Genomic DNA, 144,179 nt, shown 5'->3' with positions numbered 1-144,179 from the left:
ATCGACTAGGATCAGCTGGGCCAGATCCAGCTCCAAAGGACAGCCTTTCAGCTACATAGTGACATGAGACATGTGAATGTTTCCCTAAGGTCTCACATCCCCAAATTGTCCTTATAGCACAAAGTCTGTTTGTTTTCACTGTGCAGCCAGGACTTTGCACTCCTTTTCTGTGGCCAGAAAACTCCACTGGACATCACCTAAAACTTCTTCACTTTAAGCATCTTCCATCACCTGCTGTAGCTGTGCTGACCTATTCCAGTATTAATTGCTCACAGTAATTTGGTCTAACAAAGAAAAACCCATAGGCTTTCACTGCTCCCTGATGATCTTTGCAGTTTCAAATCTTCACTTGGTGTCATCACCCTTGGCAAACATGTTTGCTCTGCAGAGAAACTTGTCATCCTCCCTCGTGAAAAGTGTACAGGTAGATAAACAGATCCAGATCTCATCTCTCCATCCTGACCTCTTTGTTCTTCTTTGTTTTCTGGGTCCAGGCCATCTCCATTACATGGCAGCATTGTACACAGTGCTGATTAAAAGCAACAACAAAAAATCAGAGCCTTTCTCTTGGCTTTTATTCCAACACTTCTCACGATATCTGAGTGACTGAAGAAATCAGTGGCTGTAGCAAGACCTGGTCCTCCCCATGCATCCTTGGTCCATGGTAGGAGGACAGCTGGGAAAGGCAGGTGAACTGCTGAAGCACGGCTGTGCCTCAGGTTAAGGGACTCCAGCATCATTCTCAGCTCTGCCGCTGCCTCCCCGGGGTGGTTAACAGCAAATCTGTACGAAACAGTGACTACAAAAAAAATACAGTTACTACCTATATCAAAATATGGCCACTTGCTGAAGGAAAATGTGAAGAAATATTACCTACTTAAGGAAACAGGATAGCTGGACTCTATCCCAGAAACAGAGCATAAGCTTGGGCAAGTAAGGTAAGGCCTCGTGTTCAGAAACTCTGTTGTTTCTCAGCTTTTACTTCGGCAAAAATAAAATTTTGCAGTTATTTTGAGACATTCAGACAGGACTTCTGACTGAACAGCAAAACATTATTACTCATAAACATTTTCTGCTAGGCAAAACTGGAACTGAGCTGTGGGTGCTGATACTAAGTGGGTATTTCAGAGAGAGGAGAAAGTATGTGGCTGGTTCACAGGGATAGCCAAGTGTCAAAATTTGGTTTTCCTTTAGCTAAGCACAAACCAAATTATCTCATACTGCCCCTGTTTTTTTTCCAAAACCTCCTGACTTTGCTTGAACCTAAAATACCCTGAGCACAGCTTTTCTTGCCGCTTTTCGCTTCTGCTTTCGGTGGTAACTGGAAACCAGAAGCTCCAGCACACACGAAAACGGTGCTGACGGAAGAAAGGGAATTACAACTACTCCTTTGAACTACCAATGGAAAAAAAAAGCTAAAACTTCCCAGACCGGTCTGAGCTTTCAGTGGAGCCTGAAGGGAGAAGGCTGGTGCGATTGCAGTTATTTCTGCCAGGGCATGGGGTGGGGGCCAGGTTATCTGCCTCCAGCCTGGCTGGGGGCTGCCCATGCAGATGCAGGGATTAAATATGAATCACTGCCATTGACTACAAATCGCCAAAACACAGCTTTGAGGCTTGTGGGAATTTCCTTTTCCCTTTTTTCCAGGTACACTTGTCCTTCAGGGAGGAATTCCCAGGGAAATCCCCCCACCAGTACCTTGCCTTGCCTGCGGAGAGGGGGGCATTTGATCCCAAGCCCCTTGTTTTAGCAGAAAACTGTTTGCTAGCTCAGCCTGAGGCCTGCCAGGGTAAGCAGGGGTTTGTGAGTGGTTTCCACTGGTAGGAGAAGAGGGCGGTGCAATCCTGACCTTCCCTCAGACAACCCTCTGCAACCGCAGGGAGTGCCCGGCAGCACCCTTGGCCCTGGCAGGAGCCAAGCCCAGCCAGTGGGTGAATTTTGGGTGCACCAGATCCTGACTTTCAAGGTAGCCCTCTGCCCTTGCAGCCACACCAGATGTGCCCCAAGGGCTTTGCCCTCCATCTTCTCGATGCTCCCCCCACCAATGTCTCCTCTCCTGCACGCAGCCCTCATGCTGCCCAGCCGTGCCTCTTCCCGCTCGCCTCCTGGATTGCTCCTGCCTTTCCACTCCCGTTACCAGTCTAAAAGTGGTGTGTCAGGAAGGATACAACACAGTTTCATCCTCTTCCCATAACACAACCTTAGAAACACATAAATGTGCTTTAAACGGCTTCTGTAATGTTCCAGGATTTCCAACACCTAACGACATCACAGTTAGATGCTCGGTGGGTGCTAACACACTTGGATTGCCGAGAGAAATGAGAAACAGTACCAGAAAAACCCATAAAATTCTCTCAAACAGTCCAACAGCACATGTTCTCAAAGACATCTGGCTTATGAATGGTGACGAAGGGTAGGGGAGGTATGTGGTTTGGGATTCCACTTCTGGGGAAAAACAGAGCAACTATTAGGGCTATCACCTGTGAGCACCAGCCTTACCCAAAGCCCTGCTGATACCAACCTGGTAATAATGGCACATGCCAGGTTGTTTGTCCTGGCATGGCAGATGCTCACCGATGCATTTCCCCAGGGTGCTGCAGGGCAGTGTCCTGCCTACTGAGCCTTGCAGTGTTTGCAGGGGGCAATGAATCTTCTCTGCTCTCAGCTCCGCCGAGAGACTCGTTTTCTTGAAAATGACCCAACTGTGACTGAAAGAGTGGTTCAGCAGCTGGGGCGGGGGTGCAGCCCTGGTACAACTCCCTCCTTTGCTGCAGGCTCCCAGGACAGTGACTGGTTGCTCCTGCTCCTGATGCCTCAGTGCCCATCTGCGCTTTCCTGCTCACAAAGCCATTGAGAAGATGAAAACTTGGAAGGGTGTGCAGATAGACCCTCTGCCTTCTGGCTGAGAGTTAGTAATTAGAAACCAAAAGACTGTCATCTAGACCATGTCCTCTTATTTCTATCTATTTCACAGGGTCCAATTTCATCCAGACTGTGTGATGTGGGGCTGCAGGGTATATAAAGAAGACATGGCATTTAGAGGGTGGTACAAGAATGTGAAGCCCATGGCAAAGAGCTTTTGCCCTTGGTTTCACACTGGCACTGGGAGGACTCATTTTCACGCTGCAGAGGGGCCACCAGACCCTGCCCCTGCCTATGGTTGTCCTTGACTCTGAGGAGAAGACAGCCTGCCCTTAGCGAGGTGTGTCATTTCCCGAGTCACTGGGGAAATTTGGGGCACGGGCAATGTAAAGGCTGTCAAAATATGTCCTTGCAACTCCATGAAGGTGATGTTGAAGATGATGTGCTGTGGGGATTTGTGGAGCAGGGGACGAGTTTCAATGGCCCAACAGGTCCTGCTGTCCCTGCTGTGAGGCAGAGGGATGCCATCACTTTTGGAATGCCATCTCTGCTCCCCTAGCAGAGCACAGCAAGCAGCAGCAGAACAGAGGGCAAACAGAAACATGTGAGAAACAGATATTCTTGGCCTTGGAAACTTCAATAATACTCCAAAGTAGTTTTGATAATTAACCCTTTTGTGACCTCACAATATTGCATGACAGGCCAGAAAACACCAACAATTTGCTCAACCCCTTTTTTACATTCAGCTGGAACTGAAACTCTGTGCAGGTTGCCTGACAACAATGAATCATAGGGGTCATTTATACAGAAAAACAAGTTAATCGTGTTTGCAGTATATAATAAGGAGCTATGCCTCCCACAGCTTCCCCAGGGAGTAGCTTAACACCCGGAATGGCAAGAGACTTCCTTGCAGAAGACTTTTATTCTATATAAAGTTAAATTTAATTTTTCTTGGTCTCTCCTCTTTCGGCCTCTTTTTCTTTTTCTCCTCCTTTTTGCATCGAATTAAATAAAACCTAAGCCTGAGCGCAGGATGGAGATGTGCTGCGGCCACGCTGTGAGGATGGCTGACTGGTGAGACCACAGCATGCTACAGCCTGGGAGTGAGGCCAAACACTTTGATTCCTGAATGACGTGGCAGATGCCACTCTGGGCACCTCAGTGTTATTATTCTGGGCCGTTGACCAAGCTCAGGTTGCTTGGCCACGCTCAGGAGCTGCAGCTGGTGCAGTGGGACGTGATTATTTGTATTGCCCCGCTGGCAGACAGAGGCCCTCCAGCTGTTCAACTGCGTCTCCATCTCCAGCCCAGCATGCCAGATTCTTGCCTTGAAACAAAGGTATGTATAGCATAATGTGGCTTGTTGCCTCTCCAGGAGGGAAGGGGGGAGATGGCTGAAGAAGCTGGAGCTGGCTGGTGGAGCTGAAGAAGCCCATCAGCAGCCCAAGCTACAGTTTCTGCCCCATGCGGTTATGTACAGGCAGGGGAAGTCAGACTGTCATTCTGGCACTGTACAGGGCAGTACTAACACAATATTTAAGCTCTTTCCTGCTCTCTCTGACTGACATTTTTGCAGATCAGATGGACTCCAGGAGCCGTGCATCCAAGGTCAGCTCATTCCTCCTGGTGCTGGGAGAGGTTTGGGGAAGTCAAAGCCTGAACCACATCCCTTAGCCTTGTGCAAATCCTAAGGAGACTCCAGCTCGGTTTGAAAACTTCTATCGCCATCTAGCGATGTCCCTGCGAGAGCCACATTTTCGGGAGCTGCACAGCTGGGACCCAAAACGAGGTAGGGAAAAAAGAAAGCCCAGCTGAAAGCAGGGCAGTTGCAACTGCTTTCTCTTCGGTGGGCTGAAAGGTTGGTTTTGCATTGTACCAGCTCCCTGCTTTCCTCTGGGAATGCCATGTGTCCAAAATGTGGCTGGGAGGGCACAGGGGTTAGGTGCAGTGGGTACAGTGCCTGGGCCCCGCAGACAGTGCCTGTCACTTCGGCACTTTTTGCTCCGCTGGCAGCCATCAGCTGCCCTATGGACTCAGTAGCCAGTGTTCACCCACCAAGGGGCAGGATTTCAGCAATGCTCAGTTTAAATCCCCAAGCTCAGTCTGATCTCCCCTGTGTTTCACAGATTAAACTGAGACTATAAATGTCCTGGTAATTTGGCGTTACAAGCATTTTATAGGCAGTCCAGCTTTACTGCCACAAAATATAGGACAAACCTTTGAAGTCATAAGACGCAAGAATTAATGTGACACAGAGAAGAAACATAAACCATAGAGCACGTAAATGTCCTCTATGCAAAAATAAACTCATTAAGCTGTTCATTAGAAAATGGCAAGCGCTTGCCAATTCACCAGTGATGTAAGTTTAATCCACTGTAGCTGCATTTTTTTAAACAGAAAACTTATAAGAGATGACCCAAGATATTTGTGCAGTAGGAGCAGGAGGATCCAGATTCACAAGATGAAAAATAAAATACAAATGCAAAAAAGTTAAATAGCAGCATTGCTAGCTCATTGGCTCTGTCCTTCCCTGCAGCCGTGCAGCAGCCACGGGTCGCCACCTCGCCTGGAGCGGTTTGCACAGGCGGTGTCGTGCGAGTGCGTCCCTGCTGCAAAGCTGGACCAAGGAGCTCTTTGCCCTGCCCCAGGCACTTGTTCCCATCCGCATTCAGAGTATGTCTCCCTCTCACTCTTGCCTGGGACTAGATCTGACTTAAAAATGATCTCACAATAAAATTGAATAAATTTGGGAGCGAGCAGGCAGGGATGGGGAAATGGAGAGCCTTCTGCTGCACTGCTGCTGGGCCTCTGATCCCCACCCTGCAGTCTCAGCGTGCTGTGGAAGGACCCCCTGACAACTGTGGCTTGCTTTCCTTTCCATTTTAGAGCCCAATTCCATTTTCTTTTAATTCCACTCTTCTTCCATTTCAGTCTCTTTCTTCTTCTACTTCCCCATGGGGTACCCAAGTGCAGCTGCGGGCACTCGCTCGTGCTGGTGGCCAGGTGGCACCGAGAGGTCTTCAGGCACGCTGGGCACATCCACACCGGGCACATCCACACTGCTGATTCACCGCACTGCTGTGCAAATGCCATTGGCACTTTCTTCTCTCTGCACCTCTGCTGATACACAGCATTTCTACTTCTCCCTTTGGTTCTTGGTCTCACTTTCATCCCAATGACTTTTCCCCTTTAATAACACCACCCAGAACTTCACCAGGCGTGACTCAGCCCCGGCTGGTTCCCTTTCTGCATGGCGCAGGAGGAAGCAGATATTTGCTCTTGCAGGCTGAGATCAGACCGGCCGCAGCATGTTTCTGGCGCTTGGGGGGACCTCAGGACTGCACAGGCTTCACATCCACGGCCTCCGTGATGTGGCTGCAGAGGTCCGGGCTGGCCTTTCTGCTGTGCGTTGGACTGACCTGCTTTTGCCTGCTTTCCAGCTCTCCAGACTGCATCCAGCCCGTCTGCCTGCGTCTCTGCCCTCTCCCCTGCCCACCTCACCTCGGGGGGCTCCCACCTCCTCCCGCCTTACACCATGTCCAGACTCGGGCGGTTTCTCCTCCGCAGCGGTGGCCTGGCTTTCTCCTCCGTGGTCACCGTGCCAGGCACAGCTCTCCTGTAATACGCTTTGCTCTGAGCAGCCTTCTCATATTACCCACGGATTTTGTGATTTTACCGAGGTTATTTCCCTGACACCTGACAGTTTCTGGTGCAGAGAGACAGACCTGATCAGTATACAGCCATAAAACCACGCAAGGAAGAGAGGTTTTACATTTGCTAGGTTTGTTTAATGACTTTTTTAAAGAAAAGTGTGTGTGTTTTTCTAAGAGGGGACAAGGTTGGTAAAGCAGTGCAATGAATGATGCACATAAAACTCTGGGAGGGGGGGAATATAAAATACAACCAACATTTTGTTTAATGGCTGAGGCTCGGAGGATTTTTACTGGCACTTTACCCCAGAGCTGGAGCTGCTGCTCTTTCCTAATAGTATCAGCACTGGAAAGAACATTTATGGAACCACATTTTATAACCAAATAGGAAGTAATGGGTTTTTTTTCTTGCCTTGGGAGAATTCGCAAACTTTATGTTGAGGCTTTCTTGGACTTTCCAGTGAGGTCACTTGTGGTGGAAGGCAAGGGACAAAAACATAAAAGCCATGATAAAAATAAATAAACTGAGGGAAGCAACCTTTGAAAACAAGGAGAGATACAGAGAGATACGTAATTGAAAAAAAAAGTTTATTCACCGTTACCAGAGCTGAACTGGTTTTATTTATTTATGTTTTAATCTTGTTCAGAATTTTAAAACAAGGTCTTTTGGATTGTTCTTAGCTTGTGCATCACTTCTAAGTAGTATTTTAGAAAATGAGTTCATGGCCAAAAAATGCCCAATAGGTGCAGGGGATTTCCAGTGCATTTCAAGCCGGCAGTGCAGAAGGGTTGTAAGAAGGTAGCTTTCCACCTAAAACCCACAACCCATTTACCACTGAAATCTCTTTCTGAAATCTCTTTCTGAAATCTCTCAAAACACAAATGTTGACCATCACTGTTTTGCCCAAAGAGATCAAAAGCTCGGACATGGTGTATTCATTCTGAAACACACAGGAAAAAACCCTACAGACCAAAAATTATTCAGGATCCCTCCTTCAACATTTGGCAAATAACCTCAAGATAAGAGAAAATACCCTTCCCCCGCCAATTAGCTGCTTCTGGAGAATTTGTGATCAGAAAAAAATAATTTTCCGAGTCCTTCCTGAGTATTGATTCAGTTCTTGTTGGTAAGGAGACAACTGGGCTGTCCCTGGCTCCTCCCCTCCTGGCACTGAGAAATAGTCCAATCATCCCTTCTTCTTGCAGAAGGCCTAAGCTGTGCAGGCATCTCACAGGGCGGCAGTACTTTCTTGTGCTGTGATATAACTGGTTTTCAGAGCTCATGCCCTGGGAGAGGATGGAAAGGCCAAAAAATAGCATAGGAAGTCAGTCTGACTTCTCTCACTAATGGCCCACACCGCAGTCCCCGCTCCGCACCCATGCTGCAGATGTGCGGCACGGGCCACCCGCTCCGCACGTGGGGACCGGGAGGGTGGGCAGCACCCGGGGACCCTTCCTGGAGGCCCCCCCCCAAAACCCCGCTGCAGCCAAGCAGTTCTTCGCAGGCAGAGAACAAGAGGAAAAACATTGCATCATTTGGGACTTTTGAGTTTTCAAAGACTACTCCAGCATTCAGCAAGGCAAAGATTTTAAACAGAACACTTGTTCTCACACTGGAAATTCATTATGAAGGAAAAGTGGTGTACGGTGGGTTTTGAGCAAACATGAAGACCTACAAAGTCCTATAAATGGAATTTGCTGAGTGAATTGGTGTTCTGTAATGAACACATGCCAGTAAGGATAAATTAAGTCAGTAACTGTGCTTACAGCTCAGATGGAAAGATAAAAGGAATCAGAACTTATCCCATCCAGTCATTATTGTCACTATCCAGCCGTTTACACATCACCTTGCTTGCAGAGCCACATACATTCTGCACTACACTGTTAACCTCCTGACAGATTAAAGAGGAGCTATGGATTTCCCAGAAGCTCATATCACTTCCTTGACAACGGTGCAAGGACTTAAATATGTACACAACATATCCTGCTATCATCTCCTGCCTTCATCTGCAGACAGGACCGTGAAGGCTAAGCAGAACTGTTTTCTGCAACCAGCTTTGCTTTTGTTGGCAAAGGGTTCCTTTTCCAGGTGAAGAGAAATCATGCAGTAAGGAGAAGATTAGCTGCCTTCTCTCAAAAAACTTCGTTAGTTTATAAAAAAATGGCCAGGAAGTTCCTCCCTGCCTGGCTGTAACACAGCCTCCTTCGGCCTGCAAATTAAAAACTGGCCTTTGTCTGCTCTGCTCTGTATACACTACAGTCCTTATTAAATAACATTTGACTGAAAAGGATCTGGGAAATCAAATAGAGTTTAAAACTAGTTGATAGAGATAGAGGAAACTACATAAAGATAAGTGCTTTCATGTTTCAATAGCAACAACAAGACCTATAAAAATAATCATCAGTATGCAATGTCATTTCCTTGAAGTATAAACTGCTGGTCCTGTCTCCTACAGGCCTGGAACTTGTATCTCAATAAAAGTAGCACAGAAACCACTTACTTATCCCTAGCACCTTAGCAAAAGCTTTAGTTCACAGTGGTTTCCGATGAAAAGAGTCCTCAGTCACTTGCAGTTTTCTGAATTTTTTCACTATTAATATTTTTTGTAACTATCTTGGTTTAAGGGCCTCTAAGTCTGTCATTAGCAGCTGATTTTAGAAGCAGCTCTTAAATCCCTGTAAGTTTTTACAAACTTTACCTTGCTGTATCTTTCAGACTGACATTTCCTGGGGTTTAGGGGAAAGTGGTCAGTTTTTTTCATAATTTGAGCAGAAATGGTTTACTTCTATTTAGGACCAAGTGAAATTCATACATTTTCCATTAAGATTTTTGTTTGAGATTGAGGTGGGGATGAGCTGGCACTGGGAGGACAGAAGGCTCCCTTGTGGTTTTCATGCTGGATCTTGTGGGACCAGCGTATTGACACTTTCTGCACAGGTGAGCTCTCCATCGGGGCAATCTGGGTTTGGGAAGTGGTTTTGCAAGGATGCTTTTGTGTCACTTCTATATACATACATTTACAAAACTAAACACTGCTAATGCTTTTGTTAAAAAACCCTTACAAATCCCTAACTCGAATGAATTTATTTTGGAGCTAAAATAAAACTTAGTGCTAATATATACCAGCAAAAGACTTTCTGTCTTGTGTGACTACAGAGTGAAAGTCCTCAGACAGGGAAATTAGTTATTATATTTAAAGATATTTAAACCCTCCCCTAAAACACTTTATGTGACTTTCCTTCCTCTTTAAATAACAGTACTTCTCTATTTATGTTGTAGCAATACTGAGGCTTGCAAATTACCCCAAATTCTGCAAGAACTTGTTTTTTTTAGACTCCCTAACTCTTGGAGTCAGCAAATATTTATGAAAATTTTGCTTTTCATTAAAAATAGCCTAGGCCCAATGGCTGCAAGACACGTCTGCTGCTGTGAAGTCTGTGTGCCTTAAGCTGTCAGAGGCTGGAAAATAACGCCATCATCCCCATGATTGTATTAGGAAACTTTGTGGTCTTTGAGATGGTTTTAGGTGAAGGAGGGAGGCAGGCCTGACTTCTTGTTTTGCAGCACCTCAGCCCTGGCCGGGCCGATTTCTTTGTGTCCAGCTCCCCACTTCCACCTGCATTTTGTGAATGCCACCACGTTTTCTCGGTATTAGGGGTTGTCCTCTCTCGTCACACTCTGCTTGGGGATTTCTGAACATCGCTCCGCTCTCAGCGGGGCACCATCTCCCTCCCCTTCCCTGCCACTGACCCAAGCGACGGTTTTGGAGGCCGGAGAGCCTTCCCCCTCTGACTCCCAGGTCTGGCCGGGGGGGGGTCTCTCTTGCCGGGGTGAGTTTGGGAGCGACGCCAGCAACGGTGCCGCGGGGTGGCGGCCAGAGCAGCCCCGGAGGGCGTTCGTGTCGTGGGAGGCGCAGCGTTACCCAAAGAACCGCGTTTTATAGAGAAACTGGGGGGTTTATTCCTTTATGCCAGGGGCGTTTTGCATCGTCTGGAGTGACCAGGGCTGCAAGCGCTGCAGCACCCCAGCCGGCCGCGCCCCGCCGAGCCCCGCGCCCCGGCCGCGCAGCCCCGCGCAGCCCCGCGCAGCCCCGCGCAGCCCCGCGGCGGCGGTCGGCAGGTGGCAGCGCATCCCCTGCCTTGGGGAAGGCCCCCCCCGCAGCGCCCGCAGCGCCCTGCCGTCGCCCCGCGGACGAGCCGTGCCGGCCGGCAGGGAGGGCGCGGGGGCAGATGCGGCCGTGCCCCGGCGAGCGGCGGTGGCGAGCAGCGTGGCGTGGCTGCGGCTGGCTGAGCGCACGGCCTGGGCAGGGAGGGGAGGCGGCGAAAACACAGGGCTGGCCAAACGCGGGAGTATTTAATGTGCTGTCTGAAGCGGGCCAAGAGAGATAAGTGACATATCTGATAACATTTATGGAGAAAGAGCCCCGCAGAGCACCCACCCTCATTTTTATTAGCTGCATTTGCATGGCAGGAGATAGGCAGCGTTGGCTAAAGAACACACCAGGAGATAGGGATCTCCTGGAGCCTGAGGTTTTCCATTGATTTGATATGTGACCTTGGGTGAGTTATTGAAACTTCGTATGCTGGCTCCTCACTGAGTTATTCTGGGCACACTGGACTTTTCCGTGGTAGCCTTCCACCCACGCGAGCCTGAAGGCAAGGGGATGTGGCGAGCTGGGTTCCTGGAGGCTGTCTGCCACAGGAGCTCACTGGGATGGCTCCCACAGAGTCTGCTTGACCGGTTCTGCATCACTTGGGGGTAGGTTTCTTCACTCCTTTCTTCTCCTGCCCTCTTTCTCTCCAAGAAAGTGGCCATGGGGGCAGTGTGAAAGTATTTCTGTGCCAAATACTTGGTGCTTTATGGAAAGTACAAAAAGTCCTCTAATAGGCAGCTATGGAATGACTTGACTGATTTGTGACAGCTTCTCATTAAAAAAAAGGTGGATTTTTTTTTATATATCTATTCTAATGATATATATATATCATATATATATCTATTCTAATGATACATGTCTTCATATGGATCTAGTTTATCCATATCTAAGCCCTCTTAGCAACCTGATATATGCTTGGCTTCAATGAAATCATGAGGCAGTAAGTACCAGAGATAATGTGATATAAAAACTCCTTTCCTTTGTTCATTTTAACATTATCCTTAAACACGTAACTTTTCCGTTTCATTGAGTTACACAGTCCCAGGGTTTCCATTGCTCTTTTTCTACCTCTGTCATCATTTTCGTTTCCTGTCTTTCAGCTCCCACTATCTCTGCATCACTTCCTGAGAAAGATTGACCAGAGATGAACAAATTATTCTTGTCAGGGTAGACTTAGGGCTTATCGAACATTTTCAAACACTTTTTCATTGACTTGAAGTGAGCTATGACTATTTGTAGCATATGAGGTTTCAATCTGTGAATATCACGGCATTTTCATCAGTCTTGGGACAAAATCCCAAACCCCTCGAAGTCAAAGGACACTCTGCCACTAACACAGAGAAGTTTGTGTCAGGCTTTATGGGTGAAATTCAGCTCACATCTGAATGTAGATGTCTTAGTTTGTGAGGCAAAGCCCTGCTGTGTCCATGCTGCAGAGTAAGAGGCAGATTTAAGGACCACAAGCACCACAAGCATGTCATGATACTGCAGTCACTGTCGCACTATGGAGTGAGTATTGCCAGAGCTGTAGCAGGGGCAGGTTGACAGGCATCAAGTGAAGCAAATATGTGACTTCATCCCTCTTTGCCACATACAGTGGAAGTTCAAGTCCTGCTGTCGTCGTGCTCTGTGAAGGGTGTCGACACCTGCCTTTCAAGTGCTGCCACGACTCGCAGACACACGCTGACCACTGCAGATGGTGGCTTGAAGGCTCAGCTCTGCATAATGTGGAGGGGCAGCATCAATCAGCACTGGAAAATTGGCAGAGAAGATTTTTCTGACCTGGGGGGATCCAGCTCAGCAGTGTACTTGGTCTGGACAAGTGCAGGTGTCTAGACTTTGTGCTGTGACTTTAGGAGTTCTGCTGGATATAAGAATTATATGGAATGTTTTTAAGGGGAGAAAATGACCAAGGCAAAGCTGTTCCTTCGACTAAAGGATATGAGAGGAGACACTTTTATAACCATCAGAGTAATCCTAAACAAATCCTGAAACTTTAATGGGAGTCATTTTAGCATATTTCCTGTAATTTGTAATATTTATTTTGATATAAGTTCAGAAAGTTTATGTAATATTTTTCATGCATGAGATACTTTTGGCAAAATCTAGAGATCCTCACATGCGTACAAATTTGCTATTATGATTGGCCAAGCTTTAATAAATGATTTGTAATAGCAAATATTGGCCATGTGTTTGGAACGGGGATGTGCCAGGACCACATTACCCGGTGCTCCGGCATGGAAATATCTGCTTATTGCAGATGACCTGACCTCAGCTGGCCTTTGTGTGACCGCTGCAGAAATCGGTCTGACCTCTGGCCCTGCTTTCTACCCAGAAAACTTTTCCAGACTATACAAGATTGCAGCTTTAGGGGGCAGATTCCTCACTTACACCTTGTCTTATATCCCATGTCTGTCATTTTTCTGTGGCTATGTGAGAGCATTGTATTCTGGCTTTGAATATTCTTTGTACAACGTGAAAAACACTGGCAAACAGGGCCAGAAAATGATCTCACTGTCAATCATATAATATCAGGGAAACTCTCTTTCATCAGATTGAGTAATTCTGTATTATGGTCTGCATCTGAATCCAGCTTGTTACAGAATCATAGAATCGTTTAGGTTGGAAAAGACCTTTAACATCATCAAGTCCAAACGTTAACCTAGCACTGCCAAGTCCACCACTAAACCGTGTCCCCAATGTCCACTAGCAAAAATGATTAATTTCTGCAATTAATTTAAAATAGTGCCAGGAAAAATATGAAAGCTGGAAATAGGTAAGAAACATTTAGAAACAGGAGTTGCTGTGGTACCTCCTTGTGTACCCATGAGAACGCAGCGTCCTGTGTTAACTACACGTGAGTGAGAATTGTTTTGTATTAAGTGCATGCCTTCACAAAGATCAAACTTTTCAAGTGAAAATGAAACTGAGATGGGTTTATTAAAATATGAGAGAAAGCATTACAGTGCTTGATGTCCTCAGTCTGCTGGGTGCGCTTCCCCCACAGGTCCCACTCACCCCCTCGGTGGCCCTGCCCGGGAGGACGATGTCCCCTCCTCCCCACCCGGGGTCTGGGGCTCCCAGGCTTCGGTGCATCCCTGGCTGCTCTTCACGCAGGCGATGCTCTGCTGGCCACCGCCTGCCTCAGTGCTGGTTACCCAGCCCCCGGGCAGCCACAGACATCACTTGTGTCACCCATGTTCTTCATACGCCGGTCTCCTGACTCTGATTTTCTTGGGCTGCAAAATGCAGAGGAAGAGTGCAAAGCCCGTCTGTGAGCAGCGGGGCATGCTCAGCTGCACAGCCCATGGGGAGGCTCCTGCTGGTGAGTGCCCTGGCAGGGCTTTCTTCTTCAGGAGGTGTTTGAAAACTTGGCTGGCTTGAGTGAAAGGATTTTCTGTCTTGCTGGCTGCTGACCTAGAAGGTCTCCTTGGCCATCATTGCCGAGCCTGGTGATCGTGCTGCCGCATTAGCCAGTGCCCACGCAACCCTGGGCCATGGGCAGGGGGTCGGCATGCGGCACAGCTGAGGAGCCTGAAGCCTGCACCCACACCACGCACTGTGCCAGCCAGCCCCGCTGCTCGTGAGGGTGCTCAGTTTGCAACAAACTGGAGGCACCAAACTACACCTGAACTAACCCCTCTTTTCTAGGGCACATCTACACAGCAAGTAGACCAAATTGAGCTCCAATCAGAGTAGAAAGCCTATTGGCTTCCAACCGATTTTAAAGCATTCACTTGGCACATTGCAGATCCGTGCATGACCCAAGCGTTGCCTCCTCAGCAGGCAGTGGCCAACTTCAGACAAGGGCTGGTTGGCAGGGCCAGCTCCGGGCAGTTACATTATTTTCTAGCACCATCTAGTGGGTAGACGGGCCCTCCTGCACATGTCACCTTAGGAAAATGTTTTCCCCTTATTGCACGTTTAAACAAACAGTTATAAAAGCTTGCACTTGACCTCTACTCTTTTTTCCATTCATTCCTTACCACCATTGTTTCACGAAACGATGCACTGATACACAACAAGCAATCCGTCCTGTCCCCGCAGGCACAGGGCTGCTGAAGAGCACCAGAAGATCTCAGTTTATCATCAGCCGTACACAGGAACTTGACTGGACAGGCTCTGAAAGAAACCAAACATTTTGTAAGAAAAAAATATGTTTGACAAAGCTGTTACTGATCTAATTGTGCTGCCTGAAATACACAGGACAAGCCAGCTGTAAGCAGATATGAAAAAAAGAGAAAACATTAATTTTCTGTTATTTATAGCATGGCTGTCACATGCAGAAAATGTGCCAGGATTTTCTTGGCAGTTGTTTCCCCCCTTGTTTTAAAACACACAAATAGTAAACAGAGAACAGATAAGGCTCAGCCACAGCTGAAGGGAATATATGAGAAGAGGCAGTGAACAGCAAGACTGCCTAGAGCCCCTGTGCAGTCCTGTAACTGAAACTGGGTTTATGGTTTGTGTGCAAGTCAAACAACCTTTAAGCTAAGCTGAGCTAAGCTAAGCTGTCAGTATATGTAGGAGAACCAGGCCAACGGGTACCTTTCAGCAAAAGCTCAGGCCTGATCCTGCTCTGCCTACTCCAAACATGGATGAAGAACAAACCTGTTTGGTTCCATCCAAGCGAGGGAAGCAAATTTAGATGCTGTCTGAAGACATATATGGGAAGAAATATATAAGAGAACTGTGTCCTTGCTTGCTTAGCAGCACTCCTCATGGCACAGGGCTCTAACCAAAGGTGCTCCAACACCAAATGTTGGAGGTGCTGAAGCTTTACTTGCCTTAATAGACTCGTACCTTATTCACTCAGACTTGGACCAGAATTCAGCCTCTGGATTTCAAAGAGGTTTGGGACAAGTGTAGCTTTTGTGATTGTGCAGAGGTTTTTTCCAGCAAAACACTTGTATTTCTGTTATAGCTGCGTATTATCATTACACAGCAACTAACTGCCTTTTTTCATGTGTATTCTTCCAGACCTCCTGGCATGCAACTTTTATGTTGACTTCTGGGGAATAATTTCCAGTTCTCACCAACTCAGAGGAGAACTCACCCATTGTATGTAAACATATACTGTAAGTTGCTTGTGCAAGAACCAGTTGCAGAACGATAGAAAACACAGTCAGAAAAGGGCATTTAGCTGGATTTGGCATTGCACTCATCTGCCAGCACTACACGGATGCTCCTCCAAATGTAGAGACATCTGTAGGTAATGCAGCTCCATGCTTTCCCATCTGAATCCCAAGGGAGAAGGTTGTTAGAGATGTTTCCAGTGGGACAGAAGTGGTGGGAGTCCCTGTGCAAGTGACTCCTGCTCTGGGGAAGCCCTCTGGGGGCTATTGCAGCCAGCACAGCAAGGGCTTTCCCTGGCCAGGTTGCTGGCTTCTTTGGGTTGCCCAAACCTCTGCTTGGAAATCCCAGAGGCTCATTTCTCTGTAGCTTAGTTCAAGTTTCATCAGGCACAGAAGATCCAGTCTCCAGGCTTCTGTTGAGTGGTTTTCTTGTGAGCAGAACAGCACCCAGTTTGCACAGTGCTGATGTAAACATCAACCTCAAATAATTAGTGCATGTGGCCAGTTAATCATCTCACTGGCTCCAGGTGGAAATGCGCCAAGACATTTCTGTAGTCGTGAGGCCATTACATTTGCACTTTATTTGCATTGGATGTTTAAATATTTCTGTATCCCAGTCACAGCTTCCCCTACCAGTTCTTAAAAGTGTTATACATGTTTTGGATGGAGCTGAGCAGAAAATATTTTTAGTTAATATATAAATTCACAGCAGTTTTAAAGCAATTGAATTAATTTGGGTCAAGTTTGATAAACCATTTTGGCAAAAAGTGGGGAGAAGGCCTGGAAAGCATCTTGACATTTTGTTTAAAAATTATATTTTCACTTTGAAATCAGGCTATATTTAAAAATGAAAAAATCAAATCAGCCCCAAGTACTTCTTTCCAGTTGACAGTTGAGGGAAAAAAAAAAAAAAATCTGTTTTTCACCCAGTTCTACTGGAGAGTTTGACAGGGCTTGGTGACCTAGTAAGCATGTCTTAATAGGAAAAGAAATACTTTTGTATTTTTTGTGGTTGACCCTGTAATGGCTTCCCACTCAGGATTGTCACAAAGGATTTTGCAAGCAGGGGTCTTGTAACACGTGTGGTACCTCTGAGGAAATTGTTATGCAGGTGACCGCCCCTTCCAGATTACTTTTGAGGGCTGATAAATCAATGGAGGAAGAGGAGAATGTCTGTAAGATGAGAGGCAGGATTCCTTGTGGGTAACATCTCTGACAGTCTCTTGGCCAGGAAATTTCAGTGGCAGTGCTCATAAAATGAGTCTCTGTCTCAGTTCTCACCTCAGGCTCAGTATCATCTCGATATCATCAGTATCATAAGGAGCACTGTGAAGGTTTGTCAGGTCTTTCCCTTTTTTTCACACCCAGGTGCCTTGCTGATGCATAGCCATCAACTTTTCAGGAGTACTGATCATGCTCGTAACACGCTTATAGTGTATGGGACAGACGAAACGAGAAGGTAAAATACAGTTGACATAGGGGTGTTGCACTATGGCACCCACAGACAGTCATTTCCTGCACTCCCATTAGCGTTGCTCATTACCATCTGATAGACGATACGCTGCTGTCAGTGCTCTGGCTTGTTTATGCTTGCACAGGAGTGTGAGGTATATAAATACCCCCCCCAAACATACGTGTATACACACACACACACACACACACACATATATTTAGTGTATGATAAATATTTAATTGTGAATAAATGCTCTGATCAGTTTAATCCATCCTCTGGTCATGTTCTGACTTCTGTTTGCTTGTTCATTATTCATAGCATTTGCAGAATAACACAGACAAACCGTTTTCAGACTATGAGTTTTCTGGGAATCATTCACTTCAGCTATTCACTATTCATCTTTTGTGGTAGAAGACTGGCTACTTAAACCACACAGTGGTTTTCCACTAATTCCTAACTGGGTATTTATAAACAGTAAAATAAAGATGAACGAATTGTGAATGCTTTTCTTTGATTGTGAAGATCCTTGTTTGCCTGCCTCTGTGGGCATAGGTCCCAAGAGCAGCCTTGCCCTGAACTGTGTGCGTCCATACAAACACACAGAAATTTGGGCTTGGGGTAAAGGACTATGAACATAAAGGAGCACAGCATGCGGGAGCTGTGTTTCAGGGCATAGAACCTACCACGTATTGGTTTTGGATGGGATCTAGCATTTCTCATGTTTGCTTTACAGCGCAAAATAACGCTGCTTGTTCTCATTTTCAAGGCTTCAGTCTACCTGCTACCTTTTTGTGCGTGTATAACCCTCTTAGTCACAGGGCTGTCTGTTTGGCTAGCTCCTTCCTAGCACCTGCATCCCTGGGTAGGGCTGTGATGCCAACATTAAAAGCCATAAAAAAAGGAGAGACAGAGAGATTTTCATCGCTGAAGTTCATCTGAAAAAGGACAACAGTCTTGCTCCCCACTGAGTTGAAAGAGGGGGAGGCTGCCCTCCGGCATGCTTCTGTTTTGTCAGGCAGGTCAGGATCTGTGTTTGCCTGGCTACTGCACCTCTACCAGGGGCTAAGAAGCAGGGAGAGAAGGGAACCAGGGTAGGAGATCTCACCACTCAATGCAATCTGGAGCTCCGTCGCTGTCACCTAGGGATGATCCTGCAAAGAATGGTGTACGTGTAATTGTTGTCCATGGAGCAGAAACTGGCTAGAATAACTTTGCTTTTGCAACACCTCTGTGATCTGATTCTGGGGACTATTGAGGTCCCAGTGCTTGATGGTTTAGGGTGGACTTCATCTCTCCTGTCGCTGGATTCCCTCTGTGCTTAGGAGGGCGTCTCAGAAGGGTGACAGATCACCTCTGACGGTGCCGATTTCCCTCTGCAGACCACAGGGATCAAGGCTCAAATGCAGACATTGACATTTACCTATACTTGCTGTTGTTGTTGCTCTTGCAACACACAGAAGTCCTTAATGATCTGTTGGTGTCTCTTGGAGGAGATAACTGGTCACTTTGCTCATTCACAGAAGAATGTGGGCACCTTTGAGAGGTTTCTACCAGTTTGACTGCAAGAAGCCTGTCTAGTTTCAGGTGATAATGAGGTGTTTTCACCATCAGCTGGGAGTGATTCATGGAGGTAAGGAGAGATCAAGTGAATGACTGTAATGAGTTGAGATGATTTAGCTTTTATTAGTATTTTCCAAGTAGAGATTCTTCTGGGGAGCGTTTATGTACTATCACCACTAGTCCTGTGCTACCCAGTCAGACCATACTGGGAGCCACTGGAGTGTGTGAAAACTCTGAGTATCTGAAGAATTTTAAAGTGAAAATATCCTGAAGCATCTATGGATTTTAGGGTAATACAGCAAGCGGCTGCGGATTTTGTGGATTGCACATGTGCATAAATTCTGCTTATGTGCTAGTTCTGGTGGCCATACCTTTTTTCGTCTTGGGCTTAGAGAACAGTGATATCCTGGGGCAGAGAATGATGGACTTACTTGCTGCCAGTTAAGATACTCATTTTCTGTAATTTTTTTTTACTTGGTTCTATCTATGTATCTATTTCAAAGTTTATTGCAGAGGCCATCATCATCATAAATAAGCAGATGGAGAAAGGGAGTTGCCATGGTGACGTTCTAAGCAAGTAGTATTTGATCTAATCAGTTTTTATTTCAAGCATTTCTAGATTTATAATTTAATAATAAAATAGCGAGTTGGACTGTGGATCCTGTTGAGTAGGCATTGTTACTGCCACAGAGGGAAACCAGTCCCGACCTTGGAGAACGCAGGAACTTAAACCCACTTCAGATAGATAGCACCTTGCTCCTCCCAGAACTGCAAGTAAGCCAACAGCCATTCTTTCTCCCTTATCTGCAATGTTTTTCACTGGCAGATGTCAATGTGTTTTATAAAGGTGGTCATTCAAAGACAATGATATGGAGACAGAGAGAGGCAAACTACTCACAAAGCCCTTGTACTTCCTTGTGCAATGCCCACCAGTTGCACTGGAAACCAAGAGGACTTCTCTGCTTTGGGAGAAGCCGTCACCTGAGTGCTGCAGTGAGTCAGAGCCACGATTACGAGGTTACGGCAGAACAAGGTGAGGGAGCTGTGCTTGCAATTCCTTCCTCAAAATGGTATCAGTGCATTGGGTGCAGTGGAGGAGAAGGGGAAGGGCTGCTGTAGACACGAGGAAAGAGATGCAAGTTGAAATGTAGTAGGTTTTACAAAACATAAGAAAGAGTACAGAAACCATCGGAAGCATCCCTAAATTGTGGGAAGAAAGATGGACCTTCACTTTCCAGGCCAAAGACTAAAGGTAACACCTTTGATAAAGGGTCTCCAAGTGTGAGGATGGAGCAGCACTGGGGGTGTCAGGCAAGGTTTCCTTTATAGGCTGTGACTCCCGAGTTGTCCTCCTGCCAAGTGGAGAAGGGCCAGATCGGTCCACTGAAGTGGGGATTTTGTGCATACAGAAACCTTTCTCTGCCTCTGCCAAGTAAAGAGAAGCTGGGACACTCAATAACCCCAAACATTTCTTTAGCCTACCTAGGATGAATGTCAGAAGTTTTGAACAAGGTAGGCTGATGGGCTGGGCTGCCCAAGGGCTGAGACAGGTGAGGGTGGGGTGGGCTGCGTCTCCTCTGCAGACTCTCATTAAGGTGGGTCCAACAACACTGTAACACTACGTCTTCGGATGAGAACACTTATTCCTGTGCAGATGCATCGGTGAGAACTGTGACTGAGCTGGCCAGCGAGCGTGCCAGAGAGCTATAGTGGATTCTGCTTACTACTGTGATGAGGTACAAGTTTCCATTTTCTCTGTGCAATGTCTGTAAACCCGTGACCTTGCTAAAGAAGTAAAATAAAAAAATTAAATAAAACAAGGCCTCATTTTGTGTCCATGTGAGATTACTTCAACAGTTTTCAACCACAGTCAACAAAGTACCTTATGTTTATCAAGGCACATTTTCCATTATATATACAGACTTTTTTTAAAATATGAAAGGTCATTTTGAGAGCCCACAATACCACCCTGTTACGTAGGCCCAATAGAATTTCTGGAAATGTTTAATTTGTGTACTGTGTTGAAAGCTCTCTCAAACAAATTGTGCATCATTTAATCTATTTATAGAACCCCTTGCTTCTCCTAAACATACTCTCATTCTTTCTCTCAGCTAAGAAAGCCTTACTTTCTTTTATCATCAGTTTTTACTATTTTATCGTGAGCATTAAGGGATACTCAAACTTGTTCAGACCAAAGAAGAATGTCTAAGATTTTCTGTCTTCCCTCTTTAATTTCATTTTTTCGTGTTAGTCTGAAAAGGCTTTCTTAAGGACTTGGAAAAATATAAAGCTTAAAAAAAAAGGAAAAGACTAGAGACGCTAAACTAAAAGACTCTCTTAATATACATCACTTTCAGTCTACTTTAGTAGACTACAAAGAGTGCGGTGCGACAACATCTTCAGCAGTACCTGAGCAGCCTCCTTGAGAAGGTAGACTTGCTTAAGCGTATCAGAGGACAGAATTGGACCCCGTGGTTTGTCCTCAGCTATGGGCTCGACTCTGCTGTGGTGAGGTCAGGCTATAAAGAGAGGTAAGGAAAGGTTGCAGAACCGGGCTCTCGGCTATGCTGGGCATACTTCAAGAATTTAATTTGGCCATGGAAATATTCCCAGCACAGCAGTATTCCCCCTCATTAAAGGAGGGAATGTCACTGTAGCCCATAACCTCTGTAGGAGAGGAATTAACTTTTAAACTGAACACTGCATTTGGATAGGAAATGAGCTTAGTGGGGTCTGTGTGCTAAGGAATGCCTGCGCTTTCATACAAATACTCTTTCAAGTTTCAACCTAAGCACAGAGTAACAACGGTGAAACACAGACCAGGAATTAATTACTGTGAAGTGGTTTCCAGTTTAAAAATATCCTTATTAGTTTATCGTTCCTTCTCTGGATGCTTTCTAGTGTCATATAGTTGTGTTGATTACTAAAATAATTACTGAAATGAACCATGGAGGTTATTTTTCCAGATGGAGAGTGTGAGAGAGGACCTTTCAAGCTGCTTTGCATTGCTTGGGAGCAGGTTCACCCATGCAAAGCTGCATTTTGACCTGAAGCTATGCTGGTCTGCATGAGCCTCCCAGCGTGGGCAATCGTAAGCACACCTGCGGCAAAGCTTCTATGGTCTTGCTGTGCAGGACTGCAGTTTTAGGGAGCCTGGGGGGGCTTACATCCAGAAGTCAAGCAAGGCTTTGTTTCATTCTACCTTGCCTTTGGATTCTTTTTCTTGTTTTGGTTCATGGCATGAAAAATAAATAAAAACTTAGGATTTGGTTATACCTTCAGGTTGGTGTTAATCCTAATAGCAGTATAAATACGAAGTTTTGATCACTCATTCTTGCATGGTAATGTTGTCAAACAAACATGCTTCTCCTGAATAATTTATTTGAGAAAACTGAAGTAACATTTTCTGATATTTGCTCTGTAATATTGGACCTCTGTGGTGAAGGGATAAATTGGAGTCCTGAAAATATTCTTTCAGCACTCACATAGCTTACTGGAACTGCAAGTACAATTTCTGCCAGTTAATACAGCTGAAGCATAACATTTTTATGACATTCCCAGTCGTTTAATATGTTTTCTTTCTAACTGAAATGTGGCTCATCTGCTAAACAAACCAAGACTTAGCTTAATCTTCTCTGGAGGGTTTCTAAGTTCAGATTGATCTTCTTTTCTTGGGAGATTTCATGAGCCTTAGAAGTTCCAAATTCTCATCAGATCTTTCATAGTGAAATGTGTCCAACTTTGATTTTACATATATATAAAACATGATTATTTTCAATTTCTGACTGAAGTGTTTCCAATTACATACTTGGTTTGATTAGATGAAATTTTGCCTTTTTGCTGAAGAATGTAGTCTGGATGTATGTGTAAGACAGAGTGTGTGTCACCCTGCTTTTCTCAGCTTTTTTATCCTGTTTTTTCGTAATTGCTAGAGAGGATTCAGGAAAAAGAAAAGATGTTTGATGTTTCAAGGTGATGTTTTTAATCAAGCACTGTGCATGCTCAGTTTCTTTATACTGAGGAATTTTTGTTGCCATTTTAGCAGCTTCAGTGTAAGTCCAATGCCTTTAAAGGCATCCTTTTCTCAGTTGAAACACCGGATTTGTAGTCCATGTTCTGGCAGAAATCACTGCACTCCAAGAGTCGCTGCAGCATCCCAGCTGCACACAGTCTAGTAAGATGAGTGTATTTCTTGAAATTTCGTTATAATTTTATAGCTAGGACCAGTCTCAGTTTGTCTGGGTTATTTCCATCCTTTACAGAAATAAGGTGCTTTACCTGTTGTGCCAGAGGCTTTTTTTCTGGCAGCGTCTCTGCTGCAAGCTGCAGTTTATTGGCAGTGCAATTTTAAACTCCCAGCTTCAGCAGAAGTTGTCAGCTCAGTGCCTTGATGTTGACCATGTCACTTTCTTGGACACCTTTCCCAAAGACTGAATTTTCAGTTTTCTCTCTCATTTTGCTTCTTTGCTTTCCTTGACTCCTGCAGTCATTAGCTTTGCTATTTTCATCCTATTATTTGCTCCATTTTCTGTTGGGTTATTCCAAGCATGCCGACAACTTAAAGAGTCATTGATTTTAAAAAGAAATAGTTAAGCCTTTCCTTTCACTCCTCCAATATTACAGTCCAAGAGCAGCTTGTCTTGCAAGAATGTAGTGAATGCTCATTATGGAAAAATATTCTGTTGTGCAATACATTACAATGAAATTAGACTTTCCTTCATTTCTCTTCTGATATCATCCTGAATGACGGTTGCTGAAGTGGCAACTTTATCTCTTGTGCTTTCTGCTTTAGTGTAATTTTGACTTCTGGCTTTCCAGAACAGAGTCAAGAATTTTGCAGCATTTTGAACCCTACAGTAGTTTAAATTATCTTCTGCTTTCAGAGATGAAATCTGGGCAAGCATCCCATAAGGTAGTGTCATTGAGTATTACAATAATTGACTTATTTTTGAACATGAGTGCAGAATGGCTTGTTCTATTAAAATTCTGCACTGGGGCTTCAGTGATGCTGTGCATTTGTTATCATACTTTATTGTCCTTATCCTTCATTTCCTTCATATAGAAAAAAAGAAAATGCAGTGTACTTCTGAGGGCAATGTCTTTGGCTGTACCTCACAGTTTGACTGATGTTCTGTCTGCTTCTTCTGGTTAACAAAGACGTTCCATTTTTACATTGCTGTTTGAGAACCTCTGGCATGAGATTCTCCTGTTTTTTCTCCACCACCAAGATCCAGTTGCCTAAATGAACTGCAGAGGAAATTTAATTTCAGAAAGGGACCCAAACCAGTCATATAGCCCTGGTGAGTGTTCCCAGAAATGAATTAAGTATGGGGATGGTTTTGTAAGGTGTGGACAGCAAATCTGAGGAGCAGCTTAGGGAGGGATGATCACGGATCTTTACTAGCTTGTGTGAGCTGTTGAGGTGTAGGGAGAAGACCTGTTCTCAGCTGCTCCGTCCCTGCATGGCTAAGGATGAGGGCACTGCTGCCAAGCCAAGGTCGGTCTCTCTGCAGACCAAGTCCAGGCACTGATCACCCAGTAACCTAAAGTGCTGCACACAGACCCTGCTTCTCCATGCCCACCCTGCTACTTTTTCTTAGAAACTGATTACAAAGAGTTGCTTTATTTTATCTGGATGTCCATCTCTGTACTGGTCAGGTCAGTAAATAAGACACTACTGCAATCAGATTCCACTCCAGTGCTGATAAAAGCAACAGAAAAAAATCTCCAATTTTTTTTTGGTTCCTGTTTAATCTTATTTAATTGCTTCTAGCTGCTGCAGGGCCTGGGATGAGTATCTTCCATCCCCTACCCAATGTTGCTCCTAAGTCAGGCCAGAGCTGCTGGAAGGTGACCTGGGTGGCTGGATCAGTCTGATGTGCTTCCCCAGAGAACTGGCAAAGTGCAATGATTAACAGCTATGGTCATTGCATGGGTGTGAGTCCTTGTCCTCATGCCATCCTTGCAGAAACTGGCCATCCAAGTCAAGGTGCTAGGGAAAAGAGCATGTGAGTAATGGATTTAGTTGCACTGATGCCTCAGGCCATAGGGAGCACTGAAGAGCAGAGCCACCAAATGCACATGGGAAGCATCTCCATCACAGTGTTTGTGCAGACCATGTTGTATTGCCAGAAAGCAAATGCCCTATTTCTTTCTTCAACAGCATTTTTACAAATTAATTTCTTATAGTTACAAAGTGGTCATTCCTCACCTCACTGAACAGCTACTGCATTTTCACACTCTGACAGGTTGGCAAAGACCAACTGGATGAGGACATTGCAGACACAAGTTTGTCTATGTGAAGATTTATTTGTTCACATGATTCATGCTTGCTCTGGGGGGGAAGCTGTAGGTGAGAAGGGATGCTAAACTATCATGATTTTCCATGCCTTCATATAAAAGAAAATATCTCTTCCATCCTTTTATTTATTTTTTTGTCCCATTCAGTGGTGGAGTGTTGCTAGAACAATAATCAGTCTAATCCAGACAGTCATTTCATTGTATATCACCAGGGTGCAGATTTTACAGTTCAGGTATTATCGGGTTTGTTCTGTTTCTCCACTTTTCAGGCTTAAAATCGGCCAACACAAGCTTTCAGAAAATTAATTAAAAATTAAATGGCTCAGGACTGGGACATGGTTTGCCAAGTATCAGCCTGGGGAGGTGTTCTGTAACTCAGCAGTAAACCCCAACGTATATAATCACAAAGGAAAAGCTGACAGACCTTTAGCAGTAGCTTTGCAGTAATAAAGTATTATTATTAACAGATCCTTTCATTTAGGGATCTCAAAGCACTTTAGGAATATTTCTTTACAGGGAAATGTGCAGGGGTAAGGCATACGGTTTAATCTTCTTTACGCCATGCCATATCAACAGCCAGGTCTGGGCACCATCTTCTCAGCATGTGCTGTGTGAGGGACTCAGATTTAGGGACGTTGCCATGGCAGAAGGGTTGAGAAGGCATGATCTAGCATGAGGATAAAGCAATCAGCTTATGTGACATACATGTGATGGCAAGTTTCTCTGGAGAAGCAGCTCAGTGGTGAACTTCTCACAGACCCTGGCAATGTCCTAAACATCAGGGACTCGAAGCAGTCAAGAGTGTTTTTCCCCTCTTTCCACAACATGCTCTATGCATTCTTATCTCTTCTGTGGGGACAGGCTGCAATGGTGCTCTGTGACTTGTGAGGGACACTGTTTGCTATGGATGCATTCAACCCCATGAACCTGTGGCTGGCAGAGCTGTTCATCTGCTGCCTCCCTCTCTACAGAAACCCAGCTAGAGGACCTGGTGACAGCAGGCATTTGAAGGAAGTTAGCTAATCCTTGCATGCAAAATGCTAGGCCATGAAGCTTTGTTTTTCTCTTCTTGGCTGAGACTTAAAAAAATGCAATGTTTTTATTTACTGACTTAATCCCTGGCCAGCCTCCAGGGAACTCGGGCTGCAAAGTCACAGGGGCTGCCTGTGCTCCGGCTGTTTGGGTGAGTTTAAGGGACTGGGCTCTCAGAACAAGACCTGGGCTAGTGCAGGCCGTGCTCAAGTGGCACGAGCCTTTCTCCCACACATCCTTTCCTTCCCTTCTCTGCAGCACAAACAGACCTCTCGTGCCTGTGTGTGCCGCTCAAACAGCAGCCGGCAGCCAGCCCGGGGCGGCCTCAGGCAATGTTTCCCTTCCTTCTATTTTCTTACCCCTTCATTCGACAGGTGTATTTATTAGATGACATACCTGCTATGCAGCGTTTCACCATTTAGTCTAGGAAAGATTTTATTAATTTCCGACTCCCTCCTGTCTTGCTCAGCAGCTGTTTGTTTAACATGGACTCAAAAGGCTGCACCTACAGCTTGCTGGAGAACAAAGTTAGTCTTTTAAAGGATCTGTTTATAAAATATGGTACATCTACTAATGAATTTAAGGACATTTTCATGTTACTAAAATAAGCCTCGTAATGAAGATACAGGACTGATGGATCACCATGAGAAAAGGAGCAACAGGGGGTACCCCTTGCACAGCTACCTGGGCACAGAGCTCCTGGCCACGGTGCACATCTCAGTGCTCCCCCTGGCCAAGGCAGGGATGGCTGTGTATGTGCTGTTAAAACTTTTATTCGCATGTCTTAGCTCCCTGAACTCCTCTGTTGTGCCAAAATTGTCACCCTGTGGTGTGAACGTACCTTAACCAAGCCCAGCACTGGCTGGCTCCCATGGGCTATTTGCCAAGGTGTCTGCCAGCCACTAGACATGTCGCACGTGCCTTGGTGAGCTGCTCACAGCCACACCGTGCAATCCTGGCAGGAGAGGCACTCAGCCTGCTGGAGGACTACAAAGTGACCAAGGCTGCCTTAATCTAAGAAAATAAAACTGATGGCAGGGTCAGGAATTCATATCACACTCCTGAGAACGCCACTTTCTCCATATGGCATGGATGAGCTAAGAGATCAGGTCATTCCCAGAGCATCAGCTCAGCCTGCAAAAACATTCAAATGCGGGTTTGGACCAGATTTAGTACAAACTGAACATTTCTCCGAACAGCAAAGTTCACCAGCTCCGAAGTCTCTGTGTTCCCCACCTCCTCCCCACAAATGAATCTTATCGTGGGGAAAATATATGAGCAAATAATTCATTCTGGAGTCTGTGGGTGGCCCCTGAGGTGAACTGGAGCGCTGAGTTTTACATACACACACCCCCACGCAAACTCTGTCTTTGCTTCAAATCAGCATCAGCGAGCCTACGCACACCTCTCCCGAGGCCTTTGTACCAGACCTTTATCCTTCTACCAACGGGGAAGCCAAACCCCCGGGGTGAAAGACAAGTTGAAAGCTAAGATCCGAATGACTTGGCAGAAATTGGAGCTATTGCAAGATTTTCCGAGATGAGCCCACTGGGGGACCGGAGAGCTCGTGATGGTTTAATGGCTTAAAAAAGAGAATGGGGCTTAATCTAGACCATGTGCTGAGTTGAGCCTCTGAGCATGGAGGTAGAGTATGGCAAACCCACCCTGACTACAGTGACTGCCCTCTCCATGTCTGGATCGCTCGGAAATGGCATCTGTCTTCCTCAATTCCTTTTTTCTTAAAATACCAAAGCGCTGAGCCAAGCTTCCTTTTTGTGGTCAAACCCTCCTACATGTGGTGGGTTTGTACCCCAGGGTTGCCCAAGGGTGTGCTTGGAGACCTCTCTGGGGCTGTGGCTTTTGGGGAGCGGGGTGGTGAAAGGCAAACCCTGGACTGCCCCTGAGCCAGGCCAAGCATGCAACTCCTCCAGCTCTTGCAGAGGATGCTCAGGAAAATCATCCTGAAGCATTGCTGAAATTAGTCCTGCAAGACAAGGCTGCAAGTGGGGCTTTGGACCCTGCAGCTGCAGCAGAAGGAGCCTCTGTGGTGGGCGTGTTGTAGGCACACAGCAGTACTGTGGCTCTGGAGAGCAAGAGACAAATGTCTGGCTGTTAACTGCAAAGGCTGTCAGACCCCAGGAAGCAGAAAAGAGGAGGAAGAAAGGAAAAAGCAGTCACAGGTAGAAAAGTAGGAACAGACCAGTAGAAGCGGGACATGGGGCCTGGGGTCCCGCTCCCCTCTGCTTGTGTCCCTATAGCTCTCCACTCTCCCCCTCCTCCCTGCCACTGTGCCCAGCCACAGAAGAAGTAGAAAGAAACCATTGCATGGCTTTGACCCAGAAATACCTTTTAACTGTCTGAGATGGGAAAAGGCTCTTCTGCTTTCTTGGCATAAATACTATGAATTATATCTGTAATGCCTGGTCTGAGTGTGCTGCTTGCTCAGTCTTGCTGGAATTCAAAGAAGTCCACTTCTGAACCAGAGCAGGTGCAAGATGTTACAGAGAAAACAGACCCCAGCAAGGGCCCAAGCCCAGCCCAAAGGGATTGTCTGCAGGGAAAAACACAACCTTGGAGAACCACAATTCATACTGCTAAGAAATAAGACACTCATTTAAGGTAGTCTGCTCAGCCCTGACTGGCCAGCACTAACCTCAGTACTGCTGAGGAATGGATTTGGATGCAGGTTTACTGTGGAAGCTGGAAGATCTCACAACTCATAAACCATCTTCAACATCCTCCTTAGGACATGACATTCACTTTTAGATAACAACATGCTCTGGTTTGGTTTAGGTTTTGCAAGCCTCTGTGATGAGAAGCAGATCCATCTCGCTGGCCTTGGGGTGCCAACGGCTGGTTAAGGGGACTGAGGCAGTCCCCTTGGCCCCATTCACCATCAGTACATGAGGCAGGCACTTGCAAACACAACCCCTTCCAACAGAGGTGTCTAAACAAGGTAAGTGGATGATCCCTGGAGCCATTGACTCATCTCTGTCACAGGAGCCGTGGCAGCTTCCTCTCTGACTCTGCAGGGCTGGGTGGGATGGCCCCCCTGGCCTGCTCCCATGGCACAGCCTCATCCCTCTCCATCCACAAACGCGTGCTGCAGCTGGACCAGGGTCACTGCTTACAGATGGCACCAGCCACACTGCACAGCTGCACATGGAAAATGCTGACACCCCACCCCAGGGGCCAGGATGAACCCTGCAGTGGGGAGGAACAAAGTGTTACATGCCCTGCAGCACACTCATGGGGCCAGGGCTTCGCGGAGGGCAGTGGGGACAAAACCGTGAAGGATAAGATTTGCAAGAATCCCAATTAGAAGAGTCAGCACCAGAAGGTGCCAAAAAAGCCTGTCACCACAGAGCCCCTCTCACTGCCGTGCGGGGTGCCTGGGGCTGCCGTGTCAGGGTGACTCCTGGGGACAGAGACCATGAGAACAGTGTCTTTTCCTGCCTGGACACATTTAACTTCTGACCTGTATCAGCTGTCAGATTAGAAGGGGTTTAGTCACATCAGTCTGAGCAGGAATTAAAGCCAAGCTCCAGGGGTGAAAGGGCAGAGCCTTAAAGGGATCACCTTAATTGACAGGGCCTCTTAATCCCCCTGTTCTTGTACATTAATCCAAATATCTCCAGTTCTTCTTCTTAACCTGTTTTCATAAAATAAAGAGAATTATACTTAATATAACAAAGCTGAGTGTAGGAGGAAAGCGTGACCTTAGCCCTCCTGAAGAAGGGGTTTGAGGCTGTTGTGAATGCTGCTCTTTATCCCGGTCACTCCCCAGCCCTTCCCGAGCAGTTTGAGAGCTGGAAATGATCAGGCAGCTCCTCCTTGGCCGAGCCATGGCAGTGATGCTGTGCAGGACGGGGCTGTTGTTTGATGTTCCATTTGCAGTTTACATTTATAATGGCAGTGCTCTGATAACCCGGGTACTTGAAACAGGCCCAAGCAGAGAGGAGCTTGGAGCACACCACATCCATCACCTGACGAGCACGGTCAGTGGGGATCCGCTGCTTGGAGCATCCCTCTCTACAGTAGCAGCTGGCATGCACGACCTGGAGGCTTTGCTGCCCACCTCCGGGGGGATGTGCAGGGCTGAACAGAGCTAGAGGTGCCCTTTGCTTTGGGGAAGTGCTGGGATTGCTTTCGTAATGCCTGATGCACAGAGGATTTCAGGCCCATTGACTATCAGCCCAGCAACATTCCAGGCTATGAGCTAAAAAGCAGTTGGATTTCCAAAGTTGTAATACGTACAAGGAATTATGGTCAGCAGCCATTTACATCAAATCACTTTTTGGAAGCAAAATGTCGGTGTGTAAAATCAGGCCTTTCTGAAATGCCTTCTTACAGTAAACTCCCTTGAAGGCTGGTCTCCAGCACAGGAGGTGTAACTGAGATCCCAAACACTAAATGCACTCTGTGGGCAGTGGGAAACCAAACTGGTAACCTGGCAAACTTAGTTACAAGCTGTTAAACTAAGCTGTTAACAGCTAAGCTAAGTTGTTAAACTTTCGAGGGCATGGATTGTGCCTTCATGTGCTTTGGTAGTGCAGCTATGCACTGCAACCAGGGGCTCTCAGCTCTACCAAGAGATAAACAGGGGGATAAAGAAGGGGTTCAGCTCTTGAACCATGGGGAGGAGGGAGAAATCCCACACTTGACTACATGAGTGTCACAACTCTGACATTAACAGTTTCAGGTGTTGGGGACAGTGCCCATGGTGTCAACCTTGGGGACCATGCTGGCCCTGGGTGGTTTTGGTCGTCATTGCTTCTCGCTGCCATGCAGAGCCAGCCTAATGGGAAAAAAACATCCCTAACACTGCTCTCCTGCCATCCATGTGCACTGTGCTTTGTAGCTATGCTGGCTCGTTCCGGTGGTGAGAAACTTATCCTGCAAACCAAGTTCCTTTCAAAATACATGTAAGGCATCTATTTTTCTGCTGGCATGGTGGTGAAAGCCACAGAAAATTGTGGAAAGAATGAAGTTTCCAGGGGCAAATTTATTTTGTCTCATTCTCAGCCTGCTTAAAGTTCAACTCAGATGTTTCAGGAGCCAGATTTGTACCAAAGGGAAGCAGTCTAAGAAACAGTTGTGGATAAAAGAAATCTGAAGGCTATTCAAAAATAAGGAGAAAAAAAACTTTTGAGTGGGCTGAAGGAAAACAAACACAGATCCCATGAGGAGGAGGAGAGAAGAAAAACTTCAAAGAAAAAAAAAAGAAGTGCATGGTGAAAACCTGGTCTCACAGAGGCCAATAATATTTTGCTGCTAGCTTCACTGGGCCAGGATTTTATCCACCATTTCTAATCATGGTGATGGGCTCTTCCTTCCAAAGTTGTTCTTCCATCTCGTGATTCATCACGTCTCCCGTATGGACATGCAGTAGCACAGAATTCCCATTTAGTTAGGAAAATACTCCTTTAATGGAACGAATCACTCTTGGAAAAAAAATAGTTTCAAATGACAGGAGGAGGAGGGGAAAGGTTCATGACCTCGATCCAATTTTTTAACACCGTGAGCACACAAAAATCATTTGAAAAGTTCATAAAACCTCAGTTTCCAGCAGTTTTGCCCATCCCAAAGTTTGGGCTTGTTGGGCCAGAAGCTCAGATTCCTCCTCAGATCCAGCCCTGTGCAGACAATGACACTGATGCACTTTGTAAAAAGCCTGGCCAAAAACAGAGCTCTGGAAAAGGAGCTATTTGAGCAGCAGAAGCAAGAAAAGGGAGAGCCAGTCCCTTTGAAGTAATCAGCTAAGGGAGGCGTTGGATAAGCCAGGGCCGTTTGTAATCAGATGTCTGAGAGGACTGTCAAAGATATCTCCCAACACTTGCCTTGTCCCTGATGGTATCTCAGTGCAGATAAAATAAAAGCAGCAGTAAAAGGGAAGTCTGAGCCATTATCTGCCTGCACCTGGGCTGCGAAGGGTGCCGAGTGGAGACAGGGCCCAGCCATATCCACGGCTGCGAGGAGATTTTGGGGTGAGGAGGCTGCCTCCCGCCGAGGTACAGGGGAGCATTGCCTTGCAGCTCTGGGGAGCACAGCCTACAGCATTGACTCCTGACCCTGCCCTGGGGCTTTGTATTTATGGTAGAGAATTTGTATTCACAGCCTTAACTATCAGCTGCCTATGAATGCGGGGCTGAAAAGGTGTTTTCTTCCCAGGATAATGGGGAAATGCCATTACAGCTTTTTGAGAAGGATTTGCAGGCTTTCACAAGGCTGCTCACTACGTCTCTTCCTGGCCTCCAGTGTTCACGGGAAATAACTTCACAAGGCACAGAACAAAACAAAAAGTGCTCAGTTTTGGTGTTTGCTTTCCGTGTACATTTCCTGGAATCAAATAGGGTTGAGGTGATGTAGCAGCTTTTACTTTGAGGAGGTGTTTTGAGGCTTGCTGTACCCCATGCACTTCAAATCAGCTTGCAAGAATGTGATCCCTTGAAGCTTCTCCTACTGCCAAAACTTAACTGGAATTGGCCAGCAGGCTTGAAGGGATAGATGGACAGACAAACACATAAACAAACAGTGCTATCATATTTATTCTATTTTTCTTGGAAAGCTGAGCTAGAAACTCCAGTAACCTAATCAGAGATATGGGGTAATACCACATAACATCGGCAACCCATCTTAGGCTCTACTCTGAGAGGCATGAATCATTCATGGGTGCTGTACAAGCACCGAGAACCCATCTGCACATGCAGTAACCTCAGCTGTGCCCAGAGCCACCGCAACAGATTCACATTTTGAAATGATGTTTGGAAATTTTGACCATATCTCCATGGCTGTTGTGAGACAATAGCATAAAATGCCCAGTGGGTCTCAAAACAAGGAGCCTCTGTATTACAACTTGGTAAATCCTAGTCCTTGAATGTTTTGGTGTGTTTTTTTTTTTTTCTCTCAGCGGTGGAGAGGCCCTAATGCTGCTGTCTCAGAAGTCCTCTACAGACAGGGGAAGGTCTGCTTGATGCTGGGATTTAGGATTGAGCCGGTGCTGTCAAGTACACCTCTTAGGGATTTTCCTAGTTCGTCTTTAGGCTTAGTGATGCTTTGTGCTGATGTCTTACCGGCACAGATACTCCATGAGCAGATCCCTCCATTGGAACATTGCTGAATTTTTATGACATCGTAAACTTATTTTCTCCAAGTAATCAACCATCGTCAAAATTCTAGCCACCATGCAGAGACCACAGGGGTCCATAGGATTACAGTGGTGTGAAAAGAGACCTTGACCCCTTCACTATATTTAAGATAAATCAAATGTTACAGTAGGGTTGAAACTCCATATGTATTAACCATCTTCCCATACTTATTAAACTACAGTAACTACCTCCCTGCCCTTCCCCCCCTTTCTAATAGTGGTATAAATAGTCCAAACGTCTCTTGTCAACAGAGCTCCCAGACTTCTAGCTCTTTGAGGGGCAAATGTACTTTGTTTTATTACTTGTATGGCATTCCCCAAAGAAGGGGACTTTGACCTTCTTAAATTCCTTCTGGAGATTAAATACCAAAACCAGCAGTCCACAAGGGAATTAATAGACAGCTTCAATATACACAGCAGGACCTTTGGAGGGGGTCAAGTTATTAACACACTGGGAAATGTAGATTGTATCTTCCGATGCAGGATCTGTCTTGCATTCTAGATCAGATAATGACAATGGGGCCTAGAGAGCTGCATTTCTGAGATGAGTTCTGCAGCTCTCACCAGATCTTCCAATTCTGCATATTTTACTGAGGACACAAACTTTGCTGACTTTAAAAGTCTTTGCATAAAAAGGAATGCATAACAAACTTCTTTTTTTGGGGGGGAAATTGTGCCTTCTGTATTAACAGTGGGCCCATGTGGCTTTATTTTTCATTAGACAAGGAATCTTACCTGGGGGCTTAATACTTACTCAACCTCCTACCACCTCAAACCAGACAACCTTACAAAAAATATTTGGTTAATATTTACATATTTAAGGAAATTAATGTCAGGCATTGAAAGCCCTTTAAAGCTCCTTTTTGTGCACTTTTGGATAATCAAAGTTCACAGAAAATATTTAAGCCTCATGATACCTAAATGGTCATGGAAAACTCATTTCAGCTTTCTTGCAGTGCATATTTGCACTGGAAGCATGATTAAAAATATTCACTTAAGGTTGTTGGGCCAAGGAACAAGGATATGTGATAGAATCAGCCAAAGGTTTTAGACTGATTCACCATTTCTATAAAACTTCAATACTTAAAAAAAGTAAGGAAATATGACAGTTAAATGGTCCTCCCTTGTTTTTGAACTTCTGTGCATCAGTCTGAGATTTTACCTTTGAAATTCTCAAGAAGGGGAAAAGATCTTACAAAAATGTCTTTTTTTCTCCCCTCCATTTGCTTTCTGTGGTCGGCCACTGCTAAACAGCACAAGTTGTTGAGATGAAGGCCTTACAGTAAATGCAAATCATGAAAAAAATTAATAAGTTGGAATATATTACTTGTTATCAAATATTCCTTTGGCATGAATTGCAATAAACAAACCAGCATCCATTCCAAAACAGCTGTAAACAAATCTTTACTGCTCCCTGATTGCCAAAAATCTCACACCACTCAAATTGACATGGAAAAAAGCATTAATGTTAGTGAGGGATGAATTTCAGGAAGGCTGGGTTTGGTCTGGATAAGCATATCTGACATATGCAAGCCTTCTGGGAGCCTATAAAAACAAGCTTTCTTGGGAGATTTCCTGCACTTCTGGTTGGGTTGGAAATGTCATGACAGCTGGCTTTGCCACAACACTTGGGCACTCCAGGTTGTGTTCCTGGCCAGAAATCAGGGAAACAAAGATGCCTGGAAGAGGGAAGAAACCACATAACAATACTTAGAGCTTCTAGAGCAATTCCCAGCCAACATGCTCAGTGTGCTCTTACATGCACTCAGAGCCACATGATGGCTGCGTGGAAGATCTGCTCTTCTCCCTCCATACAGAAACAAACTGAGGAATGAATGGTTGGAAAATGCTTTCCATTTCTTTTCTAGCTGCATGCAGGATGTACAAATATGCAGGCCAATCCTTACTGTTCTACCCTTGGGGCACAGGAAAAGTGCAAAGGTAAAAGTTGTCACAAATCCATTGTACATGCCCACATTGCTGCATAATTTAACATCTCTTCCACCTTCTGTCCTCTCCCCATGAACTAATTTGATTTATAAAAACTCAATAACAACTTAAAAAATGCAGTCCTGCCGTATGGAAACCGAGTTTTAAATGCAGAAGACCTGTTAGAGGTTTGAATCCTAACCTTACTGGAGCTTCTAGCAAAGGCAAAATAGACTTTGGCTTTGTCTTAATGATAACATTAGAACGTGTTGTCATTTGTGCACCATTCTCGTCTCATACAAGCAAAACAGCATAGTGAAACTGTGGAACCCCTTGCCAAAAGCAGTTCTGGGTGCTAAAAGGTTGCATGTGTTCAAAAAGACAAATTAAGAGAAGTCTAGCAATGGCAATGAAAAAACCCATATCATGTTTGTAAGTGCCTTTGCTATGAATTGCTGGATGTCAGGGGAGTATTCAGAGGCTGTGTCCGTGCTTGCTGGTTCTGTGTTCACCCTGTTCCCTGGGCACCTGCACTGGCACTGTGGGAACACCAGGTACTGCAGGAGCACAGGGAGGAGATCTCACTGAAGGAGATGGGCTGCTGCCCTGAACCAGTGCAGAAGAAATGCCCCTTTCCTTCCCATCCTGCATAAGGATCAGATTTGCCCTTATCTTTGTGCTGTTTTTTACTGATTTGAACAGAAAAAGCAATGCTGTTGGACAAAAATCTTCCTCTAATAAGACTTCTAGGTATGCTCCAGATAGCTTATTGCTCCTTACTGAGTGTCTCCAGCTGGAGACATGCTCTTTCCAAAAGATACCCCAAGTGAGGCCCCAAGATGATGCCTCCCTGGGCTGTAAGCCTCACTAGGCAGTGTGCCAGCCATGGACTATCAGCTGGGCTGTCACAAACATCTCCTGGAAATACCTTGCTCCTCCTTGGTAGTCTTGAAGAACACTCCCCATCCCCTCATGTGACTGGAAATGGAGCCAGATTTACTGCCTTCTGCTGGTTTCATGGACAATTCAGAAGCAAAAGATTATTTTTCCAAGGTAGACACTCATGGAAATACAGCTCCCTCGAATATACAAGGGATGATGAAAGGCAGTGGGGGGGAAGGTCTCCTGCTCTGGGCTTGCTGGGATACTTTTGTATTTCCTCATGACTCCTCAGGCCACTGCTTGGGTGCTACCCTTCCCACTGGGAGTCCTCTCTGTCGTATTATCCATCCTTGGATTCATTTGGCTGAAGGACTGAGGAATTAATGCTGTGCCTGCTCTGCAAGGTTATGCTACCTTTGCGCAGGGCTTTTGCTGTCAGGCTTCCTCATGACTTGTGTGTTAGGAGCACCTGGATGTGCTTGCCCCCTTTCAAGTGACAGGAGGGGTTAATCTGCCATCTATCTCTGTGGGGACAAGGTACAGCTTTTTCTGCCTCTGTGGCTTGTAGCTGTATCTGTAAAACACAATGAAGTGTAAAATACATGTCTGGCTTTTGATCCTTGGGCCAAAAGCAACCCCAGTGTAACCCCACTGGCTTTCCTACTGAAAGAAACTTTAATTTCCTCCAGAAGGCCATTGCAAGTTTTGCATGCTGAGTGGGCAGTGCTTTTGGCTTCCAGCCTAATTCCTCGTCATCCCCTGCTCCTCCATACACATCCTGGGAAAGAAAGGTGTCACCAACCTGGGAGCACAGGGGCAGGAAGGAGGTGGCAAAGCAAGTCTGTCTGCACAAGGCTCAAATGCTAGATCTGTTGTTCTTCTAATAAAGAAACAGTTTAGGTTTATGAACACAAAGGCCTTTGATGTTGTTACTCGGCAAATGGTGCCTTAAGATAACAGATGGTTTCATGGGCTGAGTCCTTGGCTGGGGGTTGGCAGCTGATGCCGGGTGAGCCGTGCTCCGGCAGAGCCTCCCTCACTGTACGTAAGCTCTCCCGAGGACAGCCACTAGAGCACACCCAGCTCTTCCAGACGTCTGGAGAGGGGGAGATAGCTGCCTCCCTCACCGGGTCTTGCAGGGCTGCGTTTATGTTTGCACAGTTCTTTGAAGATAACTTACTTATTTACCAGCTAACATTTCCTAACTTGTTTCATCCCTTTGGGTCAAGTTTCATGTGGGCAGCGCAGACAGCTCCAGCCTGATGTTAAACCCGTGCCAGGAGGAACTACCTTTTCCTTGGCCCCTTGGCTCTGCTGCTTGGAGGCACACCTCTGACAAGCTGCTTGGCTTGGGGTTTTGGTGGGACTTGGCTATTGGCTTCAGAGAGGAGCTCTGACACTGCTTCTTCCTGGTAGCTAGCACCTGGCTGGGATCACATACACGTGGATGTATGTGAAACCTGCCTTGGGGCCACCATGCCAGCCCCCCCAGGGGGCACACAGACTTCCTGGGGACCTGCCCTCTCCCAGGCACTGCCTGGTGTCTCCCTGTCCTTCTCCTGCAGCTCACGTCCTTCTGGCACCATCGGGATCTCTGCCACCCCCCCAACCCATCTTCCAGGGCTCTGCCCCAAGAGGGGTTTGTGTCCCCTCTGGTTTCCTTCTGGCCCTTGGAGCTGCCGACCAGAGAAGGCATCGGCAGTCATTTTGAAGGTGCACTTGGCACCACCAGTAAAGAGGCTGCCGGTCCCACGAGGGAGACCAAAGCATTGTAATGAGGAGAAGGCATAAATCCCTGGCAGGAGCTTTAATCCTCTTACTGAGCTGTCAGTTATTATTTATCATCCAGTTTAATTTTAATGCTGCTGCATCCTCAGTGCTCCTACCCTGTGCAATGACTGGGTTGTTGCTCTTGGGAGGGAGAGGGGGAGTGTGTGAAAGTGTGTGTGAGCATGTGTGTGAGTGTGTGTGTGACAGTGAGGTGTGTACGTGTGCTCCCTTCAAACTGTGTAACAGGAGATGAATTCAAAGTGCCTCCTCGGGACATTGTCGCTGTAGACGGGCACTTTGTTCGTCTCTGTGGTGGAGCCGTCAGGCCCTCCAAGTCCCGATCAGCATCCCAACCCAAAGCGAGTCCCGTTTCAGCAGCGCTCCCCCTCCCCACACCGGCACATAATGTTTCTATTGTGCTGATGCTGTTTTTCTGGGGAAGCGGCAGGGATTTAAATATCATAAAGGCAGAAGTTGGGCTTTGATATACTGTCAGCAAAAGCTGAATACTGTAATTTTGAGCAATTTTCTCTAAACTCCCCTTCCCACCCTCCCCCTCCAGCCCCTGGCCCCTTCCTTTCCCTGGGCCTCCTCCCTGGTGCTTTTTTCATGACAAGACGCTCCGTCGCTTCTCTCACATGATCCTCACCCGGCAAATTAATGTGCTGCTGATGATGAGAGACAGTGGGTTACTGTGAGCGTAGGCTCTCTCGTCTCCTCTCGCTATTACACCCTGGCAACTTCAAAGGTCCAGTCATCCTGTTTCCATCTTCCCGTGGGTCTGCAGGGCCTGACTTAATGGCACGGTTCAAAAGTGCAGGCTGGCCAGGACGGCGACAGCCCCAGCCCCGCGGAGGTCGATCCACGCAGCCGTGGTCAGCAGTGCAGGTCTTCTTCCCCTTCTCCTCCTGGGATTAATTGCCACACTGGGAGGGTAATCCTCCTTCTCCCACTTCGATCCTTTTAATTTCCAGATGAGGCAGTCTTTTGTAGAAAGAGTCCTTTTTCTTCTTTTTTTTTTCAGACAACTATTTAATCTTTTGCGATCTGCTCTTCTGGGCTGCCTGGCAGTTCCCTTGGTGGTAACCATGCTGTTTGTTTTAGCCAGTAACAGGATACTGTTTTGAAAAGTAATTCTGATTACTTTGTGAATTTAGGCTTTATTTCGTATGTGCTCTTTCCGCAGCAGAGAGAGATCTTTGTGATTTCTCCCTCGGTAACAATGATTTTTGCATATGCGTGAAGGAAAGATGCATGGGGAAAGGGCTGAAGTTCTGCCTGCCTGCCTTCCTGTCTCCTGTCCTCAAAAATGTGGAGTACTGGTGAGAAACGTTGCTGCATTTTAACCATTTCTGGGCTTTTGCACTCCTGTGGATGGGTGTGTGGTGGGACGGGGAAAGCAGCCGTTGGGAACTGGGGCTGTGCGGGTGCCACCCAGGCTGCAGAGCTCTCTCATGGGGCAAGGCTTGGTGCACCAGGCCACATGCCTCCATCTCCCTTCCCAGGCTTTGGCTCATGGGTAAGCAAAGTGCCCAGAAACCCTGGCCCTGCCAGGCTGCGAGGGAAAGGCAGCTCCTTCCAAAATCAGAGTGCTTTGTGTCTGTAAGGCACTCCGCAAACAGCACTCCTACCCTATCCATAGGCTCTCTGCCCAAACAGCAGTCAGGGAGAAGCATAAAGGGCCCATATATTCTCCATGTCATCCCCTGCCTGAATCCTTCATGATGAGGAGCAGTAAATATTTCTCTTCTGCTTGGCTGCAAAGGTCCCAGGAGGGCTGCTGGCTGCAGTGGCAGTCCTTGCTGTCCAGACAGGGTCTGCCACCCTTCAGGACCAGCAACGCACGCCCGGAGAGGCTTCCCTGAGAAAAAGCAGATGTCTGTCCCTGCAGCTACGAAGACCCCTGCTACCACACACCACAGGGCAGCATCCCAAGCTGTACCCACCCAAGGGGCTATATTGCAGCAAGCCTGTGGCTCTCGTTCCCTTGGTGCTGTGTTTTATTTTGCTTAGGCAGTGGCTGAGTTTTTCTCTCTCCGACTGCTGGAACAACTTGAGAGTGCTGGCCTCAGTCCGAGGACTACAGTAGCTCTTCCTCCCCGGAGAAAGCGAGACAGTCTAAGAATAAGGAGTAGATTAGAGCAGGAAAGGCTCGTGTTTTGCCCGATGGGATTTTAACTGGCTTGTGGATTTCATTCACCCGAGCTGCCCCTCAGCAGCTCCCTTGGGTGACCCAGACGTCCACATCTTCTGCCTCACATAAAGCCTATGGAAAGCACAGCTAAAATAAAAGAAGAAAGACAGATGTTCCAGCAACCAGAGTGGTTTGCTATGTAAAGCTGGCTCACATCCTTGTGTTGTCACACAACATATAGCTTTGGGTACATCTAATGTCGCTGCTCTTCAGTTCTTCACCTCGAACGGAGCAGGGGGAAACACACACTAGTTCAGGTTATGCAATGTTTAAGTGTGGTCAGATTTCTTCCTAGTTGTCCAGAGTTTGCAGAGTTTACAGTATCGTAGGTTTATCAGGGATGAACTTCAATATGTGCCAAACTCTGAGTGATTCCTAAAAAGAACAAGCTCTTCCGTTAACTACCTGTCTGAGTATATTTTCATCTAAGGCAGGTCCTACAGAGTTTAACAGGCTCCTATGGGGTTTTGGAGCATGTTACTGGAGGATCTGTTAAAATGTAAAAGTTTGCCAAGGTTACAACTGAATTAAAACAGGTGTGAAGCTCCCAACCATGCCACTCCCATTACCTCAACACAATTTAAGTACGTTAAAGAAACAAGGAGAGCGACAAGTCCATGCAGCATAGTAGTGTCTGAGTTGCTGGTATTAAAGCACTGAATTGCATTCTGACTGTTTCAATTTGAGTCAGTACTTTATGACCGAGTTCTCAGATCTCAGTGGCTAAAAATCTTGCTTCAGGCATCCCTGTTGTGTTATTTTCCACATAATGACATCGTTGCGTGTAATGAGATGTTAGCAGCTCATTCACTGCTTACATCTGTCTTGGAGGAGAAAACGGCAATTTCTTGACTTATACACTGATTAGTGTAAATTTAAGTTAGTCATGGCAAATTTTGAGAAGTCCAAACTTTGGAAATTATGGCAAGAATGATGAAGACTCAAAGGTATGTTTCAAGGGAACCACCTACTTTTGGAGAACTTGGCCAGTGCATTTGATTAATTTCGTGCCAGAGGTATGCCTCTCACAAACCTGCATGAGCATTTTGAAGGACGTGGTGTGTTGAACAGGGAACTGATTAAGCCAGTCAGAGCGCCATGAGGTTCAAACCTTTACTAAAACCCTCACTAAAACCCTCCTCTGTACCATTTCTAGGAAAAAGCCCACAGTAGAATCAAAGAGGTCCTTTGGGGGACAAAAACTAAGCAAAATCCAAGAGCAGCTCTTTGCTTTGGGGAGAGTGACAGTGTTTTATTCGAGTCACCCTCAAATTTGCAAGTGCTCTTCTTGCAGTGGTTTGAGTTACTGACAGTATTTTTCCTGATACAGTCACCCTGGAGTTCAGTGTAGGATTTAGCCACCCACATGCAGGCAGTTAAATGTAGATGTCTGAACACTAGATATCTAAACTCCCATTATAGTCGATGGAGATCTGGTCAATGTGGCCAACAGAGTTTGAGTCAATTGCCTAAATATATGACCAGCTAGAGCCATCACAGATGATCTAGGATATTGGGGTATCTGCACTGGCTGGGAGGTGCAGGACCTATGGAGAACCACATGCTCACAAATCTGCAGCTGGAGGCCACACAGAAAGCCTCCTGATATCTCCAGTGTCTCTTGGTGCCTGTGTTTAAGCACTAAATTTAGTCCAAGGAGCTTTGCGTATTATTCAGCTGAACAGGCAAGAGGTATCCACTTTAAGGTGAGCTGAATCCCACTCTAAATGCTTAACTCCGCCTAAAAGTACAGTGGTCCACATGAAAAAATATAAGGCTGACACCAATGGCCCCACTGTTTATCTCCTACTCCCTGAACTCCCTCCTCTTGAGACCCAGGCAACCCGGGCTCTGCCCCTTTACAGCAGTCTAGATCCTAGCGCCAAAAAGGTGGTTCTGGCGAATGCTTTTCTATTGAATTTAGGTGGGAAATGAAATAAAACATGTCATTTCAGTCTTCTTCAGAACAAGACTTTCCAGCTTGTTGAACCTGTAGAGGGACATGTGTCTTGAGTCTGCTTGATGATGACATGGATGAGGTCCTTTCCTGGAAGATCTCGTCCAATGCTCATGCAGCCCCTCCGATCAGGGGAGCTTTCTGAGAGCTCTTTGGTCATGGCTCACATGGTGACGTGAACCCTGGTGAGAAGCCTGGCCCTCAGATGAGAGCTGGAGACACGAGGAACCTGAATGGCAGGTCCTAGCAGCAGCAGCAACTCAAGGGAACACAACCAAACACAGCTTTTGGTTTGAGAATGTCAAAATACTTTGCATTGGCAATGTCAGAAAAATGTATTTTACACTAACATTTACCAGAAATTTCTATTTCTTGAGAAACTTTGGCTATTCAAGCTTTTTGCTCCTGATGAAAGCAAATGGGCAATGACCACTGTTTCTCAGGGTCAGAAAGTCTGATCTCCTGCTGCCTGCTGAGCAGCAGCCTGAGAGGTATCTACAAGCAAGGGAACAGGGAAATGTTTTTGCTCTCATGTTTTTCTGTCTCTTATGTTACACCACTCCTTGTAGCCCTGCATCAGTGAGTACAAAGTACCTCCTGGCCATGACATCATGCCACAGAAAACAGACTCATGAGGCAAAGGAAGCGAGGCTCACTTTTCTGCAGGGAGGCTGGCTCCGATCACCTGGTTGTAGTTAAGACAGATCACACTGAGCTGTTCTGCTCTGTAAGAGCTGAATTTCATTCTGTGTTACTGCATGTTTATCTGATATCTTGTAAAAACTGTTGTCCATTTCTCCTGCCTTTAGATCTTTTGCTTTTCTGAAATGCTAAATCTCCAACTGTGACCCTTCAGCAAAACCAGTTCACTTCATCAAATGAATCCTGTGACTTTGATTATGTAGGAGCTTTCATTAAAGGGGTCCAAAGTAAAGCAGACAAGGAAATGTCTTTGTGATTTGCAGCAATGCATTGAGAAACAAAAGGAAACGGATGGCAGAGATAAGGAAAATAAAATAGCCACAATTTTTTAATAAGGGGAATGGAATTTCCCCTGAGGGTCTGTGTTATAATGCTCTTTAGTAAAACACAAGCAAAACTCATAGTAGCAGAGCTTAAATACAAAATATTGCCAACTTTGAGCAGCACAATGAAATCGCTAATAGTCAGAAATGCTGACATGAAGGCATCACCAGCACATTTTAATCTCTAGATAATAGTACCTCCAACAAACAATTGGCTATTATGGATTTAACCATAAAACTGAAACTGCCATGTGCACTGCTGCTATGACATATGCTGCTTTCTTTGTTATTTTAATTGTGCAGTTCAATTATGGCACAAACATTCTGATTCTTTTCTGGTTTGTTTGCACTATATTTTGCAGTTTTAAAGAACAAAATCATCCGTGGATGATGTGAATGGGGCTAGTGGGGCTAGTTTTATCTTCCATGGGACCATTATTTAGCTAGTACCAGTGTGCAATGCACGGGCAGTATGTTTACAGAGCGGTCCGGTTAGCGCGCAATACCAGCATAGACTGCAGAGATCAGTGCCAAAAATCAGCCAGGATTGCTGACAATCTCACCTGTAAATTCTATTTACTTTTTTCCATGTGGATTTTCTTGTAGCCTAACATTAAGCGATTAAGGGAATGAGGTTGATGCTTGGGGTTTTGAATATTTTTGTGGTTTGGATTTTTTTATAGGAGAAATGTGTTTGATTGATTGTTATTCCATTTATAAACTCCTTTATTAAAATGATTCAAATAGCCATCACAGAGCTGCTGTCTTATGTAAAACCATGCAGCAATGTTGCCTATGAGTTGAGTTTCTTTGTCTTAATTAAAAGTTAGAGCAGATCCCAGGCCACGGTAGATGTCATGTCATTATTTTTTTAATTCCTTCAACCAAACACAGTAGAAACCCCCCAAAAGGGCTGTCTTACTGCTAGCCTTTCAACATCATCTATTTGCTTGTAGCATTGCCAAAAGAACTGATTATCCTTTTAACAATTATAAAAGTCTATTTTACCACTCTCCCACAATTCAGAAGACGCTGAAGGGATTTTGTTCAAAGTTTCCACAAAGATTACTCCTCTAGCTGAGACCAGCATGGGATGACATCAGCCCAGAACAGTTAAAAAAAGACCAGCATGTGGAAAGAAGGAGTTCAGGACAGAGAGTGTCCTGCAACCTTGAGGGAGAAATGAATCTGGCACAAATCTGAAGTAATTTCCCTGAGATGTTTTGCAGCAGCCCCAGTTGCAGTAGCCCAGGGGGTCTCAGCTGGAGGGAGCCAGGACATGGTCCAGCCAAGTGGGAATCAGCACCTGGGGCAGGAGAACGGGATGGGCTACAGGCAGACGGGGACGATGGTCCTCACAGGAACAGCAGCCCCTGCCCACCACTGCTGCAAGAAGGGTCATGAGCAAACACACTGGGTGCCCTGGGAAACTGTGAAAGGTTTCATAGACATTGGGCCAGAAGAGTACATTAGATCATCTTTTCCTTACTGAGGGCCAAATGTGATTTTCAAATACCTTTTGAGAGCCACACAGTGGCACACCCTTTAGTATGGAAAGTTTACATTTTCAGCAAGGCACTTATACCCAGGAAAAAAGGACCAGGTTCAATTTCAAGGCTCTTGTAGTAAGGCCACACTCATCCATTATCTAATAACCTTGGAAATTCAATTACAATGTCTGAGATCTAAAGCATGAGTGGTACTTCCAACTGTCATGCAAGTTAGACAAAAATACTGAACCCAGGACCCTTAAGACTTCTCCTCTTCCACCTGTTAGATGTCAAGGATGGCCTTTTTCCCCCCCTCCCCTTAGGAGTCCATGGGACCCTGTCAGCATCAGTGGGACTGACCATCTCTCCCTTTCCCTGTGGATGGTGGGTAGAGGGGTCACAGAGAGCAGCAAGAGGCAAAGTGACAGGCTGGTCCCCATGAGATGGCACTGGGCCCCTCTCCATGGAGGCAGGACATACAGCAGGTACTGGGGATGGGGCAATAAGCTGTGGACCAGAGCTGGCGATGGCAAGCTGTCTCATCCAGAGAGGGATGGCAAGTGTCGCAAAGTCGATCTGGAGCAGGGTAAAATCTGAGCCTGATCCAGCCTGAGGGTGAGCGAGTTGCCATTGCTGACACACAACTGTAGGATTTCACCCGTGTCCCCTTAGGCAGAGCCCCAGGAGCTGCTTTCCACCATCACAGACCCAGAAAAGCATCTGGTCTCTGCTGGGAGACATCAAGAGCTGGACAAGCCACCATTTCTTCTGCTTGTTTATTCTGGTTGTTAATCTCCTTTCACTGATTAAAAGTTTATAACTCGTTTCTCAGTTGAATTTGCCTGGAGTTAAGTCCCAGCCATCGGTTCTTGTTATGCTTTTCTCCCTTGGATTAAAGAGCTCTGCCGTGCCCAGAATTTCTGCCCATGACAGTACTTAACGCTTGGTAATCATGTCATCCCTTGATCTTTTTGATCAGGCCACCAGGCTGAGCTCCTCAGTCCCAGAGAGATTTCTTGGAGATAGCAGTGCTGAACAGAAACACTGATTTTGTGCTAGACTGGCTCCACACAGAGCTGAGCGCACAGGCCAGGCCATGAATATGGGTGAGGGTTTGGAGATTAAACTGTTTGAAAGGATTAAACAGATTCCCCAGTCTCTGTAACAATATATTATTTTTCAGTGAAGGTGGTCAAACTACAAATCTTTGTGCCTTTCAATATTTCCTCTCCTTGTGAGTTATATAGGTGTTTCTTTCCTCAGAATCTTTTGCTTTACTCACCCTACTTCATCCTTATGCAAACACAATATATTTACTGTCTTATCCTGGTTTAGATTAAATTACACTGAAGTTGCCAACCTCTCCCTCAGGATCTGTATAAAAACAATTGTGTCTCTTTATGTAAGCTCCTGGATCAGAGCTGCTGTAACAGCAGGACACCAGCCGGGCAGTGGGCAGGGAGCACAGCCTGGAGAGGAGCTGCTCCGCAGCTGATGGCAAGTACCTGCAGAGACAGGGGACTGGTGATGGTGGGGTGTGTGCGTGTGTAAAAGAGGGATGCAGGGAGCCCAGAAGCAGATGCAGAGGAGAGGCAGGCAGGCAGCTGGCATGCCAGACCACACAGAGCGGCTTTGACAGACAGAACAATTTGGGAGGGCACCAGAAGAAATTTCATCTTAAATTGGGGGCAAATAATTGTCCCTGGTTACATGAGTCGTCCTGTGCCCGGCATACTCTCTATAAGTCTGTAAGGAAAGGGGATTGCTTTGAGGAAATAGCTAAATTCATCTCCAGTTTCTTCTCCTAATAAATACAATCTGCAGGATCCAAAAATCTGGCTACATACTCAGGTTGGAAGAAGATAGTGACATTTGGCCAGAAGCAAAGTAAACAGAGAAACTGAGTTTGCAGGGTACCTTTGGCAGGGACCTTTTGGCGCTCTGGGATGTCTCTTGCATTCACAGTGCAGCTGGATTTGGCATCCCTGCCTTTGTTCATTGGAGTTGGGGGTGTGAGGCTGGAGGTCATGGAGGAGATCATGGAGCAGAGGACCAGGTCCCCTCTCTGACCTCATGAACCTCATACCAACATTTTCAAGTCCCTATAGCAGCTACACAGATAATTTGGTCGCAAAGAGTTTTCCGGAAGACGACAGCAAAGCCCCCAGCTTCACTGTAGGGATGGCTGGCTGGACACACAGCTGGCTTTTGGGGTGATACATAACACTGACTCCAGCAGCCCCAGCTGTCTTGCTACATCCCCATGCATTCACGTGGATCACCCAGCAGCTCTGGTCAGACACAGCCCATCTCTTGGTGCTGTGAGCCATGGCCTGATGGCTCTCAAGCTCGCATGGCCCACAAGCCACACATCAGCCAAGTGACCGTCCCTGTTCTAGCAGTGGCTTCCTGACTGCTGGCTGATCCCCTGGTATCACTTACCTCCCTTGCAGCTGAAAATAGTGATTGCAACATCAACTAATTAATTAATTTATTTTGCATTTTTTTCTTTAAGAATGAGTGAATTCATTATTTAAGGTATGGTAGTGCAAAGACAGTAAATGTTATTGCATCGCAGCAGCAACTTAAAAACATCCAAGAGGAGCTCTTTCTCTCTCTCTCTCTCTTTTTTTCCTTTGTGAGTGGAAAAAATGTTAAAAACAAACCTCCTAATTTTCTTGTAGGCTGAGACTTCTGCCAAGTGAATATTTATGTCCAAGTTTGAAAGATGGGGCTTATAATGGAAGTGTTGAAATACTCTCAAGCAATCCGGAGCTGTTTGATGACATACTCTACAAGGTCAGTCCTGTTTGCTGTTAAAATCGGTGGTAAAACTTCCTTTAAATTCATGGGGAAACAGAATCAGGCCCTTTATTTAATTTGTTTCTATCTTGGTAGGAGGTTTCTTGTTCCTCTAAAATGTGCCTGTAGATGATCTCATGATCCTTGTTGTCCAAGTGTGCTGGCAAGGTCCTCAAGTAGTTACAGTGCTCAGACATGAGCACTCAAGTAGTTACAGTGTGCCAGATTACCTGCAGTCCTCATGTCACCAGGGGGGCTGCAGGTTGGGGAATACTGTTTTTTCATAAGGATTATGAAATTTTCCCTGCAAATACTACCTCCTAGAAGTAAACGGAAAATTTGCTTTCATCAAGAAAACAAGGAAAACATACTCTCTGCCTGGGATTTCAGATGCATACAGTTGAAAGCAATTTCTTACTCTGTTTCCAAGTAAAAATGAAGCTGGACACCTAGATTTTTGCCTTAAGTGAAAGAGGGAGAGACAGGTTCTTGATCATACCTCACGCAAGGCAGCTGCCCTGTGTCCTCAGAGCTGTGCCATGAATCAACTACATATTTTGCTGAGGAAGATACCAGAGCTTTTATGGGACATATTTTGACAGAACTGTGGCCAATCACATCCAGAAGTGAAAACAGTTTCCCTGTGTTTCCATATCTGCCCCAGGACTCCAGCACTAACATTCAAGTATTTGAGATATCTACCATCTCCAGAACACACAGAAAATGTCAGCTAAGTCACAGATGAAAATTTTGGTCTTAATTCCTGACCCTGTATAGAAATTGCCCCAGATTTTCTTTAGAACAGGAATGAATAGGATCTTCCGAAGATTAAAGTATATGCCAGATCTGGCATTTTGATTTGAAAGAAATACTTTGGTGAAGTCGCGATCATCACACGTTATAGTGTCCTCCCTTTGCTTACATCTCTAGACCTAGGCTTGGATTCCAAAGCTCAGCCATGTTAGGATTTTGATTCAGACCTCATCTGCTGACAAGAAATAGGTTGCTCTGATTTTTTTCTCTTTTCTCCTTTTAAACACAAGAACAGCCACCACAACATAATAAAAAAAGAATCCTTTGTATTTTTTTACTTTCCCAAGTGTTCAAAGAAAACAACAGAGCTAATGCTCATCTGTGGTGACAGCCACCACCACCACCACTGTTCTTCTTTAACCCTCGCTGTCCCTGCGTCGAATCCTCCCAGCCGCAAGTTGCAGCCGTTCCCACACCAGACATCTCCTTCCACTGTGCCGCAGTCTTTCCTCTGTGCACAGCTGGAGATTGCTGTAGAAACCCAGCCACAGGACCAGCTGGTTACGGCACGAGCCGCACTGCAAGCAGCCGAGCTCACTCACCTCCTTTGCCCCAGCAGCCGTGAAAGGGCTGTGCAGCACTGACTTTCCTCAGGGAGCGCTTATGTTGCTCAGCTGATACAAGCTTTACCTAGTAAGATCCTGGGCTGTGTTTTGCTGCATTTTTATTATAAATATATAAACAAAAGGTGCTGGAAAGCTTGCAGGTTTGCACCCTTTTTTGAGGTCTTCCCTTTTTCACTTTCTTTGAAAACTCCAGAGGAATTATCTATGTCCAAAGGTATTACTATCTGCCTAGCTCCTGACCGTCACCCTCTGCCCCATTCCAGTTGCAGTTTCACACCCAAACATGCATAAAAAAACCCTGGGGAAAATCTTTTGGGTCTGGACCCTAAATTACATGCGAAAATGAAAAAGTCAGTTTTGTTATTAACCCCCCCCCCCCCATGCGATATTGTTAATACCTTCTGGAATGCACTGGAATTGCAAAAACTGAAGTGTCATGGAACCATAGAATTGTAGAATCGTTAAGGTTGGAAAAGACCTTTAAGATCATCGAGTCCAACCGTTAACCTATCACTGCCAAGTCCACCACTAAACCATGTCCTTGAGCACCACATCTACCCATCTTCTAAATGGATGGAGACTCAACCACTTCCTTGGGCACCCTGTTCCAATGCCTGACTACGCTTTCGGTGAAGAAGTTTTTCCTAATATCCAACCTAAACTTCCCCTGGTGCAACCTGGGGCCGTTTCCTCTTGTCCTATCGCTTGTTACTTGGGAGAAGAGACCGACCCCCACCTCGCTACAGCCTCCTTTCAGGTAGTTGTAGAGAGCCATAAGGTCTCCCCTCAGCCTCCTCTTCCCCAAACTAAACAACCCCAGCTCCCTCAGCCATTCCTCATAAGACTTGTGCTCCAGACCCTTCACCAGCTTCATTGCCCTTCTTTGGACACGCTCCAGGACCTTGATGTCCTTCTTGTAGTGAGGGGAGTACTGAACACAGTACTCGAGGTGCAGCCTCACCAGTGCCCAGTACAGGGGCACTATCACCTCCCTGGTCCTGCTGGCCACACTATTCCTGATAAAAGCCAGGATGCCATTGGCCTTTTTGGCCACCTGAGCGCACTGCTGGCTCATGTTCAAGTGGCTCTCAACCAGCACCCCCAGGTCCTTTTCATCCAGGCAGCTCTCCAGGCTGTAGCATTGCATGGGGTTGTTGTGACCCAAGTGCAGGACCCAGCACTGAGCCTTGTTGAGCTTTGTCGTGCAGCAAGGGAAAGTTGTCCCCTTGCAGGACAGGAGAGGCAGCCCCTGTCAGCCGCAGCGGAGCTGAGCTCAGGACTTTCTCACAGGTCACATCCTTCCACCCACTCAGACAGGTCTCGTCGCTTCCAGTGCATTGCCCAGCCCTCCCTGAGGACAGAAGAAGCAAAGAGACTCTTTAGGTACTAGACTGATACCATTCATATCCAATACAAGCAGGCTCTGTTTTCTGTAGGTTCCTTTCCAGTGAGGGACCTCCCATCACTAGCCCTGGAGAAGGACTTGCAGACCCTCCAACTCTGGCTGAGCATCTTGCGTTGAGGAGTGCAGCCATCGCTGTCTCATGATGCCACCTGAGCTCTCTTTAAGTCCTGGCCAGGAACAACAAATTGCAATGGCAGGTCCTGCCACCTCCTGCCACTGCAAGGGTCCCTCCTTCCCTGGGACTTCACAGCTGAGCACAGTGCATCAAGTGCGCAGCGGACTGTGAGACAGCAATGCTCGCCACAGGGCCCTGAGACTGTTCGCTGTGTATGCTGCACAAATTGCTTACCTCACCTCTACTCAGAAACGCTGCTGCTTTTGCGGTGAGCCCGGCTTCACAGCAGCCCACCACAGGAAGCAAAACCGGCTAATGAGTCCAACTGCAATGGTGGGGAGGGGGCGGGGGCAATCCAAAGGCAGAATCTTGTCCCTCAGCTTGGAACATATTCAGGATTCAGTGGTTAACGCCACTATTTTTGCACAAAATGCCTTGGGACTTCAGACAACCACATATTTATATCATCATTGGAATTGTCTTCTACCCCCACTTCTGTTTTCTCAGCCTGTTGGTTACTTTGCCTTTGCAGGCTTCCTATGTTGTAGCAGCCCGGAGTCCCAGGGATGGTTCAGGGCTGCACCAAGCAAGGGCTGTCATCTAGATTCATGAGGATATATCAGTGATTAATGCTCTCAAATGCTCTGGGAAGAATTGCTTCCATGCTAGGTGCTTCCAGCTAAGATAAGACACAGCAAAAAGTGGGGGAAGGAGCAATTTGAAGGACTTTGAAAGCATAAGACAGAGAGAAATCTTCAAGGGCTAACTTACTAGCTGATGGGCTGTTTACTGACCATCTATTTTTCACCTGAGATTTTTTTCTGAAACATTTTTCTCTCTGCTCCTTCTTCCCTGGTCTCTCATGTGAGATGCTTCACAGAGGCTGAAGTGGTGCAAGTTTCTTTCCATTCCCACTCATCTGCAAAGCCTTCAAGTTGTGGTTCCTCCTCTTTGGTGTGGCTGTGCTGCCTTTATGTGACAGTCAGGCAAAGGGCAGCCATGCCCCTTCAGAAACACGCGTGAGCCCTGCCAAAGAAACCGTCCCCAAAGCCCCTTACCAGACATCCATTCCTTGTGGGTTTCTCAGAATTCTTTTGGCACAGATGATGTCATCAGTTATGTTACTCGATAGCAGATCTGCAAGGAAAGAAGCACAACCCCGTGGGCTCACTTGAGGGCAGGACAGCAGCCTGGAGCAGATTTCCTTGCCGGGCACAGGGAGGGCTGGACACTTGAGCAGTCCTGGGCAGCGGTGCAGAGCCAGATGCTGCTCATCCTCCCCACAGCTGGGCTGCTGTCAGCCTCACGTGCTTGAATGCCACCAGGCAGGGACCCAGCAACAACCATAAACGTATGTTTTCCCCCACAAATACTGGTGTGCCGGCCTCTGTAATCACAGGTGAGAGAGAGATGGAAGGAGGGGGAAAAATGGGAGCAGACCTGTCTATGCTTATGATATTTCAATCCCTTCCTGCTTGCTCTACTGGGAAAAAAAGCTATTAGGGAACTTTTCTGCCTATCTGGAAAGGGAGGTTTTGGTCTGAACAGGAATGGGAGGTGCAGCCCCAGCCTCCCAGATCTTGGATTTTCTCATATAGCAGGATGTCTGCTGGTCAGGCACAGCAAAACCCTTCCCTTGTCTGCTTAGGAGCTCCCCACTGGTGACAGACCCCAAGCCAAGACCCAGATCTGCCTGGCAGTAATACAGCCTTGGGTGATCGCTTTCCCAGCTACTCACTCCACAACTGGGAGGATGCATTTATCTCATTCAGCCCCACATCGCAACCCACCCAAATCAGGACTGCCTCTCTTCCACCCACAGTCAAAACACCTAGAGAGCCCTGGGGTCCCTAGTATCTCAGGAGAGGAAAGGGTGGATAGGGCCATTCATCACCCCCAGCTTGCTGGAGCCACAGGCATCTTGTTCCCCAGGCTGTGCCCCACATGTTCCCGCAGCTCCAGTTTCGCCACAGGGTGAAGATGGGCAGAGCGGAAGGGCTTGGACTGCTGCCCCTGCTCCTGGGGCTGGCTCCAGAGGAGCAGTGCCATGATACCCCTGCAAGCCCCCCTGCAGCGGTTATCCAAGGGGCTGCGGTCGTTGGTGCACCACTGCTGGCTGCTGATCTGGAAGATGCCTTAGTCGGCACCATCGTCCGCTTTGATGCTCTGTGCTGCCGTGTTGAAGGTGCTCTTGTAAAAGGCCATGCAGAGCCCTGGGCAGGGGCAGAAGGCACTCAGGCTGTGCTATGGCTGCCGTCCATGGGGACAGTGGCAGCCGGGAAGGAAGGGCTGTGGGGACACAGGGGACTAAAACTCACAGTTGGCAAGGCTGTAGCCCCCATAGCCTTGCAGCCTTTCTTCCTGGCCCAGGTGAGCCAACTCCCACCAACTGAACACCTTGGCTTTGGTGGCTGCGGTCAGCAAGGCCAGCAGCAGCAGCAGGGGACACCCCATTCCCACAGGGCTGCTGGTCCTCGCATACTGGGATCCCCAGGGGAAAAGGTAAAAACAAGGCATAAGCAAGCAGTAAAGCACATCCAAGGCCAGCTCCCTAGCAGGTAGTGACACGGCTAGCTCTGGTGACCACAGGCTGCTCATGCCTGCCGTTGGGGTGTGCACGCCCACATATGCAGGCATGCACGTACGCAGTGGCTGTGCTGGACAGCCTGGGCCACAGACAGGTTTTACCGATGCAGACGCGGAAAACACAGAGCTCCAGGCACTGCCACTTTGCAGTTTTTGTATATTAGTGGTGAAAGGTCAGGTATCCCGTGGGAACTGGAAAGCTGACAAATGGGACCCACTAAGGGAAGGGTTACATGCTTTAGCTGCTCAGACATCTTGGCTCTTCCCCTGGTGCTGGTCAGCCTCTGAGCAGAAGCCGTGATGTGCAGTGACCTCATTGCTGTTGGGAAGCCATACCCAAACTCACTAACCCTTAGCCCCGGTTTGCACATCAACCTTTTACACAGTTACCAGCACGCACAGTGAGTCACATCCTACAAGTCCAGGGAGTTTGTCCAAGAAAAGACCTCAAATCTGGGCTTTAATAAACAGAATTAAAATCCTTTCCTTGGGGCTCTTTCTCTCTCATCCCTCCTTTCTTCCTTTCCTCCTTCCTGTGCACCCTCTTTTACCAAACATGCCAGGTGGTTTGCTTTCCGGCCGTGCAGCGTAGTGCCAGCCCGCAGCCCCGGCAGGCTGTGCCCCGCTGCCCATGCAACCAGAGCCGTTTGCAGCAGAGTGGTTTGCAGCAAGGGGCAGAGGCAGGAGGTACCTCCCGCACTGTCTCCGGTGCTCGTCCTCTGTGGGCAAGGGCATTCTGAATCTGAATTCTCTCAGCGCCAGGAGGCACACAAGGCGCGAACATCGTTCTTCCACTTCGATCGGTCTGCGGCTGCGTGCTCTGGAGTCCCAAGGGCCACAGCGCAGTCTTCTGTTGGTTTTTTCCTCAGGACATGACCGATCCAGTTCCATCTCCTCCTCCTCACTTCATTACTGATTTTCTCCATCTCCGCCATTTCGGTTTTTTTGAAAGTTGATGCTCGTCGTTTCTGCAACTTTTTTTTTTTTTTTTCCAGGAGGAGGTAGTTGGCCTCCTGCCCAACCCCCATGACTTGGAGGGCCAGTGGTTTTTCTGTCAGGGTGGCCTTCCCTTAGGCTGCGTTGGTTCGCGGCACCTTCTTCAATTTTAGCTGGTGCACCCTCCAGAGAGGGATCCCCTATCCACCACCCAGGGGATGCGCCTTCTAGCCATGCAGCCCCAGCCGAAGGGGGCAAGGGCATTAGGGGCTGCTTAATAAAACCCCCATGTATACCTAAAGAAATCATTACCTCCAGCAACACGGCTCAGCACCAGCCCTGGGGTGGGCATCAGGGGTGTCCTCCGGTGACCACTCGCCCTTCTAGAACCCCCCTGGCCCCGTCACCAGGGAGGAAGCCTCACCAGCCCTGCCCCAAGCCATGGGACCTGGGACGGGAGCACTGCTGCTGTGGCTGTGCTTTTCAGGGACAGCCCCTTGGCACTTGTTTTCTACTTCACCCAAAAATTATTCCTGCAAGCGAGTCAGTAGGGGCATTTTTTATATTTTAAGCTCATATTGCAGGATTTTTGCACAAACAGAGAAAAATCACCTTCTCACTGAGAATAATAGCAGAACTCTTTCCAATGCCTCCAGCCAGGCAAGGGTGTGATCCCATGAACAAAAATCAAGTAAATTTGTGTCCAAAATGCTTTTAACTTCTAGAGGGAATTGCCCATAAATAAGTGGCAAACCAAGAATTATCACACAGATTGATCAATGAGCAGAGACAAGCAATGTATTACACATTTGTACTGGGTTAGAAGCTGTAAAGACAATTAGTGAGATGGTCTTCCAGTCAAGGCAGTAAAAAGAAATATGAACATGCCTGTTTTCCTCAGGTTTGTGGCAAGGAGCTGAAGAGGTTTTCTGTTCGCCCCAGAGTGGTCACTGCTTGCTCGTGGTGTGTCAGCATCTCCAGCTGAGGCAATGAAAGCCACTTCTGCCCCATGGGCTGGTACCACTGCACGGCTGAACCAGGGCCTGGCCACACAGCAAGGCGCAGGCGTTTATTCAGTCTTGTCTTACCATTCTGGTATCTCTTTTTTTTTTGGGCCATGAACGCTAATAAAACCAACGAAAATTAGAAAATCACTTAGAAGAGGAGCAGTGGAAGGAATCTCCCCCTTATGGGAGCATTTGCTTTAATTTAAACTAGCTAAAGATAATAAATAACAGGGCTCCATAATGACATAATTTGCTCATCTTCTTTGTTTCAAAGTATTTTTTAACAAGCAAAATGAGGTTTCAAACATGTCTGTGATATCTCCTCTGGATTAAATATTAATCCTGATGCCAAAGTAATAAATATAGAAAGCCTGCCTGGTTTTTCTGACATGCAAGTCCCTAATTGTGTGGGAAGCTGCTCAGATGGGTTTCAGTTTCAGCAGGAGATAAAATGCCACAGAGCCAGTACAGTATCTGTGTCACTACAAGATTTACAGCTTGATTCCCTGCCTGGAAACAAAGGAACAAATAGCTGCATGTCACGCACTGAACTGAAACATTATGGATTATGTTATTACTCGAGTTTCTACAGGACTTCTCAGTGGGGGAAAAAAAATTCTATTAACTCTCATTTACAACTACCAGCAGGGCAACGTGAAGAGAATAATCTCTTCCATTTATAAGGTCTGGGGGCCCTAAAACCTGAATAGCAGCCCAGGAGCTTTGTCACAAGGTCTGGCTGTTTCCTTTCCTTCATAAAATTCCTATCTCCATTAATCTGTGTTTATTTTCCTTCTGCTTTTTAATTTGCTTAATGGACTTCAGCCTAAGTCTCTCCTAGAAGTCAGAGGAAAGTAAACTCTGATAAATCCTTTGGGACTTAATAGTCACAGTTAAGCACTTCTTTGGATTATTTTGTCTGACTTTCATCTTTGCTGCTGCAGAAATGTCGGCTGCCTAGCACTGCAGCCCTAACCCCATGACTTAAGAGCCTGGGAATGAACTGACAAAAGATATCCCTCTTTCTTTCTTCTTCTGCAGGCATGGACATACAGCAAGACTAGATTTAAACTCATAAAAGGCAACCAGGGTGTCCTCCACGTGTTTGCCCCATGCAGAAAGCATGTTGCAGGCTCAATGCTCCTCAAACTGCCGGTCTCTGCCGGTCTCTCCCATCCCCAGGCTTCAGTTTCCAGGGGCAGAAGGAGGAAGCCCCAGCTGGATGGGAACTGCTGTGCGTTGTACTGGACCCAGGCTGAGTGCTGGGGAGCACAGCCCGGTCTGGGCACCTCCAGCCGCAGCTTCCTGAAGCCAGGTACCGTTGCTGTACATGGGGGTGCCAGCTGCTCCTCTGTCACGCAGCCTGGCACCCTCTCATCTCAGCTCCCAGCACAGATGGGGTAAGGAAGGGGCTGCAGATCCCAAGCCTCATGGGGAATCTGCCCTCTGGCAGCCCGTAATGGGCATCAGAGCCGTCCTGCAGGAGAGGAGACCTGTGACATTTCCTTGTTCCCCGTCCTACTGGCATCATCTGTTCAATAACATTTCATGTTATTAATCTATTATTATTTTCTTTTCAATGGGCAGGCTTTGAATGACAGCCAACATTAGTATTAGTCTCTAAATACCTTTTTGTTAGGAGTCCAAATCCTTTGTGTTCTAACCCATATATTACTTTCTATGCAGACGATTTATTTTTGCACAGCATTTATTCCTGCAGGATCCGCTTACTCAGAAATTGCATTGTATAATTAGGTCCCAACTGCCTATTTCTACTCCTGAACAAAGGTTCACTTTATTGTTCATTTCAGCAATTCAAATTTTCATTTTACTTCTTCCATGTACGATAGACATAATTAATTAGGTCCCATTCCACCAACCTTTCTATTTCCTGTGTCTAATGATCAGGCTTTTAAAAAAACCCTCCATGGTTTTACGTGTTGCTGGAGCAATTTACACATGTCCACCTGTAGTGAAACTAAAGCATGAAACAAAGGCAAAGCACTAAGAGCTGAGCTCCTCTAACTGACAAACTCTGGTACAGATAAAGGATGGGCCCATTGACTTATTGCAACTTGTAACTGAAATTTTACATATATTTTGGGCCGATCTGTATAGACTGAGGGGAATTCTTTCCTAAAGAAAATTTCCGGCCTCCTGATTTTATTTGACCTGCTTGATAAAGTTGTTGCCTGTGAATGCATAGGCTTCTCTCTCTCAGAAACAGTGAGTAGGTGGTCATTGAGAAAGTAATTCTGGCCGTTTTTGTGAAAACACATCATCATGTGCCAGAAAAAAAGCTGAGCCATTGGGCAGGCTCCATACCACAGTAACATTGAGCCCTGACTACTTTGGTTTTGATCTGTTTTTCTTTCCTTGATGTCAAAGGGCTCTGCCCCCCACATGCTAACCATAAATCTCAGCAATACCTTCATTACAACAGAGCATGTCTTATCTGAATGTGCTTTCTTCTGGTCCTAGGTGGTCAGCCACAGGGCAGTTTTGACTTGCTGTTTCGTAGCATCATTTGACATAGTAATTACAAGAGATTAGGAGCTGGAAGTTAATATGGTGAGGGCATGTAATTATACAACTCTAGGGTCTGAAGGCCTTATTTAAAAGAGCAGTCCAGCACTTAGGGATAACAGCAAATGGACTGTAGTAGCATCACAAGGAAATGTGCTCTTTTGAAAGGCTGACGGCTTTGTCAAACTGCGATGGCTACCACCATTGCTATACAGAGCAGATAAACCTCAGTGTGCTTGAAACCAGACAGATTGGGGCACAGGAGAAGAGTGGCTGGGAGAGCACAAAACTCTGCCGGATGCAAAACCCACCCAAGAAGCTGGGCAAATACTCTGGCGGTTTGCTCTGTGGAGGTTGCCGCTGCCGGCGAGCTTGCTGCTGGCGTCTCAGCTGGCCACGGGCCAGCGCAGGGGTGTCTGCACCACTCTGCAGGCACAGCAGGGATTAGAGGGGCTGAGCAGTCAGTTGCACAAGCTGATGCATCTCCTGGGATCAGCTGGAGACAAATGATCATGAGTCCTATTTTGGAGCTCCCAGTGGTGGAACAAAGGCGGAGGCTGAGATCCCGTATCTGCTTCTGTGAAACTCACACTAAGCAAGGAAAAGCTGCACCGCTTGGCCCGGGGTGACAAAGAGCAGACTGGACCCTGCTCAGATGAGCTGCTTTCCATGGGTGGACAGGAGCCCTTGTGGCTTATTAGTCTGGCTCACTGATCCGTGCTCTGATGTCTGGGATCCTGCTAACGAAATTATCACTTGTAGTAGGAGTCAAAGCTGCTTTGTGGGAACCATGAGTTTCCTGTCTTCTTTGCATTTGTGAAGAAAGACTTTGTCATGTTCCCAGGGTAGAAGTCACAATTTGCATTAGGAAAATATAAACAAAATTAAAAGATCGGCCCCATGATAGAGCCGGCACAACAACAACAGATTCAGGAAAGTACTAACTAAATGCTGCACAGCAGGCAGATTTTGATTTATATTTGTAAGCTTTTTTGGTTTCAAACTGCAGTACTCTCCCTCTTTCATCTCCAAAACCCAGCCAATACAGAACAGAAACATAGCTTTTGGCGGTCTTCATTTTTTAGCTAAACTTGTTTGTGTTCTGTCTTAGCACTTGAAGCAGAGCAGTAGCAAATTACATTACTGCTTCTCAGTTTGTGACACACTTGACCATGTTTTTTCAATAAAAATGACACCACTTAACTTTGCTGGGTCAGTAATGAAGCAGCAAGAAAGATTTTGTTTGGCAAGAAAAACTAGCTAAGAATCCAGAGCTTCTTACAGCTAAAGCAAAATAAAGGATTTAGGTTAATTAGACTATTTATGAACTCTCAACTCTTCCCTTAATTTATGTATTACGATGAAATGTATCTCTGTGGCCGCTTTGAGCAGTCTTCCACATGCTATGGGAATATTTTTCCCACTCGGCATGACAGCGGCGGTGCGCAGACACTGAGGAGCAGAGCTTGTCCCCTGGGGTACTGACGGGAGCCTTTGTGTCTGCCTAACTGAGCAAGAGGTACGTCCCTTTGACATCAGCTAGTACCGCAATCCAGCGCAAAGTGTTCCCATCAGAGATGGCCAGCCGGCTGGAAGGGGCAGGCCTAGGCTGTCCTTTGCTTCTAGGGCCATGTCAGCTTGGTGGAAACATCTCAGCTACACAACTTTTCTGAGGACCCAGATTAGAGTGCATCTCCATCGCCGTCCTGTTTCCAGCTGAGGGATGGGTCAGCTGAATTGGTCCTGAAGATCCTGGTTATGTCCTCTGAGGAAAACCTGGAGGGTAACAGGCACTCTACAACTTTTGGGAAGAGAAAGCTCATTTCCAGATGTGTCAGACATCAAGACCCAAATCTTCCTTCACATAAGTCTGCCTTTCTTTCACCTTTCTGTTATTTCAATCTCATGACATCGGCATCTCTGGATGTGGCAGCATGCTTGAAAAACACATGGTAGCAAGTCTCGCTTGCATTGAAGCTGGCTAGGTAGCATCACAGCACACCTGACAGAAATGGCAGCCTAAAAATATGTATTGTATTGTGACATTTCCAGTGGGTCTTTGAGTCAGCCAGACTAATGCCTGCATCTGATGAGACCTCCTGAAGCAGCGGCTCTAGCTTCGAAGAAGCTGCTAACTCAGCCCGAGGTGCAGGAGGGCTGGTGGGTGCCTGTGCTTGCAGGAGCACAGCCTCTGCCCGGGGTGGGGGTTTGCGTCCCCAGGTATCCCCATGGGAGCACGGTGTCCCCATGCGGACAGTCCCGTGCAGCCTGTGCTGAGGGGTGGCTGCCATTCGCCCTTCTCCGGGGGAGACGCAGACCTTCGTCCAGCGGACGTGCACCAGTGGGCAATGAGTTCGTATTTTGGGAAGTACTCTTCTGTGTCCCCCAGGAGCAGTGCATGGCACCAGGAGTGTGGGGAGCAGGGGCTGGTGTGGGCCACGCTGCTGCACTCGTGCATTTCAGCTAGAGACTTCTGCTCGGCACTGCTCTGCACCGGGCCAGCACCAAACCCTCCATGTGTTTGCAAGGCACTGGCATGTAGGCAGTGAATCCCTCGCAAAAGGCGTAATTACAACCCCTGACTAAAAATTACTTTTTCCTGGCTGACAACTCTCCTTCATGCACTATAAATATTTGGGGGATGGCATTGGCTTCAACAGCATATAATGTCAATGACACTGAACCTTGTTACGGGGAAATTATCTGTGTTGACAACCATACTTTGGCTTTGCCTTGAATTTTATTTTCTGTGAATGCCTTGGCATTTGTCTTGCAGTGTCAGGCTTTTTTCCAGTCACAATGGCGTGTTTCATCCATGTCCTTATCTCTTAAGAACAACGCTTTAGTTGTGGAAGGATTGTTCGTGGCTTGTCTGAACTCACGTAATTTGATGCAGGGGGTAAGGAAGGCATTTTATTTTATATCTGAAGGGGATTTTCTCATGTTCATACACAGCTGGTTTTAGCTGGTAAACTCATATTAGTTTATGTTGTTGTTGTTGTTGTTGTTATTATTATTATTTTACTACTTCCTTCAATGGAAGTTATGCAGCTAAAAAGCTTAATGTAACAAGCTGGGAATATTTGCATATATATGTATATACACACACACATATGCAGGCACGCCTGTACATACACACACACAATCTTTCTTTATTTTCAAATCAAACTGTTTCCTAATACTGAAAATGCAGAGAAAAAAGAGTTATAATATGAATTTTCTTGAATTAATGACACCTTCACATTCTCAGTTGATTAATGGATCATGTTTTTCTTGAACAGAGTCACAGATCCAGTTTTGTAGTTTCTTTAACAGCCTTCATAACTGTCTAAGAAACACACTGAATGTGCTTTACTGTGACCATTCCTGATGCCTAAATTTCACACTCAAGAGAGTACTGGAAATGCTATTAGCTTAGAAGGGTATTTGAATGTATTTGTGGTTTGGCAACAGAGAAAATAATGTTTGATGTAATTTTTGTTCCTATTTGTAAGTGAATTTAGTAATTTTGGAGACTGAGTATTTACCTATGTTTATCCATGAATACCACATGAGTTAACTGCATCAAATCTGTTAATACCACACGAGAGGTGGCAGAATGTTTTTGTACAACTTTTTTCCCCAATAGAAAGATGAAGATAAGTATTTCTGGAGTTTGTCCAATTCTGATGATTGAAAATAACCCAGAAAGCTAATGTGCAAATAAAGAAACAGATTTCCAATCCGTTATTTGTTTGGGTTTTGGTTTGTTTTTTTTTTTTCTTTTTCACCTCTATTTTCTCAGGTATAATATGGACAAAGAAAGGCACTAAAACAAGCTGTGGTTTTGGGTCAGCTGCAGCCACAGCCATAGCATCCCATCCCCAGTTTACACCAGCTCTGAATTTGGCCCATTGGCACTAACCAAGAAAACCTTTGCATATACGCTCCTATCAACAACTGTAAACATTAAAAGCTTTCTAGGCTACTCAGGGGTTAAAGTTGTTCTGGTAAGTGTCCTTAATAAGGAATTCAGACGGTTTCTGTTTGGTTTTAATTATGATAGCCTTTCATATAGGTTGGAGGGGCTCCGGGCTCTGTCCTGTTGAGACATTAAAGGTCCCTTTGTTTAAAAGCTCAGAGCCAGATCTGAGATTGCCTGTAGTTCACCTTTAGGATATAGAAAAGTGCTGAGACATGGCAGGGTTTCATGCTGGTAGCCCCCGCGGTGGGAGCTGCGGCACAGGGTGTTGTCAGCATCGCTCTCCCTGCTGCAGCCTGCTTGCTCCGGCCGCGATGCTATCAGCATTCCTCGCTGAAGCCTGTCTGAGTGATGGCTGATTAATGAACTGGGGCTACAGCTATCTGTGAGAAAGAAGAATTGCTTATTTCACCCATGTCACAGTCCTAATTGGGAAAGTCTGACAGCATCTGGTTTGCTCCATGTATACACAAAAGGACTTCTTCCAAGATTTCTGTGATTTTCACTGATCTCTCCCCTGCAACACCACTCTCCTCAGGAAATAAAACAACAAACCTTGGAATGTCTTTCTGAGGTAGAGAGAGAGGAAGGAAAAACATGACCCTCTTCCTTAATAACTTTTATGAGACGAAGCACAAAACACAAACTTGTTTCACAAGCACTTTGACATCGAAAGTCTCATGCATTGTTTCATCTGAAAAAACAACGATCTTGCAAGTAAATACAACAGAGATCTCTGTTCTGATGACTGGAGAGCACTTTTAATTTCTGCTCTTACGTGAGATGTCTGCCAGTTTATCTGCTTTCTCTTCACCTAGCTGGTACAACAAAATCAAAATAAAAGGCTGCAGATGCACCCCACATCACTAGCCAAAATGGACCAACATGTGGCAGTAACTCATGTTGTCTTTTTTCCTGTGTACCAATGCAGGAGGATGCTGGACTTTCCACATTTCCGTTTCAGCCACTGTTCAATATGCTACAGAGCTCGCCAGTAACAGAGCAGGTCTCTCAAGAAACTTGCTGGATTCACTGATGTTACTCCTCAATTTCTCTTGGCAACCAATTATTTTCTCATCCATGTTATACTTGGCAGGACACTTAGGGTTTTCCAGATGGTAGAGCTGGCCTCTAGTTTGCCTGAGTGAAAATATTACTGAAGGTATAAGGCAGCAGAAGTTCAGATCTGAAAGCTGAACATAGCATTAAATCTGTACTGGCATTAAATCTCTCTGCCACCTGCCGTGCTGCCAGGCTGAAGCATTTGGGGTGTTTCAGCTATGGAGAAGACAAAATTCTTCACAATTGCCTGCAAATAAGGACATAGCAGGCATCTTCCTGGACATTTAGTTCTCTAGAAGGTCTTTTAACTAATAATTCTCATACCAGTGGTTCATGAACTGTAGATGCTGCAAAATGTGCTTGTCAGAAGGGCAGTATTACATCAGAGTGTCAAAAAGACACTGAAGTCTGTCAAGGAGTCTCTTCAGTGGCTGAAACATCAACCTGCCTACCCTGCGTTGACTGTGATAGTAAGCCGCATAGGAAATGTGAGATTTCTGCCACGACAGTGAGTCAGGACGTAGGTATGCTGCCTCATCTTCTAATCCTCTGCCAAATCAATAAGGTCTTCTCAAGGATGGGATTTTCAATTGCAGTATAGGGAGATATCGTGGGAGGCATAATGTAAGCTGAGCAGAGCCTTGGCTTTGCGAAACCTCCCTGTTACCCCAGAGCCACCTGCAGAGTGTGGCAGGAGCCCTGCCATTTGTGCAGGCACTGGGCCAGCCTGACTCCTAGGCCCCAAATTTGCTTCTTCAAAGGAAAATCTGAGTAGGCCATGTACTTTAAGAAAAATATCTGCTTTACTGCGAAACTGTATTTTGGCGAGATGAGCATGTCTGATGAGCTCACCTTGGTGTGCTGTGCCACAGTATCTGAGACTGAATGAAAATCCATGTCTCTGGCTGTGTGGTTGTTTTATCCTGTTGTCCTTTAATGTAATGGCTGGCAGTTCAAAGGAAACCTTTGGACCTCAAGCCTGTACGCTCAAAACACATGCATGGGGCCAGCTTCTGGGGGTTGTTCAGGGATCCCAGAGGCAAGTGAGGGACCTGATGTTAACCTCCTTCCAGATCCTGGAACTGCGATGAACTTTGCAAAGTTAAAATAGCATTGGCAGTATTTCCAGGTACTGGAACACTGAGATGCTGCAGCACCCAAGGATCAGGGACCTCTGGGCTCAGGGTCAAGGCTTTTTCATTTGCTGTAGCCGCACACCTGCAGCTGTCCCTTCTCCTTAGGTGATGCTCCAAGGAGCTTGGTGGCACTGGCTCCCTGGCTGCCCTGCATACATGCAATTTTAACAGAATCTGTGTTCAGATGCCTGGTTCCTCTCCTCTGGACCTGTGTCAAACACTCCAAACCTGAAAAACGGAGGTACACTGGGAGAACCAGAGAAGCACTGTCACAAAAACACCAAACAGAAAGGCAAAAAAGATTCTAGTTACAGCAGTCCTTGTGCCCATGTCAGCTAAGTTAGTTGTAATATGCCTCCATCTTCCCAGGAGAGCACAACTTTCTTCTACTAATCAGCACACTGTTGCACAGAAGACATATATAATCTTAAAAGAAGGCAAAGGTATCTCTGTGGCCACAGGAGAGATACCTGGACCCCAGGAATGAATCCTTGCACAGCCTCAGGACCCAGGAGGTGCAAAGCCATGATGCCATGGGAACAGCAGCACCCTCGCTGCCTTCAGAGCCATAAAGTGAATGCTGCTGCTTTCTCAGATAGCGACGCTTGGGTAGCTCAGGTACTGTTGTTACCTGCAGCACTCTCACTTACAGTCATGGTTGTTTCTGATTTGAATAAAGTCTGAATGGGGCAAAGGGGGTTAAACTCAGTATATTCATGAGGAAAGGAAGAAAGGGGTAAATTCTTCCCTAATTTATATCTTGTGCAGCTTTGCACATTGCATACTGGTGTTATAACTCAACAGGGCTAAGCTTTTCCATAGGGGCGACTTGCAGAATAAAGTTAAACATCTGGATATGTGTAGGAACAGCAGGTTCATTACATACAAGGTAAAGTAAAGTCAGAGCAGCTTGGAAATACTATGTGCTGTGCCAAATGCTTGCCTTGCTTAGCCTTACGTTTGAAGTCTGTGCGTGGTCTATGCTTCAGCCCATTCCAGCAATCTTCCCACTCCTTCCCAGTCACCTCCATGAAACCTCTTTGGGTGGCAGCATTGATGCAGCCAAAGCGCACACATATCATCTGGGGTGGGCAGCCTTGTTTAGCGATTTCAGTTGTTGGGCCTTCTCAGGGGGGCTTTTAAGGAATCATATTAACAAAGCACGTGGAGTCAGATTAGGAAAAATCAGCCCTCCTTTGAATCCATCTGCTAGATCTTCACAGGCAATTCGGAAGCACTCTTCCTAATGGTGCCAGGGGGACAGCTGGAGGAGGCTTCACAGCGTCTACTTTTCAGTCTGATCTCAATGAACCTTTGTGGTTCCGTCGATGCCAACGTGAGAACATTTCCTCTGAAGTCATTTGTGTAAACAGCCCAGGGACCGACTGAGAGCATTCAGCTTTGTTCCACAGGACGGGGACAGTAGCCTGACTGTTAATTTGTTTAAAAGGAGAAAAACAACAACAAAAAATGTGGCCAGGAAGCTGCATGACTATCAGGAAACGCTCACCAATGGGACTGTGTTAAGCAGAGTATGCAAAGCCAGCAAACAAATCCACTATTTTATAAGGTAACACTTTTTATTTGTATTTCTGACAACACATTAAACTATTCTGTCAGGGATGTCAACTCTGCTCCAAATCCCTTTTTACCTTTTTAAAACATTTTTAAGCGTAGAGTATTTCTTTAGGAGACATTGCAGAAAATGTCTGTAATAAGGAATTTATTTTCATGCTTATGTGTTCCCTTTTTGTCATTAACATTCTTTCCACTGTACCATGGCCAGGAATGGATGCCAGGTCCAGGAGTTTAGAAATTATTTCTGCATCATGTGGAAGCTCTGCTAATCGGCTGGTCTTCTGTGATACAGTGGGAAAGTCCAGGGATTTTAAGCTGAAGCACTTTCATAAAAGCCTGCTGTGTCTTCCCATAATATTTGAGCTCCCCTCCAAACTCTGGATCCAGAGATTTCCTGCCCTAAAATCTCTTTCTGTCCTCAAAGAGGAGAGGTGGGAAAAATATCTGGTAATGCCAGGAACATGGGCATTATTCAGAGCAGGGTGGAAAATGGAAAAAAAAATTCATCAACACTTTCTTCAGTGAAGAATATGTCTATTCAAGGCCAAGGCTTTTATTCTATGGGGTTTTATTCCATGGGGTTTTTGTTTTTCGGGAGGGGGAGGGTCCCCCTCAAAATATACTACTTTCTGAAAAGGGAAAACAGCCTTTAGAAAAACCACACTTTCAAATGAGAGCATAGGTGGAGTGAAGATATTTAACTCTGCTTAGCATTGTCTTGCATTGCCAGCCCTGCAGATCAGAGCAGACCTCCCTGCTCCATGCAGTGCCCAGCGCCCTTCTCATGAGAGGGCTGCAGGAGGTGAAGAAGCAGCCCTGGAATCACAGCTGCTGACTCCCATGGCAGAACAAGGTCAGCCATGGGGCTGCAGCGCTGGGTGTCCTCCTGCATGCTCGCTTTCACCGGCCTCATCAGCTGTGCAACCAGGGTGCACAGCACCCGGGATCCAACAGCGGGTGAGGAGCTGGGCTTTGTTCTCATCCAGCCCAGCTCGGGGCAGCCTGCCGGTGACACCTGCCCTCTGTGCCAGCTCTGATCCATGCCCTGAGCTGGGAACTTTTGGGTCATATTTAAACCCTGTTAAAAACAAAGGGTAGAATTCCCTTTCACCCACCCTCATTTGTCTGTGCTGTACCTCTTCTCTTGAAGAGTTTATCTAGGGTCCAATTTGGTGAAACACCTTACTACACATTTTCTGCACTAAGAAAAGCAAGCATAAGGTTAACTTAAAGCTTTTCTATATCAGGGTCTTTCTGGTGTGTGTTACAGTCTGATGCCCACCCACCACTAACTGACTTGAAGGTGGGATACTGAAACCAAGAACTGAAGGAAGATCCTATTTCAATGTCCGATACAAGCTAGCATGTCATTAAGCTTCTATAAACACAAGATTCAGCCTAGATTACATCAGCACAAACCAGTTCAAACTATTCATTTGAGAACAGAATATTCCATTTCATTAAGAACTGGAACTGCAATTTCACAGCTCTAATTCCCGTAAAATAATAAAAGCAGTGAGCCAAGAATGGACTTTTTTGTTTAAAATGAGATGTATCAATAGATGAAAAATCTTGGTGGCACAAGTGATAAGAAGATATTCACTAAATAGACATATTTCAGTAATGTATGGGAGAATGTTCCCAGTATTTTTGCTATTAATCCAGATACTGCTTTTTTACTGCTGGTGCACATTTGTCCAAAGTCACATTGCTTTAATACCTTGCTGAAATGTTCTAATTAAACATAATTTCTAAAGGGGTTCTATTATTCATTTATTGATTTGGAAATATCCTTCTTTACACACAGTCAGAGGTTTTTCTGTATGAGCACCACTGTCTCAGGGATGAGGACAATCATACGAAGACAGACCAGCACAGAGTATCTCATTTGCTCCTTCTCCAACAGACCACAAAAACCCTTTCTTCTTGCCCTCAGAAAGACTTAGCAGGTCCCTTCCCTAGCTTATTTCTTCCCAGGGTGGTGGGACAGGCTGAGGGTAGCTCCCCACAAGCCTGAGCTGGTGGGAAGGGGTTCCTCTTACCCTTTGCGGGAGATGTGGCAGGGGTGGTGGCAAAGGGCTGGCAGCAGGCTGCAGAGCTTTGGTCAGGTCTCTGTGCCTGGCTACCCACATCTGAATGGAGACTCACCAGTGGGGAGATGCATACCGTGTCCCTGGCAGTAATTTATTTGGGGGTTGGACTAGATGATCTTTGAAGGCCTCTTCCAATCCAAACCATTCTATGATTCTATGATAACTCTTCCTGTGACCATTCCCTCCCTGTCAGCACAAATGCTTTTTTTTTCCTTCTTTTTATTTTTTTTCTTCTTTTTTTTTTTTGCCCTAGAAAATCTCTCCAAGCACATGAGCAGCTAGCAGTCTGACCCCTGGACTTGTTGTCAAAGAACTTCAGACAGTAAAGTCCCAGCTTGTCAGTGGAGTGAGCCACAGAATTTGGGACCAAATGGACCAACATGGTCACATTTCTCAGTAAAAGAATTTGTGTTATCTGTTAAACGATGTGGCCAATGTAAGCCTGCCAAACCAAGTACTGCAGATTGCTCTAAACAGCTGTCTAGCTTTCATCACTGTTTAATACTTCCTTAATGCCTGACACCTGTAAGTTTAGTAATATTGACTCTCCGCCCTGGTAACACTATTCTCCATCCTTATGCAGCTTCCCTCCTCTCATAGCCAGTTGGTCACTCTTTACCTTTGGGTGGAGCCTCCAGAGGGGAGAGTTTCACAAAAGGAAATTAAGAAAATCTCCCCCTAAATCCCATCTATAACCTGCTTAAATCTCTGTAGAGGGATGACTCACTCTGTGAAGCACTCTGGGAGCCTGCTCATCAGAAACACTGTAGGAAAATATGGGTTTGTGTTCCTGTGATGTTGTCTTTAGTTGCCAAGGCAAGTGACTTCCAAAGCTTCACTGGGTCATCACTGCCTCGCAGAGCAGCAGAAAGGCTGCCTAGGACCTCAGTGCATGAATGCTACTGGCTAATACAGGAATTGTTTCATATGGCTGCATAGAGTGGCATAGGGACCTCTCCAGGCCTTTCCTGCTCAGTCCCTAAAGTCTTACACACTCTGGCATTTTAAAATATTGTAGAGCGCAGCAGGATCCAGGTTCTCCTGAAAGCACTCTGCTCTCAGAAGATAGCAGTAGATGGGCCAAGCAAAATGCTACTAGACAGAGGGAAGACATGAGTTCTGGCCCTCAGAGCATCTCTTCAGCAAAGGAGAAAGCAGACTGCTCACTGAAGCCATCCCTTTACTCTTCAGGATCAGAATCGCTGCCCAAGAACTGCTGCCGTCACACATCTTCAGCTTAGAGTGTAACCAGGATTGCGCTGTCAAGAAAAATATCCACAAGACTTCTTTACCCACCTGGCCACATTAGGTGTTATGAAGACCAGAGCTTGCTAACAGAACAGAGTGCTCAGCACCACTTTGCGTCAGGACTGAATTAAGATTACATGTAGACTAGTAGCAAAATGAGTACCACCAGGATAAACCTCCTAGAGAGCAAATCACCAGAGCTGCAAGGTTGGACGGATGGGGTGTCTCCTGTCCTATCTGGGAGGCAGTCTCCATGAGGATGTAACCCACGTGGCCCAGGGGAGCCATGGCACAGCAGACTGCATTGTGGGATACTGGGCATGCTCCACTCCCTGTTCCAGAGATGCTCCTTTTGCCACCAGAGTCTTCCTTGCTTTTCTCTTGCTGCTCCTGTGGCTGTTCACAATGCATCTGCCTACAAGTGCAGGGCTGCGTGTGATGGGAGAAGATGCAACAAGGCTCAGGATCAGAGGCTTGTCCTGAATACCATCCCTGGATCCCAACTTACTTCTTAGATATTGTGATTTTAAAACCAGAAGGGGCCGATTTGCCAGTTCAGGCAGTGCACAGGCTGGCCAAAACTGCAGATAGCTGATGATTGCCAGAGATTTCACTTGTGAACTTCCCTTGCCTCTGGGCAGCAACCTTGCAGAATTTCTTCCCTGTGCTGTGGCACTCATGATCCACCCTTTCCCTCGCCGAGATCCACCACTGACAGTGCCTGGCCTGGGATGTAATGATTAGGAGGAAAGATGGGGAACTGGATACTCCCTAGGGCGTCACATCAGAAAGGACCCTATTACTAGGCCCTGTAAGGATCCTGCTATAGAAATAAAAAGTCTCTGAAAATGTTATAGTTATTTAAATTGTTTATGAACCTAAAACTGGGTTTTAAATAGGATTTCGCAGGATTAACACTGTGGAGTGTTCCCACTCTATCATCCTCAGTTAGCACCTCTCAGCTGGGAGAAGCAGAGAGCTCCTAGGGTGACTTTCTGAGTCCCATAGAATAGCACAACAGAGTAATGATGAGGCTCAGACGGTAAAGGCAAGCTCCCTTTTAAAAAGCATGCTTTCCTCGGACTAATTCTCTTGCTATTTCTCATTCCAGTGACAATCAGGTTGTGTAAAACCAGCCAGCTCTTTCTTGACACAGCCTTCCTCATGGCCTTCAGCAAAGAGGCATGCCCACCTAGCCTGGGGAGAGGAGAAACCCCTCTGCAAGCTGAAATGCCCCGCTTGCCTCCTGATAGTCATTCAAGGGCAACTACCGGAGCTGCTGGTCGCTGCCTGCCCAGGACCCAGCAGATGGCACTCCTGGATGGTGTTTCTCCCAGATCATAGGCAGCATCTGCCTCCAGCTGCCTCAGCTGCCTCATCCCAGCTGCCCTCCTGGGGAGTGGGCTGCAGGGCAAGGCATGGCTGTGCCTGGGGAGGCGGGGTGAGCTCTGCTCTGCCCATTTCATCTTAAAAACTGGTGCTCAAACTGCCTTGGGTGTAAGGCTGGGAACCCTTGCCAGCACGTCAACGCAGCAGACCAGTCTTCTGGCGGCTTGGACTCCTCTGCTAAGAGGAGAAAGCCAGGATTTGGTCTCTTTGAAAGCCATTCCTGGCTTTTCCCAGGAGCCTCACTGGGTCAGACAGACTTCACCTGAGGAGGACAAACCTGTGGGCTGCCGGTTGGGCTGCACAGTAAATACAGCTTACCAACAGGTCTAGAGAGTTCAGCATCTCACACATCAGCAAATCACAGAATCACAGAACGGTTGAGGTTGGAAGGCACCTCTGGAGATTGTCTAGTCCAACCACCTGCTCGCACCATGGTCAGCTAGAGCACACTGTCTGGGACTGTGTCTGGTTGGGTTTTGCATATCTCCAAGGAAACACTGCAACTTCCCTGGGCAACCTGCTCTGGTGTTTGACCACCCTCACAGCAAGAAAGTTTTCTCTTATGTTTAAGTGGAATTTCCTGTGTTTTGATTTGTGCCCATTGCCTCTTGTCCTGTCACTGGGCATCACTGAGAAAAGTCTGGCTCACACTTCTTTACTATCCCCATCAGGTATTTACACACATGGATAAAATCTGCCCCCCCCCCCCCCCCCCCCCGCCCCTGCAAGACTTTGCTGCCACCCCTTTGATATTTCTTCTTTCTTTCTTATGAAACAACATCAAAATTTAACAGGCCCTGTAAGGATCCTGCTATTGAAACACAACAGTTCTGAAAAATCAAAGTTATTAAATTGTTTATGAACCTAAAAACTGACTTTTAAATAGGATTTCACAGTATTAGCAGCATGGAGTGTTCCCAGCTTTATCATCCTCAGCTCTATCATCCTGTACAAATAGGCAGGGTTCTACCTAGAGAGTATCTCACCGGAAGAAGCGTTTTCATATTACGTGCCAAACCGTAGGGCTGAGATCACAGCAAGGTGCATAACTCAGCACATAGTAGGTGTTTCTTTGTTTTATGTAGAGACAGCCAGGACCAGAATTTTGGATCCAACTATTCCCAACTTGGGGGAAGAGATTTCAAGATCTGGATCTTGCGCTCCTGAAGGTTTGCTGTTGACAAATCCAAAACACTGAAGGCTTTTCTGGAACTGGGGTCCAGGTGCAAATACTGTTCAACAGGGTGAGCTTTTTTGCTTAAGCTTTTAGAAATGTTACTTGGCTTGTTGTATCCTTGTTGGACCTTCCCACTGTGATAACTAACTCCTAATAGCAGGCTGGGTAAGGAGTTTCTTCTTCCCTTTGTGTTTTCTCTTGACAAGCATTGGCTCCTCTAGACAGAGGTGTCTACGTGCCAAACCACGATATTCCTCACAGCGTGTTTTCATAGGGATTTATTTATTTATTTCTGTGCTGCATCCTGCTTGCTTGCCAGTGGAAATCTGCCTGGGGGTTTTGTTTCATGTCTCTTGCAATGGGACGTGGAAATCTGCCTTCCCAGCTTTAACAAAGCACTCCTGGCCAATATTAGGAGAGGATGCCAGAATATAACAGCTCCTGTACTGCATGGGAAATGCATCTCCCTTGCTGGCTAAGAACTTTTGCTCTTTGGCGGTTCCTCCCTCCTCCTCCTCCACTTTCTCCTCCTCCTTCTCCTCCTCTTTTAGAACTGTTATTAATACATATTTGTTTTCCAGAAGAGACAAACAAGTATCTTGCAGCCCTGACAAGGAGCCTTATCTGAACCCTACACCTGAAATTTAGATTCCTCTATAGTCATGGACCAACATTTATCATACCATTTCACTGATCAGCTTTATTAGCTCCATCCCCTCAAGCTCTTTGCCCAACAGAAGTCTTGAAACCTGTTTTATTCATGACCACTTTAATCTCTGCTTCCTACAGAATGGAGATAAAAGGTCTTCCCCCAATGTAATGTTTAAAGCTGAACATTACACAAGAGACATCACAAGGCTCTTATTGCAGCTTTTGTTGCATCCAGACACAAGACTCTGTGGTTGAATGTACGGATCCTTCAGAAGGCTTTCACACATTGCATGTTGAGACATGAAGACAAGCTAAAAAGGGGGTCTGATGCAAACCTGACTGCAGTCACTGGAAGGCTGTCAGATGGCTGTAATGATTCTTCAATCCCAAATTAATTTATTTGAGCCCATGGGATTTTGCAGTTGACTTTATGGGTTCCTAGGTATGGCTTTCAGCATTTCATCCAAATCAACTGCTGACAAGGGGGTGTGAGGCTTTCCTGAATGTGCTCTTGGCTTTAGTTTAGTTAAGTTTCTTTATGGAAGCAACAGCTGTAAGTGACCATTTTGTTGAGTTTCAAAAATGCTGCTCAACACTAGAGAAGAAGAAAGATGCAGCAGTGGGTTTTGGAAGAGCTATAGTTTGGCTCCTCATTGTGGCATCATGGGAAAACATCATCACTGAGCTGTTGTTGTGGCAAAAATGCAGAAGATACTAGAGACAGAGAGATTCAAAATGTCCTGAATGCTGCATTAGATTCATTGAAATTATCTTGATTTTTCAAGAAAAACTTTCTGAAAAAAGTTAAAGAATAGTTCCATGCCCATCTCCCAGTCACATCAGACTGATCAACAGCCAAATCTGTAAAATCCTAAGCAGATTTGTACAGCAGAGAGCTGGCCGCTTTACAGGAAAGCTCAGTTTGTCATGGGAAAAGAGCCTATTTGCCAGTCTTGCACCAGAGACATCCAGCAGCACATCTGAGCAGCAGAGATGACAGAATGAAGAAGCCTCGTCCTGGCTGCAGCTGGCCATAAAAACATGCAGATTTTGTTCCATGTCTCTTCCTCCCTTCTCCTGCTGGTGAATACCTGCTGTGGAGGGATGGTGAGCCAGGGGGTGTGAGGGAGAAGTTTCCTATGCTTGGCAGGAGAGGTTGGAAAAGATTAGAAATGGTTATTTGAATGCATGTGCCTCTTGATAAAGTCAGCGTTAAAGATCTCTCTTCTTGTTCTTAGCACGCTCCAACCCAACCAGAGATGCAGATTCCCACCCAGAGCTTTCATCACTCAGGCTGTTCAGACCAACCAAATTCACACTTGCTGGTGCTAAACTGTAGCCCTGAGCCCTGCAGAATAGTGTGGGAGGAGAGCAAAGTACCTCCATTTCTACGGTCTTTTCCCAGGCCTTGTAAATCCAGTTGTGGCGCTGGGTGTAGCTGTGCATCCAGGCTGCAAATTAAAGCTTCAAAGGAAGCTGGTGTGAGCTAGTACCTGTCCCGTCAGGCAACTTGGAAAGCCACAGCATAGAAACATGAGCTGGTATAACAAGTAATCAGAACACTTGGGTTTACCTGAGTCATCGTCATACCTTACTAATGAACATCTTGGGGGCTTGGCTAGCAGCAGGCAAACTCCTTTGGAAGTCAAGATCCCACAGTCTTAAATTGACTTGGGTGTATTTACTACTTCTCAGATCCTGAGGTGAGCAAATGCATGGGCAAGATCACTACCATCTTGGGGCAGGAGTGTATGAAAACACACAGGACTGATTTAATGGAAAGCCAGTAAGAAGCCGCAACTGGCAAGGAATGCAGGGGGAGGTCCTCAGAGATGGTGTTGAGGTGCCTGAAGCAAGAAGCAAGCAGATGAATTGAAGGTGGTTGAATTGAAGCTCGTGCTCCAGTGAACTCATTGAACTCCTAAATTTTATCTCCAGGTCTCTTGGCTTTTCATATCATCACACGAACAGCAGCAGGAATAGAGAGGCAAGAGCCCAGGTATCTCAATGCTCTGACAGGCTACAGATTCAGACCTCTTGCTTGTCCTCCTCTGTCCAGTGACTCCTATATCCTTGGCTGTGTTATGCCCACCTTCAGGAGCAGGAGGATCAAAGAGCCTTATATCAGGTTGCTCTGGAGCATGGTTATTAGGGTTTTCTTGGGAGAGATGAGAACTCCTTCCACTCCAGCTTGTGAGGGACCTTGCTACCCCAACCACAGAGAATAGTGGTTCTTCCCACGCAGCCCTGAGACAAGCACTAAATTCCTACAGGGCAATACAGAATTTTTTGCATCCCTTTGTTCAGCATTTTTATCATTTATCAACCTTGCTTGTGAATTTTTGTTGGTTAATCTGCAAGGGCACCAAGTTTTTCCTATAGGCCAGGAATTATTGTTCAGGGTCCTGCCCCTGACTCTACTGGGCACAGATCCACAAAAGCATATGGTGAGTTTTCAGGCATCTGTCATCACATGACATCAGTGGACCTTTCTCTATTTTCAGCAGCCTTTGCCAACAGTGCCTGTCTCTGTTTCCCTGAACTGGGATTAGGCATTTATTTTTTTTCAGATATCACAAGTTCTAAATTAGGGGTGCACAGGGCTGCAAAGCATGCAATGTGTTAGGTGATCATAGCCTCTGATGGCTGTAACAGTAAATTAAGGTTTCTTAGCTCTTTCAGGACTGAGCCTGGATGAAGTCAAACACATGTACACACATACACATCCTGTCAAGCCTGAGGCTTTAAGACACTGGGTCTAACAGTATGTGTGACCCCTTCCCCCCAGCTCTTCAACAGGCCAATGAAGGCCATACATGGAGGGTCAAGCCTGGCCCACGTTGTTGATTAATCACTTCAAGATTATGAGACTTGCACATGTTTCTGACATGAGGATGAGCTGGGTAAACACGTTCCCATAAACAGGTCAGCCTGAACACATCAGCTTGGTGAAAAATAGTCCTTGTCTCAGAAAACTGAGCAGTGAGGCAAGTCCATGTACCATGTTTTACATTTGCAAACAACTGCTCCATAGCTCCTCATGCACAAGACACTGTTGTGTGGTTATTTGGGGGTGGATGGACACACAGCAGCAAAAGGAAAGTTTTGAAGGCAGCCACAGGGTAGAGATGCACTTATCTCCTTGGCACTGTGAAGTGATCCATATGTATAACCTTCACTGCCTCGTTTGGCTCCTCAGCGAGGCATGTTTGCTTGGGCTGGGTACTGTTAAAGCAGCCACATATTTTCTGACAAGCTGCTTCGTCCCTTCCTGTGTCCCTGCATTTGATAAATATGTGTCCCATGTGCCAAGAAGAGATAGGCATTTTGCCCCCTCCGTTCTTCTCTTGACTCTACATCTATACAGCTTGGTGCTCCATACACAGCACTGTGTCTCATTCACAGTCCAGTCCAATATAAGCAGCATAAAACAAGAGAGAAGCAAGCAACTCTCAGACCCCACACTTACAGTCTGGGAGCTGCATCACTTCAACGTGGCCTGTAGCAGCACTACTGAAAGGTGGTGGATGGGAGATGGTTACCTGTCAGACCAGTTTGGTATTGCTGTGCTGCATTTTATAGGATCTGGAGTACGATGCAAAGATACCTGAATACAAAATCAACTCAAGTCAATCAAGCCAGAGCTGCTGGCACCAGCCCTGGGGGGTGGGAGAGAGGACAGCGGGTGGAGGCAGCACCTGGATCCACCGTGCTGAATGTTTCACGCTCTGGGGTGCCGGAAATCCTACTGCTCCGGCAGGGAACAGCGCCCGCCCGCGGAGGCAGCCTGGGCTCGCCTCCCAGGGAATTTGCCCTGCAACAACCAGGTGCACAGGGGCGAAGAGTTTCTGCAGGAGCCAGCCTGGCTGGTCCAAAGCCGAATCTTTGTCAAGTTGTGCAGGTACCTGTGCATCATGCTTCAGGAGTTTCACAATACCAAGGGGATCCCAGCCCTGTATTTCCCCAGCTGATGGGGAGATGACTATAAATCAATGCCTATTTAGCATGATTCAGCTTCAAAGACCTGAGTTAACGTTAGCTGACAGCTCTCTGACAAAGATACTCATTATCCAAAACCGGGAGGCGAAGGCATTTGCTTAACATCTCCCGGTGAATCAGTGGCAGCCCAAAGATGTGTGCTGGGAGGCCCTGGCTCCCCCAAATAATTCACTAGACTTCATTGCCTCTCATGCTAATGGCTTCCATGCACAGAGAGCATTACCGAAAGCCGTGAGTGAGTGTGAGAAAGATGCCTGTGAGGAATCTTTGAAAAGCCTCGTAAAGACAGGGCATGCAGGAAATGCCTGAATGATAGTTTAACTGGCCATACCTCCCTGCACGTGAGGTTTGCCGGGTTCTTGTCACGCACGTTATGGCACTAATATCCTCTGAAGAGAAGGCACTTTCCTATCCATTCATGCAGCTACGTGTCTGAAATGCACTTAGTCAGGTAAAGCAACTTGTTTGTATTTACCTCTAGATCAAAAGCTGTTCTGATATCCAGGTATATTTGAATTACAATTAAACTCCTGAGAGCTGTAACAGCCCTTTCCACGCCTGTCTTAACACTCTGGTTTTAGGCAAGTGAGTGGGAGTTAGAAGGTGCCTGAAAGTATGGGCATTTTTAACAACACAAATGAGTCAGCAATGAACAGTTTTGGATTGCAGATGTTTCGGTTCAGCTTAGGGGCAGACATTTAGGCCCTGGTGACCTTTCTTTACAAGTCTGAGCAACCGCAGTTCAGATGCGTGCTGTTCCTAGACACACACTTCCCTATCTCCTCTCCTTTGCACACAGCAGCTGTGCGTTTTGTGAGAAGAACTGGTTTCAAATTAATAGTAAGTGATTGCTAGGAGCTGATGAACCTCTCAGATGAAAGGCACCATCTAATTACAAACTTTTGTCATTGTTCATTATTATGAAGCCATCAGTTAAAGGACTGTTGCCCCTAGAAATCTTTTTTTGTTTGTTTATGAGATTTTAAATGGTTTCTGGTTTTGCATCTTGCTAATGTTTTAGTCTCAGGTTTTTGTCCCTTTTTTTTTTTTTTTGGTCCTTTTTCTCTAAAAGAGCTTTTTGCCTTTTCTCTTTGACAAAATCTCTCAATGTACCGTACAGGCTGTGTAGACAAGCTATTTGCACACCTGCATTGAAAACGCTGTCTGAAAGCTGCCTGTGTATTTGCAGCCATGCCTTACCCGAAGATCCAGTATTTGGGCCTCATCTCTGGTTTCTTAACAATGTCTCTGTAAAATGCAGTGCTTGTTTCAGGTAGACAACACTTGTGAAAGAAGATGGAAAAGTTAGAAGTAAAAGTTGATCAAGTCCAGCAATGATCTGGTCTGTGCATCCGTGTATGCCTGGGTGTGCGTACGTGCAATTACTACAATGCCAGACTGAGGCTTGTAAATAAGAACCACAATAACAAGGCAGATATAGAATAGACAGCTCATGGGATCAAAGAGAGAAGTGCTCAATGTATGTGAAACAGAATATCAGACATAGCGCTAAATAGGGTCAGACTGGAAACTTAAACCACTTCTGTGCCAAGTCCATGGCTGAAATAACTTCACGGAGTTTAGTGGTAAACCAGGGATGAGTTTGGCATGGGATGAACTTTTTGTTCTCGGGTAAATTGTGACATAATGTTGAAATTATTGTTACTGAAGTATGGCTGACTCAAATTAGCTGAGGCTCCAAGCAGGAGCTTGGTTGTTGTGAACGGAAACTGCATGCAAAGTTAACAGAGGCTAGTTTAGGCAGTGATTGCTTGCAGTTGATTAAAGTAAGATAACCATCCTGCTGAAAACCATAAGTGAATTTCCACAGCCATTCACTCTCAGAAGGCTTCAATTAGACTACTGTGCATCCCTTCCTCTGTGCTGGAAACCATGCTGCTGCTCTCCAAGCCACCTAGGCGCTTACACAGGCTCTCTTCTCCCACTGCCATATGGCTGTAGGAGATGGAAACCCCCATCTTCAGCTTTCAGATATGGGGCTGAACATTTTAAGTTTTGATCAAAATAGCTGTTTCCCCTGGTTTGCTGTAACAGTTTGGTAAAGGCTCAAATAGAGGAGCTGAAATCTGTCTGTGTTCTTGGGATAAGCAGTTTTGGCTTGATGGGTTTACTCCTGCAGAGACTTGATCCTGAGCTGCATGTAGGCAGACCCTACAGTTTCACTGCTGTGTCTTCAACACAAGTTGTGTCCATCACTGATGCTTTGCTGGGCAGGGACTGTGTGTGGTGAGTGATGGATCTCAGGGCTTCCTGAGATCAGAGGAATAATCCAAATACAAGAGTACTGATTTTGCTCAGTTCTCAAATGAACAAAAGCTTCAGGCCCTGGGGAAGATATAGTGATTCAAAATTATGCAGGAGATATAACCCTGGACTATCCCTATTTCTTTGTAGAACAACAAACAGCTCCATTGCATCTCTGAGTTTTGCAATTCCCACCAAATCTAGTGGTAATGATTATAAGCCCTTTTTTAAGGTGAAAAGAAAAAATCATCTCAGTCCTAAGAGCTCACGTATGAAAGATGCTCTTAACCTTGCAGACTTGTGCAAAGATACCAGTGCTGCTGTTCCTCTGTGGGAACGCAGTGGGGAAAGGATCTGCAAAGCCTTGAGAGTCCCACCGATGCCAGATACTCCTGGTGTTTGACTGATTTATAGGCTACCCTAAATAAATTGGCTTCCCCTTACTGATAGCAGCAGTCTGCTTTGCTTAATCCCACTGAACAGCAGAGAGTTGGTGTCATCTGCACTTCTGATGAGCATTTACTTGTGAACTTACTGATAACACCTCCTCTGAGGAAGCCAATACTGACAAAACAATAGTTCCTCTGCTGCAAAAGTTATTTAAAACACTAAATAACAAGGTTATGTTAGATATCATTGGATCTTATAAGAAGATGCATGAGATTTAATTTCCACAGTGTACTTCAGTGACCTTATTATTTCCTAACACTGAAGTGCTTATGTCTCAGCTGTCTCCGTTAGCCTCAGCTGAATGCCTTGGCGTTATCCTGGTAATGGGACAGGTCTCAGAGTAGAGGACAGGAGATATGTGGCTCCAGTGCTAATTCTTGGTCTTCTAGTGAAACATACAGTGGAAGTAGGAGGGAACAGAGGCCAAAGAGACGTGCAGAGTGTAAATGAGAGTGATGACAGAAATTCATGTTTTCAAGGATTTCCTGGCAAAGTAAGGCTACAAGATGCCATATTATTGAGTTTTGTTCTTTTAGTTTTGCTACAAGACATACTGATTACACAAATGACACCCAGCTGAAAATGGGATGGGATTTTGGCATCTTTAATAAGAAGAGTTTTTGTCCTAACTGGGTTTAGAATTTGCTAATACTGCTAAAGAATTACAATGTTGTATTAAATAATTTTTTTTCAGTTGCTTGCACTGCAATCTGTTTTGTTTCTTTAGTCTTTCTGGAATGCCAATAGCCAACCATAGTATGCTGCCAAAAAGAGCTATTGCACTGCGTAACTGGAATTTTTTGGTCAAAAAATTTACCTTTAAATGCTTGAACATTCAGAGCTTTTTCTTTTTTCTCAGTAAGTATCAAAAAGGCGACTTCTTCTGCAGTTCAGAAAACTACATTCTGCAATTACCCTTAATCTTATTTGTCCTTATCCTGAACTGTATCTTTTTTTCTTAATCCAGCTGCCATCTTTTCACTGGGAAAGGTATTTGTAGAATAAAATCCATCGATTTTTATCTTCCGTGCCATTTAAAAAAGATATGCATGGGTTTGCTCATGTCTGATGTTAAACCAAAACGATAATTTGGAAGCCATACATTCAGAATGTAAATGACTCATCTTTAGGTGAAACTGACCCTAATTAGATCTAGATCAGCCATCATTTGATGGAGAGAAAGAAAATTCATTTTCTCTGAAATGTAGTAATGGCTAGGAAACTAGCCCCAGAACCTTAAATTAAAAGCAGGTTTTAACATGCTGGCTCCATGCCTGCCTTCAATATCAGCCTCTGCCTGTTTTAGTTAAATAAATGGTAACAAAAGAAGACAGGCTGGGTGACGTTAAATAAAGAGAAATTTAAGAGAGTAATTATAGCATTAAATGGGGCCAGAGGTGAGGAACTATAAACTTTGTGGAACAAAGTGCAGCATCACAGTTTCTCCAAAACTTTGTTCACTAAAACCTATTTACTCCTGGTCACGCAAAGCTATCTGTTAGCTAAGGTGCCTGTCCCCAGCCCAAGGCACGAGCGTGCTCCCAACATCGGTCTGGCCATGCTCCTGGTGTGCAGCTGCCCCGCGCAGGCAAGTGCGAGGGGTGCGATGGGAGATGAAGGAGCAATGGCTCTGGGTGACAAGGGTGGATCCTGGGGTGGTCAGTGCCCTGCCAATGTGGCTTCCCCCCAAGGAGCATCTCACACTGCTTTTCCATCTCATTTGTCATCTCATTTTCATAGCAAACATGACTTGCTGTTCTTCCACTAACTGATAGATGGCTTTGGAAAAGAGAGTTTACTGGAGAATGGGCTGTATCTCCTGCCTACAGGTTTTGAAGGCTTTGGGTTGAGGAGGTACAGTGAAGGAACAGCACATCTCAGTCAATAGGAGTCCTAAAAGAACAGTTTTGACCACCGGTTATTTTAATGAAATCAACAATATCCCTGCAAAACCAATTGCTCTAATAACATATGGTGGGCAAAGCTCAGAAGATTAGGGGCTTAATTCATATAAGCACCCGAGAGAGGCGCACAGAGGGGAATTGAATTAAAAAAAATCATCTGGGCCTCACTTGTCTTTGAAATGTGATGCCCTTGTTATGAATGAGGCTATTTAGGCATCTGTGTTCTCTCTCTGTGTGTGTGTGTGTGTGTGTAGCAAGACATAAGAAACACACTCACGACCAGAATAATCCCATAACCTGATGTTCTTGGGTAATTCACAGGACAAAAAAATCAGTTTAATGCTTTTTAAATGTTTATCTGCAGGAGGAGTGATGTAGAAAGGAAAAAGCTTATGTGTCAGCCAGCTTTCAGGCTGGAGCAGGGTCCTGGTGTGCAGGCATCACTCATCATCTCCTTGTGCCTTAGTCCAGACCTATCCCCGCTTAACAAGCTGCAGGGCCCAAGCAAACCCAGCTTTCATGCAACTTTCTTCCGGAGATGAAACAAAAGCATATCCATATTTTGGAAGCAGAGAATTTGATATTGGCTAGTACAGTATAGCTGTGTTTCCCTGACCTGGTAAATCCTGTCAAGGGCCAGGAAAGGCATTCCCAAACAGGCATTCAGAGATCAGGAGCTGCACCCAAAACTCAGGAGATTTTTAGCATTACTAACTTCCATACTGTTTGTTGTTGCCTTTTGCTTTCATACTTTTTCAACTGCAATGTTTCTAGCTCTTAATAACTTTGAGGGCCTGAGAAAACAAATCTTCTCAATTAATTACATAAATTCAGGATCTGGGAATTTAGAAAAAAACATTAAGTACTGTGAGAGTTGGCAATAGTAGCTGAAAGCTACTGAGATCTCCAAGAATCTAATGCCTATTTCAGGAATTTCTTGTGTAATACAAAGTTAATTTTTTGCTGGATACTGAGCATGGTAAAAGGAAGGAGGGGAAGAATATTTATTTCAGCACATTTTTATGGAAAACATTATCATCTTTTCTTTTTAAGAAGGAATAAGTAAAATTTTTGCCAACTTTTTTTGCTAATGATTTTCATTAATTCATTCACTGAATGTATTCTTCTATGATCTTTTATGCAACATATTCACCTCAATTTAAAAATGAAATGTCAGTGGAAAAATGCTCACAGCATTATTGATCAGACTTTTAAAAACAGTTCCTCTGGGAAAAAAAAAAAACTAAACTACTCTAAATGTCAGTATTTAACTGAAGATTCTTTTCATATGCTAGAGTCTGCAGTTCAGGTACCTGCCAAGACATGATCAGTTTGGTTTGAGATCCCTGTACACGGAATATCTGCACCAAGGTCTCTGATGGGGTTAGTTTCACTTGTATTTTTAAGGTCACTTTTACAAATGCAGAACATGTAGAATTTTACAGAACTCCTGCTGGTTTCTGGGTCCTGACACCTTTGGGTATCTGGAGTATTTGCATCTTAAAATATTCTCAGAAGGTGGAAGAGCAAATTTTATGACCCTGATGGCTTATTCATGAATTTCAAAGTGTTTTTATCAGGATTGATGCATAGGTCTGGGGAAATGTCCCTTTTCCATCACCCAGGGGAGAGGGAAGGGCAATATGCACTGGATTATTTAGGAAAAATGAAAATGAAAGTGCTCGTGCCAAGCTGATGAAGTTTCTTTGAAAGGAGAAACAACTCCATCCTCCCCAGTAGCGTTACCATGGTGGGAGCACTTCCCTCCCACCTCCAAGACTTCTCAGGAAATCCCATTTTTTCCAGTCTGTGCTGGCACTTGGAGAGCACCCCTGACAGTAGGCAAAAGGATACATGTTCAGGTCACCTTGTACAAGGTTTTTCAGGGAGTGTCTTCTTTCAGTTTAAGAGGATTTTCTCAAATTGGTTGCATCACTTAGTTCCACATATCTGTCACTCACCTCATCTTCTCTTTGCTTCTTTAGGGCTGTTGTCTTGAGCTCCCGAACCAGCCTTTTGCTGCCTAGCTCAGCTGGCCTGAAGGTCAGTCCTCCGGTTCCCTCAGGCAGCGGTGACTGCCACAGAGACCAGCTTTATTTTACAGGTAATGACTTAGATGTTAGGCACTTGGTGCAGGATGATATTTCCTCAATGACCATTAATCTGCTCTCCTTTAAGCTGAGGCCAGACTCTGAAGTCTTAACTCTTTCTTTTGCTGGCACTATAGTATCTTCAAGTCTCCAAATCTGGCCCTTAGTGTTCAGCTGCAAGCGAAGAGTAGCTGCACATCGAATAGCTGCTGTCTCACATCCACTCCTGGCCAGACAACGCCCCTGCTGCAGCTGGGACAGTCACCCTGCAAGCGCTCACCCAGCCTGGGCCAGCACAGGCACCTCCTGCGCAGCGTGTCTGCAAGCCCTGGTCTTACTATAGCTTGTCATGTTCTCCATCGCAACTGCAGGGAGGGATAAGGAAGCCCTGATCTCTAGAAATAGGGGCGGTGTTTGATTTCTAATGTGCAAAGAGGGGACTGATGGTTTGAATTCAGTGCATCAGCATACAGGTAACGGAGGGCAGATGGGGTGTCAGAAGTTACCCGAATGGTCAGCAGCAATCTTATCACCTTCTGGAGATGTTGTCTTTCCAAAAGAGACACGGTTTTCAAATAGAAAGCATGCAAAGCAATGTGCTGTGGACTCAAGTGCAAAGCATACTGGAAAATATAAAAATACATTTTTTAATGTCTTACCCATACAGTTGGATCTCCAAGCGTAACAGCGTGAATTTAACCTCTGGCAGCCCAGTGGTGTGGGAAATGTTATTGATGTGCTACATACCCACAGGGGACCGTGGCAGAGAGAAACATAGATTCAGGGGGCTTGGCAGATGGCTAGTGCTTCACAAATACCCCAGTGCATGGCAGAATGGAGCCCTGGCTGTGCAAGAAGGAAATAAAACCTAATTTGTACTGTCCCAGGTGGTGGAGCTGCCCAGTGACCAGTCTTGCCCATCTCACGTGTCAGGTCCTGCTTTGGCACAGCCAGGCTCATTAACTTGGCACAATTCATACCACCAGCAGATTTTGCTGTGACTACTCACACACTTCACTCCGGGCATGCTGTTAAGCACTTCACCAGATTAAGACTTTTACTGCTCATCTAAGAACTGATTTAATTAAAAACTGTCACACTTTTTGTATGTGTATTCCAAGGGCTTAGGGTACAGGTTTTGCAATGTTCATTTGCAAACAAGCAAGAATACAATTATCTTTAATAATGAAACCAAAATTGTTTGAAAGGCAGGACCTTGTGAATTAGGGCAATGATCTATACACTTTTTTACATCAGCTTTCTTATGCTTTTTATGCTTTTATTGCATGCATTTGATGCATAGGGTGGTATTCTCATATAGCAAAGGGAAGGACACTTATTAGCAGAAGCAAAAGGAATCAAAAGGAATTAAGTCTCTGTTTTTTAGGTATTAAGAGTTTTCCTTGTCCACACATGCTAAGAAGGGCCGCCATATCAAGGTAATCTCCCTGTTGTTTTTGCTCTATCATGTCAGCTCTTCCATGACTAATGTGTCCCATACTCTTATCATCCAAATCTTGACGTCAGATGGTTCCTTTTAGAGTGGGATGTGATTAAGCATTGCAGGCACCAAGAGCTCAGAGATCGGCTTACACTCCTTATTCCGAATGTGTCTGTAACCAGCACGCTGAGAATAAAGACTTCCTGAGAAGGATGAAAGTAACACTCATATGTAATATGAAACACCAGATCTTGAGCCTATGGAGATCCATCTGAGCCCAGGAGGAGGAGTGGACATTGCATGTCCCTGTGAATCCCAGCATTTCCCTTGGATTTGCAGGAGAACTAGTGGTGGAGCTGCCATGCTGCTATCTGCTTACCTTCTAGGGGAACAGGAGGGACTCAGGACAGGGGTGAGTAGTCCATACATCACGTGGAGATGAGGAAACCACAGAAGTAATTCACTGAGTTCCAGAGACCAGCTTCCTGCAACATGTGCCCCTGGCTAAAACCTGGCATTAGCCAGAACCCTCTAAAGTGCCATTTGCCCCATACTTTCCACGTCAAATGCAACAAAAATAAAAACTCACAGCCACCACAGACTTCTTCCTTATAATCCATCATCTCCCAGGCACCTGTGCAGAGATAGCAGTGCAACTGCTCTTGAAGAGCACTGAAGTCAAAAGCTGAGTGCCAGCTTTCCCAGCCCAACACAGCTATCACCTCTGGTACCTCTGCAGGCAACACGGCTGCCACCATGCCCACGTGGATCTGCTCCCTGGGACTGGGAAAGGAGGTTTTGCCTGCAAGTCCCCTGGCATGGGGAGATTCACACCTTGGGCAGCTGGCAGGCTGCTGCTGCTGTCTGCAGCCCACGTTCCCCCCTGTGGATGTCTTTCCCATCAGGGTATTCTCCCAACTTTATTCTCCCATGTCTTCTTTTGTTTATATCTACAGCTTCTCTGGCGTGAGTTTTTTATAGGGAGGAAATCCTATTTATCAGTTTTTTCTTGGACAAAATGTCAGAATGGGTTAACTAGAGCGGAGGGTTTTTTTCTTTACATATAGAACAGTTGTTCTAAAGGTGGGGTTTAGAGAGGTGAAATGTCTGATGAATTTAGATCATATAAATTAATTAAGAAGTACTTTTGCTCTTGGAGAAAGTTTTCTTTCTGACACACTCTATGATGTACTTGAGAAAACAAGATGAAGAACTTTTTGGTTTGATATTTCAAACAGAACTTTGTTTACTCTTTTCATCAGAAACGTTTTTTTATCCAAGAACTGATCTGAACTTCAAAAAGAAAAGCAAACAGATTTTAAGGGATTAAATACTGTAAAATGAAGTGTTCCATTAGAGGTTAAATCAAACCCTATCTCCTTAACTTTTATCTTTTCTTCCTTTTTTTACAAATTCTAAAAATTGTCCATGTTTGCTTGACATAAACTTGTTTTTCTCATCATGCAGAAATGCCAGTTTCTTGCCCAGTATTGGTGATAGTCCATGCTTGCATGAGTGCTGTATAAAAAGTATATACCTGGATCAGAGTCTGGTGTATACTTCACTAATGGCTTTGTTGGTTAGACTTTGTTTCCCACAGAAGTGATAATTAGGTGTATTCCATTAAAAAAAACTCTGAGTCATGCCCAGTAAAGTGTGGCCTACTGTTATACAACATTATGTCACTACCATATCTACTAAAAGATTTGTTCTGGATATCTTCTTTTTCTACTACTCTTAGCCAAAGGTCATAAGAAACATAATCTAAAGTATTGACAGGGTGGGGGAGTGATTCTTTAGCAGCTTGAACAAATCTATTGCTGTAGAGAGAAAGGGGAATTTCTGCTGATGTGGATGGTTTCACTTGAATTGACTGTGTACGTGGAAAAGCTTTAACATCTTCTTCAGTGTCCCTTTCCTTTGAAGTAATATAAAATGTCTCTGACCCTTTTCTTAGGCAAATGATCTTCCTGGGTGCCTTTGAATGTAACTTTTATATAGCACTTCAGGTATGATGGCTCTGTTGTCTTTAATTACAATCCCATACAGAATTAACAGTCATTTTTAATCAAATGATGGTGTTACCCGTTCTGCCTCTTTCCGTTCATTTTTGCACCCATCCTGTAGTTTGCTCATGCCCACTATGGAGCAAGGCCACTACTGTATGCCCTGAAATGAGCCCTTGTATTGCCATGACTTTTCCTTCAAAGCCAGTGTCACATCTCAGCAGATGCTCCATGGCTGACGCAGGAGTGACTAGTCAAAATGACAAGGGACAGTCCAGCCCCTGAACTGTGTCCACCATGCCCAGGAAAGGTCCTCAGAGCTGCTGGGCCTGTGGTCCCCTGGCTGTGTCTGCTCTGCTGCTGATCATCTGCCTCTCCAAAGAGGTGCATTTGCTTCAATATTTGTCTCTTCTTCCATATTCATGGTCTTAGCTTGGATTTTCCCAGTTGTGTCAGCATGTGTGGTACACATGTGACTTGGCACTTCCACATCAATCTGCTTTGCCTTTGCTTCTTCCTTGGCTCTTGCTAGGTCAGGAGGTCCCACTTCACACAGGGAGACCTCCAAAGGACTCCAGTCACTCCTGGAGCAGTCAGTCAGCCAGCCACGCTATTGTATGAGACTAAACATGGGGCAAGTTAGCCCTGCATCAGCTACTGAGTCCCCCCTGGGCAGTGAGTGTCATAGCGATTTCTGAGTTGAGAATATCCGGGCAGGGTTTGGGGAATGTATTAAAAAAACAATAAGGTTGAACAATTGCACAGAGTCAGAAAACACCATGTGGGAGGTATGCATAGTCTGAGTTCAGTCCCTCTGCATCCCTCTGATGCCTGACGCCCAGTAATTACAGGCTCATAGACATGACTTGTACTTAAAAGTTTCACTTCAACCATAGATCCACAGAGACAGCATCTCTTTTTGGTTTAGCCATCCTTAATTTCATTGACCTAAGCTTCCCAAATGTGTCTTTTGACTTTGGCTTCTAATACAATCCATTCTTTTTCTCTATTTCCCAAATAGTCTGTGGAGCCAGACTAATCGCCACTCATCAAGTGCCCATTGTGTTTCTATTTCCCTGTCCCATGGTAACAGACACTTTTATTGTGATTATTCATCCTCTGTTCTTTCATTAATGAAACATTTAGATTTCACTGCCACAAGGCCTTTTCAATAGCCTCATATTATAAATACACTTTCAAATGGAAACCTATTCTTTGGTACCCCTAACAGTGATACCTGAGATTCAACGCTAGCTTCTTGCTTGGCCAGTGACAGTAAGTAAGAAAGGCCTGCTTAAGGAACCGATGATCTCCATTCCCTCTTGATGGGCTAGTTCTCAGTTTGCTGCAGCCTAGATGCCCCTGAGTAAGGAGCCATACAGGGAAGGACCATTATTAGTTTTCAGGGTGTCTCTTCCGACCCCATGAGCCCTAGTAAGAAGGTGCTTGGATAAGTTTCCTACACCTTTGGGATGTGATTCCCTCTGCTGGTATGTATTTGCTCTAGTCTGTGCCAGATGATTGTGCATGTATTACCTGAAATGTCATTTAGGTTGGCCTAGTATGTCATATGAGGAGTATGTTTATTAAGGGAATGCCCCCACTGCTGCATAGAGTCTGGGCTGTCATCACTGCCAGGTCCCTGCCAGGTCCCTGCTGTGCCTCCAGGTGAACTGGCGGTGTTATTCTGCCTAGCAGGCTGCGGGCAGATCAGCTCTCCATACTCTGGCTCAGTCTACTCTTCCCTTTAATTAAGACCAATCCTGTTATCTAGAACCTGGAGAAAATTAAGACACATTTAACCTGGCATTGAATAAGTGTGTTTATGATCATTCTTGGTAGCATAAAAATGTCTTTTCCAGGAAGACTATCTCCTGGACTGCTTGCCCTCAAGGACTGTCTGTTTTTATAGGTCTGGTTTGAGGGATAACTTACTGATCTTTCCGGGCACAGAGACCACCATATAGACTGATTTGTGGACTATGCCCTTTGCCTTAGTTTATTTGAGGTCTCTAGTGATAATGGAAGAGGAAGAAAACCTATCCTCGGGGAAAGCAATAATCTGTCAGTGAGACGGCAATGATGGCAATTTTTTTAATAGGGTGGGAAGCTGTCATTCTCTTAATCCTCTGAGAAGGAATCTGAGTCAGTCCTCCACTAAGTTCCTCAGACCCTTTTGATCTTGGTTCCTAAGACCTTTGGTCTTGGTTCCTAAGACCCTTTTGGGTCCTTCCGTACTCCTTCTTTTTGCCCTCTTCTTTAACCCCTTAGACGTGCTCTTTTCAGTTGCAGATTAAAAAATAGGTTGGATGAAATAAACTTCTCATTTCCACTCATCTCTCTAGTTACAGTCATGGAAGGTGATGCTGGAGATGTCTTGTGGATCTGTCACTGACTATGCATCCATGGCACCGAGACCTTGGCAATCTCCCCGCCAGCTGCCTCTTTTGTCAGGTTCAAGCTTTTCCTCACACAGCTTTTTGCCACATCCACTTACCAGCTTGATCAATTTGTTATTGCCCATATCTCTGTGTTATAGCCTGCTTCTGCTTGGAAACCCATGCTGTTTTCATTTGCCTCCCACTGCCACCTCTGTAGCCTGTGTGTGAGGTCCCTCAGCAAGGAGCCCTTCACAGTTTGACCAGGCACCTCCAGAGCCCAGGACTTCTCAGAAAGGGCAGGATGGCTGTTTTCTGTTTGTAATACAGCCGCACTTCCAAGCCCCCTCTGCAAAGCACGTCCCTCCAGACAAGCATCTTCACAAGATGGTGCCTGCCTAAAACCACTTATAATTGGAATGTAAGGCAAAAGACCATGAGAGAAACAACAGGTTCACAGCACACAAGAAACTAGTGAGGTAATACTAAGGGAGTAAATTTATATAGCAAGATAATGAGGGTATAGTTACCTATAATGAGATTATTCCCCAGAGGCTTATTTTTATAGGAACTCTAATGTGCAGTCAAGATTTTCATCATGCTGCTGCGAGCCCTGCACCTTGCTGCTGCTGTCCTCCATGTCTGAAGGCCTAAAATGGCCCTGCCTGTTGCTGACGAGTTTGCAGAGGAGCAGAAGGCATGAAAATGCTGACCTTTGGACAGGGGCTTGCGTTCAGTGTTTGCAGAGGATGGTAAGAGCAGCTCCAGGGGCGGCCATGGGGAGAGCAGATTCAGCCTGCCTGGCTCGGGAATGGAGATGCCTTTCAGAATTTGGTCTTTCAGCACAATTCTCATGTTTCAGCCAGTTGACAGCCTGCTCTTTGAAAGGGCATCTGTGCAACTGTGTGAACACGGTCCTTTCAGATCCCTTCACTATTGTGCGCTGCTCTGTGAACTCAATACACTGAGGTGGGAGTTCACACAGATCAACGTCTTTTACACGTTTCATCAGGTGCATCATTCTCATTTTATAGCCAAGTCACCTGAATTTGACCTGAGCTGTCACAGCAAGGCAGATTCGGCAAGCTTTGAGGCTAATGGTCTTGCTTTCTGAAACAAATCTACACTCTTCCCTGAGCCTTGAATTAGCTTGATTGTCCCCAGAAACTGCACCTCTGGTGACACCAGTGTGGCCTGTAAAGAAAACATTTAACATTTTCTAAAAAACTCCAGTCCTTGACTTTTCTCTAAGCTGCTATCTATGCATGGGATTTACGGCCAGAGTGACTGCTCTTCGTTGTCCTTCTGTCTAGAGAAGCGTCAGCCCAGAGACAACTGGGGCATTTCTGGGATAACTGTGTGGCTCCAGTTCTGAACTGTGAATAATGTGGGCGAGATGAACTGCTGCAGATCAAGCAAGAAAGTTTAAAAAACAAAGAAGAGGGGAAAAACAACATGAGAAAACCCCTGGTTAACTATGAGATTGACCACCTGGACAGACTGGCATTGATACTGTGACAGTCTTAAGGGAGAGAACTCTTCCACATTTCTCAAGTACATTTTTGTTAATTGCAAAAGGTTACTTCGGTCTAATCAGTTGTTCATAATGATATGTTCAGATCAAACATATCATCACATACCTTATCTACATAAGAATATGCACCAATTTAGTTCAACCTCGTGCCATGTGTTGCATGAGTATTCTTATTTAATTTCAGAATATATTTCAATTTATTATCAACCTGCCTTGAGTTCATATAAAGTAAAACAGAAAAAGACCTGTCTTGGGAGATTGCTGAGTTAACCACACACTTTCAGAGCAACTTGTCTCACAGGGTGCGGTTCCTCTGGCAGTCTTGTAGACATATTTATCTGAGCTGGTCACCGCAATCTGAGTATCTGTAGTTAGTGAATCTGGGGCACACTCATTCCACCCTAAAGCAGATGCATAAATAAGATTAGTTGAATTATACTATATAGGCATTTCTCCTTCCACATTGCTTCTAAAGGAGATGAGCTCAGCTGAAGACCTCTAGGCTCTGATGCTCTACACTCGGGTCGTATAAATCCTACCTGTCCCACTGCAGAGAGGTAACCTGAGACAGGCTCAACACAGGACCCAACCCCACGGTGAGCTCTGGGGGATCAGGGTCTGCCTCAGCCCCAGGTGTTGGTGGATCTGTGTGGGGCTGCAGGAAATAATGCACGAAGGATTTGATTGTTGCCACTAAAGGCAGTAACAACAGTAGCTTCAGGAATGGCAGGCAGAGACAGAAAAGGAACCTAGCACTGAAGTGAAGTGAGGTTATCAGGTGCTCAGGATGTTCACCCCTGACTGCAGAAAGCATCTCTATGGGCATCCTAACATTTGCTAGGAAATAGAGGGATGGTACAGCTAGTACACTTGAAGCAGAGGAGACAAAGACATGCATGGTCTAAATACACAAGAGACAGCTGAAGATCCCCATCAGTACAGGCACTCACAGGCCAGTAGACTCTGAAATCGCCAGGGGGAGAAGTGAGGAGTAGTAGTATGAATTTTGAAAATGCAACCGCTGTTCCAAGGATGAGGAAAACCTAGAGGGCAGCAGTCAGTCATCCTGAGGTACAGCTCTCCTTTCCCTTCTGCCTCCTGTCTCAAGAGTGATGATGGGAGTGATGTAGTCTGGAGGTGTAGTTGGTGTTTGAAATGACCTGCTGATAAGAAACCTCAGGTACCCTCTGCTGTACAGAGCACAGGATAACTGAAAGCCAGCACTCTGTTGACCTTCCTGTTAGCTTTTCCTTGGCGTTAAAATTGTGGCTTGTCAGGAGTAGCAGATCTGCTCCTCTTGTATCCTCTCCCCAGCCTCCTCCAGGGCACACGGGCAGCATAAGGGCTCCTTGGACAGAAGAAAGAAGCAGGCATGAGCTGCCTACTTGATATGTCAGCAGTTCAGTCTGTGTCCACAGCTCCCTCACCTCCAGTGGGCTCATTCATGAAAGGTCCTACAGATATACTGAGCTTTCTTGAATCCTGTGGTTTTTGGAAGGAAATCTATGACTACAGGTGTTCGAAAATCAGAAATTCACTTTGTGAAATATTTTCACTTAATGACCTTTGAGTGCTATTTGTTCCAATTAGGAACATCCCTCTCCCCTTTTCACAATACCCTATGCATAAACAAGTAGAAAAGAACATTTTATATGGGGTTATGTGATGTTCAATTCACTGTTGACTGAGATATTCTCAAAGTACTGAGAGATTCTCCTTGTTATTCTTCCCCTTAAGAAAGAGAAATCTTAATTAAAGAAAAAGAATTTATTGAAGTGTTTTGATTTAATTGAAAAAGCATTATGTGGCATAAAATGGTGGCTGTTGCTTTGGTCATTTTCTTCCCCATTTCTCCCTAGAAAGAACTGGGGATGAACTTGGGACTAAAATCTCACGGGGTGTAAATTGTCTTCATGGGACATGCTAAGCTCCTTAATTCCAAAATATTTGTCATTCTGATTGCTTGGGTAGGAAAGCTTCAGGTTGCAGAGGCCAGGCATGGGGTTTGACAGCCATGACCTGTAGCTAAGCCTAGCCTAGCTGATCCAGTATGCTGCAGTCCTGGAGAAGAACATACCTTCCTTGAAAGGTCTGGCAAAAGATAAGATGCTGGACTTGGTGGTCTTGCCCAGTAGAGGGGGTCCTGTGGCTCCCACAGAATGGTGTGACCTCCGGTATGGAGCACAGCAGGTGAAAGAAACAATAAAAAAGTGAGAACACATAGTGAAATCGTTTTCCAGATTCAATAACCAGCTCTAATTAAGTACTGGGAGAGCTTTGCAAATTCCAAAGGCTTCTGGGTGTTTAAATTTTTCTGACATCCTCCTATTATCTGAGATATTAAGGTAGTTAAAGCCTGAGAAAAATGTAAGCTATGTCTGCATATTTTGTGTGGTGCTATCAGTTAATCCCAAGGCTTTCTCAAGGAATCCAGATCTTAGTCTGGGGTTTAGAAAAATGACATTAATGTTCCTTTGCCTCCAACCCTACATCCATTAGATTTAAATTACAGTCTCTTCCAGCTTGATTGCTAGAAATCCCTGCTCTTGTGTCTCTTGGCACATGCTTCTCTCTCATCAGTCTGAAAAAAATGCTGCTGCCCACCTTGTCCCTCTCTCTTGCTCTCACTGCACCAGCCCTGCCTGAAGCCATCCCATGACTGCCTTCTAGCTGCCTCCCACCTAACTCAGTCCTGGGTCCTTTGCAACCCTGCCAGGTATCACTCACCCGTGCTTTTGGTCAGGGTCCCCACTTCAGATCCTCCACTTCCTTGACCTCCTGCGCGTCCCTGGTTCATGTGAGCTGTGAGATTTTGAAGGAAACTAATTCAGAGAACAGGATGATGTGGCACATGGCCCAGACAACACGGGAGCTGCACTTCTGGGCCCAGAAGCCAGTGTTGATTGTGGGACCAAATTGGCCTCCAGCTGCAAATCCAGCAGAGCTGATGCCACAAATCTAAACCCTTGATGTTGGTGCCTTGGCACATGGGACGTCTGATGGAGCTGACATGATGAACTCTTGTCTCCCCAGAGCTCCTTTCTCTGCCTAATAAAAGCTTTGGAAAAAATGGTTTGGGTGCTGGGAGTACCTGCTCCTTCAGCTGTCACCTCGTGGGTGCTAAGCTCTGGGGTCCATCAGCTCCCTGGCTGAGGGGACACAGAGAGACCAGCCAAACTTGCCGCTGTGCGTTTTGCTGGGTGGGAGGGGCAGGAGAAAAGGCTCTCAGTACCAAACTACTGAAAGGTGCAATGAAAAAAAATACACGAGGCAGGATCTTCCCCATCCAATGCCTGTAGTTTCAACCGTCACATCTGATGGGTCAAGTGCTAGGCTGTATATAAACTCTGCAGCAGTTTTATTCTGCAGAGCATCCCACAGTCCTGGCCTGCAATCTGCAGCCTGAGGGTCCTGCTGGGGCTTGCCAGGTTCCCACTTGGCTTGGGCAGTCTGAGCTTTTCTGCATAAAACCCAGCCCACGGCAGCTGAACAGTGCACCCTGATACGTCCCAGTGAGCTGGAGGGTAAACCCAGGTCCCTCCCAAGAGCCACCACCTCGTTAGTGCAAGGAGTAAATGGTAGAGGAAAACATGGAGAAAAGAGGGGGGAAAGGGAAAAGCAAAATATGAGAAAGTGTAGAGAAGATTAATGTCAGTAACCAGCAGAAAAGACACGAGAGAAATGGCCTTCAAGACTCTCAGAAATGTTGCTAATACAAGGAAGAGAAAAAGAAAAAGAATAACAATGTTTAAGACTTTCTGTAGTGTCAAGAAGGTACTGAAGAGACCAGTTTACAGAGAAAGATTAAAAGAGCCAGAAATCCAGAGCTCATTTTAAACCTAGCATGGCAACAGCTGGCAAGGGACTCTAGGAAAGGAGAGGAATTGTTTCAAGCTGATTGAAGCAGAGTAACTGAGAGTCAGGAGATGAAGCTGAGCATCAGATTGCTCATGACTGATTCAGATTCCCTTGAGTCACTGCTTTTATCAAGAGAAACCAAGCCTCTGAGGTTGAAGGACTGTATCAACAGAAGTGGACATCCGCTTCTGGAAAAGACTGACAGACATCATCAGACAATGATGATGAATGCCTTTGGCAGGGCCTTGAGCCAACCTGCCCAGCAGACTATCACATGCTGCCAAAATGTACAAAACTTAAAAAACCTGTATCAGGCTCTCCTGCTCTAAAGGGCTCCCATAGAGGAAGGCGAAAGTGTGTTTTTAGCAGGGAGCTTCTGTCTGGTTGTCATGGCAATGCACCATGCTGATCTCTCATACTTTGCTAAGGCAACATGTAAGAAAAAGGAATAATAGGATTAGCTGGCTAGTTACATTGCTGAAACCTAAATGTGATTAGTAATTCAAACTCATTCTATTTCTGGGTGAAATTCTTAGACTGGAGGTCACTTTTCACCATAGAGAGATGATGCTCATCATTTCTAGGGGCTGGTAATTCTAGATGTCTAGTTTGATGCCTGCTAGTGATATCTCCTGAAATTAGAGGGGCTTTCTGTGGTGGTCTCAAAGGTTGCATTTACTTCTGGTTTCTTTGTTGCAAACAAAACAAAATATTCTGTGTTTTATTATCATTTAATAAGGAGATTTTTTTTTTTAACATCACAAGGTAGAATTCAACTTGCTTTAGTGATCCAAAGTGAATAAATATGAGTCCTCACATTTATGCACTCTAAGCTTAATTTAACACAGGCTTCAGTTGCACACACAGAGTATTTCTGATGGTTTGAGGGAGAACGAAAAGCTAAAGTGAAAACTATCTTTAAGTGTGGTTTTATATACTAAATGTTGCTATTAAGGGGACTGCTTTGACCAGGCAGATCATAGTAATGCATTCGATGAATGCAGTATGCGTAATGTTTCCTGGTATTTCCCTATTTCAAGATATATCACAAATATGATTGTTATCACTGTAGCCTATGACATCAGAGACACAATCCAAACATGTTCCTTCAGCAGTATGTTGACACGAAATGCTTTTTGAGAGAGACCCTCTGCCAAAGGAAAAATAAGTCGAAGGTTCTCCAATCTTTCACAAGAGAATACAATAATATTCATAACGTACGTGGTCTTAGAGAAGCTGCAGCGGCCTTAACAGTTTGAAAAGAGGTATCACTGCAAATGAGTATAAAACCACAAACACAGCATTTGGGATTGAGAGACTTGTTTTGCACCCTTGTTACTTGTACACAGAGCTATGTAAGCTGTATTCTCTGATTTCAAAACTAATACTGGCAAAGCTGGCTGCCACAAGGTTTGGAGCCCTTGGGGACGTTTGAGTGCCATAATGGCAGTGCTAGCTGCAACAGCCTCATGTTCAGCACCATGAAAGACTATATCTGAAGTACCAAACCAGAGAACATGGGTTTAAAAAACGTACCAGGGCTCCAAGAAACAGGGCGGTGCGGTGGTTATATTAGGCAAAGGCTGACTAAGAAGGTACCAGCTAGGTACAGGACCCAAAGAGCATCCGGGGTGTCTCCTTCTGAAGCATCGCTGGTAGATTTTTCTCTGCAATTATTATTGCTTTGCTCTTCCTGATATCAGTTTCAGTTCTCTTTATAGTCAACCATGCTTTTTGTTTGTTTGTTTGTTTGTTTGTCTGTCTGTCTGATTTAATCATACCCGTAGGCTCTTACAGCTTGGAAAATAGCCCTCTCCCCCTCCCTGCCTGGGATAAAAAGCTCAGTGTGGGCACCACCCAGCCTGCGATCAGAGGGATGGCACACGGGAGCTGGGGGAGCACAGTGTCCTACCTGCTCAGGAGCTTTTGGGAGCTGCTGCAGGAGCCAGAAACACATGGAAACCTGCTGTGGGAGCAGGATCCCAGAGCCCACGTGCGCCTCAGAGGCAGCAGGGAAGGCTTGGCCAGGTGTGCCTCACCAAAACAAAACACAAAGCTGTACAGCCAGAATTGGAGGGGGTGCCCAAGAGATGTCACCTGCAATCAGTAGCAGCAAATGGGACAGCACCTTGGGCGTCCCTCAGCCCAGCAAGGGTTGTGCTCCAAGTCACCTTGAGCTCCACCTGCGGTCACCCCTTGGGTCACTCTGCCACCGATTGCGTTTGTGCCCAGCACCAGCCTGTGTCTTCTACAAACCTGCAACACAGCCACGGGGACCCCAGCACACCATTTATTGCTGTGTTGACTGTACCAAGACACATCACTTGAATTTCAGCCATGGTGCACAGATTGTCTGAATCGATGAAGGAAGGTTTTCATCAGCTCTCTTAACAACAATGAACAGAATTATGTATTTGTTTAACAATCAGTCTTGCATGAGATGCAATAATTTCCAGTTCCTGTTTCTTGTCTATCTTCCTGTTTTCAAACAGTGTTCAATAAAAAGAAAATATTGCTTAAAGGAAGGATTTAATTATAACTACCTTTTCATTGCCTTAGCTGGAGTGCATAAAACTGCATGTTATGCTCTGATGTTGATCAAATATTTGGATACTGGTCCAGATGCTTTGATATTATTCCAAAGTAAGTGGGTGGGTATTAAAGAAATTAGTCTTGGTCTGTATTTTTATAGATCAGAGCAAGATTATTTCAATTTAAATAATTACATAGTTGATATAGTTGCAAAACTGCATAATCCAGAAAAAAAAGTTTTGATCAAACAAACATTTTATTTGACCCAGTATGAGACATTTCATTTACTTTTCATGGTATAAGACCTTTTAAAAATAATTTTGCTGGTTTTCAAAATGAGGTTTGGAAAGAAAAATGCTGTTTCATTTTAATAATATCAGAACAAAAAGTTTCAGCTTTTCTGAACTTCTCTCTCTAATCTGCATTTCTGTTCAAAGATATTAATTTCATTTTACCCCAATTCATAATATGATTGGTTGTAAAAACTGTAGTTTTGGACATTATTATTCAGAGATATGTCATCTGGCCAAGCCCACGTGGATGTCTTTTTTCACTTCTCTGCCCCTTTATTGTATTGACATGCCTTGCACCATACTATGGGGGAGATGGAGGTATGAAGGAAGGCCGTAAGAAATAGAGGGTAATTTAATGTAAGTTATTTTTCACAGTATCCCAGGCAATATATCTAAAGACACACTAAATGTAATATCCCTACTGACTAGATGACAACAAATTTAGTGCTTGTTCTTGCTGGTGCCCTCATATCATGAATCTATGTAGAAGCTTAATTATTTTACCAAGAGTGACAGAACACGATACTGCAATTTTTAACAGAAATGGAAGGAGCTGCTGCCATTCAGAAAGGATTTATCCCCTAGATTTAGACTATACTATATCCAGGGAAATATGGCAATATTAAAGGTGAGCTGTTTGCAACTTGCAGCAGCAAACTTGATACTTCTGCAAAGGACCTTCCTTCACTGAATTGCATGGGCTAGCAGTTAATTCAGTGAGAATGTAATTCCTGTCATTCAATATTTAATTAAAAGCAGCATTTCATTCTAAATCTGAGGACAGGATCTCAAAAAACCAAATATGGCTCTAAAGGACAGGTCTCCTACAAAATGGAGAGATTTCCATAATACTGAAAAGATCCTGTGATTTTTTATATTAACTCCCGAATGCCCATTGCTTTTTTAAATGCAGACTCATCACTGTGAGACTCACAGAAGTAGCACCTTAACTTTAAACCTCTGTGTTTTGACAATCCTGACCTAGTTTTGCATGGCAAACTTATAACCTTTTTGCAGATGTTGCCGAGAGACATTATGTCAGGGGAGGGGAACAGCAGGACATTTTTGCGCCGTTGAAGATTTGGAGGCTTTTTGGGTCAGTGTGATGGCCGTAGGAGCTGGAAATTGCTGTTAAGTATTTAATAACAGAACAGCTTTCAACTTGTCTGATTACTTGTTCCTTTTGGGGATAAAGAAAACAGCTCTGCTAAGAGAAACAGGACATATATTGATGTATGCTCCCCATTTGTGGGATCGGATGCACATCCCACATTAATTAGCACTGGGGGAGAAGTGCTGGGTGATGTTTATGGCTGGAGGCAGTGGCAGGTGTGTGTGCACAGCAGTGTGTCGGACCGGGGCCCTTACACAATGCTACAGGGGCATTGGAGGTCCTCGCTTCTGCAGAGAAAGTGAGTGGCATTTGTCCCTGATAAAGAAAGGAGGATGTTCACCCTGCTAAACCACAGACCTTTAATCCAGGAGAGCTGACCCAGAGGGAAAGGTGTGAGGGACACCTCTTCCATCCCCATGGATGTAGTTGGGGCAGCAGGAGGCTGGGCTTTTAAACACAGCAGCCAAGTTACCTCCTGCAGTTGGGAGATTTTTTTTTAAAAGCTGTGGCTTATTTATGGTGGTGTTGGTGCTTGCATAATGCTTATGGGAATTCACACCTCACCTCCTGCGGTCTCAGACAGCCAGTGCACACAGTCATGCCTTCTCTTTACCTCAGACCACAAGCACAGGAGAAGGTCCTACCTCCTGCGCTCACAAGCTTTGTCTTCTAGCTCTGTTTTCCCTTCTCCATTCACCATGCTGTCTCTCAAACCTGTCAGATTTCCCCATAAAAATTTTCCCACAAAATCCATTCCCCCACGGCCCCACTGGTGCTACCAGCCTTTTTCCATGCCATGCTCCCACCTACCTTTTCCCAGCAGCTTGCCCATGCTGCTTGGCTGCTGAGCCTGGTGCTGCATCCCAAATCCTCCCATTTAGCACCACATGGGACCATGGCTCTGGCCACTCTCTTGGGAGTCAGTGAGGTCTCTAATGGTAACACACATGTCTTGCACAAGGCAAGGTCTTGCACTTGGCTGCATATACAGACCAGCATGTTGCTTTCGCTCCTTCTCACAAACAGGACATTCCTCCAGTCACCATCAAAACCCATGAAGTATGAGAATGGCTGCTCTGTTTTACTGTTTTCTGTTCTCGATGGCTGCTGTACTGCCCTCACCACCACAATATCCCCATGCCGGGCTTGCCTGTGCTATGTGATGCGACCAGACTCTGCCACATGCAGGTCAGCATCTTTCATCTTTTCCCTCAGGAGAAGAAAGAGTTGTGCGTGTGTGTGTGTTCGTGCTTCTTTTGACTACCTGTGGCTCAACGTGCCTGTTTGTTAGGTCAAAGAAGTGCATCTTAACAAAAAGCAGGAGTAGGGAGGTATGGGATGGCCTGTGAGTGCCTTTGTGAGTTTGTTCTGCTAAGGCTTGCTCCTGGGGAAGTTCTGCTTCTCACAGAGACATAGAGAAAGTTAACTGTGCCAAAGAAATAGTGCTATTTACCAGAGCACTCGATCAGAGCTTGGGATCCCTGCACCCAGGACCATACATATGGCTCGGTAGCCAGCACAGAGAGAAAATAATGTTCGTGCTTGAGTTTGCAGTAGCATATGCTGCTTGCTGCTAACTGAAGTTTCCAAGTGGCTGAAGACTTCAGGTCCAGATATGCTGTGCTGCCACAGTGCAAATAGGAGATTTGACAAGTTCAGTCATCACTAGGTTGTGATTTGTCATGTTGATTACTCCTGGCAGATAACAGGATGACCATCGCATGGCTGAACGGCGGCAGGGGAAAGCACTAGTCACTTCCACAGGAAAACTTTGTGTATGAAATGAACTAAAAAAAACCCAAATGAAATGAAATGAACCCACAACCAGCACACAATGTGTGGACTACAAGTGAAGACTGAAGACTTATCTGCCAACCTGTACATTCACATTCAGTTCCAAAAAGCCCTTTTCCATGCCTGCACTGATTTTGACCCAGGTGGGGATCGCCCTGCTGATTATGATACATATATTGCACTGGATTGGAAGGACTTTCTGCAATCTGCATGTTGCTGGCATTTGATTCATGCCTGCTAAGGCATTTCCCCAAGAGGAAGTCTTTTGGTTAATTTCTGTTGCGATGTCCTGAGGGCGTTTTCCTTTCTGTGATCTCATCAGACCTCACAACAAAACAGAGCCAAATATGTTTGGCATTTCACTGGGAGACCTCGTGAAAACTGGTAAGTGAGACTTGCGTGAAGTTCTGCCAGTGAATGAGCAGGGGTGCTCTGTGCTGGGCCCATCAGTAAACAAGTGCACCTAAATGTGTGTAAACATTTAAATGTATGCAAATGTGGAGAGAAGACAAATTATCTTTTTGCATACGCAGAACCCTGTGCTTACTGCCCTGTGATACTGCTGGAGATGCTGCTGGACACCTAACAGTGAGCTGGCAGGTACAAAAAATGTACAGAAAGTTGGGTGATGTTTGACAAAGGTCTGTTTTCTTAGGTTATGTGGTTTTCAGCCTCAGCCATTATGCTGTTTTCCTAAGTTCCAGAATTTTTAATTTGCAATATCATCAAAAAACTCCTACCAGTTTGCACACAAGCAGAGTGGGACCCTCTGGCATGCGTTGCCTGAGTCCATTGTTTGTCTGGCCCTTGTATCCAGGCTTGGAGTAGGGTATTGGCAGGAGACGTGAGAAGCCCTCAGTCTTGTCTCCACAAAACCCCAGTGTTATACACAGACTAAGGAGTTAACAGATCATGGACCTTTCCTGTAACAGATTTAGAAAAGCAGAAACCAGGGTTATTTACTGTTCCCACACTCTGAACTCAGACCAGTTTTAAATTGCTAGGTTAACTAGCCATTCCTAAAAGAAGTATTCTGTGCACCAATGTATTCTTTGTGGTTGAAGCAAAAATTACGTACAGACAGTGCAATGTTTCTTGCAAAGGAAATCTTCAGCCAATGGAATATTTTAAAATTCAGCTATGATATCTGTTAGCTTCTTTCTGGCTGGGGGTTAATTTGATCTATATCTTTTCATGCAGACAGTTAGAAGAAATGTCTCACTTGCTAAGAGACATTGTCATGGAGATATGATGTAAAGTAGAACATATGCAAAAATTGCCCCCAGTTCTATTGTAGTTACTGCTAATAGCACTGAGATGTAGTGTAAGCACACTGCAAGCCAACTTCTGATGTCAATTACATCAGTGTAAACCAGATTAGAAATTGGCCCAAGCCTATAGGTTTAAACATGACTGTCTTGAACTTTATTTTCAGGACAGATAATGTTTTCGAGGAAAACAATCCAGTTGTTAATTTTAGCAGTTTTATCTCAGCACAGTTTGGCAACAGTTCTAATACATTCCTAGCACTTGGCTTTATTTTACTCTTCGTTATATTGCCTGAGCATCAGCACAACTCAGCCTGTCAGATGAGGTATTTCAATGAACAAGTTACAGGTTTGAAGGCTGGGGACCAATAATGGAAGAAACGCAAACAACTGTCATTAGGCATGGATTTCATATTTTGTGAATGACATATTTTCCTCTCTGGTAGGTCTGTACCAGGTCTGCTTCTACCCCATCTGGTATTCAACACTTAGGCTGCTTATTGTTAGATGTAGAAATCCAGAACACATTTCAAACAGATCAATGGTATCAGAAAACTTCCCATCATGCAGGAGTAAAACAATCCAACAAGATAAGAATGAATTTATTTTCCCTGGCAGCTGTAATCTTTTTGGATACTCAAAGAACAACATTTCTTTGACCTCTTTATTAATTGACATACTTACAGAAAAGAAACATTTGCCCTACATATGCAATATCTTAATACAAAGCTGAATCTGTCCCAAGGAAAAATAGTTAGACCTGATACTATTTAGGCCAGTGAAAGTCTCAGGTAACTTTTAAGCATCACTTATACTTTCCTTTTGAGACTTGGCAAGAGGCTTCTGTGCTGGCCTTTAATACAGGCATTGTCGCTGCTACGAATTTTACCTAGCTAACCTGAGATTCAGGCCAAAGATGTGGACCTAAATGTCCTTTCTAGGCAAGATGGGAGTTTGCAAAGTTCAATTTTCAAACAAAAGAAAGCAATCAAGATGTCCTCACAGAAGATCAAGGCCCTTAAAAAAAGATCTGCAAGTGTTCCAGTCCAACCCAAGTCAACTGAGAGCAAGGAACTAATCAAGGAACACAAGTATGCAGGAAAACATGTGAAAGATCTAATCACTAATGAGAAACATTTACTCCCTCACTTTCTGGGTTGTGTGCTGATCTTCCATTCACTTTTTCTTTTTCTTTTTTTTTTTTAAAGTATTTTCTGTGCTATAATTCACAACAGCTGGACGATTTTGTGTGTGTGTGTGTGCGTGCATGTGTGTATGTGCCGGACAAAAGAACATTACCAACTTGAAAAGGAAAAGGATGGGCACTGTTTTTGGAACTTGGCTCTGAAGGGGATGTATAATGATATGAGAAAGATTAAGTAAGTGGAGGAAGCTGGGGGATCTTCTAGCCGCAAGGCTGCTGCAACGTGGGTGGGCTCAGCAAGGGTCTCAGCACATCCTGTCCTACCAGTAATACCCTGACCCTGGTTCAGAGATTTCACAGCGCTGTGGAGCAAGAGGGTGGATACATTCACTGCAAAGCCTTCTTCAGCCAAAATCTCTTCAGGCTGAGCCCTGGCCAGTGACTGATAGCTATGCACAGTAATTTCAATTTTTTTTACATAAACATAATGAGGCGTTGTTTATCGTGGTCCTGAAAGCTTTGGGAGTGAGATATTGGGGAAAACAAACAAAGAGACACTTTGCGAGTTCTCTGAGCGGTAAATGGTTCCCCTTGGCATGTTCTGACAGGCCATTTCATTTTAGCTTTGCTGAATCAGCTTAATGGGGAAAACTCAAAACTCATTGCCAAGCTCTTATGGCAATTTCTCTTTACCACAGTGGTCATAAACAGATGTTGTTATCCTCTATACTAGGAACGAAATATTCCTTGGGGCAGGTTTGCGTAGGATGTGCAGATTGCTCCAAAATTAGGGAAGGGCTGAGGGTTAGGGGTCCACACAGTGGAAGTGAGCATTTGGGTTTGTCACGTGGAACACACAAACTCCATCAAAAACTTACATGTGTGATATTGGCCAATGTGAATTGCCAATTGAATTGCCAATTGAAACACGTCAGCACCTATGTTAAATCAAATGTAATTCTGTGTGTGTGTGTGTCGGGGAGGGTGTATGTGTGTGCTTCAGATCTTTATTCCTAAAATGTTGTAAGTGAAAGCAATATAAAAATTAACTATCTCCCTTCCACAGGGCAGCTACAGCAGAACGACACATCCAGGCCATTAATACAAATCGTAAGCTGACTTCCATGGAAGGAGCTGTATCAAGAAGTTCAAAGTTTGCACAGAGTTAGCAGGGTATCACTCACAGCAGAAGCTACTGAGAGGAGAGTTCAGCAAAGGCGTCTCCCCAAAGGGCTATGGTCAGAGTCCCATTCCCAGCCTCGAAGGTAGGCAGAGGTTTTGTTCAAGGCCTTACATCGTCTTTTTGTTAATGGACATAGTACCAACACAAGCAAATGTTCCTTGGGACAGATTCAGCTTTTATTACGGCAATTCATATGGGAGACAAACACACATTTTTTCAAGCATGATATTTTGAATTGCATGCTGGTATGCCCTATTCAGTATTCGGAAGAGTGTATAGTTATGTCATTTTACACTTGGTAATTCTGCTAATGCAATCAAACATGGTGCTTGCATTTTATGACACAGCATCACATAGCTAAATGGGTCACTATAAACCTCAAGAGGTACAACAGCCACCAGAAAACACATGTGAAAAATTGGTTTTACTGGGACATTCTTTTCATGATCATACATTGAAACTGTTGGGATAAATTCCCCAAGAAACAAATATATCCAAACCTTTGACTTCAGAAGAACCTCGGAACAAAGTTTTGGATCTCTTCCTGCCTGCTGAGCTTTGGAAAAAAATCACCATCAGAAGTGTCTGGGCCACCTATGACCTTCCTGCCCCTCAGCTGAAACTCTCGTAGACTCTAAATTCGAGTGTAACTTACTCCAGTTGTACATTTCCTGCTCTTACTTCAGCAGGCTGCTCCTTGAACAAAATCCCAGCATCCCTGCATCCCTGACCTGCCCTGTCCTTGTCTAGAGATCAGGCAGCAAACTCTTACCCTTTGAAAGAAGTGCAGGTCGGAGACATGCCCGAGGCACAGTCCCTCGTGAGTAAACCTGAGTCTTAAAGTATTATCTACAACAAATAAAGTTTGAATGCCAGGACACCCACAATGCAGGGCATCTTTCCATTTGGTTCTTTGCAATCCAGGGCTTAGAGCAAAACGCAGCACAGAGATAGCCCAGTAGCGAAGGCCAAATTTCAGTTTCCAGCTCCTGGGGTGGCTGAATGACACTGAACCCTGGCTGATTTTGCTGCACACTGTAAGGTTACCCATTTGTTTCCCCTAGCTGTCAGCATAAGAATACCTCTGCCGAGAAGGCTAAACACACCCTGGCCGCAGGCTACCTCGGCTAGGCTGTGCAGAAAGGGTATGTCAAGGCATGAACTGGATCCTCCAAAATCTCTGCCACGTCCTCTTGTCCTGCTATGTCCTTCCCAACCAGTAACTCCCTGCACCTCCAATCAGTCCTCCTTTGCTGTTCATTTTACCAGCTTTCTATCAACTGCCCCCACCTCCAAAAGAGCTGTTTCCTGCAGAAAACCCATAATGTGGATCATGGTTTTTGATTAATAGATCCGTACATTCTTTATGCCTGAATGCATGCCGTAATTTATGAGTAACAACAAGGATGTGTTCTCCAAAGAAAGTAATACTTGACTAAATTGTTCTCTTGACGTAAACCTGTAATTTAAAAATTATATATATTTAGAGTGCAAGTCAAAACAGGAAGTGCATTCCCAAAGCGGATAAAGATATTTCTGAACCTAAATATCTAGTGATACAAAATTGCCTTGAAATGTTTCTCCCTTCCCCGCCTAACAAAACCACCCTTTTCCAAATAAACCTGCTATTTATGGGAGCGCTTTGCTGTACAGGCAAGTTAGCTATCGCTGTCTCTTTCAAAGACTTTCATAGTCGCAGGCTGTCCGATGAGTATTCTGCCTCTGAAAAGTAAAAGTGTATCCATCAAAAGCAAAGCAAATCTGGCACTGAGAAACCATTTACAAAAGTTCAGATAAGAAAGAATGTATCAGGGAAAATCAATACAATTCAGTAGCAGAGGACTAAATGCCCAGTGGGAGATCCATGTAGCTAAATGCAGACTTTTGCATCTTAGCTAACGCTAATTGCTATTGGCTCCATTCATCTACCATGGGGAGTTAGTCAGTGTAGGCAAGGCAGACTGGGCTGTGACACATCTCATCCTCAAGTAGATGTCTAAAATAGAAAAGCCAGAAATGTACTCAGAAGGTACCTGGTTCTCTCCATTAGCTATAAGCCGTCTGGCATGCCTGGTTTGGCTGCAGACAGGCACATGGCAAGTATCAGACGTTAGGTGCTGTGATGCTAACACAGGAGTGAATTTGAACATCAGGTGAGAAGCATTAACAGCAAAATAATGAACGTGATGGCCGTGAACGGGGCGGGGCAGGGGGAAGATTAATAATGGCAGGTATCAGTTGATAGGAAACAGTTGTTATGTTGTCTGACTTGGTACTTCCACTCAGGGAGCAGCAGCCTATGTGCAATCAACCCCTTCAGCAGGCCGGAATTGTGCTTGTGCAGAGAATGACACAGAGAGCTGCAGGAATCACCCCTCTCCTTCATTATAGAGTTCCCTGCGTGCAGCATATGCCACCAAAGTAAAGCAGTCTCTCTCTAAAAGCATTTGGGAATTCACGATGTAGCAAAACCTATGCGTACACATATAGGTCTACACACACATAGACACACACACATATATTTATATATTACATGTTTTATTTATAACTCAAGATTTTGCATAGGAACTGGTTGTACAGATGTTAAAGCAAGACCTCATGAAACATGTTCCAACGAGAAGAGTAAGTCTGGCATGACAGCAGCTAGATACAGGAACAAGAGTTTTGCTAAAGCTCTAAATCCCAATGTAATTTCTGATTCACAGTATTCAGCTATGTAATAGCTGAAGTAGTGACTCAGAAGAGACAGAGCTGTTGCCTCAGTGCTATTTTCATTATTTTACGAGGCACAAATTAGCACGGAACTATAACCTGTAATTAATTCCATGGCAAATTCATATTATTTTTGTACTATTTTGTGCAATTGCAAACCAGCAGATTTTTTTTCTGCTGTATTTCTACTAAAACCATTTACTCCAGGCATTGTTGCGTGACTATGGGTTGTTCTCTGGGTAGGTAGCCTGGAGGGGTCACCTCCTTTGAGACCTGAGCTCAGCCTGGGCTCCCTTTATTTCCCAGCAGATCTAGACACATTTCTCCTAACAGAGACAAAGTAAGGGAGATGACCTGATCTGTGACCTGCCTTGGTAACTATTTCCCATAACTTCGGAGTCATCATGCTTTGCTCTAGGCTAAAGGGATAGCATGACAAGAAAAAAATATATAATTCCTATAGCAATACTACCACTGCTAGTAGGTATAGGGTGAAATACCCACAGGTGATCAAAAGCTGGGCAGTGCAATGCCTGCTCTGAATTATAATTCTGCAGCAGTATGCTTTTTAAGTAATTTAATTTTATGTGTAGCCCTGCATCTACCAAGCAGCCCCCTGAAGCCATAGTTTTTGCAGCATCTTTTGTATGTAACTATCTGGCTGTCAGAGTACACACTTGTCCATTTGCTCTCCAAAGCAGCCTTGCAAGAAGTACTAAACATCCTCATCTGTTCACAGCTGCAGAGAAGATCTCAGGGATGCCTTATGCCAACATCTGCTCTGCAGGTTGGTCGTGCTCTGGCGAAACGGGTTTAGCTAGGTGTGCTGTACCACTGTGGCCATGGATACACAGGCGTAAAGGTGCCTTAGACCAATCTAATGCAGTCTCCTTTGTAGAGACAGCTTCGTTAGTTTAATAGTTGTTTAGCCAAGACCATGCTAGTGCTATTGCACTGCTCTATTTCCACCAGCATAAGGAAAATGCCACCAGCCCTCTCAGTAGCCACCTTCTCCATGAAACGCGTGCTTCAGTGTTCACTATCTCCTTTTGATGTGTGTTATTGTCAGAAGAATACGTTGTATTTGAAGTTTCCTGCCTTCCTAACTGATGTGACTCATCCAATTGTACATAATAATTTTCTTTTTTCATGTAAGTCAACAGTATTTTGCTAACTGAAGTTACAACATGTCTTCAGCATGTATTAGAAAGTAACCACTCAGGAGAACGCCAGAAAATAACAGAAAAAGACTTCAGGCACTTTATTCAGTTGGTTTTCACTTAAAAAAAAAAAAAAAGCTTACACCCTTGTCTAATGGTTTTACAGTCCATTGCACAATAACCTGTTATTATGTGATTTTTTTTTCACTACACTCACCTAAGGCAATATGAGGTCCTATAATTGAAGTGAAATATTGAAACAGAATTTTCTACCAACTACACCATTATGAGTGATACTGATCTACAGCATTCTGTTTCTAGTTCATTTGTAGGGGACAATAATAAAATATTCCTACTAACTCGATTGTTTTACGTCATGAAACAGAAACGCCAAAATCAAGGTCAAGAGTATGTGAGCGTTTTAATTTCCCTGGTGCTAGCCCACAGTAAAACTCCTCAGGATATAGTCTCCTGGTCTCCTGCAAGTCATTATGTATTTAATTTTCTCCCTGTAAAGTGCTTTTCTTGAATGCAAAGTCTGTGTATTCTAGAGGTAAAAGCATCAAGATAAAAGCTTCAAAGAGTCTTTTTCTAAAGACATCTTATAATGTCTCATAAGCTTCCTTATGAAATTCCAGTGCAAACCCCAACCATACTGTCTTCAAAAGAATTCCCAGTGCATTTTCTTTATTTGCACAAAGGAAGGAAGGAAAATTAGAGGGGAGAGGGAGGGGGAAACTGCGGTCAACGTTACAGCCCTGCAGATTTCTGGAGTCAGACGCTCTGGACCCTCAGAGTGAAAAAAAGGTCTATCAGGCAGGGCACTGCATGGGAATTTGCTTGTATCTACTTGTCTTGTCTTCCACGGCCTTCAGAGCATCTCGTCTCTCAGATGCTACTGCACTGCCAACTCCCCCCCAGTGCGGCGAAGCCCTAGCACATTTTCCAGCAGCTTGCTGCTTCCCTCCCGGGCTGTCTCTGCCTATGGGAGGAGCCCCCATTAGAAACAGCCCTAAGCTAACCTCTCTCAAGTCACTCCTTTACTAGCAAAACTCCCCCCAAAATTACACCAGTGTGCTGAGATTACTCACTGACGTGCCGCCCAAACCTGTCTCACTGGTTTCTCTTGCCGCCTCCCAATCTCCTTGTTTTATCTCCCCATTACCCTGTGTTTTATAGCATGGGCTCTCTGGGGTAGGGACTGCCTTCACAGTGCTTGCACCCCTCCTAAAGCCCTGGGATGGGGCACCCCAGAGTGCTAGTGCTCTAAATGTCCTAATAAATAATAATCCAACCAGTCACACGAGGACGTCTCACCTCTTTACATTAGAGAAAGTGGTAGGAAAGATAAAGATGAGGTAGATAGAGCATACTGCAGCAACTAGCTTAACATGCAGTTTGGCTTTATATCGTCTCCCTTCCAAGACTCCACCGCAGAATTTTTGCAAGACTGCAGGCAGCTCTGCCTGCAAAGGAGCACACCAGCCACCCTGCTCAGGCAGGCTTGATGGCTCTGCAGAGCCTAGTAAAGTGGTAAAAAAAACCCTCCTTCCTACACTTGTGGTCTCTGTCAGGCAGTTCTCGTGCTCCCAGGGGCTGACTCCAATTTCAGGAAGGCTGCGCTTCCCCCTCCAGTGCCGCTGGGTACCAGAGTTTCTGCTGAGTTCTGGCGTCCCTGCCTGCAATGCAGGCATTCCTCCCCTGAGCCCAGCCCAAACACATACTGGGGGCTCAGATGGGTCCCAGTCTTCATGGTGCTGCTGTTCCCACTGCGACTGGGCACTTGGGAACGTGGCAGATGCTCATCTGCATTCAGCTTTCAGCTCAAGAAAAGAGGTCTTGCAATTTGCAGTATGCCTCCATGAATGACAACCAAAGTCTGCAGTTGACAGGAAGAGCTCAGAAAATCGTACCTGAGACTGATGAGAAGTCACAGAAAAAACACATTAAACTTGCCAGTGTATGTGCTGTTTGCATGGCCGTGACACACCTGGCTGTCCTCAAATCCTGCTGCTCCATAATGCAGCCATGGCAAACTGCTAATGTTACACTGTTAGCACCAGATCGGCCCAAAACAGCTGTTATCCAGGCTCAAAAGCGTTTGTTCATGACTTGGTGAGCTAAAAGGGAAGTGAGGCATGTTAGGGATAGAAAGGGCAGCAGCCAGGTGCTCTATAAAGAACTTGGTAACATGACAGTGTTATACCTCTGCCTTCCCAGTGTTCCCAGCGAGGGAAGGACAAGGGGCTTACATTACCTAGACTTACTGTAACTGGGTGATTTTTGCCTTTTGCATAGTTATTTAAATGTGTTCTTCCATTGTGCAAACACAGATATGATAGCTGGGAGACAAAATTAAATGAGAGAGTGCCTTACCAAGGGGCTGAAATAAACTGGACATTAGCATTAGTGGACATTAGCAAGGATGAACACAGTGGAGCTGTTCTCTGAGGGAACACAAATGGGGACAAGCAATGTAAAATCAGAGCAAGCATATATAGAAGTCCATAACGAAGACTGGGTCCTCCTCTGAAGATACATGATCCAACCATAGCGCATGAGCCCCGGGTGGCTCCACCGGGGACAAATCACCCAGGGAGAGCAGCACTCATCCCAGCAGTACAGGCAACTGTTTCCCGTAACGGTGAGTCACGGTGGACCCTGCAGTTTTCAACAGACATGCTGTTCAGATAACTTCTCACTGCTTTTGGGGTTACAAGAAGGAGTTGGCTTTGTACTTGCTTCTCCTGCAACTGACAGCTGGTTGCTAAATTATCTCAGCCACTAATTCATTTGCCAATACAATTACACAGGGCTTGTGCTGGTGGTGTTTTGTAAGCGCGCCTCCATCAAACAGGCACAACTGCGTTTAATGGGCTACCAGTCTCCCCTTGCTGCTGAAAAAGCTCTCAGAGTTGAACATTTATGTGCTCCAGACTGTGAGAAAATGACTCCAAAGCGACCTTTGTTTTACCTGCAGGTATACTGCCCTGTGCTGTGATCTTGTCAGATCTTGTTAACTCATCAGTGCTACGGTAATCTTGGATGATAAAAGCCAAGGAAGACCTCACTGCTGAGGGAGGTTGTGCCTGTAGAATCACGAAAATGGGAACAATGAGGCACCAGCATCCTTTTTTTCCTCATTTTACAAGGAACTTTACAGGAGTCATTAACAACATATTATGGATGGCTTGTGAAGAGCCCCAGATCTGAGATTCTGTAGGGAAAAAAAAAGCACTGGCTTAGGGCTGGACTGAGCTAATCCACTTTATAAATGCTGCTGTGTAGCCAGTTTGTCTTTTTTTTTCTCCCTCTTTATTACCTTAACTTTAAAAGAAAATATTGTACACTGCACTGTACAGTCTGCAGTTGTTTTCTGAAACAGATTTTAGGATGTCTTGTTTAATGCTGATGTTGCCGTGCCTTCACCTGGATGTTTCTCTGTCTCTGCAACAGGTTTCCAATGCTGTGCAGCCACCTCCAGAGCTGTGACACCTCCAGACTTCCTACAATGAAAGCCAGGGAGCAGAAATCGGGAAGGTGGTGTGCCAGGCTGCATTCTTCTTCCAAAGTCAGAGGATGTGCCTGGCAGCAGGAACGAAAGAGGGCACACACAAACACTCTCAAAGCGTCAGGACGTCTCTGTCACCTTCCAGCAATGCCATGCCCAGTCCCAGGGAGCGTGGTGGGAGTCAAGACAGGAGTGCCTGTCCTGCTCAAATCCATCTTAAAATGCATTGGCTGTCAGCTCAGGTGCCAGGGTCTGTAGGGAAATGAAAATGATTCTTGCTACCAAGAACCACCACACAGGTGCCCCAGCACAGTGACACGAAAACAAAAATTGCTCTGTACCTCCAGGTTTTTCAAGCTTTGGAAATACATCTAAGCATCCTTGCTTTTGGTTTTACCCCGTTTTGGGTCCTAGTGACAATGGAGCAGAGGGACAGCGTAATGCTTTGCAGCAACTACGGCTCTGTAAACATGTCCCTGTATCCAAGGAGGCGGTTGCAGGTCTGCCAGCAGAAGAAAGTCTCAGCTCTGGGACCTTAGTCTGAGCTCTGCCAAGGTGAGCTGGCTGCACAGGTGCTAAGGGACATATTTAAAATAAGCTAGTGTGTGGCCAGCAGACAGTCACCTCCACAGGAAAACGACTTACTACCTTTGTAGAAATGCAGATATACCCCTAGAAGTCATGGCTGGCTACAGCAAAGAGAGTATCCTCTCCCAAACTTCTTGCAAGGTAAAAAGAAAAACAACAACAACAAAAAAAATCAATATAGATCCATAAAGCAATAGCCTCTGTGTGTGATGGACAATCATGTCTGCTCATGAAAAGACCTGTCAGGATCCAACAGCCCTTGTGACACAAGGAGGAGGAAATCCAAGTCACCTCACTTAGTTCAGTTAATCTCCACTAATTGATGGAATAAAAGCCAAAGCCCTGAGCACCGAGGTACTCCAGATTCCAGATGTTTTAAATATTCAGGGTGATTATAAAGCTACCATGATCCTTTAATACTGAATCCAAACAGTTATTTTCTACTCAAGCTTGAATGTTTGGAATTCACTAGGTTAGGGTTAATTACAGAATAACAGCCGAGGAAACATTTCTGAGACTGACAAAGACACAGAAGTGGATGCAAGTCTGAAACTTCACGTCCTGGGTCTGCTTCTGGAAAACCTTGTTCAGAGACCCCTGATCCTCTGAACATCGAGGGAAAACCACCCCTGGTGAACATCAGACAGCCCGTCTCTGCTTCCAGCCTGCAGTCTGAGAACACGAAAAGATGAGCTCCAAAGGGAGGGAAACCTGAGGGAAAAGTGAAGAATAAAAAAGCCCAAGGAAGAGAGTCTGTAAATGGAGCACAGAGATCACTCCCAAAAGGCAACACGAAACCGTAGTGTTGACGTGTCCCTCAGGACAGGGCAGGGGGGGTGAGTCAGCGGGTGGTGGCCAGAGAAAGAGAGCACAGATCGAATTGGTGGGATGATGTTTTGCATATAGAGTGTCTGAAGACAAAGGTGAAAGCAGTTTATTCATGTTTGTCGTGGATCCAGGCATAAATGGGAGAAACAGCACATATGACATTATCCATGGAAACTGAGCAGAGGTGCTGCAGTTTAAAATGCTGGAAGTGAGAGTGTCTATAAGATACCCATGTAAGATTTTCCTCAAGAAGTATTTCTATTTGGTAGCTCCTGAAAAATGAAATAATTCATTTTGTTCATGCCATGTTGAGTTAGCTGTTAATAAAATTAGTGGTTGGTGCTGTGCGGCAAGTTAGTTCCCGATTTCTCTGGGTTTTCCCTGAGTGATGGACCAGCTCGTCAGATGCTGACGTCAGCCCTGAAACCCTGCAGAAACATGACAGCAGGGTGGGATCTGTTCCATGAGGCTTTTCTGCTCCTGAAGCTGGTTGAAATATATTGACCTTGCCAATAAAAAATATTCGGTGCTGCTGACTCTCCCCGAGCGTTCAGTGCTGTTTCTCCCACGTCCATGCTGACCTGGTGAAGTGGCTCCATGAGGTGCAGATGGCCACAGGTCTGGAATGCTCATCTCCTGCCCACTGGTCCCTCTCCTCCACTGCACGAGACACAGACCCCCACTCAGTTTACCCAAGTAGCTACAGCAGATTTTTTGCTTAAGGGTGCAAACAGCCCACATTTTTAATGATTGTGCAAGAAACTTCACTGAGAAGAAAGCCTGAGCTTCAGAGGGTTGGTTTTTTGGTTTTTTTAGGTGTAAGCTGAAATAAAAGTTTCCATAGCGTTTTTGGATTTCTAAACCAGCCTTCCTGTTTGTAAACATCCAGGCAGCGGAGAGGCTGTCCTCCTTCCCCTCTCCCATGAGGAACCATCTCGCTGCTTTGCCTCCCCCTCTCTGAGCTGCCTGCCCGCCCTGGAAGCAGCCCTGGGAATGAGACAACAAAGGCTGCATGGACAGCAGCTAAAAACGCCTAGAAAAGCAGTCCTTGATGGGCAGATGAGAGGACACTGTCTCTTTTCCCTGTCTGTGACCACTGCACTCCTGAGCGCAGGGAGCCCTTGTGTTTAGAAAGGAAAGATGAGCTCCAAGCCCCCATGGTTTTGGCCACATTTTAATGATTAAGTGCTTGAAACTAAAGCACAAGGGGCTTCCATGGTACTGAGCACTAAAACCTCAGGTTTTGTGGGCGCTCAGAAAGCCAGGTATCAGTTAATCCACTGAGGCATCTCTAAACATGGCTGCAGGTATAAGAATTTTAGGTGTTGAGATTTCACCTTTGACCTTTCCTTTATTAAAGTTACTCTAAATTGGGCCAGACACAAACACTGCTGACACTGGCTTTGGGCACAGTGCATCCAGTTTCACGATAAAACAATCCCTGTGAGGCTGGGCAGCGCTGCTCTCTTGGTGCCTTCAGTGCAAACCCTCTCTTGGTGGCCTTTGCAGCCTGGGCTCTGCTGTGCACAGATACTTATGCCCACCTAAGAGAGCGGCGTGGCTCTACCTGCTCGCGTCGGGATAAGATGCCTCCCTGAGACAAGCTGGAAATCCTCTCTTTTTTTCCTTTTTTTCTTTTTTCTTTCCTTTTTTTCCCTTGCATTTTGCTCCTGTAGCTTGAACATAAAATGACAGGAGCATGTCATCGATTGCACAGTAGTGGGATACATGAGCCGAGGGGAGTCCAACTCTGCTCCTCGCTCCCGCTTGCCCTGGAGCAGACTGGTGCCAAACTGGGGAGCCATGGCCAGGCCCCAGCAGCCTCCATGCTCAGTTGCTCATCAGTGGAAACTGGACAGAAAGGACAGAGGAATCCTGGGGTTTTGCAAATATCTCCCAGGACACAGAACAGGCATGCAAACCAAATCATCACTGGAAATCACAAGGAGGAGGGCTCCATTTCAGTACGTTCTCCTCTCCCACGCAGGAGGCTGCTGGCTGTTGCTAGTGAAGGGTCTGGTGGGTCACGGTGACATCTCAGCTCCAGACATCCTTTCACTAGTGTCATCTTTCCTGGTCAGGAACTTCTGACTCAAATGAAAGGAGAGAGGTTTTTCATCATGGGAGCTATACCCTTTGATTATGGCTTTAAAAAGTTTATTATTAATCACTTATTCCTTTCAACTTTTCCCAAGGCATAAAAAGTAGGACACAGCTCTAGAGACTAAAAAGTTCGAAGACAAGACTGGAGCACACAGGCATATGGAAAACCCAAATGAAGGAAGCACCTAAAGCTTTAATTTAGATGCACGATTTTTTCATCAGCTCCTTTTGCGGACATTATAGTAAAACTGGGTCTTACAAGGACCTATGAATGTGAACAAGTCATCAGTTTTGTAGACCAGGATGGGAGTAGCAGTCAGTAAATAAAGGCAATGTAGAGAAAGAAAGAAAAAGAAAGGAAAAAGGCAGGAAAAATGGTAATGAGAGCAGCAGCCTCCATCAGGAAGATAAGAGCAAGGAGAGAAAAGGAGTTGAATCCCACAGACAAATGCAAGGGCACAGGATTTTCATCTGGAAAGGAGAATTTCAGAGACTTTCAAAGACTAAGCATCCAACTGATGTGATTTCTTTAGGAAGCAGCATGGCATCAGAATTTTTCCTTAGGTGCCTGGCATCAAAATGCAAGCACAAGTTAGACAGCTGGGGCTGGCAGGCAGTCCTGAGCATCCCCAGGTGAATTGACTCTGAAAAACCGGCTCTGCATATTTGGACACAACTGCAGCGACAAGGACGGCTTCGGCAGGCTCATATGGGCTGAAAAGTCAATATGAGAACTCAGAGCGTGGAAGTGCTGACAGGATAAAGGCATCCTCACAGCATTTGAACCCAGTCCAAGACTAACATAAGTGAAAATCTCTGGAGAAGCTGTTCTTGTTGAATTGCAAGTTGCTTTTTCCCCCTATTTAAATAAGCCAAAGTAGTTAAATTGAGATGATAAGAATCTGAACTGCTTATCTGAACCTTATCAGTGAATTCTACCTTTCAAAAATAGTTATTCAAATTCTTACTTCATCAGGCTTTAGGAGGTAATACATTTAAAGAAATAAAATGTGGAAAAAATCCATTTGAAGGTGCTGGCTTCATCTGCATGGCAATGAAATGTTCTCAAGAAAGGCGTTTACTTTTAATTAATAATAAAGCAAATGCAAACCACCACAGGCCACATTTAAGAAAATGCAGCAGTTCAAAGTGAGAAAAGACTTTTATTAAATGAAAGTGCTAGTGAGTACCATTAAATGAATGTCAACACAATCATTAGAGCAATCTATCAACCAGCTTAAAGAAAGTATAAAATCACACAGGCAAGTTATGGGCATAATAGAAGTTTGATTGTATTTTTGCACTTTGACTCCAGGAGAGAGAGGTCTCTCCACAGCAAAAGGTGATCGTCTCAAAAGCAAACCCCAGCCCTAACCAGGAGGGACTGGCTCCAACCTAGCGTGTTTTTGAAGATCCCCACTGCAAGGATTTAGCACCGTCCTCCTCAACAGTGGGGTTAATTCATGTTCTGACATGATGTGCTGTACTGTCATGCTTATAGCCCATGCCTCCATTAATGCCTACCACTATTAAATGCTGCTTCTTGTGAATAAGGCCTCAGATAAGCCACATCTTTGCATGACCCACCACTCCTCCTGCTGCTCTGCGACCATGCTGGGGGGTACCATGGTCACCCCTCTTTTAGCTGGGCAAAGGGCCACAGCCAGGGAGGGTGCCGACTTCGGGGTCAGAGGATGGGTAGCTCCTGTTTCACCCACAGACGCACACAACCCCTGCAGCTGACCAGCTTGGCTGGCGGGGGACAGGCTACAGGTCACCCATGCAGCAGTGTGCCGTGATCTGCTCCCAACAGCACATAAAGTTGATTTTTTTCAGAAATTGTTACCCTTCATTTCTGTTGTCTCTTTCTTGAGCTTGGAGTTATTCCTCAGGGCTGGGGCTGTGCCTTCTTGAACAGTGGAAAACTCATAGTATACCATGGGTGATATTAGCAGCCAATATATACTAAGTCATCATAACAACAAATTTCTGGGCCAATTTCCAACCCCACTTCCCACACAGCTAGCACCATAAAGAAATCTTTACCCCCCAAAGGGCACTTCCCCAAGGAAAGCTGGTGCTGCCTTTCGTAAAGAAAATGCTTTTTATTTTATTTACTTTTGCTTAGAAAGAGAGAGGAGTGCACAGTAATGCTGACCGTGTTTAGGTGTATCAGAGAGAAGGAATGATGCTCAGTCTATTTTCTTGCTTTGCTGTGCTCCCCTTTCATTTGCAGGTGCCTTGAAATGATGGGAGCCACTGTCCTGGAGGAGCAGGGGGTGGTGACACTGCAGGAGGAAGTGCTAAATATAAGAGTGGCTAAATGGGAGTTTGGTGATCTCAGCTCTGTGTGAGATAGATAGGAAAAACAAGGACTATGTTCAGCTCCATGGGGCTCAACAGCAAGGGCATAAAATGCCTCTGAGTGGGCTAAATGGCTCCAGCTCCAGAAAAAGACAGTTGAGTTGCTGAGATTATACTTAATTGGTGTTGTGGGAAGGCAGCCTCTCTGCACGGCAGCCTACGCTGTCCTCTCGTACAAAGCCTTTTCATGAGCTACCGGGGACACGCTGCCAAACATCTCAGCAAATACCAGTGCTGTAATGTCATCTCAGGAAGCAGAGGAGCCCAAAGCCACCAGGACAGTCTCACTGTCCTCATGGTCTGTCCCCGCCACCCCTGCCCTTTCCCTCCCGGGACAATTCGCCCCTGTTCCCCATGCCCCAGCCCCCCTAGCAGGCTGGATGGGGACCTCATCCCACCCCCCATGGCAATGTCAGTAACAACATGAGCAATGTTTTCATCTAGGGAAGGACTTGGGTCTGCTCCCATGTCATCGTGTCTTGTTTAAGTATTTATTCATGATTTGGCCCCAGCTGGGAGAGGCAGGGTTACAGCTACACAAACCCCCAGAGAGCAAGACAGTGCAGATACCTTGTCCAAGCCAGTTTTCCTTGCAGCAATGACGCACACACCTGCAGCTTTTCTCCATCACGCCAAGAGGCCAAATGTCCCACCTTGTCTGTGAGTGCAGCTGGCTGCATTGGCCGGGTCTGCTAGTGTCTGACAGCAGGGTTCTGCCCTGAATATACTACTGCCTCCCTAGCAGTGCTCAAGCTGCTTGGAGCTCACCTGGCTAGAAGCTACATTTAAAATAGGGGGCCTGGAGTATGCTGCTGAGATACTGGTAGAGAGACTTGCCCAGACCAGGAGTCCCAGGGAATTAGCTGACATGTGTGTCTCTCTGTGCTTTCTCTGCTGCTAACGGAAAATTTCCCACAGGAAAAAGAAATCTTGGTCAACTTTGTCATTGATAGTTTCCTCCTTTTGGTGAATGCCACCAGGAACCACCATAATCATGTGCCATGCAGACAGACGTGTCATAAAGGCACTCAGGGCTTCATGTTACACAGGAGAGATTCAGAGCAAAGTACGACCCTCACATCATGCTGAGGTATTGAGATGGATGATCAAGAGCATGGTCTTTTCCCCTTGCATGCACCTGCCAGTGGTTTTCTGCAGGGCTGTTACGTGCCGCAGTCACAGAGCAGGTCACTAACGCAGGCAACGCTACAGCAGCGAACCAACAGCACCCTGAAAGAGGCCACAGAGAGAGCTCACCCACGGATGCAATCCAGCGGACCGTGCAGGGAGGGGGTCTAACTTCCCTCTGAATTTTTCACTTCCCAGATTAACTTTTGCATGGGATATTAGGAGCAAAGTCTTGGCTGGGCCTCATTCATGTGACTGCTTGTATGAGCTTGAGATGTAAGCATGCACAAATGCATGCGTCATCCATGTTTGTATCTAAATGCCTGACTTATACACATAAAAGTACAAATAGACCAGAAAAGGGGGGGAGATTGGAGGGCTTTTTTTTCTTTCTTTCTTTCATTGTTTTTATTTGGTCTTTTATATGTTGAAGGTGCGGTCCAGTTGATTTAGCAATTTCGTTCTCTGAAGGAACCATTTTACCATTCTTAGTTTATTTTCTCAACTTTGAAACCTGAACCTAAGACTCTTTTTCCTAAGCATGCCTTGAAAATAAAAGGACTGTGAGTCAGATGCTGAGCTGGTATATCCATAGGAACGCTTAATTTTGTTTCCTACATGGTGCTTTTTCAGGCAGCCTGTTCTGAGGCTGGATATAGCAGAGCAAGTTCGACCAGGCTGCTTCCAGGGGTCATTCAAGCCAAAATTTGTGGTTACACGAGCCCAGCCTAGTGGCTCCCAGCCGGTGAGACAGTGGTTCCCAAGGGAATAAGCTCTGCTAACACGGCTCACTGGAGCTGGGAGCACTGGGGAGGTGTCCGAGTGGCCCTGGGAGAGCCAGCCTGCTCCAGCCATGCCTCCTGGCCCCTGCAGCCGGATGGGCCGAGACATGGAGCTCTGCCAGAGTCCTCCGGTGAGGCTCAGCTACCGCAGGCTGGGAGAAGGACAACCTTCGGGGGCTGTAGCCACTACGTATATGTTGTGAAATGCCTCCATAAATGAAACAAAGGGGCTACTGCATATAGTGCAAAGTACCCGGTGAGGGGTGCTGCAGATGGTATGAGAAAAGGCCCCCAGAGCAGAGCAGAAGAGCCTTTTGCGTTGCTGTGTTGTTTTCGGCATTCCCACAACACTTTGCCATTTGAGATGAGCTTTACAAGCTTCAAGGCAAATCAACAAGTTCAAGCACGAACCTAATTCAAGCTCTGAATAAAACCCATACTTGACAACTTTAATTATTAGGCTGATGCGTCATATTTACATTAATTTGAGCACTACTTAGATTCAATTACAATAATTCTTCCATATATTCATTCCAAGAGATTTCAATGACTTAGCAGATAGCATATATAATCAAAGCTTAGCTAAAGAAACAGGTTTGCTTTCTACAGACAAATTGTTCCTGTACCTGGCTGCTGACTACAGCATCCTGTGCATGTGTCTGCATGGATGTGCCGAAAATGGCATCAGCATTTTGAACACAGGTGAGCCAAAGGACAGGGACTGGAAAGCCCATGAGCCTTGGCCATGTTCCCAGGATCAAATCACAGCCCCTGTGATGGGAGGGGTCCATGTCCACCTTGGCATGTGCTTTGGCAGTCTGAAAGTACTGCTGGATTCCTCTTTTGCTTTTCATTGATCACCCTGCAGCAATGCCCAGCACAGACTTTTTTCACCATCAGCTGGCCAGAAAGTTTATTCCAGGTGGGACTTGGCTCATTCTCTCTGCCTCTTTCCCTGTGCTGTTTTCAGGGACACAGCTTACATCTGTTGGATGCAGAACGTGACAACGCAGTCAAGCAGAGTGCCACACCAGCAGCTCTTTGCACAATATCACAATCTGTTCTAGTTGTTTGATAACTCGTAGGCATAGCCTATGCTGTTTGTGACCAGTAGGGTGTTAAATGATCTGCATCCCCAAAGTGGAGAACCTGTCTCCCCCTTGCCACCACCAACACCCCAGGACAATACTCCCATACTCATGACCTACAGAGTGGAGTGAAAGCTACTGCCCAGGTGTTCTCCATCCTTGTGTTTGGGTTTCTTTCACTCACCTGGTGCAATACAGGCAGTTGAGATGCACAGCAAAGAACTGCTCTTTTCCCAGGCATTAGAGATGAGGGCATACCACAAACAAATTTTAGAGTTCAAGTTCTCCTTGAAGACCTGTATCCTGACAAAACTTCTTCTCAGGATGTTGTGGGGGGACAACAGTGAGCAGAAGGGACCTCTCTTTGAACATGAATTTCACTCTCAAGGTAGGGGATGAGCAAATAAAGTGGGGCTACTTTAAAATCCAGCAAAAATTCTGTGATTCTGTGGCTATGCTACACTTTGCAGTGGTGGGGATTAGTTTCCCAAGCAGTTTGCCTGCCTTGAGTAGGGTCCCGAGTTCAAAGGCAGCAAGACCCAGCTCTGAAAGTTACTGTATTTCATCATTTACTTCCATGCTGCTTATTCCTTCCAACATGTTTTTTCCTTCGGTCGAGCCGACCGAGCCGGTGCCGGCCGTGCGCTGCGGAGCCGCCGCCGCTGCCGAGCGGGCGGGGGGCAGCGCGGCGGCGGGGGGCGGTGGGGCCCCACGCCGCGCCCCGCCGGCCGCTGCAGTGGGGCCGTGGCTCCACTCGAGGGAGCTCACGCTTTTGAGTAGCTGAACTTAAACCTTCGCAGCATCTTCAGGCAAAACCCGGCGGGTGACCAGCCCTCTGTGCCAGGGGAGGCTACGCCCAGGGAGGACTTCTTTCCTCCTGGAAAGCTGAGGAGATGCTTGTGCCAGAGCCTACGCTGCTCCTGGGTAAGGTAAAGCATTTTCAAGCCTGTTGTGTTTCAGTCCAGGGTGTCCAGGGCTCCTGCCACCCGTCCCAGCGGTTGGGGTGGCCACGGCACCTGGCTCACTCCCACCTGCCCTGTCACCGCAGCCGCCGTGGCCCGAGCGCGGCTGGATGAAGGTGTGCAGCACGGGGCCGTGTGGGAAGGGATGGTTTCCCACTGCGGAGCAGGCTGGTAAGGCTGATAGGACCGCTGAACAATTACAAAAAGTAGAGTTGAGGAATAAGGCCTGTTTTGGCTATTGCTTTATAAGCAATAATTGAGCTTACTGTGTCCTGCACAGTGACTTGGCACAGCAGAAGTCTGCTTTTTCCCAAGGAATCACTCTTCTAAGGAAGCTGACTGTATGTAAAGGGAAAGACTGAGGAGATAATTTCATTCCTTGGGGAAAAAAAAAAAAAATCCCTTATCTCACACATCCATGCCTCATGATATCAAGACAAAAATAAGGTCTAACCAGATGCTTAGAAAGCATCTGCACCTTTGGCAGGACAGCGGGAAAGGAGCTGCTCCTCACATCCCTGGTCAGCCAGGAATCCCAGGAGTGCAGATACTTTTGGAGAAGGCCAGAGGGCAAAATCTATCCCTGGCTTCATTAGAGACAGTTAAACCTGATTCATCCTGTCTCCAGCCACTCCCTGACTTGTCTCCCGAAAGCCAGCGCACACCGAGGCGTTCCCCAGCCAGGGTCAGGTGTCAGAGGCAGCTTCTCCAGCGAGCTGGTCTGAGTCAGAGCATTTGGGAACCGCTCCAAGCTATTGGAAAAAAACAACTCCCAAATTAGCTGGGGTGGCTCCCAAGCGAATCCACCTCCGCGGGGAAGGAGGTGATCTAATGAAAGCGTGCGGTCAGAAATCAAAAGAGCCTGGAAAGCATTCCAAGCTGCATAATAAGATTTAACATTTCATATCTTCAAAGCATTAAGTGAACATTATCTAATTAATCCTCACAACACTCCTCAGAGATATTATCCCTGTTTTACAGATGGAGAAACCAAGGCACAAAGTTAAGTCACTTGCCTGGGGCCAGAGAAGGGAGTGTCGGAGCTGGGATTAGAGTCCAGGAGTTCCTGGCGCCCAACTTTTTCCTCAGACTACTGGGTCATGTGTCTTCCCTGCAGGGAAGATAATAATGAGCCCATAATTACCCATACAAATTCCCAATGACCAGGCTAACCCGTCTGTATAAAGCTATTTGTAATTCCAATAAACACGCCCACGATTTAGCTGCCTCCATCAACTACCAGTACTCTCTCAGCCATGGGGAGCCAGGCCTTCAAATAAGGGCTGTGTTTTGCCAGAGTGAATCCCAGCTCGGACCCACTCCAAGGGCCAGTGGAGAACATCTTCCCACTTGTAAATCCTTGGTGACCATCCACATATGGCATGAGCACCGTGGGAGCTGTGGTGGCAAGGCAAAGTTTGCAGAGAGAGGGAACAGAGCTGGAAAAAATGGACAAGCCCTTTGGGCACACATGCCCTTTTCTAAGCCTGACACAGAAGCAGAAACTTTGTCCTCAGTACAGGCTGAGAGCAACTCCTCACCATCAAAGAAGAGGTTGTGTGGTCAAATGCATTGCTCAGCTCAATCTGTCAGTCTCGTAAAATAAACCACCCCTTCCACATGTTGACATGGTCCCCTGATATAGCCTTGAGCAGACTCACTGCAGCATCACGGGAAAATTCAGGGCACCCGAAGTGCCCCACGCCTTTGGCTTGTTCCTCGTCCTGCCCAGGAGAAGAGGGGAGCAAGCTGTTGCCTCCCCACTGCTTGAGCTCCTGCATACAGCCGGGGGAGACAGCTCTGCTCCAAGGCATCCATTGTGGCTGGTTTTTAGCCTGTTTTTCCAGCACGATGAGGCCTCTGTGATTATGCCATGAGTGTGTGAGTGTGTGCACGTGTGGCTGTAAGCGTGTCTTTACCTCTGTGGCACTGTGTTCCCTCTTCTACCAATATATTTGAACCCAGGTGAGCGGTTCTTCCCGAGCTGAGGCTCAGGCATTGGGTGCCTAGACCCCTTAGTCATGCAATGTTTGTCTGCTGCCATCTCAGCAGTGATGCCTTTCCACAAAGCCTCTATCGTCCCTACTCAAACCCAACTTATTGTTACTCCAGAAAAGAGATCACCATGAAATGCCCCTGTGGGATATGATGCACTGCTGTGACAAGCAGCACACACTATTTTAGCTGACTTGCATGTCTGCTCCAGCTCTTCTCGCATGCTGTGGTGTCTACTCTTGCTGGCAACGTACTTTGCCAAGGCCACCTATGGTTCCTGTCACGGGCCAGCAAAGCACCATACTAGACACTCTGAAACACAGGAATAGCTCCTCTTCCTTCCATGTCAGCCTCTGTGCTTGGCTCAGACTGCTCACAGCGATGCCAGGGATGCTGCAAGAACTAATAGCTAATAAAGTTTTTGGTGTTCAAAAGACCTGTGGTGCTGCCTGGGTGTGGGGCAGCCCTTGGGACAGGCAGGAACAGAGCAAGCAGTTCTGTCACTCCATCTGGGTGCCTTTTCTCTAGGCACACGGTCGCCGTTTCCCAGCCAGGCTATGCCACGGGTAACTGCCTACGGCTCCCAGAGTTTGCTTCTGCTTGGGCACCAGCACCAGAGATGCTCCCACACAGCTCAGGTGCTGCTTAGTATTTCCTCTGATTCACAGTGATGTGGAAGAGCCCATCTGCTACTTTTCAGCACCGTAGGCAATATTTCAAAACCAGGTCAGCAGCAATGCTGAGCTCCAGATAATCTTGTGCTGGCTGAAAGCTGTCCCATACTGGCCACACTGCATCCTTAGACCACTGTCCCATTGCCTTTTGGGGCTCTGGGGTTTAGAAAGGGCAGGGAGGAAGGGACAGCCCTTGAGGATGCCCAGGAGGCCATGGCAGGAGTCCTCAGAGAGGGAAAAGAGAAGGGGAAGGAAGGGGCAGCAGCAATGAGTTTTCCTCCAAGAAGGGCTGGACACCCAAGATCCATATGCTCTCTGTATGGTGCAATGGCACCTTGTTGTTGAGGAGAGGAGAATAAAAGGGCATTTCAATGACCAAAAAAAAAAAAAAAAGTCATGTCTGTCAAGCCCCCGAGTGCCACATCACAACAGCCCAGTGGGCTGCGGGGCAGACCAGCAGCAGGGTTATAATGGAGCATTTGGGAACAAGCACAACTCTTCCTAAGCCAAGAGTTGCACAGTAAAGCCGACTGCTTAGTAACAGAAGAGGGACCACTTGGCATTTAGGGCCATATTTCTGAAACTTGATCAAAACCTGCTCTGGTCCCAGGCTTTTAGTGCACCCAGTTGAGGAGTCCAGTTGTAATGGCTGTGCTTTCAAACTACAGAGCAGTGGTTTCTGCTGAGGGCTAAGAGCTTTGCACAGAGAGCTTCTTCAGTGCCGTGCTGAAATGAGAGATGTTGCTCTTTGGAAAATCTGTCTTTTCCTTTATTTTTCACTATTCCTTTGATTTTTATAACTGCATTTATTTGTATATCCGGAATTATCATTAAAATAAATTTAAGCCACATTTTGTTTACTAAAATACTTTGATGTGATTTTTTAAAAATAATTATGGCAAATGTACACTCACATATTTTATCTAGCCCTTGTATTTATGAGCAGACTTAGTCTTGTGAGGAATCAAATTGCCTTTTCCTCACTTTTTTGATCCAAGGACCAAGAACTCCTGTGCAAGAACTTGTGTAATCAGTTATCAAGTCATACAGATGTTTTCACTGCCATAATTACCAGCAGTTCAGAAGAGCTTCTTGTTGGCTCACCTACTGAGCTGTAACAATAAAAACATACAAAATATGTATATGTATGTGTGTATCTCTCCCCACAAATGCAAACCTTTGTATAAAAAAATTGACAATAAATGCTCACAGACAGGAATTATATTATTCCAGAAATACTGCTAACCATACGTATAAAACATTTTTTTTTCTGTAAATGATATGGTTTAATGACATAAAGCAATAGTACGAAATGGCATGTTAGAGGCTCATTAGACACTGACAGCTGTAAGCATTTCAGGATGCTGTATTAAAAACATCTGCATAAAGGAAAAAATAGCATTAAAAAAAGAAAGGAATGAAAAGCTGAGAATAGCCTCATGTCCAATTTGTTGTTTGGTAGCTGCTGAAACTGGGAGTGACCAAGACCTCCTGATTTCAATAAGCTAAATATAGCAAGGGCCAGATCCTTGGGATCTGGGCACACTGTGTCTCAAGTTACACATTTTGCCTTATATTCCCCCGCTTGTGGGGCACGCATTTTGTGAAATGCCTTCGTACAGTTATCATGTGGGAGGTGGTTCCAATAAGCAATGTAACCACTGCACCACCAATTTCTTACCAGCTGTGGTCTAGCAGATTTTTCACTCAACATGCTCAAGACAGGTTTTAGACATGAAGAGATCCTGGGCTGCAAAAGGAAGACTAAAGTGTTTGCTTAGGATATTGTGCAGTAACAGGGAAATACATGTGGAGTCGATCACCCAAAATCCAGATGCAGCTACTGTTTGGCATCTGCTTCTGCTGTTTCTAATTTTGTTTTTCCTGAAGCTAAGTTGCTGTACCTTTGGTGTCCTCAGCTACCAGGTGCTGGAGCGCAGACAAGGAATCCAGGAGGAGATGACATTGTGGTACCTTTATGCCAAATAACACGAAAGGGTTTAAAAAAAATCCAAAAAGCTCCCCCCCCGCCCCCCCAACCTCCTAAGCTGGAGCCATGAGCTGGCCCGAATAGGGGCACTTCAGACGCAACCCTGCTGTTCTCAGAAGGCTCCTGAGGCTCTTGGCCATCACAAAGCAGAGAGCTGAGTCTCACTTGCAGAGGGCAGGTAGGAGGAATGGTCCCAGAGAGCCGAAACAAAGGAGACTTGGGTGAAGGATTGCAGTTTCAGGTGCTAAAGGAATGACTTGCAGCCATGGATGGAAGCTATTCCTCCTATTCTGTTGGAGCAAAATATACCACTGCAAACTGAAACTAGAATTGTAATACTTTGTGAAATGCCCTTCTGTTTCCTAGACAGAACTTAGTGTTTGAAAATGGGAAGTGTCAACAAAAAGACACATATATGCAACTTTTCATTTACAGAAAAATTCAACATTTTTCAGTGCCATTTTATAAAATATCTTTCTGGATTTTCCAGCTAACTCTGGAAGCATGAGCATCTGGTGCCTGGAAATTGGACTGACAATAAGCATCAAAGCAGATGTTCTCCAAGCATTTCAAGTTATTTACTCCTCACAAGACAGAAAACCTGAAAGGAAAAGAAGTCTCAAATGGAAACTCCTTGAAATGTAGGGAAGCTGAGCAAGCAAATTATGCCATTAAAACAGAAGACTCAGTTACTCTTGAAAATGGGATTAGTCTGAAAATTTAAAAGCCCAGCAAGAAGGTCAAGTTCGTGAGACTTCAGTTGCTGAGCATCAGCTGAGCTGTATGTACTCTCAAGATGCCAAGTAATGCAACTACACATAGTCTAAGTGAAAGAAGGTTCGAGAAAGTCAGATTACTTTGCATTTTTCGTGGCCTAACCTGCATACACCCATGGACAATCTCTGCCCCAGCTGTCATGGTAACTTGGTCAGCTGCAGTAACGACTGAGCCAGAGCCACTGCTGTTTATGTGTCTGGTCCAAAGTCCGTCAAGAGCTCGTTGTGGCTCCCCTTTCACTTCAGTGGATTTTGGCCCAAGCCAAAAGTGAAGTGAAAGGAGAGCCACAACAGTTACTGAACTGTTGCACCTACACGGTACTTCTGATGTGGAGACACACATTCCCCTTTGCATTTAGTGTGATACAGGAAGAAAGCCTCAACACAAGAACACAACCTTTTGGATATTTCTCCTTTTCAGATGCTCTCAAGCTGTTGGGAAACAAACCAAAATCTCACAAAAACATTTCACCAAACAGTTTTGCTCTTCAGCAGCAGTTTTTCTTCCAGCGGCCCATTTACCCAAAGCCATCCTTCGACAGATATGAAGTATCCCTTCCTCTTGCCAACCCGCAGGGAATTTCACGGGCAATTACTTCCTGCCTCCATCTTGGACCAAGGACTTATAGAAAGATTTATTCCTGAGCAAACATCTGAAAGCTTCACCAGTTGTGTCTAAATATTTGTGTTCATGCCTACATAGTAAAAGATTGCATCTCGTATAAAAGAAAGACGTACAGACAAATAAAGGAAGTCTCAGTGACAAAGGAAAGTGATGAAAACCGTCAACCAGTCTGAAGGTTAGACAAATGGCTCCCGAGTTGTAAGCTACATTCCCGCTCAGATCATAACACTGTAACTTCATTGTTAACATTGCTAAATGCAGTTTTGCACAGTCTTAGGAGAGGTATTCTGTACAGTGCATCTTTCATAATTAAGAAGAAAACTATTGTCTCTTTTCCAAGTCAAATAAACCTTGTTTATCTGGAGTGGGAGTAAGTGTGGTGAGCTGGTCTGAGAGACAATTTTGAAACTTTAGATCCAGAGGAGTCTGAAAGTCTGAGCTGGGGACAAAGGACTCATCTGCAGCATCGTATAAAAGGCCCTGGCACAGAAAGCTGTCAGGATCCTGGCTGTGAACACTTGGGGCATGTGGAAAGCCTAAGGACAATAGACCTGACCCAGCACCATGGAGCCAGAGGGCATTTCGGCAAACCCGCAGCGTGCGCAGCGTCAAATCCCAGCGGACACAAGCGGAAGGGATCAAAGGCAGCGTGAGCTTTCCCCACCTGCTGCCCTGCCTGCACATCGTTGCCTGCACAGGCTTTGTGCTGGCCCACAAGGGGTTCTTTGATCACAGCTATCATGGTGTTGCCTGACGGCAGCAAGAACGCATGGACATACTCACTGGGGGGGAGGGATGGAGTTTGCAGATGGAGGAGTTTGTATTTTGAGTCTCATCTGGTGGCCACTGAGAGAGGGTCCAAGTAAACGCTGGAAATCCCATGGGAGGGCAACCTCAGAAATGAGCAAGGCTGGAGTTAGCTGCCGTTCTTCATTGATTCAGTTCAAAGGTCTCCCCCGTGCCCTCGCTATACTACCACATACTGCCACTCGCTATGCTGACCAGGGGCTAGGAGAAAAAAAGCTCTAAGCAAACATTTTTGTTGTTCCTAAGAAATCTTGCAATTACAAAGATTTGTCTTAAATGTGGTGCTTCTGGTGATGTGCTTGATGTTGCTTCTTTCATCTGCTGGACTCCAGCAATAAAGTCAGTAATTGTGGCCACTCACACAGTAAGTGTGGCAGGTTCACAATGCCAACTGAGATGTATCATTTGCAATGAAGAGCAAGGTTTGTGGCTGGATTTAGGCTAAGTTCCTGGCAAATTCCACTGCTGACTCCACTGGCAGGTCTTCAGAGACAGCCTCTGGGCCTGTTTTGGATTCAGGCAATTGCTGGTTTGGCCTCTCTCTCATGTCTTCTTGGACATGACTCCCCTTTGTCTTTCTCTCCATGACATGTATTCCCTCTGAAACAATTAGGACCTTCACAAGCTCTTTGTTTCTAACTCTGGCCAGTTTAGCACAAAGTATATTTATGCTAATTGCATACTGAAAGTGCACTCGGCTCAGCTTGGCTTTCCCTCGTCAGGACTTTTAAGAAGATATTTGTCATTGCTGGGAGCAACTTCGGAGGTGGGAGAGCTGCAGACCTAAAGGATCTGCCCTCCCCTGCTTTACCCTCTGTCCTGGAACTGGGTGGCATTGGATATTGATGTCTTGAGAGATTTCCAGCTCTTGTTCCACTTCAAAATGTCAGCTCTACTTTAAAACTTCATGGTTCCCATCCAAGCAAGCAGATCTTCTCTGAGCCTGGGTGATGTCAATGTCCCCTTCAACAGAGCACATCTTCCCTTCAATGGAGCAGAGCTGGGAGGGAACAAAAAAACTTCTGTATTGCCTTTGGAGAGGGTGTCCCAAGGTTGAGGCTGTGGCTACAGTGCATGAAATGAGCCCTAGAACTGAAAACTAGCTCAGGTATCTCTACATTGCACGGAGCACATTCAGGTTTTATGCAGAAGTGGCCTCCAGTGGACAGAACACTATCTTGGGCTGTCAGAAACTCTGCTTCAAGTCCCTGCTGCCCCATAGGCTCCTGAGTAAGTCATTAGGGTGCTGTTAATGCTGTAGCTGTATTGCTAACCCTCCTTGTCTGTGTGCTCTTACCCTGGAGCATAAGGGCCCACATGGGGAGTTATGGTCCTGTGGTTATGCCATACAGTTGCCCATGAAGATAAGCCTCTAGCCCCTGCTGTGCCTCAGTCTCCCACTGGGAAACTGCAAATAATACCTTTGTCCCTTCCAGAGAGGTCATGGGAGCAAATCTTCTGAAGGTCACAGGTACCATGGTGGGATGGGCCCAGGTTGTGCAGGTTTCTCTGGCCAAAAGAGAGGTCATTCTGCATTTTTACCAAATTCAAACAATAAAAAGAGATTAAAATATATTTTTAGGAACCTCCCAGATTGCCGCAAAGAATTTGCTGTTAAGTAATACTTAAATGTCTACAAACAATGTTTGCCTTCATGCTTTCCTTCTTTCCCCCTCTTTTCTCTTTCCTGCATTCTTTGGTCCTTTCCCAGCAGTAAGCAGTCTCCAGCATTTCTGCTTCTCATTGCTCCTTTCACAGGCTCTCCACAACAGCAGAAACTAATGTTGTGATGCCGGCAATTACGGTGTAATTGGAACTAAAATGTAAGAAAGTTAAGTGAGACAACAGCATACATCCCTGTACCCTCTCCTGCACAGTCCCTCTAGATATGTTATCAGGAGGCTGATAAATAATCCAAGAAAATTATAATAGCTTGCACAACCAGGTGTACTACACCTTCCTTGAAAATGCCTGTGAAACATGTACAAGCTGGAAAGGAAACCATAGTGACTTTCTGATTTGTGTAAAAAGTCTTGGGTTTTTATTTCCTTCACCCACCAGGAAGCAAGGAGATGACTGATGACTATTTCTTTCACATATTAAGGAGCAAGGGAAACAGGAGAATTTGTTTGATTCTTCTGGTGTATATCTGTGGTTCTTTCATCAAAATTCTGTTAAGTTGCAGGTATGAGTGTTTTAAAACAACATCTTCCATGTCAGATGATGAAAGGACAAGGAAACAAAATCAGAAGTGCCTGGGGAAAGATGCACCCAACTAGGCATGTCTGTAGGGTGCTTGCAGACCTTGCTCACACACACAGGTCAGCCCAATACAGCCCAGCTGCAAACTAGAGGCTGGTGGCCACACTACACCCTACTGAGGTCCAAGGCAACAGTAGCTTATTTGTTAAGATACTGACACCATCTCCACCAGTTCATGGTTATCTTCAAGACTGTGTGTAGGCCCACAGTGGCATAGCAGGTAGAGCTGATTCTTCTTTTTTTCTGACTAGCTTCAGAAAACCTGACCATCTGAGCTCCCTCCTGCATGGGAAAATCTTGCACATGACATTAATGTGCCTGCTAGGCATGTGGATGACCATAACTTAAAAGTCAAACAACATTCCCAGCGTGATCCACTCAGAGCCCAGCCACTGGTCCTTCAGCAAGGCGCACTTGTGGATCTAGCTGGAAAACTTCCATCCAGGCAAGCATCCATCTTTCCCAGTGCTTGGGAGCATATAAGTAGATTTCGTGAATAAAACTGCTTCCAAACCCTGGTGTTGCATTTCACAGCTCATTTTAAGCTTGCTACATGGTAATGGCAGCAGAAGACTAAGCACGGTCTGCAAAACCCAGCCCAGAAAGAGGGTAAATGCCTGGGTTACTGGCCTCTGTGAACTCACAGCTGCTGCTATAGAGCTGGGGAGAGCTGGCGTACCTGAGCCTTCGAGCTCTGGCACCCACAGCACAACCGTGTCCTAAATGCAGCTGTGGGATGGGAGCTAGAAAGGCTTCATAGTCAGCTCCCATCTTCTGCTCATTTCGAGGTGGAAGCAAAGCCATCTGTACCTCCAACATCTGCTGCCTGAGGGACCTAATGGCCTGGGGTAGGATGGGATGAAGGGGACATGCTGGCCATAAGCTTAATTTAAACCAGTATCCGTGGGCCCTGACCCCACTGGCTGGTGTGCTTCCTGCACAGCCGTCAGTGCCAGAAGAGAGCATAAAATGGCTGGCACCAGGATGGCCCTTTACACTCTGGGATTTCCCGTCAGTGGGCAAGTCTGTGGTTAAAATGGCTTCCTGTTTGCTTTACCCCCCCAAAAATGATACAGCCAGCATCCGGCCCAGATATTCCAAGGATATTATTTCAATTTATCTTTCAGCTTAGACTATTTCAATTTCCCAAACTGCATTCAGCCCCATGAAAAAAAAAAGGCACCTTATAGACCAAAAGGACTCATTTGTTTAAAAAAATAAATGGCAGTGGGTGTGTGCTGCTGGATTTATGGCTGAGAAGGTAACGCACAAGCACTGCCCTGCACTTTGATAGCTTAGCACTTCTGTGATGTGTGAATGAAGTCCAGCAGGCCCAGGACTACGTTAATCTCAGGGTTTTGATCTCTGTCAGTAATGAGATGCCGGCAGCCTGTACTTCAAAGCCTGCACTGATACAGATAATCTTATGAAAGGCTCTCTGCATTTCCAGCCAGCTTGTATTGGGGATTACAGCGACAACAGGAGGAGATGATGGAAGAGGAGGTGCTTGTTTGATGCTTGCTCGTTCCGTTTCTTCCTAATATTCCTTTTGTTTTTAATTTCCAAAGGGTGGTGTGGTCACTCCTACCCCCAGCTCAGCAAGACTCACTCTGTCAGATGGACCCTGTGTGCTACAGGGCAGACGGGGTGGCTGGGATGCTCTTCTGCCCGGGACGTCTATGAAAATAAAGCCATTCAATGCTGAAGCGGTGAATAATACAGCATCTTGGCTGAAATACGGGCAGGGATTGTGTTAGAAACTACACAGGCAGTTAAATATTACACTTCCAGACTTCTGAGGTTATTTCTTTCTTGAAAGAGTTGTAAGGGAGTAGGGGAGAGGGTAAAGATGACAGGAGACCACAGGCTATGAGAAGCATGTTATAAAGCAAAATGAACACTAGTTTCGCATACACAATTATGCTTTATGTTGAAAGTATATAATTTTCAAGGCGTGTCTGACCAGGAAACAGAACTGAAATATTTTTATGTTGACGAACCCTACTGATCTAAGAGAAAAACAGTGGCAAGGACTTATTACAAATGTGTATCTTGATTGCTCTTCCAGCAAGAACATTTATAGAAAATCAGAGCAAAAACTAGCCTATAAATTTAATTGGAATAAATAGAGGTTAATATCTGGGACTCCAGCACCAACAACTACATTGTTCTCAGAAACCTTGCTGAAGACTACTCTAACATATATTTAAGCACAGTTAAACATATCTTTTCCAGGCCTAAAAAAGAATAATATGTGGTACTGGGTCTGTATGACTGTTTGTCTTACAGGGCCGGCAGCACTGACTGCAGTATGCTGAGAGAAATCAGAGAGGTACCAAGAGCAGAAAAGTGATTGTACTGGACGAATTCAGTCACTCTCATGTCCACTGGCTGTTAAAGTGGAGGTTAGTTTTTGGGATGCTCCCACTGACAGCATCCTGGCATTAGCAGGTCAGTGACTCTACAGAGGAAATTCAGCCCTGTCCTCAGGACAGGGCAATGTACAGGGTTGGTTTGTGATCTTATAATGGAAACATCCCTCTGTTAGTCAGTCACCACCTCACACTTAGATCTAGCACTCCTACTCGAGCAATAGAGCCCCAAACCTCTTCCACAGACATGATAAAATGCAAAGAGGTAAACTGTATAAATGAAGAAACTAAAAACAGAAGGTAAGGCAGCTAAATCTTTCCTGCAATATGGAGAGCACTGGATGGCAGGCACCACACTGGGAGTGGAGCAACATGCACAGCACCCAGCAGAAGAGGCTTAAGAAAGGGTAGGGTCTTGCTTGGCTAAATCACCAGGTGAAAGAGGTTGCTTGATTTCCAAAAGCATCATTCAAGAAGCTTTATCCAAATGGTGATGGTACACTCCAGTAGGTTAAATGTAAAAATATAATTAGGCCATAAAATAGTTTAAGGAGCAGCTGCATAAAAGGAATCAAAGCTGCTTCTAAACACTGCTTCAACACATCAGGATCAAAAAGTTTGGCAGAAGTCTGTGGGGCCAGCTGAAGCCCAGGGTCTAAAAGCAGTGCTCAGGGAGAACAAGACCACTGCAGAGAAGCAGGGTGAATTCTTGGTGCCCATGGTCTCTTGTAGCACAAACCAGGAGATTCCCACACAGGAACCTTCTTGAGAGAGGACTCAGCCAGAGTGTCTCCAAAATTTGAGGGCATTGCATGGAAGAAGCCATGGCACAAATAGATGGGATAGGGCCCACCAGACTGCCAGGAGCAGATGGCAAGAGATTCAAGGCAACCTCAGAATGGATGGATTCAATTACTGAGACAGTGCCCACCTCGCTGAACACTTCCTTGGTACGTCAGGAAGCAAATGTGCCACCAAGGTTAAGAAAGGCATTAAGAGGATCTGGGGACCTAGAAGCATGTAAGCCTGAGGCCTGTACCAGCCAAAATAATAAAAGTTTTAATAAAAGATCAAATTAGTGGACACCATAAAAATATGATCTGGATAGATATGATCTACTTGGTCAGAGCCAACATGGCTTCTGGAAATCTTGCCTTTCCAGTCTCTGGAAGTTCTTGAAAGAAGTAACAAATGTGTTGATAAAGGTTATCTAGTAAAGTCTCTCCCCACAGACTTTTAGGGAAAATAAGGAGCCAGGGGAAGGGGGAAGTCCTGGCATAGAGAAATAGCTGAAAGGTAGGAAACAGAGCACAGAAGAAATGGTCATTTCACTCAATAGAGGGAAGTTACCAGTGGAAATTTCAGGGATCTGCACTGAGGTCTGTTCTGTTCAAAATACCCATAAATAACACGGAAAAGGGCATGAGCAGTGAGAGACAAAGGTCACAGATGATACAAAGTTGTTTAAAGTAAGAAGGGCAGGTTGTGACAAATTGCGGAAGCGTCTTACGAGACTGTATGAAATGTCAGGTGAAGTTTAGTGCAGCTAAAGATAAAGCAATAAAACGCCATGAAAACCGGTCCTAGTTTCACATGTCAAATTTTGGTCCTTGAGTTGGCCATTTCCTATTGAGGAGCAAGGCTTTGGAATTAGGACAGATGACTCCATAAAGACACAACTGCAGTGCTGCAGAGCTGTGGAACTCCTTGCAGAAGAATGCAAAGGACAAAAGTAGTTTTCATCAGTTCAAGGGGAGACTGGACAAGTACTTTGAAAGAAATTCATTGCAAGTCACATGACAAATTGCAATGGGTTCAGGAAAGCCTAGTGCCTCTGCCTCACTCCTCTCCTGCCCCACAGACCAGGCTGCCTTTGAACCCCTTCCCTCTGTGGTCCTCGGGGGCTTATGGGGAGGAGTGAAACCACAAATGGGGTTAACACCTGAGAGACTATGCGAGCTCCAAGAAGGCCAAGAGGAGATTGGGACAAGGTGGAAATGAGGCAATGGTGGCTGCACAGAGGAATGAGTATACATGGCTGATACAGAGCAGCTGGGTTGCTGCCTCCATCTTACACTACATACTTGTGGCGAAGCTGATATTTAGGACATGGCATGTCTGGAGCTGTACCTCACAAACTGACTAGGGATTTTAAAACAATTTGGTATGAGATAATTGCTGCTCATGAAGCCATATGTGAGGGCAGTGGAACAAAGACTAGATGTATCCAGTAATTATGAGAGACAGAAGAGCATATGTGTTCCCAGTGAAACTGCAGGTCTGCACCGAGAACCAGCAAAAAGGGTTCGACTTGTTTAGCTGGGAAGTGGGCAGAGGCTGACCAGTTGGGAAGAAAGTTAACTGGAGCAAGTGATGAGAGTGCATTTCTCATCTGAGCAGGGTTACAAGGGACAAGAGTTAGCTCTGCACTGCGGGCAATAGGGACACTTGCAGATGGCCTGTCTCACAGGGTGGGTCAAACACAATGATAGGGCAAGGAGGTCTATGAGGGAAGAGACTTTGAAGCGGTTAATCTTATATTTACTTTAAAAAATATCTTGATGGGAGTAGGCAGATGAGATAAAGGGGGGGGAGGGGGGCAGGGAGGAAAGATGGAAAAAGAATGAAAGATTGTTTAGGACTGAAAGGCTCAGAAAAAGTACAAGAACAGAAAGAAAGTCCATAGAGAAGACAGAGCCAGCCTAAAAAAATAAGGAAGAAAAGAAAGTAACAGGCTCTAGGAAACTAAAAGATGAGTCATGGTCTATGGAATAAAGCATGGGCATGGAGGCAGAAGTGAGAGATACACAGGTGTGTGATTTCAGTGAAGTGTTATGGAGACATCTGCTACGTCTCATACCCAGCTATATATTAGCTCACTCATCTGTCTGCACATCAGACTCATCTTGTGTGAAAGCTTCTGGTAAATAGCAGAACTGGGACTTTCATTTTTTTACGAACTTTGTAGCGTTAGTCCCCCATGCAGAAGATGCTGCATGTGTCCCTGCCCCAGCCATTTCTCCTTGGTCACACAGGCACAAACACAATCCAACAAGCTCCAGGGCACCTCGGTTCCCAAGGAGGGTTGCAGATCCCAGTTCAGAAATCCTGGTGGGCCAAGCCGCTGTGTTCACCCTCAGGCCTGACATGGCCCCAGTGCCCCAGGAGCCTCCCAGAGAGCCTCCCTAAAGGCACAGTTGATGGAAAGGCAAGGAGTACGGAGAAAAGTGTTTTTGCAAGTTGGGCTGTCTCGGAAGCAGCACACTGCAGCTGTACTATCAATTATAAATTGAAAAAAATACCAGAGGAATGCTGAGGTTCATAGTCTGTGATTAGGCAGAGACCTTAATTTATGCTTGCCTGTATCCAGAGGATGTCTGCTACTCAGGGATGAGCCTACCAGCTTTTGCATGGGGAGCAAAAAGAAGCAGATGCCATCAAAGCAATGTTCTGACTTGCTTCATTAAAACCAGCAGCTGCCACAAAGAAAGCTTCCTGCAGGACCACTAGTCAAGCAGCATCCTCTTTCAGGCAGGCTTGATGGAAAGAGGAGATAAATCCCCACTTTTAGTGCCTCACTCTGACTCAGCTTCCTTTGGACAAACCATGCTGCGGTGAGTGCGTGAGGCCATGCACAGGGAGGGGAGGGGGCGTGAGGAGGAGGAGGAGGAGGGACACAGCGTGAGGAAGCTGGAGGGGAAACTCCCCTTGTTTCCCACTTCTCATCCACCAGCACTTTGCCATGCTGAGCATCTGCAATCTAATTCCTGAGGTGAGGATCAGGGGTATCCGCTCCCCCCACGGATGCAGCACTTCCCTTCTTCATCAGTGCAGGAGAGCAGGGTGGAAGGAAGAGTGTATAAATAAATAAAATGAAAAAAGCTCCCCGGCTTCAGAGATGCAGCAGCTGGAGATGCTCCGCACTCACAGAGCTAACCGTCCTCCTCCAAAAGACAAAATCCAAACTAAAACAGCACCAAGAGATGCTTAACTATTTTTAAACCAAATTACTTAGTATGTAAGTAAAGAAAACAGATCATCAAAACTACTTCCCTCCTCCTGGTCTGGAAATGATCATGAATCCTGTTTCATTAATGGCAGGAGCAATGACTTCTCTGTGAGGAAGTTAGACGTCTCTCTGTTTAGCAGGACAAGAAAGGCAGTGAGTTGAATGAATGTCTCTTGCTTCAGAAGGCATCAAAGAACAATTTTTTATAGCACATGGTAAAGAGAGGATTTGTTTGTGTAGTGTAATATATTATTATATTCTATTAAATATACTTTCCAAATATATATCCCCATCCTGTCCTAGTGCTTCTACAAGATGTCTATTTATACTAATTTATACACCTCCAGATTCATAAAATGCTGCTATTTTTACTTCAAAGACTTTCTTGAGCATGAGCTGGAGATTTTCATTAGGCATTTTACATCACCTAGATGTTATTGCTTTTAAGTATCTTCAGAACACTAAAGAAATATCTCTCCAAGCTTTTATTTGGTTGAAGCAAGCACCTGCAAGATATACGCAGAATTATTTTCCTAGGAGACAGGTTTATCATGACTTCAGCCAGAGGGAATCTGTGTTTTATCTCACCTGATGCAATACCCCATGTTAGTCTTAACTCACACTTCACTTCTGGTAACCTCTAGGGCACCTTTAATGACTACTGGAAATCTTCTCTAGCAGGCTGTACATTTTAGGAAGAAATCCTTTGACTGAAATCAATGGTTTCTGGCTTCTGGAAAGGTTTTGCTCCTTGTTTCCAGCTACTACATACTTGGAAACACTCTCAAGTGCTTCTGACTGTATAGTGGCTATAGAAATGCAATTCCACTGCCAGGGGTGCAGCCATAAAACCAGCTCAAAATCTCAGCAGTTCTCATTCTCTGCTGCCTTTTTTGCCTTGCCTGCCACCGCTTACTACTAGTAGCATAAGACAGGTACTTGCATGGTGAGTAAAAAGTCTTACCTGATGTAAGACACCAGAGAATCAGTCTTGGCAGCTAGCGAACGGGGTTCCTGCCCAGATGATGTTCTTCTGAGAGGTCCCACACTGCCGATGTTTTGCAGAGAGATATTAACACCTTCCCAGGAGGCACCAGCCAAAGGCATCTTCCAAAGTTTCCATCAGGGGCAAGAGTCTCTCCTCCATTTGCAGGACAGCAAAAGCATGTCTGAAGAGTCTTGAATTTCATCCACCTACGGAAGAAGAGGAGGTACTTCTAAATAATAAGAGCACCTTTGCAGCATTATAACACAAAACATTTCAAAGCCCTCATGCCTCTGTGGCGCTGCCTCTATTTTGCAGGTGAAGGAACAGTAAAGCAAAAATCCATCATCTGTTCTGGATCAGAGAAGATCAATGCCAGAAATGAAGTCAGTTGTTCTGACTCCTTGAGCTAAGACCATGCCTTGCTAGTCTTTTAGACCAAAAGGCCGTTGTTAAGCGAGAAAGAAGGAGAGACAGAGCTGTGTTACTATCGATCAGCTCTTGTGGTCATCCTGGAGCAGAGCACAGGCGGTTACATGGGAGCAGGGTCATGAAAGTGGCAGTCCCCATAGCACTGCAGTACCTGCCAAGTCCAGCCAGCAGGCAGCCCTCCTAAACATCAGGGTGCAATTTATACACATTTTACTACTATGCAAAATATTTTCTCAGTGTGCTTCTCACCTTTACAACTGATGCTTCGTGGAACCAGTTTTGAAATGGAATCCTAGAACTCAAAAAAAACCAACAACAACAACAACCCCACCACCACCAAAAAAAAAAAACCAAAACAAACCTCCAGAGCTTCTGGGAAGGGTGAATGGACACCAAAAACGGTATTTTTGTACATGGAGAATCCACATGGAATTTTTCTTTCATGATTAATTTGTGAAGCTGTGCTGGTAAATTGGGAAAGAGGTTAGAAACTAATAGAGGAGATAATCCGGCACATTTGGGGAAAGTGGGAGAATTTTTCCTTTGGAGACTTCTATTTTTTAAAGAAATAGGGGATATCTGTCAGCTCAGAGGATTTCTATGTCTCTGCTCTGCATCATTGAAAACCAGCCCTCTTGTAACCAGGAAAGAAAAGTCAGAGCTGTTTAATTTTCAAATTTGTTAAGAAGATGGAAGAAAATAAGGAATGCTTTTCTTCTTTGGTAAGCCACTACCCAGTACTGGTATAATTCTGAAAATAGGATGTCTCCATCAGAAACTCAGTTATTGCACCTCTTTGTCTGCTCTGAAATGTCTGCATTTTAAAAATAAACTACTGCAGTCCTCTGACGTGATGAAATCTAGTCATCACATCGCTGCTGTTACCCTGCTGCATGCTTCCGTCACGTTCAGGAGCACAGCAGAGCTCTTCACACCTCTCTCCTGCCAGATGAGAAGAGGCTTGTTCTTGGCTGGTTTGCGAGTAGCGTAAACCCACATCTTCTAATCTGAGATCTCCTTGTAGTATGAGAAAGAACAGGATAGATCACACATTTGTACAGCAAAAGGATAAAGAAATAACTTTGTAACTCAGATATGCAATTGGGGAAAAAAAATGTGGCAGAAGTGACTGGATTAAGGCTGTCCTGAAAGTCTCTATTTTCATCCCAAATTTCAATTTGCTTTTTTTCTATTTTTCTTTCTGATTTAGCCAGACTAATCTTGCAGACAGAGACAATTTGTTTTGTTTTCTAAAATTGCCACCTAAGGAGAAAGAGATACTTCTGGTATGAAAACAGAGACTGGCACTTAGGGACTCCGAAGTGGCCTGTTGCATGCCAACACACACAGTTTGCACAGACAAGTGCCCATTGGCACTTGCATGATTTTTGCAGGTGTGACACAGATGCATGTCTTTGAATACTCACTGCAGACTGAATCTATTACAAATTTAAGTGAGTTTTCCCTCAGGTGTAAGAACTAGGGAAGTTATAGCACAGCTTTCAGTCTGACAAACTGTTTTGAATTTTACCTTGCGGCTTTTCCGTTATAGCCAATGCAAAAATAGTCTTATGATTTATTTATACCACCAAAACCCCCCAGCAGTCATTAGTTACTTTATATTTCAAAAACCTCAAGTTCATCTGTGTAGTTTTAGTGATCTAGAAAGGGGGACATTGAGAAGCAGGGGTAGAACAAGTTTGGTCCAAGCCTGTAAATACGTCTGATAGCATCCATCACACCTAAACGCAGCTATCTAAAATATAGGGTCTGGTTCATCAGGGTCCTGCTACAGCAAGGGTAGGTCTCACTAAATGGTGAATTATCCCATCCTAAAATTGATGTCTATGTCGAGATTCCAGTTGAATGAGCTTAGTCAAAAAGCCCATTATGACAGTGCCTAAGCAATCTATCCTACCTCTTTTCCAGAAGATGTGATTTTAGGAATCCCATTTTTCAGAGGACAGTTTGGCTTTCATTGAGCCCCTTCACAGCACGGTACAAATCCAGTATTTGAATTATCCCTCTGGAGGTAATCTGAACTTGCCATAGCACATGAACACAGGACACTGTACAACTACTTCCTCTCTGTTCTAATATTTTAATTTATTTATGCATTTTGTTTGCTGGATTTTTAATTGCAATTTAATTTTTTGTTGTTTTTTAATCAAAACCTCATGCTTTTTTCCTATGCAATGATGAAGGAATGTAAGAGTCATTGAATCAGACTTGTAGATTAAGCCTGTGCTATTCTAGCACAGACAGAAATAGAAGAAATGTTTTCCATATAAGGCCCACATTGTAAGCCTGGGAGCAAGAAAATAAACTGTATGGGAAGCAAGATTTCTGAAGTTAAAGCACCAAACAGAATAAAATTACACTGACAGGAATTTTTTAGAGCAGCTAGCTAAGGATGCTGGGATTTCCATGTTGTTCTAGATTTTCTCTCTTCCTTTTGGAACTGCCTATTTACTACACAGTGTTCAATATTGTTAAAGAAGCATTTATCCCGCTCTCTAAAGCTGAACCACTGGTGGTTTCTTCTGGGACACCTCACTTCAAATTGTGCTTAGAGCAGAGGCTACTGAGCAGCTGGTGGGCTGATTGCAGTCCAAAGTATTGCTGTAGATCTGCCTTTCCAACTGAGAGGTACGCTATATACTGTCAAGGTGATATTAATACCAGTGCTACTAGAAACCACAAGAAATTATTGTGGTTTGCAGTTTCATTCCAAAGTCTCAACTCAATCCAGATGTATGTTTCAGGTCTGCACATTTTTTCAGGAAACCTGAACAAAATTCTTCAAAAATTGCGTTACTTCATGGTTTGTGATGAAAAAGGAAAAAAAAAACCAACACAAACAAACCCCAAACAATGGAATTTACAAAAGGAGGAAAGACCTAGTGGCTTTAATCAAATTCCTGTATGCAATTTCTGTATGCGATACACATCCTCACATAATATACACTTTAAAAGCTAGAAAGAAGTAAGGTGATGCTTGTAGGGAGAAATAATATGTTTTATTAGAGCAGCTGATCTAGTTAGCAAAAGCTTGGGACATGCAAGCTCTTCACCAGGTCTGAAACGGAGACTGCAAACTTCAAAGCTGAAGCTTTGAAGCTCCTGTCAGATTTGTAGAATGGCTTGACTCTGCCTGAGCAACAAGCATGAAACCTAGCCACACAAAAGGCCCTCGAAGGCCACACCATCAGCATCCTACATCCTACAGCCCTCCTGGAGGCAGTACGCTTCACCCCAGGCCTGACCTGGTGGAAACCACCCAGGGGAAAGAGAACGACCACCGTAGGCTGGGGTGAACTCAGATGGACAATGGACAGACCTCTTACCAGAAAGAGAGCTTTTCTCACGCAACAGCTATTCTAGTCCTTCAATCCTGGCTCTCAAGAAAAAGCTATAAAATATTTTAAACTGGTGGAACTTTACTGGATGTTACGAATCATGGATTTAGCTGGTTATTTAGTCAAATAAGATTCCCCCTTCTAACTTCACTCTGGCCCCTGCTCTCTCTTTTTCCCTTGAGATAACCACGTTATCACCTCTCCATCTGCAGTATCCCACCCTTTGCTTCATGGGAACAGACAGTGTTTGTACACACGTGGGCCCGCCAATTACCATATCTAGTGAAACATGAACAAGTTGTTCCCAGTTTGTACTCAGTGTTAACATTTACTGCCTCTACTTCAAATCTGATGTTCAGAAGGCATCAAGACATAGGAATACCCTATCTGCCTTGGAAGTTTGTTCTACAATATGATCATCCTCACAGATACAAATTTGTCTCTCTCTCTCCCCTCTCAATGCCTTTTTTTGCTTTGGAAGAGCCCTTGAATATCCCATGAATGTAATTAGCCAAAATGATCATGCCATCTCTGTCTTTCTTCTGAATAACCAGCCAGAATGAGCAGTTTACAGTACCTCACTATAAGCATTGTCTCAATCTCCAAAATCTTTTTCTGGCTCTTTTCTGCACCCTGTGAAGTCATCAGTTGTGGAAAGGGCTTTGCAGGAGTGGGACGATCAATGCTATACTTAGATTTGCAACCTGCTTTCTCATCTTTTCACTGCTCTTCTCATGTCATGTTAGGTCATGTATGGTCTCCTTGCTCTACAGCCCTGCTATACTGAGTTGTTTTCAATCACAGAAACTCTAAATAATTTTCATAGATATTGCTTTTAGGACACGGCCTCTCCTTTTGTTATATAGTTTTGCTCCTAACTGGAAAATTCAAGTTTTATGATATTAAAGCAGACTGACAGCTCTGGATAATTTTTGTAATTGAATCTAGCATCAGGTTTTTCATGATATGAAATTCGGATTAATAACTGTCCAACCCATCCAAATATCTTCTAAAACATGATCAAATTAACTTTCTTTGACACTTTTGAAATTAACATGGTATTCCAAGATTTATAACAACTAAGCATCAGCAAATGAAAGATTTAATCTGCCAGCTATTAAAAATACTTATTTCTAATAGCTGTTGTCCAACAGCTTACTTAGTCTTTAACAGACTGCAGTCATTTATCATCCTCATGTGGTAGTAGCCCATTACCTTGCTCTTTCCTAAATGGAAAACAGTGGGTTTTGTTGAATATTTTATTCTATATCATTACTATCTCTCTTTCAAATAATGGTCCTATATCATTGCTTCTGTTTCTCTTGTTCCTGATACAAGTAAAAAGTTTTTCTTTTCACTGTCCTTTGCTTCACTAGTCACATTGGTGCCAGCTTGCCATGCCAGTGATGTTTTCATCTTCCCTCTTCAGTGTTTCCTACTACAGAACCTGCAATTCCTATTCATTGGCATTTTGTGTGGGGATACTTGCTATTTATTTTATTTGTAACTTGTTCTCAGTTCACCACTGCACGAGAATGAGCTTTAACCCAAAGTTGTCTTCTCTGCTGACTTCCCTAGCTATGTTTATTTTGTCCATCTAAGCAGCTCCTTCTAAAGAATTCCCAGGGTCCACTCACATTTTTAATGTCCACACTCTTCCTCACAGGATTTTCACTCGCAGTGCTCCTCAGCTGGACAACACCAGCAGGTTGAAGCGTAGGGTAACTCTCAGGTGGATCCACCTGGCTAACTGCTGGCCCCAGCTGCCAGCACCTACAGCTCAGGGAGGTGGAAAACTTCACCCCTAATAGATGAACCTTTCCGCTGCCCTCTCTAGCACAATTTGACACACTTCGGTATATGGAGTTTGTCTTTCAGACACTGCACTGGATGCTATTACAGTGGAGGCAAAGTAATTTAAAATCCTCTTCCATTTTGTGTGATTCCTAAAGATGCTAATGTTAAGCCAGAGGAATTCCCTTCATGCCCTAAGTCTCACTGGTGTGGGACAGGGGAAGGACATGACTTAAATTTGCAGACAGACAAACCTCTGCAGGTGAAAACAGTGGTACAAAGCATATCCATTACAGCTCCCTTGTAGGGAGCTGTAGGACTTAGGAATTCCATTGAGGAATAAATTATTTTCAGTCTCAGAGAATGCCTTATTTTTAATTTTTAGCTGTAAATTCTCTTCTTCCTGCAGAGATCAGACACAAAAATAGCTTGTTTTCCTGGAAATTCAATTTTCTGTTAATTCACTGGAAGATGGTGGAAGATGCTCAGTCCACCCCATGGGCACAGCATGTTTCACTTAAATGCTCATTAACGAAAGGAATTAGGGATGCAGTGCAATGCTGTGTGAAGTCCTACCAAGCAGCTGTGATCCCCCCTCCCTGCCATGGCTCTGCAATGGCAGATGGAGAGGAAAGCAGCTAAACGAGCATGATCTCCTTGCAAGCAAGATGTAGTAGTATCTGTAGTGAGTTAGGAGATGTACTTGCATGTCTATAGGCAAGAGAAAGACAGGGCAATTTAGTTCCTATCTGGGATGGTCTAAGAGCCTGCTACAGTGATATTTGGGATTATCCTGCAGAGAGATTCCAGCACAATTTTATGCAGTTATCACGACTCTGGATCTCCTAGGCAGGAGCAAACACAAGCTCATTAGCACAACATTACAAACTGGCAGGTCTGGGTAGGTCAAATGACTGGGTAGGAATAATTCTGTCTAGCATTTTTATGTGATCTCAGAGCACACACTCAAACTGTGCAAAATTTACTTTGTGATATAGTAAAGTCTAAACACTTCAAACATTTTTAAAGTTTCCTGAGGCTTGTCAGAGCCCTGTCCCACTTTATTGAGTAGCATGTTTAACTTTATGAGTCTATCAGATGAATTCTAAAGTAAATAATATTTGAACAAGATGAAGAACATAAAGTTGCAAAATAAAAAGCTTTTTTAAAAGCACCCTATTACTTTGTTCAAATACCCCAGCATTAGAGTGCTTGGAAACCTCTTAGAGCTAAGTGTGCATTTTTAAATAACGTAAGTTGTTCGGGCTGCAGTTACTGAATTCCAGCTTGACACTGAGCACTTAAAGAGTTTAGAGAATCCAGACTCTCTTATCAGCTTGCAGACAAGGGCACTAAATGTCATGTGGGCTTCCTTTTGGCTTGTAGCCACAAGCTGCGCATAGTATTTAATGTAGTCTCTGGTTCTTAAAGTATTAGGAAAACCTGAAAACAAAGTGCCTGCCATTAGTGAAATTGGTGCTGTCTTTTGACATTCTACAGTATGCATTTCTGGTTTGGTATGCCTCAAAACTTCCCTAAAAACAGAGGCAGGGGGGTTGCCTGTAACTTCTTCACAAGATACAGAGAAAATTTTCATTGAAGGTCCTGGAAGCATGTGTTCCCGTTTTCCATCCATATGCTTAGTATGTTGATTAAATAACCCACTTTGCTATGTTTTTATGTCCCACACTTTATCAGAAAATAAGATATGGATCATGTGCATTACAGTAACGATTGTGGCATTTCTTTTGTACGTAGTAAAATATTTTAATTATGGAGTTAAATTCACCATAACTTAATGTTTAAACACAAAAAAATAGTAAGGAAAGATGATAAAATCATTAAATCTGTTCAATATACTTTTTATTTTTAAGAATTAAATTTTTTACATCATCAGATGCATAATATTATAGAAAGGAAAGCATTACTCGGAAAAGCTAGGGAAGAAAAATCAACTCTATCACAGCTGAAACCAGGACAGACATCTAGCTTTTCCAAGTAATGCTTTCCTTTCTATAATATTAGAGATTAAACTGGCCTCATTTCTTTTAACATAGGCTATTGTCTGTTTGTAGCTTTTTATGTCAGT

Source organism: Platalea leucorodia (assembly GCF_965183815.1).
Source record: "Platalea leucorodia genome assembly, chromosome: 1".
Classification (NCBI taxonomy): domain Eukaryota; kingdom Metazoa; phylum Chordata; class Aves; order Pelecaniformes; family Threskiornithidae; genus Platalea; species Platalea leucorodia.
The sequence above is the reverse complement of the archived record's forward strand: the minus strand, read 5'-3'. Positions refer to the sequence as shown.